At 34.0% G+C, this 144,179-nt stretch overlaps 9 protein-coding genes and 1 non-coding gene across 13 annotated transcripts; 3 read left to right on the top strand and 7 right to left on the bottom strand.

Annotated features, from left to right (window-relative positions):
• Positions 1–26,599: 26,599 nt before the first annotated feature.
• On the bottom strand, positions 26,600–30,068 carry LOC144561031 (cholesterol 22-monohydroxylase CYP90B52-like). The gene is made up of 8 exons (XM_078310251.1): positions 29,706–30,068; positions 28,852–29,173; positions 28,508–28,660; positions 28,160–28,408; positions 27,516–27,608; positions 27,334–27,412; positions 27,148–27,254; positions 26,600–26,959 (listed from the first exon to the last, which is right to left on the bottom strand). Exons 1-8 carry the CDS (start codon positions 30,011–30,013, stop codon positions 26,741–26,743), a joined length of 1,530 nt encoding a protein of 509 aa, XP_078166377.1. The 5' UTR covers positions 30,014–30,068; the 3' UTR covers positions 26,600–26,740.
• Positions 30,069–39,598: 9,530 nt separating this feature from the next.
• LOC144561032 (cytochrome P450 76M5-like) lies at positions 39,599–41,660 on the bottom strand. The gene is made up of 2 exons (XM_078310252.1): positions 40,488–41,660; positions 39,599–40,309 (listed from the first exon to the last, which is right to left on the bottom strand). Exons 1-2 carry the CDS (start codon positions 41,361–41,363, stop codon positions 39,701–39,703), a joined length of 1,485 nt encoding a protein of 494 aa, XP_078166378.1. The 5' UTR covers positions 41,364–41,660; the 3' UTR covers positions 39,599–39,700.
• A 4,659-nt stretch (positions 41,661–46,319) lies between these two features.
• On the bottom strand, positions 46,320–50,677 carry LOC144560535 (uncharacterized). Its single transcript, XM_078309758.1, has 11 exons — positions 50,622–50,677; positions 50,386–50,541; positions 49,841–49,896; positions 48,949–49,014; positions 48,745–48,852; positions 48,552–48,618; positions 48,228–48,312; positions 47,797–47,957; positions 47,400–47,501; positions 46,953–47,178; positions 46,320–46,542 (listed from the first exon to the last, which is right to left on the bottom strand). The coding sequence occupies exons 1-11, from the start codon at positions 50,658–50,660 to the stop codon at positions 46,406–46,408; spliced, it is 1,203 nt and encodes a 400-aa protein (XP_078165884.1). The 5' UTR covers positions 50,661–50,677; the 3' UTR covers positions 46,320–46,405.
• Positions 50,678–56,919: 6,242 nt separating this feature from the next.
• LOC144561136 (small nucleolar RNA R71) lies at positions 56,920–57,026 on the bottom strand. The gene has a single exon (XR_013513619.1). It is a non-coding gene; the product is annotated as a small nucleolar RNA R71 (small nucleolar RNA).
• Positions 57,027–61,537: 4,511 nt separating this feature from the next.
• LOC144561030 (cytochrome P450 CYP94D108-like) lies at positions 61,538–63,697 on the top strand. The gene is made up of 4 exons (XM_078310250.1): positions 61,538–62,239; positions 62,482–62,781; positions 62,857–63,212; positions 63,443–63,697. Exons 1-4 carry the CDS (start codon positions 61,574–61,576, stop codon positions 63,642–63,644), a joined length of 1,524 nt encoding a protein of 507 aa, XP_078166376.1. The 5' UTR covers positions 61,538–61,573; the 3' UTR covers positions 63,645–63,697.
• Positions 63,698–66,498: 2,801 nt separating this feature from the next.
• LOC144560833 (uncharacterized) lies at positions 66,499–71,805 on the bottom strand. Of its 2 annotated transcripts, none has more exons than XM_078310066.1 (14): positions 71,487–71,805; positions 70,693–70,876; positions 70,450–70,545; positions 70,275–70,365; positions 70,064–70,130; positions 69,944–69,986; positions 69,432–69,603; positions 68,967–69,065; positions 68,791–68,859; positions 68,548–68,689; positions 67,862–68,063; positions 67,622–67,740; positions 66,901–66,940; positions 66,499–66,808 (listed from the first exon to the last, which is right to left on the bottom strand). In XM_078310066.1, exons 1-14 carry the CDS (start codon positions 71,688–71,690, stop codon positions 66,642–66,644), a joined length of 1,695 nt encoding a protein of 564 aa, XP_078166192.1. In that variant the 5' UTR covers positions 71,691–71,805; the 3' UTR covers positions 66,499–66,641. The 2 variants fall into 2 exon arrangements, with proteins under 2 accessions (XP_078166192.1, XP_078166193.1); XM_078310067.1 differs by having other exon boundaries at positions 70,693–70,888; positions 71,487–71,620.
• Positions 71,806–72,693: 888 nt separating this feature from the next.
• LOC144560555 (uncharacterized) lies at positions 72,694–80,216 on the bottom strand. Its single transcript, XM_078309782.1, has 13 exons — positions 79,929–80,216; positions 79,321–79,394; positions 78,929–79,012; positions 78,278–78,358; positions 77,416–77,496; positions 76,288–76,380; positions 75,904–76,083; positions 75,336–75,403; positions 75,051–75,102; positions 74,620–74,673; positions 74,013–74,105; positions 73,759–73,825; positions 72,694–73,179 (listed from the first exon to the last, which is right to left on the bottom strand). The coding sequence occupies exons 1-13, from the start codon at positions 80,068–80,070 to the stop codon at positions 73,088–73,090; spliced, it is 1,161 nt and encodes a 386-aa protein (XP_078165908.1). The 5' UTR covers positions 80,071–80,216; the 3' UTR covers positions 72,694–73,087.
• Positions 80,217–80,665: 449 nt separating this feature from the next.
• LOC144560538 (uncharacterized) lies at positions 80,666–83,442 on the top strand. Of its 2 annotated transcripts, XM_078309763.1 has the most exons (5): positions 80,666–80,770; positions 81,147–81,180; positions 81,547–81,664; positions 82,169–82,321; positions 83,015–83,442. In XM_078309763.1, exons 2-5 carry the CDS (start codon positions 81,173–81,175, stop codon positions 83,201–83,203), a joined length of 468 nt encoding a protein of 155 aa, XP_078165889.1. In that variant the 5' UTR covers positions 80,666–80,770; positions 81,147–81,172; the 3' UTR covers positions 83,204–83,442. The 2 variants fall into 2 exon arrangements, with proteins under 2 accessions (XP_078165889.1, XP_078165888.1); XM_078309762.1 differs by lacking the exon at positions 80,666–80,770 and having other exon boundaries at positions 81,046–81,180.
• A 31,737-nt stretch (positions 83,443–115,179) lies between these two features.
• LOC144560738 (transcription factor TGA4-like) lies at positions 115,180–120,790 on the top strand. Of its 2 annotated transcripts, XM_078309985.1 has the most exons (10): positions 115,180–115,322; positions 115,635–115,733; positions 116,116–116,190; positions 116,314–116,373; positions 116,654–116,731; positions 117,218–117,269; positions 117,403–117,674; positions 118,540–118,791; positions 119,854–120,052; positions 120,467–120,790. In XM_078309985.1, the coding sequence occupies exons 2-9, from the start codon at positions 115,662–115,664 to the stop codon at positions 120,004–120,006; spliced, it is 1,014 nt and encodes a 337-aa protein (XP_078166111.1). In that variant the 5' UTR covers positions 115,180–115,322; positions 115,635–115,661; the 3' UTR covers positions 120,007–120,052; positions 120,467–120,790. The 2 variants fall into 2 exon arrangements, with proteins under 2 accessions (XP_078166111.1, XP_078166110.1); XM_078309984.1 differs by having other exon boundaries at positions 119,854–120,790.
• Positions 120,791–121,895: 1,105 nt separating this feature from the next.
• LOC144560683 (glutathione hydrolase 1-like) lies at positions 121,896–129,296 on the bottom strand. The gene is made up of 6 exons (XM_078309932.1): positions 128,888–129,296; positions 127,932–128,450; positions 127,086–127,321; positions 126,383–126,653; positions 123,004–123,141; positions 121,896–122,275 (listed from the first exon to the last, which is right to left on the bottom strand). The coding sequence occupies exons 1-6, from the start codon at positions 129,209–129,211 to the stop codon at positions 122,060–122,062; spliced, it is 1,704 nt and encodes a 567-aa protein (XP_078166058.1). The 5' UTR covers positions 129,212–129,296; the 3' UTR covers positions 121,896–122,059.
• Between the last annotated feature and the right edge of the window lie 14,883 nt (positions 129,297–144,179).

Below are 144,179 nucleotides of genomic sequence, written 5' to 3'. Positions count from 1 at the left end.
GTGAGTTGCGAAATAAAACACGTTTCTACTTCACGCCGTATTTTTATTTTGGAAGTCCAAACGACCGATCCGAATCGTTAGATGTTTAATCCATATTGAAATGTGCTTGGAGACCAAATTTTATATTTTTTGGAATTTTTTTTACTATTTATTAAGCATTTTTGAAAATTGCTGTTTTGCTGTGAACAGTGAAAAACAGTAAAATTTTCTGGACCATCAGATCAGCGACTTTCAAAATTGCTTAATAAATAATAAAAAAATTCTAAAAAATGTAAAATTTGGTCTCCAAGCATATTTCAATATGGAGAACAAGATGAACGGTTCAGATCGACATTTTGAACTTTAAAATCGCAAAAATATGAGAATGAAGTAAAACAGTCGCTTTACTTCGCAACTCACCGTAGCCCATCTCCCTCCTCTTATATATATAACAATAGTAGTATATAATTACTTATTAGTTCTCTTTTATTTTGGTTCTTTGTAGTGTGATCAATCAAGAGCTGATAATCTCTTGAGGAAATTTGGACCAAGCCTTAAAAAGGTATAATGATTCAAAACTTTTCATTTAAGTAAAGAAGCTTTAGTTCAGGCACTTTTGGCTTTTTGAGATTTGTTCTAAACTATTTCTTTATGAAATGTTTGATACAGTTGTAAATTAGTGTACAAATGCTAGTTAGATGATTTTGTGTAAATGTGATATTTTAATAATTCATTGTTATTGTATTGTTGTTTAGTGACATGGTTGATATAATTTGATAAATTGTTGGAATCGTGATTGTTGAATGTTATTTGTGATTATTGAATATTATTTGCTAGCAAAATTGGAGGCTAGAAACATCTTTGAGGGAAATATTAAAAAAATAAGCATTCTAAAAATATATATAAAAAAAAGAAAAAAAAAGAAAAAAAAATCAAACACCTATCGGTTCATTGTCAAAACAAATGGTAAAAAGATACTGAAAACCATGGGAAAAATACTAACACCATCGGTTGAAAAACCTTCAACCGATGAGAAAAGTAACAATGCCATCGGTTTTCAACTGATAGAATATGTACATACATTTTCTATCGAGGCTATATGCATCGGATCAAAAACAGATTGTAAAGTGCGATTTCAACCTATGAGAAAGAGTTTTTTTTTGTAGTAGTGTACTCACATGATTTGGGGGGTAAGTTATCGTCCGTCCTGCATATTTTAATGTAAATAGTACGTGTTGCGATTTTGATACAGGTTTAATTTGACAGCAACAAAAAAAAATAAACTGTTTTTATTTTAGTTTTTTACTGGCTTGGGTGGCTAAAATACTGAAGCAAAATATTGATCATAAACCCTAATTATACCCCCCCACCCCCCAAGCCCAGTTTTCCGTTTTAAACTTTTTTTTTTATGGAGTTCAATATCCTTATTTGGTATGTTTTGTAGTTCTTTTCTTTCTCACCCACTCCTTTTCTTATTTCCTCTGTTCAATTTCCCCTATATTTTTGATGATCATTGAGAAATCTTGCAAATTTAAAACGACGAACGTCTTATACTTATTTTCTTTTTCAAATGATATTTTCTGGTTCTATCTATTAAGTATACACACTTAATCTGCTTGGTTTATTGACTTGAGTTTCTAGGTTTATAGACTTGATTTGCATGTTTACAGATTTTATCGGTCAAGATTACAGACTTGATCTGCTAATTTTGCATACTTTATATGTTAGGTTTTACATAATTGATCTGTTATGAAATATACAAACTTACACTAAAAAGATAAAATTTTAAAATTACTTGTTAGGTTTACAGACTTAAAATAAGTACTCTACACAGATGTGTACTACGGACTTAAAATATACAAACATAGTTGTGTACTTTACATAGTTGTGTATCAGGTTAATAACATTTATAACCTGGTTTGCTATCGAGTCAAATTATAAGCACATAATTTTATCAAGTAGTATAATCGAGTGTCAATCCGTAGAGAATAAGATTTAATGTAATATTGTATGTTTAATGACTAACCAATTATAAATCGAATTAAAAAACAATATTACACTGTTCTTAGAAATAAACTCTGTACAAAAAGTCACATACACAGTTTGTATTAAACAGCTGTGTATGGTTTACAAAAATCATACACAGATCCCTTGTGAAAATTATATATATAATCCTAGTTATTATACACGGTTACTATGACCGTGTATAAATCACCAATTTCAATGTTTTTTTTTTTATATATGACACGGTTCACTTGTAGGAACCGTGTATGTTAGTACTATATAGACATGATTCGGCAACCGTGTACAATGTATCGATCTTTTCATACATGATGCGTGCGGACAAAATGGTGGAACTATGTGTCATTAGCTTTTCGGACAGTGCATAGTCACATTTTTTGCACTAGTAGTGTAAAAATCTGAGAAAAATTAATTTAAAAATAACTAAATTTTGAAAAAAATAAAAATTTATAGTATTCATAGTGTGGTTTTAAAAGTATTCATCATTTGGTTTTATAGTATTCATAATCTTATTTTACAGTATTCATGGTATCGTTTATAAAAATTAAAATTTTGAAAAAAAATTGAAAATTTAAATTTTGAATAAAAAAATTAATTCAATTTTGAAAAAAGATAAATTGTGCAGTATTCTCGGTTTTAGTTGCAAAGTACTGCAAGTTGTAGAAGTGGTCTCGTTTTTTCAAACTTCTAGAAGTGGTCCCTTTTTTTAAATTTCTAGAAGTGATCCCAGTGAAAGTATAGCAAGTTGTACTTTAGAAAGTATAGAAAGTATAGGAAGTCTACAAGTTGTGCATGTTGCAAGCGGTTAGCATCTAACTCGGGACTACATTCAAAAATCGCTAGTTGTGAGAAATTTGAATTACTTATATATATTATTATATATGATTTGCTATTGACGTCTATATTATCTTGTATTAAGTTTTACAGTATCAGGGCTAATCAAATGACAGTTAGACTTCAGTAAAAACCGGATATAGAACCTTGAATATATTTAGTCGCTTCCTAAATTAAGTTATGTAAAAAAAAATACATCCTATATATATATGTCGGTACATAATATATGACCCGTAGAAGAAGATCCTTTACCAACACCGATAGCAGAATAGAATTTGCTTTATTATCGATTGCAGAATATAATTTCCTCTATCGGTAATGGATTCCTGCCGATATAAATTCTCACTTCTGTAGTAGTGCTAGATAACATACACTAAAGTTAAAAAAAAAAAAAAAAAGAAGGAAAGAAATCACATGTAATTGACAAACGAATTACATTATATGTGATTTACTTTAGAACAGGACAATTCAGGCCAATAATTATTATATCAGCAGATGAGTAGTCAGCACAACAAACAAAAATGAAAGAAACAATTTTGTAAACAAAAATATTGTTTTGCATCTTGTGTCTACATGGGTGAAAATTTATATGCAGGAAGAAGTATTGTTTACCAATGTGATGTGCACTTAACGGTTGAAATTAACCATTCAACATGATCATCCTATGAAATATAATTTTAAATTAATTTTGCAATTTTTAGAAAAAAAAATTACTATATAGGTTGAAAATCACTTGATCTATAGATTCTATATCATTTCAAAAGTAGTGATTTTTCATCTCTTTAAAAAAGTTGTCAATTTTTTTTTAAATGTAAAAGTTAGTTTGCAAAACACATTTTTGCATAGAGATCTTGTTTAACTGTGACTCAACAACTTCTTTTAAAAAATATAGAAAAGTCCAAATATTCAAGCCCATAATACACTTTAGTATATCGGTACCTATAACAAAACCAAATTCATCTCTGCAGCAGGACCGACCCCACAAGCCCATAATTCACTGATCGAGTAGTAAATGTATATCTGACAACTTGGTCACATGACAAAAATGGCAGAACCAAATTAATCATCTTTGCGTGAGACCGCATGACCGACCGCATAAGCCCATAATACACTCATCGAGTAGTAAATGTATATCTGACTACTGTAAAAAAAAATGTATATTTGACTACTGTAAAAAAAAAAAAATGTATATTTGACAACCTACACTAGTACAGAAAACGCAACCCTACACAATATATTTGAATATATTGGTACGTTGTATACGGTTTTCGAGCTGTGTCTATATAGTACTACCATACATGGTTAATAGAAATGAACCATGTCAAATCTCCAAAAGAAAATGCGCTAAGATAGTGATTTCTATACAATCAAAGTAACCGTGTACAATAACATTGGTTATATACACGGTTTCTATGAGGCATCCGTGTATTATTTTGGTAATCATATACGGTTTGTTATTTAAAACCGTGTATGACTTTTTTTTACTACTATTTATAATTGATTAGCATTAATATTTGCTAGACATTAAACATACAATTAATATTACACATCCATAATTTAACAAATATTCAACATCACAGAATACATAAATCAATGATATTCATTCAATATTAATTTAACACACACATATACTTATATACACCCATAATTCAACAAATATCCGTCACAATTACATGTACATATATATCTTACATGAACAAGTTTATATGAAATAGGTCACAAAACTAATCTTGAACAGATAAAATATTTTCTAAATTAAATCATGGTTTAAAGCTAAGTTTTTTGCAATGTATGAATGGTTATATGATAGTGTACTTGCGTTGTTGTTTAAACTCTTTCTTAAACCACAACTTATTTTAAAAGAAATTTGTGTAAGAGATTAAAAAACATTGCACTATCACATACTTTCCGTACACTGCTGAAAACCTGACATTGAAACATGATTTTGATTGAAACATGATTTAATTTTTCAATAAAAAAAAAAAGAAACATGATTTAATTTTTCGAACTTGTTTTAACTGTTAAAATCTATTTGTGACACATTTTTTGTAACTTATACTAAAAAAAATTATTTACATGCTAGAGTTAGAAAAAAAAACTCGACGGTGGCTGTCAAGCGATGTGGGTGATCAGTCTTGTCAGAATTTGAGCTTGTTAGCATGGCGTTTTCATCATTCCCTATCATAATTTACAAAGTAAATTCAGATCATGCAATAAACCCAGATTCAGATCATGCAACAAACAGAGTATATCCTAATTAATGAGGCTTCAACCGATGTGCATAACTGGAGCTTATTTAGTTAGGAGAAAAGGGGGTCTGGATATTTTAGGAGCATTTTTAATTTTACTAGCTGAACTTTTTAAGACCTGAGTAGTTCGATTCAGTCCAAACAAGGTTACAAGGGTCACTTGATCCAAGTAACACACCTGTAAATAATTTTCTATATCAATATATCTTAGTGGAAAATTTTCCACTAACTCTCGAAAAAAAAACAAACCCAGATTTTGTTGATTTAATCCGAACATAATAGATTTGGTTGATCATCCAACAAATCCAGAGCATGCAATAAATTTAGATAATTTTTACATGCAATATCCATATTTGGTTGTATTAATACATAAATTCAAAGATTACCCCTTTAGATATCGGAGGAGAGACTACTCCCTCTCAAAGAGGACAAGTAGAAATATATACATAAAGGACCTCTCGTTCATTTTGAGAGGGAGTAGAAATATGTCATTTTGAGTCTTTCATTGCTTAGTTATGGCCTCCTACCGCGCATCCGAGGAGGCCTCCTAATCCTTCTAACTTGCTTCCATAGAGATTACGAAGAGCAAATGCAGAAAGACTAAAAATGAAGGAGGAGGAAATCCTTCGTGTTCTTGGCCTCCTAGTTCGAATATTCCCTATTGACAAAAAACCTAACCTAGTTTCTAACCTAGCCTAGAACAAATAATGGATCAGATTGTGGGAACAAAAGTGGTGTTGGTTTCTATAGCGAGATTTCAAAGAGAGCAGTACCAAAATCTTAGAATTAAAAGACAAGGCAGTGATCGAAGAAGCGCGAATTAAAAAAACTTCTATTACAATTCAAACAAAGTTATATAGAAAAGACTGTATATAATGTTCATAGGGTAGTCATAGATGCGTGAAAAACAAAAAACCCTAACAGGATTTATACATGGTAATTATTTATAAACAGTGTACGATTTGTTTTTAATCTATTTTTTTTTATAATGTGCTTGCTAGCAGCATCCATGTGCTTTAATGACTGTTATAGAAACATAAAAGAGATAGCTTATACAAATTTGAAACAATTTATATATACATAAATATTTTCAAGGTTATTAAGAATTTTTGTCAACAAAATAACCTTTCCTTCAAAGTCTAGGTCTTATATCCATGGAGGAAAGCTTCCTTTGCTAACAAAAGTTGTGATTAAACCTTCACAATCTCATGATTGAAAACAAAATTGGTAGTTATTCAATATTGATTTTCCTCTTCTCCGTCTGACTACGGTATCGAGTCTTATAGCTCACCATATATATATAGTTTCTCTAAGAGCCATCATGTTAAATCTTGACAGAAAGTGAAGATTGTGCACGAGGGGAGAATTAATGAAGATGATGAACAAAGAGTCGAAGTCTTGATCTACACCAATCAAGAGTTTTTGACAAATTAAAGAGAAAATGAAGAGACAAATTAAGAGGTGTAAGAGTGTGAAGGGGTAGTTGAAATGTACAAGATATTAATTAATTAGTAACAGGGGCTTTGGTTGAGAGGCATGAATGAACCGTACACGGCTTCTACTAAAAAATAATTTTTGAAAAATGAGCAAAAGCACACACGGTCTTTTATTAAAAAATAATGTATGAAGTTGTACAACCCTATCCAATATAATCAAACTGTGTACAGATAAATTTGATTTCCAGACAGCTCAAAACTTTCAAACCGCATTTGTATGTTCAAGTTTTTTTTTTCTCGCGAGTGCCTCCCATTAAATACTGTTAATGTGGAAATTTTTTGCATCCGTATTTGATATGTTGCGTATAGTCGCATTTTAGGTATTAATGTTGGTGACGTGTTGCACTCCCAGTCACATCATTTGAAATTATAAGTGAAAAAATAAATTATCGGCCGAAAAAAGATTCATTATTATTTTTAGAAAATAAATGAAATTGCATTAATAATTCGGTCTCAGTAGTTTTCAAAAGTTGTATTGTACCATGACCACAAAAAATATGGTTACTAGGGAGAACTTTTTGTTGATGGCATATTAAAATAATAACAATAAGTAGCCAGTATTTGAAGACCTGGGATGAGTTTTAATCTAAAAAAATACCTATTATTTGTCGTTGTAATTGAAATACTTAATTACTAATATATTACGTTGTTAGTTCAAAATGATCTGCAATATTAATTATTTGAAAAAAAAATCTAGTGAGGATAAAAAACTGCAACTGGGTTTTTGAGGTATCAAACTATATCATTTGTAGATCACTTTGCGAGACTTGACTTTCACATTTATTTAAAAAAATGTAGATTTAAAAGTTGCGGTTTTGTAAGTTTGATTTTTCATTTGTATTTTTTTGTTAAATTTCTTTGATCGGTAAATTATTATTTTATGAAATAACTAATTTGTCCAAATTAATATGGGATTGAAAAGAAGGAAATATTTTTTTATATTATTTTGATCGATCATATTTCAATTTTTATTTTAATTTTGAATGATTAACAAAAACAAATACTATTGCATATTATTTTCAACAACTAACAATGACAAATGTTAGTACACAATTTAAAATAATTACTAATAATTTCACTAAAAATAACTATTATTATTTTTAGTTATTATTGGAATTTTTAAAATATATAACAACTATAGTAATAAGTAATATTTAAACTATTAAAAGTACTAATTCAAATATCAGATTACTAAAACAAGTATAATCTATATTAAAAAAATAATAATTTCTAATATTTATAATCAACAATTATTGTAATAATTTTTAATGTTGGACACGAATTCGTAGTTCGTAATTCGATTCGAGTTTGATTTGAAAAAATTCGTAAAAAATTCGATTCAAAATAGTTCGAAATTGATTCAAACCAAATTCAAACTGGACCTGGTTCGTTCGAAATAGGTTCGCGAGCTATTCTAGTTCGAAATTCAAAGTAACGTGAACCGTTGATTTCTGCTGATGACTTAGAAGTTAAAACATAAGCCTGCTCAGCCATAAGTCATAACTCGTAAGTCGTAACCCTCGCTCTCAGTTCTAAAATCCTAGACGACTTTCACCTCTCGCTTTCGGCGACTACGATCACTCTTCCTTGTTGTAAAAAAGTTTGCAAAATATTCGAAATTGAGTTCGTAAAAAAATCGATTTGAAATTAATTCAAACCAAACTTAGTTCGAAATTAATTCAAACCAAACTCAAACTGGGGTAAGTTCAATTCGGTTCGATTCGATTCGTTTGCAGCCCTTGTTTGAACCGTCAATTCCTTTTAAGATAATTGGAATTTTCATTTTCAATATAAGAAAATTGTCACACCTGCCTGACTGCCTCCCCTTCATTTAACTAATTCGGGTTTGCTTTTTGCCTGGAAAGTAAAAACATGAAATGGTGAAATTAAAAATTAAATTGTAATATTTAAAAAAATGAAAAAAATAGATCCTCAAATTTACACTTTCATTTAGTTTATTCAGTAGAAGGACGGCTTTTGAGAATCTGGCCATTGTAAATCTGATCTTCTATAATATAAAATATTTTAAAACTTCCTTGAAGTTGGAGTTTTCTCTTTTTCAGAGAATGGCCGGACTCTCCAAATCCGACCTTTATTGTCTTAAATTTGTTGTAATTGATCAGTTTATGATTTTATGATTTTGATGAATTTTATTTTCTTTTATCTACAAAAAAGAGACCAACAGATTTGGGTAAGTCTAGTTCATGTCAGATACCTATCGATTCAAACACACAAATTATCCTTTTTACATAAGTTTATTTTTTCTTTTCATCAAAAACTAGTAACTTTTAATTTAGTTATATGAATTACGAGGGAACAATAATTTTCAAATTGTATAGAAATTATGTGATAGATCTTAACTTAATGCGGGCTATGCTCATGCTGAAACTAACAATTCATATTCTTCCCATTTGGGCATAGCATCAAACTTTTACCTTCTGTATATATGTTCTCTACATTTTTTCATCTTCTAAATAACAGTAGCAAACATGCATCTATATCACTTCAGGAATGGAACTATATAGAAATTTTAGATTAGAGGGGTTAGAAACATAAAATGTAAAAATATATAATGTGATATGTGGAATTTGAACTCAAGTTCATTAATTCACAATCACAATACGCAACATTAACAATTACTTGCGCTTACAGCAGATTTTATTTTGAACAAGTGCTATTTATATCAACAAATTCTTACATTAATTACTAAAGTATATTTTCACTTGTACAAACACGTTACAGCATTTTGAAAAGAAATAAATAAATATGATACACGCATCAAATAATTTTTATATGAATCATAAAAATAGCAGTACTGTCTTATTGTACTAAATCGATGTAAAATTATCTCATGACTTTTTTATATTAGTTATGTACTGTATACTAATTGTATTGTTATCTGCTGGTTATTTAATGTAAGTAAAAAAAATATTTTGGCAAATTATAATTCAATATTTCTTTTGGTTCAAATTTTGCCCATATATAACCATTGCACATTTTCAACTGGATAACTACATTTTTTTGAAAGACGCATATTCAGAAAACTTACGCAGCACTGTTGGAAATATATATATATATATAACCACACTTGAACTGTCATTCATGATCCACAAGCCAGTAAAATATTCTTGGTCCAGAATACTTCTATTATATTTACCATCATTCTATAATTTTATTGTTTGAATCTTTTTATTAAAATAATTAACTTAATTTGTTTAATAGACGCAGTTTTTCTTTTCTTTTTTAGATTGATGGGTCCAGTACACCCCAACATCTTTTAATTGCTATTTTCAAAAATAAGAATTTATGTCAGACAAATGAGAGCTCGTGCCACTGCACTGAGTCGACAATTCAAGACACTCTTAGTTTTAATCCATGCTTCTCTCTTTTTTTTTTTTGAAACTATTGACAGTTGGTTAATCCATGCTTCTCAATGTGCTAAACAAATGCTGATCTTAGTTTTAATCTATATAAGAACATAGTTGATTTAATCAAATTCGTATATTTTACTTTCTTGTCCACAAAACACATTAACTATCAAAACATACCTTGCTCTATTTTTTGTAGAATTTATTATACAAAATTAAAATACATAATGAGACAGAAGTAATACGAGGCTTCGGGCCTATTAATTAAATAAAAACAAATAAATGTTACTTTTCAATTGATATACATAATATATTTGCATGCAATCACTAACACAAAATTTGGAGCCTGACAGAAAGTTTGAGGATTAAGTGACGCTAATTTCAGAGTAGACCAAATTTGGTTATATATACCTCTCAAAAGATTAATCTCCAATCACAGTTCCTAGGTCTTTTCGCTGCCAAGCAAAGAAAAGTTGGAAAACAAATATGAACATTTCAATAACACTCCAATCACTGTTTCTAGTCTTCTCTTCTTGTTTCTCCTCTACCTTTATTCCAAAAATCAACTATCCACAAAAAAACCCACCATCCATGGCCAGCAGTTCCAAAAATAGAAAAATGCATTGAAAATGCGTTTTTAGGCTGTCCGTGAGGCTTTGGAAAAAGTATCATGCAAAGAGGATGATGTGATGCCAGATGGAACTTTTGTCGGGAAAGGATGGTTTGTTATATATAGTGCATATGCCATGGGTAGGTTGGAGGACATTTGGGGCAAGGACTGCATGGTGTTCAAGACGGAAAGGTGGCTCGATGAAAATGGGGTTTTCAAACCTGAGAGTCCATTCAGGTAATGTATTAACCTAATAAATATATAAAAATTAATAAGAATATCTGGTGGACTAGTTAAGTGTTATGGTCAATAATTATTGTTATAAATACAAAACTGGAATATGATAGAATCATATTGTTAGTCTGAATTAAAACCCGGATGAAAGTTACCATGTGAAAATGAAATAGTTGGATTGCGTAACGTGCAATATTTACTTCAAAATAAACTAAATGTGGGCATTCATTGTAGGTATCCGGTTTTTCATGCTGGACCGAGGATGTGCCTGGGGAAAGAAATGGCCTACATACAAATGAAGACAATTGTGGCATGCGTGCTCGAAAGGTTTCAGATAAGGGTTTTGGGGGGAGGGAATACCTGAGCATTTGCTCTCTTTTACTCTTAAGATGAAGGGTGGTTTAGCTGTTCAACTCTCAAAGAGAGAAAATTAGTAAATGCTGAAGTGTACCGAGCCCTTTAATAAAAAAGATAACATTCTGACACTTAGAAGCAATATCTTCCAACTTCCAAAGATATCTTATTTCAATGTATAATTGAAATAAGAAATCATTGAAAGTTAAAATATGTTGCTACTAAGTGCTAGTAAGTTACTTTTCTTATTAAAGGGTATCAGTACACCCCACTATCTTTTAAATATTGTTTTCAAGAATTAAACATGTGTCTATCCGTAAATAGACGAGGGCTCATACCACTGCCATAAGACTATGATTGAAGGATTAGTAAGCTACAATTTATATCAAGAATTGATATCTCAAAAGAACTAGGCCTTGTTGAAAATACATAATAAATATATAACGGGATATCGACCTATATGTGAAATTCGCAGATTTCATCTATTGCTCTTTCTCAAGCTGTATTTTCCCTTTTTCTGAAGCACACCATTTTTTTTGAGAAAAACTGACAGTGGCTGTCAGAGAAAGTGGTAAAAAAAACAGAAAGTTGCATCAAGTCCCTATTAATCCATCAGGAACTAATCACTCTACTAACAAAATTTCATCCACAGTAGAGCATCTTGCATCGTCAACTCCCCAAGCACCCTCACTGGTACCTGCTTTCCTTAAAAAAAATTGCGGTTTCGTTGTTCCATAAATTCCAGAATGTTGCTGCGAAAAAGCAGCTCCTTTGTTTTTTTCTCATGCCCCTGCTATTCGCCCTTCTCAATGAAGCCATCCATGTTTCTTGAACCGTACTTTCACTATGCATCAGCTCTACACCCAACATCACGGCCATTTTATTCCACAGCCTTATTGCTTTCGTGCATTCGAAGAATAAATGCATGGCTGACTCCACCTCCCCTGGTCCACATGTCTCACACGTTGCTTGGGAATTGAAACATCTTTTTAACATCAACTCACGAGTTAGCAATCTGTTCTGAAGTAGCAAGTATAGAAATAAAACTCAAAAGCTCTAAATTCTTTGCTTAGTACTATTTGTTGTAGCTCACATGCCATTTAGGGATTATATAAGCACTGTAATTTGTTGATTGTATTCATAAAAAATATTCAATAAATCAATTGTTCAAGCAATTCATAAACTTTTTTATAGTAGCAGAGCGGGAATAGAAATTAAGATTTTAGATGTTTCCCATCATAGATTCTCTTTAGATGTTCATCTAAAATGTAAATGTGATGCCACCAAATGTCAATTTCACAATAGTCTACGGTCCAGGTAATAGACAACTAAGGGAAAAGTTTGGGGATGAATTACACAATATTAGAAATACTTAAATATTCATAGCTTTCATGTGGAGACTTTAATGCCATAAATCATAGAGCTGACAGATCTGGACCATCTTTGATGCTAGAATTAGTAAGAAATTTAATTATTTTATAAATATACACAATCTATTAGAATATAAAGTTCCTACAAGAAAGTATACATAAACTAATGGTAAGCCATAGTAGGAAATATCGGCCGATACCGATTTGTATCGGCTGATACGTATCGGTATCAGCCGTGACAGATCCGATACTGCGGATTCTGCATTTTTCGTCCAATTTCTGCTATTCTGGTCTAATATTGGTCATTATTCAGCTGAAACAGAATGAACTATGCACATCCATTGTGTACCCTTGATTAAATAGAGGAGAACCCGTGATTAATCAGACGACGATGAAGTGAACCAGCCAGCACGACATCGTTTCTGGTAGTGAAAAAGTGTTTTTATAGTTTTAATGCTTGTATTATATTGTATTAGTGGATTATTTGATTATAATTATTTATCTAAACATAAACTATTGACAAATTATTATTTTTATCAATTTTTTCCTATTTTTTGTGTAAAACAAGCTTCTAGCCAAAAAGTATGATTTTCCGATCTGAATCGGCCGGGACCGATCCCGATCCCGATACCGATATTTCCTTCTATGTGGTAAGCAATATACAATGTTAGATAGGATCTTCTCTTTTATTAAATGGGATGATAGATATCCTTTTATTTTACAAAAGTGGAGGATACCCACCAGTTTCATTACAAAAAAAAGAAAAAGAAAAAAAGGAAATTTTTTTTTTATAAAAACAGTGGTGCTGAGACAATACCACTGACGACATTCCTAACATGCATAAATCCTCAAAGTATCATTAAGGATCTTAGTAGATATGGGTCTGATCATTGCCCAATTCTACTTTAAATTAAGAAAGATGATGCATATCATCAACATAATTTCAGGTTGGACCACTCAGGAGAAGGTTGTTAGACTTATTCATCAATGGTGGAATGAGTTCCCAATATACCCTAATAATATAACTATCAGTTGGCAGAGAAAGATGAGATTTCTTAATAAGAAATTTCAATGATGGACAAAATTTATGGACAAAAGAAAAAATTATGAAAAAAAAATTTAGATGATTTACAACAATTAGAAGAAATACAAGTACATATAAATTTACAGATGTAGAATTGAAGTAGTATGCGGCTAAAGCTAAACAATATACAATTTATTTAGTAGAAGAACTATATTACAAAAATTGGTTCAAAAAGAGATGGCTAGAACAAGGTGACTATAACACAATTTTTCCAACCGATCAGAAGAAAAAAAAAATTCTTTAGAAATTGATGGGCAACACACAACCGATCTACCAGAGATTACAAAGCACATAACCTCTTATAATAAAGCTTTGTCAGCAACTCCAGGCCTTAAATTTGCCTCCCTGGATCCATTTTCAGAAGAGAAAATGAAACTAGCTAAATTTGCATCAGATTCAAATGGGGCTCTAGGTCATGATGATTTTACATTGAAATTTTATCTGTTATTTTGAAAACTAGTTCAATAGATAGGAAAAATGCATAGATATTTTAATTGATATTAACAAATCTTCTTTTATTAAAAATAGATTCATCTTAGACAATGTAGTAATTAGTAATGAAATTATACATGCACCATTGTAAACAATCCAAGGAACAAGCAGTGAAAGTGAATTTTGAAAATGCATATGACAAAATTCACTTGAATACCTGTTAGATATGTTGGCTAGTAGAGTGTATGGTACTAACGGGATCCAATGGATTCAGGAATTACTCCACAGTTCATAATTATGTATCAATATAAATGAAAACCTTACTCCTTAATTGTATTGCTAAAGGGAGGGTTAGAGAAGGAGATCCTCTTTTTTCTTTTTTATATTTTCTAACTGCTGATATACTTAGTAATTTTTTTTTAAAAAGAAGAAAAAATGTTCAGTGTATAGTACGTTTAGGTGCATACATGCATGAAGTCACATGGATCACGTGCATTAAATATATATAAAAAAAATATCTTTGTTTTGTATTGAGTCACATGGGCGAAATTATCACATACATGCATGAAGTTCACTTGTGTAAAATTTTGGAAAGAGGTTGGGATTTCCACAATGTGTGATGCCTATATATATATATATATATGAGAATAACAAATAATTAATTTCTGTTATATGGAAATACTTATAAACTTTTCTGTGGTGCATTAAAAAATATTAATTAATTAAAATAAGCGGTGAGCAGAGAGAAATTAATGTTTTTGAAAACAAGAGAGAAAGAAAAAAATATAATAAATATATAATCAGAGTAATTTTATTGGTATTAATTTTTAAGAAAGAAAAAAAAGAAATTCTCAGAACAATTTATACGATGTAATTGAATATTTATTTCTGCACAATTTCATAACAAATTTTAGTACATTTTTTGTGTGAAAGAAGTGGGCTATGCCACAGATTTTCATTGCAAGAAACCATTACAGAGTTCACTAGTACCAGTGATACCAAGTACACAAATTTTAGTACATATGGGCGTGAGTTACCGTAACCCATAATTCTAATCTCACATAATTATGTGACTATCTTTTTTTTTTTTAGTATTTTTTAGTATTGCCCGTAGACCTTAATTATGTCCCCAAGCAGAATCGATTTCATGTCCCTTCCATAGGGAGATTATGCCTTTACCAACTACCCCATGCAGTGGTGGCTAATTAATTCTGTGACTATCAAACAGGTCTTGAGCGATATGAAATTCATGTAAACATGACATAGTGTTACAGGATAAACTACTAAGCCATTTTCTAAACTAAAAGTCATTCTATAATGAATCAAAAGGATTTATATTATATAAAGCCCTGAATCTAGAAATCACAAACAAGATCGACAAACGGGGCAATTAGGGTTTCTCAACAACCAATAATCAATACAAGTTTTGTGAAAACAATGCCCACATTTTGGCAAATTCTTGCATTTCTCGCCATCCTTGAAATTTTCCAAGCACACAACACAATCTTTGGCCATTCCATCTTTCTCTTTTTGAAAATGATAACTTGGTATGTTCTCCAGCTCGTCCATGGACAAACCATGGCTACAGTAACAGTTGTGCCTCCCCAATCTTGAAACAGATCTGGACCTTCCATTAAACACTCTGACAATAACAATGGTTTGTAGAGATATTAAGAAGATGATTAAAAGGAGAAACGTTGAAATGGATATGACAAGTGAACCGAAGAGTATTTGCTTCGTTAGTGCTAAAATGGTTGTGTTCATTTCTGTTCGTGAGGAGAGCGGTAGAGAGAGATATCACTTCACAGCCTCTACCATACATTCAGAGAAAGAGAGATATACATGATTCACGTGCGAGAGATTTATACATTCAGAGAAAGAGAGATATACATGATTCACGTGCGAGAGATTTTGTTATTATATATATATTGGAGAGGGAAACACGGAAAACACAAGCAAGCTAATATATACTAATTTATAATGTCATACGACACGAAAATTACACGGTTTTGTACGGTAGCTTCAGAGATAAAACATATTAGCCTGGGTGGAACCGCATCATCTATTTTTCGAAAAAAAATACAATCAATTTTTCGAATAAAAAATTCAATCAATTTCTTTTTAGATAAATTGATTTTTCATTTTATGAAAAAAAAATCACATCCGGTTCAAAGACTACGGTGATAACACAATGTGCTCCCTTAAAAAATAAAGTTTGACATTCTTTGGAGTAATATAATATGTATTAATGTAGGTATATGACGTGATGTAATAGAGATGTAATTTATTTTTTTCCAGAATTTTGCATCAACAGAAAAGTTCTAATGGATCTCTGTCCTCTAATTTAATGTGCATTTCTTATAAAGAGAAACATAAAGGTTAAGTCTAATTCAACGTACTTAGTTTGGTAACCTGTGTGATTCCAATTATGTTATGGTTCAAATTTGAATTGCAAACTTACAACATTCACTTAGTCTATTTTTTTTTCTTGCTTATTCAGTTTATAAATGTGTTTTTTAACAACTGATTGTAGTTTGTCAAGCATAAGGGTGAAAAAACACTTCTCCCTGCCTTGCAGAAAAATTAAAGAAGGTCAGTACATGTATTTGAGCCTTATAAACATCAATTGTATAATAATTCCTTTGTGAATGCATTAAATCTAAGGCTGATTATACACTCTTATAGCCTTGTTGTAATAGGAAATAGGTTGTTCATTCTTTGTTGTACCAAACATGAGTGTTCTATTTTATAAAATTTGCAGGAAGACTATGAAAAGGCTATGAGGGAGAAGTATGGGCATGATCAAGTATGTACTAATCAGGTACGAGATAAGATTTTTGGGTTACTATAACTTCTGAATATAGTTGTAGTAATAGTTTCTCTTGTTTTATTTAATAGAGTTATAGTAATAGGGTTACAATAACTTCTGAATAGATTTTTTTTGTTACTATAACTTGTGATGTCTTCTGAATAAGAGTTCCGAATCAAATCTAGTTGCTCAATAGAATAGGTTATCTCTTGTTTTATTTAATGTTGATTCCATATAATACAAAAAATAAGTAAGTTTGCTGAAATAATCAACAACAGTACATGATGTAGACTTATAAAAAAAAATTAGTATCTAGTCCCGAAATTTTTAAATATACCATCATCCCAAAAAAAATAAACCCAAACACCCCAGTTTTGAAAATTTTCTAATTTTGACATGACCGCATCGCCCAGATGCGGCCACTTTTCTGCGGGCCGCATCTAGGGGCAGCGGCCCATTTTTTTTTTTTTTTTTTTTTTTTTGCTTTTTTTTTTTTTTTCTTTTTTCTCATGTGACTTTGAACTGAAAACAGGGTGGCCGCTCCCTCGGGATGCGGCCCTGGCCGCATCGCCTAGAAGCGGTCCGAAATAAGGTGGCCGCTTCCTCGGGATGCGGCCGTGTCAAAATTCGAAAATTTTCAAAAAAATGGTATTTGGGTTTATCTTTTTTTGAACCATGGTATATTTAAAAATTTCGGTATCTAGTCACTTTCAAGTGATCAGTATCTACTCACTTGTATGTTATCATCTTTACCAACATGCATAGACCACATATTACTTGTATGAAATTTTTTAATAATTAACTTAATTTTTGTTATATTCTCACAGGGAGGTTCGAGTTCGCACCATGAATCAATGCCCGATACTTAGGATGACATTAGGGAAGAGGAGGAGGATGACGACAATGACGATAGCAATGGCTTGGATGATCAGATATATGTTTCTGTAGTTTAGATGTTATTTGGTACTTAATATTTCATGTTTGGTACGATAGAATGACTTTGTGTAATTTAAATGTTATTTGAGATATGTTTGTTATGTTATTTGTTACTTATATGTTTGATATCTCTTATATATGTTTGATATTTGTTATGTTTTATTTATTTTATTCTTATGTCATGTTGTATGTTTTAGATCCTACCAAATATTTATGAGAAATGTAAATAACAAAATAAACAAAAAAATGCTGATAGAAGCATCAGAGACCAATTTTTTCACTATTAGTGACTGATATTGGGACGTTGAAGGTCATTTCATGATATCACCAAACACCATCAGTGACCTAAATAAAACAGTCTCTAAAAGGTCATCAGCGACCGGGATGACATCATTCAACAACCGGTGACATCACTCAAGAAGCATCATTGACGATAGCATGTGCTACCCCTTTGTCTGCGACCGATTGTGGTTACTGATGGGCATCAGAGACCGGTGCCCTACCATCAGAGACTGATTTATTGGGTCTCTGATGCCCATTTCTGCTATAGTGATGTCGTGTGCGGGTAGTGACAGTATCTTATGAGGTATAAACGAACATCAATTTATATCTATACCGCACAAGGCTAGTGAAAGTGACCATATGTGGCATACGAAAATCTAGAACTTGTATCAATTTTATGGATTGATGAGGAAAATTATGTTAGCTAATAAAATTTATAACCCAATTTCCTATACATGTCATATTACAATCGGGTGTCGATCTGCAAGGAATATTGTTTATGGCTTTGAACAATTAAATCTCAACCTTTCAAAAGTCTAGACAAAATCTGAAATTAGGAGTTGTTCATTTGATCTTTGGATTTGGCTAAAATTAAAGGTAAACAAAATAAATAAGATAGTGATGTGAATTCCTATGTTTTGACTTACTATTGCTACTCAATCTATTTTGGTATGATTTTATTGGATGTTGGTTTTCAGATGTTGTTTGAAGGTTTCTAATCTAATTTATTGACTGTTGCTTTGGTATCTACATAGCCACCCTACCTATAAAGAGATTCGGCTAAGTCTTGTCTTAATTGGTGCAAGGAGTTCTTTGATTAGTCCAACGATTTCATACTTCACTTACTAGGTTCGTTGCCCTACTTTTTGGTTCTATTGGGTATCCTCATGGTGAAGCAAGACAATGCAACATTCGTTTGTGAATACTGAGACTTCCATGTATACTTTTGTTGGTCCAACTAATGGTATCTCTGGCTAAGGTCTCCTCCAGTAATCTAGTATTTTTTATTTTACTTATCTTGGTTAGCCTAATAGGACAATCTCTCCATGTATGGCAATCGAACAACAAAAGACTAAACAAGTAAGAATGAACTTAAAGCGTAAAAACAATCGAACAATATAAGATTAAATAATGATCAAATAAAATATATCAAATATCATGAGTAACAAGGTTTATTGTCAAGCCCCGAAACCTTGAACTTAGCCACGGAACAACATGTTTACAATAAAGAGAAAATAAACCTATATCTAAAGATAATTGCAAAGATGTGTTATGCATCCTTCTATTCATGAGTCTTTTATAGGAATTTGGGGGGCGTCTGGAGATGATTTGAGGCTAAGTAACCTAATTTGGATACAGCTGTCATGAAATTCAACGAAAGGATGCCTCTAGTACTAACCGTTCCGGCTAGTACGGACCGTATTGCCCCTGTGCAGAAGTTGGGTGCCACAGGAGTTAATGTGTATTCCTTCCTACTTGGTTCATATTAGGCTTAGTCCCGGTCTTCTGACTAGTACAGGCCATACCAGTGACTTAGTTCCAGTGTTTTGCTATTCCAATTGACCCAATTCTTGCTCTATTTTATATAAAATAGCCCCAAAAAATGGTTCCTTCAATAAAACACGAAGAGGGCAACAATAACTGATTTCTCGCAATTATTAAACATAAAGGTGAGAAAATAAGGCAAAACCTAAGCCGGTGCCTCTTCTCATCTTCGCACTCTTTTCCACTCTGCCCTCCTCTCATCTCCGTGCTCCTCTCCTCTCCTCCATCCTCTCCATCAATTCATCACCGTTGTAGAGGAGAACGATCCGAGATCTAGTGGGAGATGCGATGGGAAAGATCAAAGGATAAGAGCAATAAGCTAGGATTTGATCTAGAGGCAGATCCAAGTTTGCCCCTTCATTATAAGTTTCATAGCACAAGTATACAAAGTTTTAAAGGTTTGACAGAAGTGCTTTGTAATGTTACTGATAGAGGTTTAATTACCTGAAAAATGAAATTTAATGTGCATATTGACTATTATTATAAAAAAATTGATAAGTTACATCTAAGGTTTAACTGTTTGACACAATTACTTTAAAAGGTTATAGACAAAGGTCTAAAGGCATGCAAAAAGTATAAAAAATGATAAGTCAATGATGAGTATTTTGGAGATACGGAATTGTGTTTGGATTATACTATTTTTGCCTTTAAATTTATTATCCTTAATACTCAAAGAAAGGTTTGTTGCAAGCGCACAACCTACCCTTGTAGTATCTAGGTGTCAAACCACAGAGAGTATGGTAAATTAAACTAACAATTAATTTCAAAAAATAAAAGGAAAGTATAGTGTAATAAAGTAAATTGGGTGGGGGGGTGGGGGGGGGGGGGGGGGGGGGACTTGTTATAATAATCCTAAGTTTGGGTTCAATACCCGAAAGAAAGGAATTTTAAATAATAAATGAAAATAAAACAAAGAAAAGAAATATTGGTTTGCTTTTAAGTTGAGGAGATCTAGGGGTATTCGGTCTACAATCTCTTGCTAATTATATCTATTCAGTATTGTTTAAATTCATGTATGATTTAATGAGGTTTCTAACCTAAAGTGTTTAAAAGGGTCATGGTCGTGAATTAATAACGTGCCTGGATAGTTTCGGACTTCACAGTCGTTCTTCACCTTAGCTATCTAGACCCATTAAGTTCTTGTTAGCCTATTTGAACTAATTATTGATACAAGTATTTTGGTGCGGTGGGTTAATGTTTCTCGAATTTTAGGTGCTATCACTATCCTAAAGGGATATTTAATAATCTTTTGCACACAAAACACATATCAATACTTAGTCAATCTAGGTGTTCTAAGCAAGAGTTTGACTTCACGGTCGTTCTTCACCAAATTCTAACCTTTAATTTCTATAGTTCCAGATATGGATATCAAAGTACGGTCGCTTCTAATCCAAATCCTAAGGTATTTGTGTTCATAATTTGGTACTCTCCTCTCATCCTATTTTCTTTGGATTCTTTGCATTACAAATAAATTCCAAAGCGGGACTACTTTGATTATAAGTACTAAAATATGTAATCAACACAAATAATAAATCACAGAAATTAACAATCAAATCCCATAAAACAATCATAATAAATATAAATATCCGAACAAAATAGAATTAAACAAGTTCATGCATTGATCTAGACCCTTAGAGAGAGATCTGTTATCTCTTGGAGAGATCTATTACAAAAATTGGCAAAAATAAGAAGAAATAGAATAAAGAAATGATTCCACCATTTCTTGGATCAAAACCCTCAATCTTGTCGACTTCTTGCTTGGATCTTCTTCTTCCCTCTCCTTGAAAAGCTTTCTTGGCTGCAGAATTTTACGCTAAGTGTGTGTTGCCTTGAATAGGAAAGAACCCCCTCTTTTATAGCCAAAGACTATGCCCAATTTAAAGACTAGAAGGTGGGGTTAGTGGGTGCTATCTTTGGATTGTTTCCCAGACTGCCATGTCTAAACTTAGCCCTTAAAACGTGGCCAGCAGTTCCAAAAATAGAAAAATGCATTGAAAATGCGTTTTTAGGCTATCTGTGACCAAGGTGCATTCACACTATGCTTCTCAAGTTGTAGATCTTCTCATTAGCTTTCTAAAAAGTGGTCATATGCCCAAAATAAAGTTACGAGTCGAAATCTACGGCTATTTTAAGTTCAGGCTCAAGTTCTGCGTTCTGCTACAGTGCGGCCAGGCCACCTGCACTGGCTGCTACAGTGCGTCCGCACTTACTTTTTCTGTGTGACTGCATCGAGATCCGTGTGATGCATAGCTTATTAGATCTTTTTAAAATTGGCGCGCTTCCATAAATCCATCTAAGTACTTAGTACGGCTGTATCGCAAACCATGTGTCCGCACTGAGCTTTTTTCTTTGATTTTCTTTATTTTTCTGCAAATTAAAACCAAACAAACACAGTAACTGGATTCTAGATGTATTCTATTCTTTTTATATTCAAAATACAAAATATTTGGTGTTATTTCGTGATAAGAATCAGATCAAATATGTATATAATTTAGGTCTATCAGTCAATGGTTGTATACAGAGGTTTAAAGGCTTGAAATGGCTTTTTTAAAGGTTGTAGACATAGGTTTAAAGACTTGAGAATTTAAAGTGCTAATGAATTTTTTATTGTGAAAAAAATAATGACACAAAAACAATTCAAAAGTACATTGTGGATCTCATTTGAAAGAGAAAATTGAGTACAAAATACTTGTATTTTTAGATTTGTAAAAAGTTGTTACAAATCGTCGGAAAAACAATTGAGAATGATCGAAAGAAAGAAAAAGAGTAGGTAAAAATAATCTTTTCTTTTTTTGATTTGAAAATAATAGTAGTTAGAAGTTGTACTATTTACATTTCAGAATTTAAAATCTTAAAAACAAAAATTTAGACCAGAGATTTAAAGGCTTGAATGAAAAAAGTTAAATGGTTGTCTTGAGCGATTTAAAGGGTTGGATAGGACATTGTTGCATAGGGCGCTAGACGTACACCGAGATTTATCTGACGGACAAATATGACTCCTTTAATTTAATTGATTTTGGTTTATTACTTTGTGTGCAATAAATTGTAGTATTTTTTTTAGGAAAAGTCCGTGGGCGATTAATTGAATGTAGTGTTGCTAACGTATAGGGCAACGCTTCGAATATATAATAATTAAGGAGATGAGCTACGGTGAGTTGCGAAGTAAAACGCGATTCTACTTCACGCCGTATTTTCATTTTGAAAGTCCAAACGACCGATTCGAACCGTTAGATGTGATCTCCATATTGAAATGTGCTTGGAGACCAAATTTTACATTTTTTGGATTTTTCTTTACTATTTATTAAGTAATTTTGGAAACTGTTGTTTTGCTGTAAACAGTAAAAAAATAGTAAAAATTTCTGGACTATTGCATTAGCGATTTTTAAAATTGCTTAATAAATAGTAAAAAAATTTCAAAAAATGTAAATTTTGGCCTCCAAACACATTTCAATATGGAGATCATGTTGAGCGGCTCAAATCAGTCGTTTGGACTTTCAAATCGCAAAATATGAGCGTAAAGTAAAATAATCACTTTATTTCGCAACTCACCGTACCCCATCTCATATAATAAGTATCACATGCTTTGAATGCTTTTAATATATTGTTTGTTTCTCGATACAACTGGTGTTATTGTATTTGTACAAAAAAATTAAGTTTCGAATCCCATGTGATGCGTTAGTAAGATGGTGTTTTGAGTGTTGTGTGTCTACGAACTTCAATAAAAAAATAATATCAATCAAATCTATATGATGTATAAAATAATTATATCTGACAAATCTTTCTTTTCTGTCGGCACAAATCCCATCAAATCCATGTAATGTACAGAATTATTAGATCTGAATCGGATATCTTACAAATCTCACATGCATTCTTTTCTATCCACATAATGGCTTACTTGAATCTGATCTGCAAATCTAATCAAATATATATAACGTAAAATCTAATTAATATGTCTGACAAATATCACATGCTATATATATATATATATATATATATTTTTTTTTTTTATTTCATCAAAAAAACAGAATAGCATGTGATAAATATTCTAATTAGATCTGAATATATATGTCTGAGAAATGTCGCATGCTATTCTATCGGCACAATACCATATTTTCTGCTGACAAATCTGACTTGCTTACTTTTATATCCACAAAATACGTGATTGTTTGCCCCCACCAACTGACAGCCCCCATAACCCCACGAGGCCACGATACACTGGTCGATTAGTAAAGGTATGTCTGACAATTTGATCGCGTGACCACCCTCAATCGCATGGTCAATTATAAATGAAATACACTGAAGACTGAACGAGTAGTAAATGTATATCTGACAATTTGGTCACGTGACCCACTCTCAACGGCATGTTCAATTATAAATGAAAAAACAAATTATCGGTAAAGAGGTTTAATTTACCGAGATGTAAATGCATATGCAATCTAAAAAAACCGAAATGCTTTAGGTTTATTAATGTTTTTTCATCCATCATACCTCCTACTAATACATCATTTTGATTTAGCATATATATATATGTCACTTGTATTTCTACTTTTATTTTATTTTTTAATGACAAGTAAGACGAATAATATACTGCCTATAATTTTTAACGACTAACAATGACAAATGTTAGTAAACAATAAAAATAATTACTAATAATATTATTAGTAATTATTAATAGTTATTATTGAGATTTTTAATATACAAAATATATAGAAAGTTGATAATCGTTCCTGCAGTAAAATTCCCTAAATGACTTTGCTCTATAACTACATGGGGACCACTCAAAACTGCTAGGGACATGACACGCGTCTTGATAAATAAAATAATTCCTCGACATTGGAGTTGGTCCGGGTTCCTTTCTGTCAGGAAGTCCGTTATTAATGCATTTACACCGATCGACTAGTAAATATATATTGACAACTTGGTCACGGGACCCGCAACTCCTGTGACATCTGCAATTATAAATGAGAAAAACCAAAGTATCACATGTACTTTTAAATTCTTTCAATATATTTATTTGTTTGTTTCTCGATACACAGCTGGTGTTATTTCTATTTACAGTAGGTCAAGTGTGCTTCACATGCGCAACGATATCAATCAATCCATATAACGTACAACAAAATCAGATCTAATATCTGACAAATCGCACTTGATCGATTTTCTATCGGCACAGTCAAATCACCTACTCAATTAGGATCGGAATCTTATATCTGACAAATCTCACCTACTCAATTTTATATCCGTTATTAATGCATTTACATATAAAAATGCCGACACTCTTGGCCCAATCGAGGCATCAAAGACTCTTGGCCATGCCTAGGGGTGTCAATGGCACCCTTTTATCTGTTTATCCGATTCGTACCATATTCAATAAGACAGATATGGGTAAAAAAAAAATTCCGTTATCAAAACGGATAAGGGTAAAGCTTATTTCGTACCCGTTACCCGATCGGGTAATTATATAAAAAAAATTATATATATTATATATCTTAATGACTATTGAATTATTATCCATCTCTAACAGTCCACTGGCAACTAGTGTCTTATCTTTTGATTCCCACCGCCCTCCTGTCTAATTATAATAACACCATCTTCTCCCTTTAAATCTCTCTTAGGATTTTGGTGATGCTCTTTTTGAAAGCTTGCTATCTAAACCAGCACCACTCTCTTTGAAAGCATGCTAGATTAGGATTTTTTTTTAGTAGGAAAAAATCGAAGTTGGATGCCAAGACGAAGCATGGAAGACTGAAAACGAAAGATTTCCCAGAAACAAATTATGAACACTCTCATTAACTGTGAAAATCAACTTCCCAACAGCGGCGAGATCAAAATCTACCATCTCCCTACTGGTTTAATAGCTTAAATTTCTATGCTAGATCTTTCTCCTCTCCTACATTTTTTGTTTATTTAATAGTTATTTAGTATGGTTTGCTTAAATTATGATTGAAACTAGGGTTTGCTCTCTTTAGTTTTCTAAAACTAGGGTTTGTAAAATTGTGAAATTAGCAAATATGATAAGCATTGTTTACTGTTTAGATCACTGTCTTTCTTAATTAAACAACCTTTGAATAAGTTTGCAAAAATTAAACAAGTTAAACGTCTGTAATGTATAAATGACATAAATGATTAGGGTTTGGCCACAGTGCATGGTATTAACTGAGTAGCAAGTTGTGTAATGTTATTTTTACATTTTGTATATATGAAATGAGTACCTAAAATAGTCGTTTGTGAGGATTTTGGGGACTAAAAAGAATCCAGGGAGTGAACTTATAAATGTGCAAGATGCAATCAGTGGATGAATTGGTACAACAAATGGTGCAACAACACGACCAATTTCAATAACACGAGTTTCAATTCCCATAAGCAACATCACAAACACGCTGCAAGATATAATATTGAAACAGAAGTCACTTCGATTCTCAAGAAACAACTAGTAGTATTAACTGGACTTTGTTTATTTTGTTTGTTGATGCTTGTCATTTGTTTGTTAAATGTTGTGTTGTATTTTAATGTGAAGTAGTGCATCTGACTTTGTAGTTGTTGATTTGTAATGTATAATTGATTATTGTTTTAGGTATGTTGTGATGTTATATTTATTTAATTATGAATGCTAAAAATTAATTGTATATTTAATGGCTAGCAAATATGAACGCTATCTAATTATAATTAGAAAAATGCTCACATCTGATAATTAACATCGCCATCCAATTATGCAAGCAGCTATTTGTTCATGATATTACTTCTTATTTTGTACTTGTATCACTAATAATAAAAAAGTGGACCACTCATTATATTTATATATATATATCTTACAATTTAACTTCAATTCAATTTGAATCTTCGATCACTAACTTCCAAAATAAAAGAAACAAAGCTGTAACATTACTGGGCCTTGATCTTTGAAAGAGGATTCACAAATCCATAGACTCTGAAAATCCATGGGAAATTGTATCATTATATTCTTGAATGAAACTAATTAAATTAAAAACTCCAAGCAATCATAAGCAAACGATATTTTTCCAGCAATCATATGCTAATACATAACAGAACAATGACAAACCAAGCTACCCAACATAAGCAAATATATATGTATGCAAGTCCCATTCATTAGTTGGACAATTATATATATTTGCTTATCTTTAATTATTATTAATCTTAAAAACTTGTATTGGTAGCCCATCCTCAAACACTACATATGGATATGCCAAGGGCTGATCGTTCTTGCACAATTCCCACCTATAATTCAGAACACAATGATGCAGGAAGACTGCTAATTCCAACTTTGCTAGCTCTGCTCCAGCACACAATTTGTTACCACCTCCGAATGCCATAAAGTCTACCGTGCTTGATGACATGTTCTGTATTTATGTAAAAAAATAATGATCCAATTATTCAAACACTAATTTTTAATTGGAAAGCACTTCAGTTATATATTGGTAAATAAATATTAATGGAAGCAAAGGTCTTGTGCTTATTATTACAACCTAGCTCCAAATGGATTGCACCATGATGTTATTATATTTTTTTACTTCTTAATTTTGCTGACCTGCCACCTCCAAGGATTGAATTCTTGGGGATCGTTGTGAATTGATCCATCCAAATGAATTGCCGAAAGAACAAGAAGGACCTTCCAATCGCGCGGTATGTCGTAACCTTTAATATTTAATTTAAAGTGTTAATTTGGTGTATTACCGAATGAACATTTTTCACAAAGATGTGCAATTACTTGTACCTTGGTAATGCACATCTTCAATGGCTTTCCTATGTGTGAATTTAATAACATTGCCTAGCCTCAAAGTCTCCTTCACAACCTACACACACCAGGAAGCAATAAAATTATCTTAGTTTTCTTAATTAGTATTATATTGTACTACTCAATCTGTAGAGAAATTTAGAATAAGAGATAATACGTACGCATTCTGTGAACTCCATCTGCTTGTAGTCATCCCAAGTTAGTGTAGTTTCTCCTCTTTCTGCCTTTTTTCTTGCAATTCCAAGATGCTCATTCTAATCCAGAAATTAGATATGAGTATAAAAATCTTCTAATTTGTACAGAGAATACAAATTTGACTCTATATATTTTCTTTTGTAGAAGGACAACAGGGGATTCAATGTTGATAATTATTTTTCCCACCTTTTTAACTATAGATAACATTTTTTTTTTACCATAAAATTAACAATACTTTGTCTGTCCAAATTGGCTAGACTATCAAAATATCACTTTGGCAGTTTTAGTATTAGGTTATCTCTATATATTGACTTGTTCAGAAAATAGCCCTTGCTCTTTAGAACAGTATCACTCTGTATTCCCAAAAATAAAGACCAGTACCAAGTAATAGCTTGAACTTTGAAGTAAGAATAAATTAGACTGAATTGGACAAAATATTAATGAGACAAACGGAAAATAAAAATGTTTATCGCCCTTAATTCTTGATACTGCTCTGTATTCCTAAAAATAAAGATCAGTACCAAGTAATGGCTTGAAATTTGAAGGAAGAATGAAGCCTGAATATGATAAAGTATTAACGAGACAAACGGAAAATAAAAATGTTTATAACCCTTAATTCTTGAAATGCTCTGGGGCAACGACCAATAAAGAAAAAGGCGAGAGAGAGTGCGACACTCGTTGTCTCAAAACCACCAAAGAGCATGCCCAAGAGAAGATCAAACATCTTTCCCTTTGATAATTCCAATTCTGTCAGACACCAGCAAAGCAAGTCATTCCTTTCTTTAATTTCTCCTTGCCTCATTTCCTTCCTCAATGAATCCACCATGCGTTCAATCTCACTAAAAATCACTGATCGGGACTGCATTGAAAAATCATGTTTAAGTAATCTTATTTCCCAGGAATATGCTATACTTAGTTACCAATATATTTCTTTTTTTGTGAAAGAAGTGTAGTGCACCTTGAGAGCTTTCGAATATGGAGTTCCTGGTAATTTGAGAGGCATAGATACAACCCCTGGCATGAAAGTAGTATATTCTTTTTTTATCTTCTCTGTTTGTGGCTGTCCAGGCTCCAAGCCCAGAATTTGCTTCACCATCATATGAAATGTAAACTGCATAGTTAAGAATATAATACAATTAATGCTGAATGGAGAAGAGAATGTTGTACATTAATCAGTAAGCATAGTTGTATTGTTTATAACAATTTATTTTTAGGTCAAACTTAAGCCACTAAGTCATTAGTCATTGTATATTATATACTGGGTGATATTGTTGCATTCGAAAATTTAATTCAGCTACATACCTTCTTGGCCTGCTCTGTGGCAGAAAGGAAAGAACCATCCTTCCATGCATTAATAATGAGGAGCGTGTGGCGCTCTATATCAGGCAAGAAACGAGTACGCAAATCGTTAGACAGGAATTTTACTGCAATAGATCTCATCTCTTTGTGTAACTCGCCGGTCAGTGTTAATACGGACCACTCCCCCAGGATCCCCTCGACACTTTCTGGATAAGAGGTTTCGAATAGTCGCCCATGATTTTGCATTACAAAACGGTTGAACCTTGCATCAGTTGAAACAATTGTTGGTCCACCGAAGATATTTGATTTGAAAATCTTCCCATATCTACAAATCAAGTAGCACTTTTTTATTACAGGTGCAAAAAAAATTGTTAACATACTTTTACATTGATCCATTTTAAGCAGATTTCTATTTAGTTTGAAATCTGATTGAAGAACTTGTAAGTTGTAATTATTTAAAGTCAGAATAGTTCACTCTCATCTTTATCTTAAGAAAAAATATATCCCATTTTAATATATACTTAGCGACATGCAAATTTAAATATAAAGTGAACATTTGTACAAAAACCCTAGTCCTGTAATCACATGTTCTGTGCATGAACTATCACATAGCTACTTATCAGATGGTTAATTTACACATTTCTGCATCTCTGTTTAGTACGATGTAGTAGCAACTCAGCATGCCTACTGTGATGCGATCCTATATTATTACAATATTCATTTGCATCACAAATTCTGGAGAAAAAAAGCGCTGGAATAAATAGTAGCAATACAGGCTACAAGTAAATATGCTGACATAACAATACCATCAATTTAACTAGACATATACATGATCATGCATTAAGTAATTTAATTACCTATGAATATGGTCTTGCAAATACCGACCGATAGAAAAGGAAGGATGGCGCTTTAGCAATTCAAAGGTTTCTCCGATGAATGGCCATCCCATGCTTCCTGGTGGGAGATTAGGTCGACTCTTTCTTTTTTCATGCTTTTCTCTAAGAAAATAAATTGCAGAAAAAACAAGAAGCAGAAGGAGAGATAGAGATGAAAAATCAATGCTATTGATATGTAACTCCATTATAGTGAGAGTGGGGAGCTCAGTAAAGTTGAGCAGATTTGGTCTGAATTTAAAGATGAAATGAAACCAAGGTCCTACTAGCATTTGCTGGTTGGCATGATTCACGGAATAAAATAATGTTTCATCTCTAAAAGTAATTAAATAAGAGGAGGGCTCAAATGCCTCTATTTACCCTCTACATGTGCGAGGATCATGTTGTTATGAATTTTCGTTTATAAATATCAACCATGTTGTCAGTGCTTAAATTAAAAATATCCTCGGATTCAAATTATGATTTACCCTCTACAATTCATCAAATCATATTTATCTTCTAAATTTAAAAAACTCACAAAGAAAGTATTCCACTACTACATAAATGCAAACTTCTATATCGGAATAAAACTAGATGTAGTAACTTATTCCCTACCGCTAGAGACCAACACGATAGAAGAAACACCAATACTTCTATCGGTTACCCACTGATAGCATATAAACATTTATTCTATTGGTATGGTACTTATTACTGATAGAAGCGAATTTTTTTTCTATCAGTAATGGTTAGCATACCGATAAATGTCAGAAGCTCTTCTTCTAGTGCTCATATATTATGTATAGGGGTGTAAATGGAGAGAATTCAGAGCGAATTTTTTATTTTATTTTCTGATTTGCTTTTTTATCATTTAGTATTCTTAATTAGTATTTGTATATTAAGGTTCATGACTCAATCAACCAACAATTATTTGTGACATATCTGTATTTGAATTCATATTCGTGAATTATCCGCTTTGTATCCGTATCTGTTTAAGATGGATTTGGGTTTACAATTATCGGGTAACGAAATGGTAGCAAATAATATAATTAGTTATTATGTTTTACAAATAGAACACCAAAACTCATTCATTTCACATAGATGCAATCACATGACAAATATAAAAAGGAAAATAAATAAAAAATTATCTTTTTATATAGCAAGAGAATTCAAAAACACGAATATCTCTTCGGACAAAACCAATGATTTAACTAAATAACAAGACGTGTAAATAAAAGTAATATCATTACTCAATAATAAAAAATACCCATACATTGACTTTTCAAATACCCCTACACCGTCTGTTAGAGAGGCGGCAGTGATGGCGCCGTAAGTTTATGTATACCCTTTACTGACTGATAAAAACCAATTTGTGTAGGTCCTCAACACCGACGGGTAAAATAATAGTCTGTGTAGATCTTCAACAGTGATAGTTTAAAAATAGTTAGTGTAAGTACCCTGCACTGACAGATTAAAAAATAGTCAATCTAGGACCTAAAAACAGTCATTGTTGGTTTTATATATTACCATTCGACATTCATTGACATGAAACAAAATATCATGCAAATAATTTAGATAACATAAACAAAAGACAGCACAATAAACAACATAACATATTCATTCACAAAAGAACACACAATATAACAATAAGCAAAGCTAGGGTGTGATGTGCTCACCAAGAAAGTTCGGTGAGCACAACACCAAAAGTATATATTGGATTGACTTCAAACGCCGAATCCAAACCGTTGAAATCCACGTATTTCGTGAATGATGTATTTACATGCAAAATTTTGAAAGTTTCGAGTTTATTTGCTATAAGGTCAAGCGGTCAAAGAAATGAATTTTTTATAAGTTATTTTATAAGTTGTTTTATGTATTTAATTTTTATTATTTCTTTGACCGCTTGACCTTGTAGCAAATAAACTTGAAACTTTAAAAATTTTGCATGTACATATATCACTAATGAAGTACATGGATTTCAACGGTTTAGATTCAAAATTTGAAGTCGATTTGATATACTGGAGTTGTGCTCACCAAACCCTCTTGTTGAGGACATCACACCCTAGCTTTACTCATATAATAATATTTTCATAACAAAAATATAGAATTTTTTTTTTTGAAATAAGTGGTCATTGCCACCGATTTTCAGTAGAAAATCTCTAAGGTGAAGATGGTACCAACCCACCTAAGTTCTTACATCAATCCTCATAGCTAGAATTATTACAAAACAAAGGATGAAGAAATAAAGCTATGTAACAACAAAATAGCAACTAAAAAAAATAAAAGCAGTCATATATATCCAAAAAATCCGGTTCAAGGATCCTCAAATCAAGCCAGGTCTAACATTGTATTTCATGTAAATAGTTTAGAATTTGTCTAAGAAAAATGGAAACCATTCTCGTGTTATTACATGAAGTTGCGTCAATGCCTAAACCCAACATTCACATGTCACAATCTAATTGATGGTGAAGATATACCTAGAAGACAAAGGGGTTGAATCAATCTTCTTCTTTGAAGCTCTAGTGATATCGCTTGAGGGACTAGGTCGAACATGTGCTTCATGACGTAAAATCGACACACCTTGCCATCAACATGCCTAGGCTCAGAAATGTACAATTTGAGAAAAAACAAATATTTGTGTTGTGAAGGAATTTGAAATAATTGAGTACCAAATTAAAAATTAAAACTCGAGTGTACTAGTCCATACCTGAACAGAATTTTTCCGGATTACAACAAATTGATCTCCTGGATTTGATGAAATAAGCTTGTGCTTGTGCGGATAGAAAAGCATGTGGATTTGTCAGATATCTTTTTCAGATATAATTTTATATGTTGTATGTTATATGGATTTGTACGTTATATATATTTGTGGATATAAAATTAAGAAGGGCAGATGTGTCAGCTGCAAGTACTAATTAATGCATTAATTGTGCGAATTGAAAAGAACGTGTAATTTGTCAGATATCAGATTCTGATGAAATTATTTTGTCCGCCATATGTGGATTTGATTGATAATTTGTTTTTTTCATTTATTGGAGATGCGACTTGGAATGGGTCACGTGACCAAGTTACCTGATACATTTACTACTGAATCAGTGTAAATGCATTAATAATTGGCTTTTGGGGTCCATGGTGTCGAGTCTGACGCAATTTATCCATTGACGCTTTAAATTTTCATAGCGAAGGGGAAAACTCGGATCTCAATCCAGATCTAACTTCTTCCTCATTTATACACAAGTTTCACATTAGCATTAAGATTAGATTAGGTTATTTCATTATTTTCTTATTTCTATAATTTTCTATTTTACTTTGTACAGGTTATGAGAGAAAGAACAATAGAATAAAGGAAGCAAGTAAGCCTAAATTGTTTTATTTCTGAATTACTACTATTTTTCATATTATTTAAGATTTCCATGATGATTGGCAAGAGGAACTGTTCCAAAAGGAACATGCATACATATATTTTGTATGTTTCAATTTTATTTCATAGAGATAATTGTATTTGGGGAATATATCATATGCCCTTGGAGATGGGCTATGGTGCATTGCAATGCATGGGTATCTTTGTGCATTGGACTATAAATCACAGATTTAAAGTCCAAATGACCGATCTAAACCGTTCATCTTGTTCTTCATATTAATATGTGCTTGGGGACCAAATTTTACATTTTTTGAAATTTTTTTACTATTTATTAAGCCACTTTGAAAATCGCCGATCCGATGGTCCAGAAATTTGGAATATGTTATTAAGCCACTTTGTATACCGTTGAACTTGTTTAATTTAGAATATGTTAGTGGAAAAAAGTAAAATAATTTAGAATATGTTATTTTGTAATAATTAGAATTATTGTAATTTGGTGAAATGCACTTGTTTAATTTTATGTATGTGTTATTTTGTAATAATTTAGGATGTGTTATTTTGTTTCATTTCATATTTCGGATATTATTGCTTGTTTCATATAAAAAAAAAAAGCAATAGGAACGGTTCTTTATTAAAAAGGCCATTACAGTAAAAAAAAAAAAAGGAACGGTTGTTTAATAAAGAACTGTTCCTGATTGTTCAAATAGGAACAGTTATTTAATAAAGAACTGTTCCTGATTGTATAAACAGGAACGGCTGTTTAAATGACCGTTCCTATTTGTACAATCAGGAACGGCTGTTGAACCGTTCTTGATTAGAGGTACAATCAGTAACCACTAGGTCAAGAACGGACATAGGTCCATTCCTGTTATGTGTTTTTTACCGTTCTTGAGTGCTTGTTCTCCACTAGTGCATATCTCGGATCGAACTCTGCCACGGTGGAGGCGGAGGTGAACTAGTGGAGAGAAGGGCGAAAGCAGAGTGGAGGCCGGTGAGGATGCGGCAATGAGGGGAAGAGGAGGGTGGAGGCGGAGTGGAGCGCCGAAAGGTGAGCAGAGAGGATGAGAAACATTAAATATTAACGGTTAAAAGAATTACAAAATAAAACAGAAGTGTCCTTCTCCCTGTTGCTTGCAGACTGGCTCAAATTATTACCGTGGATATGCGCAAGAGAATAATAGCACTTCTCGTTTATTTTTAAATAGATTGTACAAAGTTATTCCTGTGGTAATAAAACGGTATTAGTGGCGAGGAGAAACAATATTGTGCGGAGGTAAGGTAATTCATGCACCCACGGTATACTCAACCTCAGTCCATTCTTCGAGCAGGGCCGCCATTCCGAGCAAGCACAATGTCAATGACTTCACCCTCCTCTCCGCCAAAGTGGATGCATTAACCAATAATGTATCCAAGCTGACAACCGACAAAGCAACAGTGGCAAACATTGTAACATGCGGTGACTGTGGAGAGCCCCACAATCCTAAGGATCCTTGTCCCCTCATGACTGAGGCCGAGGCCGAGCAAGTTTCCATGGTAGGGAACCCTCAATCTAACAATTACAACTCTAACTATTACAATGCATGAATGAGGAATAATCAAAACCCTACCTACAACAACCAAGGGGGCATGCACCAACCGAATTATCAAAACCGACCCTCACAACAGCAACCATATCTACAGTGACAATTTGATGCTCAGCCACCCCGCAAGCCTTATTTGGAATGGAGGATGGAGGACTTCATTAGATCTCAAAAGAAGGTAAGCGATGACATGGCTGCAAGTGTGGCTGCACTAACCGACAGAACAAAAAAATGTCAAAACTCAGGTTGCTCATCTAGCAATACCTACCAGGTCAGCCGGAGGTGAATCCTAAGGAGAGTTGCAAGTGCATCAACGACCGAAAAGAATGCGGATATGAAGGGCCTTCAACTAGCGAAGGGGGATCCTTCTTGCCACCACCTAACCACTAGAAAAGATACAGCATGGTCGAGTTTCGGACCATAAACAAGCGCTGCTTGGGAGGCAACCCAAGAACATACCTTATATTTGTCTTTACAATTTACATTTTCTTAGCATAACTAGAGTTAGGTCATAATTATGACTTGCACACTTAAAAGGGATAACTCAATAATTAAAGTCTACATAAAGAATTACAACTAATGACATGATAAGTACTTAGTCAAAATACTTCTGTTGAAAGCCTGCACGAATACATCTATCTGGAACCTTTTTTACCCATCCGTGCGTTTCAACACTAAACCGCATGCAACTAAGAGAGTGCCCAAAAACTCGTATCTCCCTCTATAAATAGCAGCCTCAGCAGCACACGGTTCAAGCAAGAATCGCACACGGATGGAGCTGCAGCAGAAGCAACTATGGCTAAAGAAAAATTTGATATCTTGCGGCCGTGCAGATTATAGGAGAACTGCATGCGACCGAAATGCCCCATCAGTTGTCAAAGTAGAAGAAGTTATAAGTATTGAAATGCACACGTTTTTCTTCACATCATATGCTGGCTCTGAATAAGGTAAAACCAGTCGCACATGGATCACTACTGGCCCTGAATAAGGTAATTCCAGCAAGCACACGGTTTGGCAGCAAACCTCACACAATTCTGATACTTGTGCGGATTGAAGGAAAATTCAGGAAAATTTTCTGAGTTCTAGATTTTCTGGCAGATGATTCAATAACATATCAAACAACATGCCTTTCTTTGGGCCGACATTATTGACACATGTAAATACATAATAATCATCACTATATTTTATTATCATTTAATTGTAAAAATAATTTCAACAACCATTATCTTCCTTTGGACCAATAAATGATCGCATTCATTAAATGCACACCTAATTTTCCTTTTGTAAAATAAATTCAATCAATCTTGTCAAAATAGGTACCTTTAGGTATAATTATGACTCAATTAATCCAATTAAAAATACATACAACTTTAATGTCTTCATAAGAAATGGAATCTATACCTTAGTCATAAAAAAAATTGCAATTCAATAAAGTAATTGCATCACAATAATTACAATCTTAATCCCAATAAAAAAAATTAATTTTCTAGAGAGTTGTGTGCCCGCATCAAAATCCGTGCAGCCCGCATTTTTTTTTTAATAAAAATGATTTCGTAAAATTTGGATTCACAATTTATGCAGGCAACCGATGGAAAATTAACATTTGAATCGACGGTGAAGTATTTTTCCATAATAGTGATTGCTCCCACTAGCTTTGATATCTATCAAAGGAACTATGGGTATGTCTCCAACTTGGACATTTTGTGCAGCGTCTTGAAGTATTTTTCCATAATAGTGATTGCTCCCACTAGCTTTGATATCTATCAAAGGAACTATGGGTATGTCTCCAACTTGGACATTTTGTGCAGCGTCTTGAATTTATTCAAGGTGCACATATCTCTCATTACTTTTTGTTTGAAACTCATTCTCCAAGAATACAACAAACAGAGCAAAAAAATATTGTTCTCAGATTTATTTTAAAAGTAGCACCCTTCATATTCCTTTGGATACCCCACAAAGAAGAGTCTATCGGATTTGGATTTGAGTTTAGTGTCCTAGAGCAAAAGTTGACTCTATGATTTTTGTTATGTATGCCTCTCATCTCATCATATATTTTCATCATGCTTGATTTAGCAGGATGTTAGGAATAGTATGCCATATTTGGCAGGCTATATTAAAGAGGAAGAATTAGTATTTTAGTATAGGGTATTTTAGGATATGTCATTTATAGTATCTTTTTTAGAGATTTATGTTGCTATAAATTATGTCATTTGTATTCTATGTAAAAATAAAGTTCAAGGAATACAATTAAGCTTCCTCATAATATTGTTTCTCTTATTTCTTGCCTCTCCTTCGTCGAAACCCTTACAAATTGGTATCAGAGCCAAGTTCGTTGCCGGCAATCGATCGGTGATTTTCAGGGTTCTTTGTTCCGCTACCGCTTAGGGTTTGTTGATCGCCACTCCAGGCTCTGTCGTTCTACCTCCATCATCCAATTACGTTCTGTGAATTTGTGAGCCGCGATAATTCCTCTGATCTAGTGCGCGACTTTCATTTGGTGGACCGCGTGAAGATCAATTCCTCTCTGTTTTTGGGATCTGTGTGCTACTCAAAGGTTAATTTATTAATTCGGCAACTTATCTTTTGGTGATTTGATCATTGTGCCGTTACAAAAATTTGGTATTTGAGTACATTCGGAAATTTGATATTTGAGAAATTGATAAATTAGAAAATTTGTTGATTTGTTGATTTGGTGAAATTTGTAATTCCAAATCTCGGTGTTATGATGAGTTCAAATTCAACAATGTCTGCCAAATTTGATATTGAGAAATTCAATGGCACAAGTAGTTTTGCGCTTTGGCAAGTTCGGATGAAGGCGATATTGTCCAATTTGGGCGTAAAGGCCACAATTTTTGGTAGGCCTAAGGAGTTGGAAGGGGAGGCTAAAGATGAAGATTGGGAGATTATGAATGACAAATCTCTCTCGACTATCCAGTTGTGTTTGAGTGATTCAACTCTTCAAGAAATCCTTTCAGAGACTACAGCAGCTGATGCATGGAAGAAGTTAGAGGGGATCTATATGCGAAAATCGGTCACTAACCGGTTGCGTTTGAAGCAAAGGTTCTATTCTTTCAAGATGGCAAAAGGTACATCCGTTAAGGTCCATATTTCAGAATATACCGCACTTCTCAATGACATGGAGAGAATTGGTATCAAGGTGGACGATGAGGATAAAGCTATGGTTCTATTGTGTTCGCTGACTAAGTCTTATCAAGCGTTTAAGGAAACCATGCTTTATAGCAAGGAATCAATCGCCTTTGAGGATGTGAAAAATAATTTGTTGGTCAAGTCCAACATCGATAGTGATTTGTTAAGGGCCGAGAATGGTCATCAAGATGTTGGCTTGATTGTCGAGAAGAGAAGAGAAAGGGGGGAGAACTTGACTTCATCATCGACCTATTCGAGCTCTAAGCACAAGAACCTAATTTGCAACTATTGCAGGAAGAAATGACACATCAAGGCCGACTGTTTCAAGCTCAAGAATAAACAGAAGGCGGACCAAGGTGATAGTTCTTCAGGGTATGCTAATTTAGTTGAAATTAAAGTTGATGATGTGCTTTAGGGGTTTATTTTGGGGTTTTGTTTCAGGATGAGATTTCAAGTCAAGGGGAGGATTGTTATGTATGCCTCTCATCTCATTATATATTTTCATCATGCTTGATTTTGCAGGATGTTAGGAATAGTAGGCCATATTTGGCAAGCTATATTAAGGAGAAAGAATTAGTATTTTAGTATAGGGTATTTTAGGATATGTCATTTATAGTATCTTTTTTTAGAGATTTATGTTGCTATAAATTATGTCATTTGTATTCTATGTAAAAATGAAGTTCAAGAAATACAATTAAGCTTCCTCATAATATTGTTTCTCTTATTTCTTGCCTCTTCTTCGTCGAAACCCTAACAATTTTGTTTATAGAATAATTGAATAGTTAAGTTTGTTCCTAGAATTTGATATAACTTGAAAGTTGAGGATTCTGAATTGTGAGACACTACTAGATATAATTAATAAACTCTAAGTATCTGTAATCAATGTAAGTAGCAAAGAACATTAATTACAAGTAAGATTAGTCTGAGGATTAATTGTATTGTCATATAAGGAATGCATATAATTGTTTATATGACATTAGTTGACCATATATGAATATCAATTGGATTTTGTATTTGACTGCCACTAGCAGCTCCAGCGGTGGTTGTTCCAGCTTCCAGAACTGCCACTGATTGGCATGGTATCGTATATTGGCCATAAAACCTTCATACAAACTCCAAATAATGTGATTCAAAATTCAAAAGAATAGCTAGAAACATGATTTACAATTTCCTGGGAAATATTGTTGAAGAACTTGAACGAAAAACTGGTCAAAATTGTGTGACAATCAGATGGCAGCTTTTGAAGAATTTTATCTTTAATTATGTTAGGTGTTACTTTTGAGTATGTTTTAAATTGGGTCAAAAGGTTTATATTTGAATGTCTTTTCAAGCAAGTTTTTTGTGGTTCTTAGGAGGGCAATTAGTGTCTTTTGTAAGTAGGTAAAGGTAGTTTCATGTTTTTGAGTATGTTTTAAATAAGGTCAAAAGGTTTATATTTGAATGTCTTTTCAAGCAAGTTTTTTGTGGTTCCTAGGAGGGCAATTAGTGTCTTTTGTAAGTAGGTAAAGGTAGTTTAAAGTGGGGTTACTTTTTAGGAGAGTGATTTTAGTTGAACTTGCTAGTGTTATTGTGATTCTCATTATCCAGACTGTGTCATAGTTTTAAAGCTCCCGCTGCTCCTAACAAGTGGTATTAGAGCATTCTGCTGCCATATGGTCCCTAACACTACAAACTTGAAAAAAGGAGTTGTAGGGACTAATCCATGAAAAAAGGTTCTCTTCAATAATTGAGCATTATAAACGTTCAGATTAAAAAATTAATACACTATAATACTGATCAACCAATTCAATCACACTAATTTTCCTACACATATAAATACTAATTTCGAAACAACTCAAATTTGCCAACAAAAGTAATAGAATTATTGTTTTGATCAATCAGTAGTACAGCATACTTCAAGTGTTTACTGGAACGGGCACTACACATAGGGGGACCGCCATCTTAAGCCCGACAGTAAACTTCTCTGTCAAATCTACATCTTTGTGTCCCATCCCATCTGGAAGCCTCCAATTGAACTCAGCAAGCATCAAAGCCAGCAAATAAGGTATTACCTTTACAACAAATGGCAACCCGGGACAACTTCTCCTCCCGGACCCAAACGGGAGGAATTCACATTCTTTCCCATGAAAGACGATTTGTTTCTCCAAAAATCTCTCTGGTCTAAACACATCCGGTTCTTTCCAAACTTGCGGATTATGCCCGATAGCCCATGTGTTTACAAACACTGTTGCTCCTTTCGGCATTATGTACCCACCGACGTCCACTCCATCTTTCATGGCCTTGTGAGGGAGTAGTGGCACTGCCGGATGTAATCTCATTGCCTCCTTAATCACTGCTTGGAGGTATGGAAGATTGATTATATCTTGTTCTCCAAATGTTTGCGATGAAAAAGCCTGCTGCACTTCGGCTTGAGCTTTTGCCATGGCAACAGGGTCATGGAGAAGCTCAGCCATTACCCATTCAACTGTAATTGAGATATTATCACTTCCAGCCCCAATAAGTTCCTGCCAAGGAAAATATTAAACTTTGATGAATACATTGTAACTTATTAATTACTATTTTAATAAACAAATTAGAACTAGCTATCTAAGCATGCCGTGAAAATACCCAAATTAAAGTGACATGCTGTTAATCTAAGAAATAAATTAATGTTTTCCGTGTTGAAAGAATGAGAAAAATTACCATAAGAAGTATTGGAATTTCTCTCCGAGTTATACTTGATTCCGCAACCATATCGAGCAAGGAATCTAAGAAATCACCATAGTTTTTTCCATTGCTGGTCCTGTACTGTAAGCGGGCGTCTATAATAATATCAAAAAACTTACAATATCGTCTATAATGGCCAGCACCATTGTGCCGTATATGTTGAAGATCAAGAAACCTTAGAAAAGGAAAGAAATCAGAGACATTAGGTTTCCCGACCTCATTGATGGTTTCCTTTATCAATTCAGTGAACTCTTGCCGTGACTCGGAGTTGATATCAATCACATCTTGCGAGAATAGTACATTGGAGACCATATTAAGCATTCCGGAAAAAAGTAAATCGCCAATACATATAGGATAGCCTGCTTTTTTACGAAAAATGTTTGTAATATCACGTGCCTTTTGTGCCCTAATCTCTCTAGTTCTTTCAAGGCTACGTACTGAAAAGAGATTGGTGGCACAAATGGCACGATCGCGTTTCCATAGAGGAGACATGCTTGGGAGAAAAGTCATCACTTCATTATGTTGGTTGCAAGCGCGCATTAAGTCAGGTACTGATCGGGCAGAGAAAAATTGATCCTTATTTTGTAGGACCTCACGTGCAACCTTAGGTGAGGAAACAACAATGGTGGTGGTAAGACCAAGTTTGAGAGAGATGACAGGGCCATAGACCTTTGCGAAATGAGCAAATTTATGGTGTGGTTGGTCATCCAAGGCTAGTAGGTTTCCGATTAATGGTAATGGGGTGGGGCCGGGTGGCAGGGGAGTATTGTATGATGATGAAAATAGCTTAGAGAGGGTGAAGAGGAGGAAAAGAGTTAGTGCGATGAGCAAGAAACTAAGTGAGAGTTCCATTTGTTTTTGAGACAATTAGCTATGGATGTGCAGTTGTGCACCTCTTTGTTCAAAACAGCTACCGCTGCTGCTAAAAGACAAAGGCATTAATAAGAATGAAGATAGGGTGAAGAGAAGGAAAATGGTTAGTGCGATGAGCAAGAAACTAAGTGAGAGTTCCATGTTTTTTGAAACAATAAGCTTATGTGAAGTGGTGACACCTTTTTTTTTTTTTTTTTTTTTTTATAAGACAGCTACCGCTGCAGCTGAAAGAAAGGCAATAATTAATAGAATAATATACAATGCGACCCATACAGCATTCATTTAGAGTGGGGAGTAGGTCGGATGCTATTGGGACCAGCTCTTCACTCATAAGAACTTGACTAAAATATATATGTTGCTACTTGAAAAATGTTCAAGTAATGTCAGATTTGATAAGATGCATGTTTGCCAGTACCTATACTAGTTGATATAAACATAATGTATTCAGATTTGATAAGTATAATGTATTCATGATGCTACCATCATTTTTGTTTTACAATCTGGAGAAATTTTTATTTTAATATTAGCATGATATTCTGAACATAACCAATGTTGTATGGATACGGGTATCGGTATCATATTTGATATGATGATACAGATAAGAAAATTTTCAAAAATTAGGAAATAATATGCCAATTATATATATATATATATATAGAGGTGGACTACGGTGAGTTGCGAAGTAAAACGCGTTTCTACTTCACGCCGTATTTTTATTTTGAAAGTCCAAACGACCGATCCGAACCGTTAAATGTTTAATCCATATTGAAATGTGCTTGGAGACTAAATTTTATATTTTTTGGAATTTTTTTACTATTTATTAAGCATTTTTGAAAATTGCTGCTTTGCTGTGAACAGTAAAAAACAGTAAAATTTTCTGAACCATCAGATCAGCGACTTTCAAAATTGCTTAATAAATAGTAAAAACATTCCAAAAAATGTAAAATTTGGTCTCTAAGCACATTTCAATATGGAGAACAAGATGAACGGTTCGGATTGACGTTTTGAACTTAAAAATCAAAAAATATGAGCGTGAAGTAAAATAGTCGCATTACTTCGCAACTCACCGTAGCCCACCTCTATATATATATATATATAGAGAGAGAGAGAGAGAGAGAGAGATAATGGCTAAGCTCAAAAAATCTAAAATTTTGTCTACAAGCACATTTTAATATAGATTAAACATCTAACGGTTTGGATCGGGCGTTTGAACTTCGAAAATAGAATAACCAAGTCATTTGTTCCTGAGTCCAGGAACAAACAATTTGAACTTAGCCATTCTCTCTCTATATATATATATATAATTTTAATTATATTATTAATTCAACACTTGTATTATACGACAATTTAAAAATTAATTAAACACCATTTTTTATACTTAGGAAGTCAAAAACTACAAAAAGAGTACGCTAGATCGATGTAGGACTATTTATGTGTATTATGGTAAAATCAATGTGACATAACCCTATAATTCTCAAAACTACCCAGAATGTCCTTATTTTCTTCTTCCAGATTAGTAAATTAATTATAAGCTAAAAGCCTAAAAGACTACTAATAGAATAACCATCTATATAAACTACCCAAATTGCATCCCACTAGCATCTGATATTGTTAATTCACAGCAAAAAAATATGTATTTGAACATAGCATATATATAGCATCATTTTGCCGGACATGGTTATCGAAATAAAGGTATATGAAATCTTATTACAAGGAAATCACATATTTACCTAATTCAGAAAATTCAGTATCATAATATCATGATATCTAACTACCTCTGAGAACAAAACTTCTAAAAATATCAACTACTTGGTGCCTTTATTCCCGAGAATGAGAATACGTTCCAACAAGGCATGCAATATATGATCAACAAATAAAAGATTTTCCAATATTATAAAAATAAGGACATAGTTAACATCCTAACTCCTGAATTGAACTGAACAGTCACATATCATTTGAGATAACTATTAAACCACATGTCAAAGTATCACAATTTATAAAAATGGTATCATTAATTTGTTTAAAAATTTAACTTAATTGCATTTTAGGAAAACGTTATTTAGCATGATCAGAAGAAAAAATGACGTCTTAATATAATTTAGTTAAACATATCAAACTCACAAAAAAATAAATTCTAGTAATAACATGAAATATAATTGATCTTTGAAACTGGGACATCCAACTCAGACAAATACCATGAATTAAAGAATACAAAGAAACAAATACGTTACAGGTCAAACGTGAATATGAGTCAATTATATAGGTCATGTTTGGTTGTGGGGGTAAGAACCTTTTTTCATGCTTAAGGAGCCAAACAAGGTGTGAAATAGGAGTAAGATGGAGTAAGAGGTGAGTTAATTCAGAGTAAGTTACTCCACCTCTCTAGGTGGATTAACTTACTCCACACTTACTTCATCAGTAGGGCCCACTATCATAGACATGAGTTCATTTTCCAACATCTTACTCCTCCATAATTTAATGCATGACTTAAACTAACAAACAAGATGTAAAATATGAAGAGTAAGGTGGAGTAGCACAATTGGCTAAGAAAAAGTCCTAGAGTTGTTATACCCAAAGGTCGAGAGTTTGATTTCCTCTCACGACTTCGCAGCTTCTGTGAAGATTTTCAAAAAAAAAAAGGTGGAGTAAGCAATTTCATCATCATTAACTTTACTCCATAATCAAACATGACCATAAAATTTTTCATTTTGCGTATGGGCCTATCCTTAGTATTTTGCACTAAACTATATAGAAAATAAGTTACAAGTACAAAAAAAATGCATATGGTGGAATGGCAGGCTAGGGAGAATTTTTTATTTATAAAACATAATTACAAAAATAAAATTACAAAACCAATTTAATTGCATTGATTTTTACAATAACCATAAGTATCGAGTTGGATATTCAGTATATTCAAGAAGGTACCGAGTAATCTATTAGGTACACTCCAATTTTACCTTTTTACTTGATACTTTGCTTGGAAAGATGGTGGCAGGAGGGATGTACTGAATAGACTACTCGGTACCCCTTAATTGTAACAAATACACAACTTGATACTTATTGACATTGCCTGGATCACCTATCAAGCCACGTCAGCAACATGTTTCATGTCATTAAGTTAAATGCCCCATTTGAAGGAAGTTTAAGCCTTTTCAAGTCCATATTACCATGATCCAAGTTAATATGAACCCAAATCAAGTCAGCAATGCCCCAAGCTCTCTGGACAGTTTTCTGGACAATTTGACACGTTTTAGTATTGGGGGGGGGGGGGGGGGGGGGGGGGGGGGGGGGGGGGGGGGGTGTTGGTACTGATCGACTTTGTCATTTTCTGAAGAAAAAAAAAATTGTCCATCTCTGGATGTTTGATTTGTAATTCGGATTAAATTTAGTATTAAAATTAAAATAATTTTTTTGAATTATGATTGGTAAAATTAATTATAAGTTATATAGGATTAGAAATTATAAGATAGTGTATTGAAAAATATTAGTCAAAATATTATTTTTTTATCGAGTACTCAATTAGTTAATGAATTTAAATCCAATAAGTTATTTAAACCCTATTCGATATTTTTTTCGATATGAAACATATAATGGTCAAAATGGTGTGCTAACAATGTGACAAATTTTGGAGGATTCTATCATTAATTAGTTAGGTGAGAGTTATGAGTGAGTTTTCAATTCTCATGTGACACATACTTTTTTTTAAATATGCATGCTTGGTAAAAAAAATATTACTAGTGGAGACAACAACGCTGCTTCGACCATGTGAGTACCCGACCCCATAACACTATAATATCAAGTTCAGATAAACTTTTGTAGCTTTTATTGGTACCGTTTGGCCCATTGTTCCTTTTATCATCTTTGTTTTTGTATTTCCTGTTAAAGGCTTAGATTCCATTAGCATTGATGCTTTCTTGTGTGCATTTTCTTTCCCAAAAGAATTATTTTAGACTCATTTTGAGACAAGAAATTGTTTGCATGGGGACAAAAAATTAAAAATCGTTTGTCTTTTTTCTTCAAGTATTTACATTCGGTGAAATTTTAAAATATGACCAGGATTCAAATGCCTCTATTTTGTACTTTTATTGGACAATTATTTTTTAATTTTCTAATAAAAAAAAGTCATATGTCAAAGTAATCCGTTAAATAGATGTGATGTATATTATTTTCATTACATGCACATAAAAAAAATTCACGTTTTGATTTTGTTTGAATCAATCAATTGAAATATTAACTTGCAAAATTTTTTTTAGTGTATTTCTAAAAGCATTTCATACTAAATTTAAATATCGTAATTGTTTACATGTGCCTAGTAAAAATGATATAAATAATGTCTAACAGTTTTTAAAGTGTAATTTTTGTTGCTGAAAGTTGAAACAATTTTTTTATTTTTTTACATCCATTTTACATCAAAATTAAAAAAAAATGTACATCAAAGGAAAACACATAATGCACCAAAAAATGAAACAACTTAATTGCAATACAAAACCAGAAATATATGCGAGAAGAAGTTAACAATAGATTTTTTTTTTAAATATGGGGTGGGGGTCAAGCCACCCAACACATTTCAAACCCCTATAAAAGACAATAAAATGGACAAATTTATGTGTTTTTGAAGTTTAGGGGAGCAAATACCTAATTTCAGAGTTTAGTGGGAAAATATGTACGGAGGTTTGAACTTTTTGAGAGTATACATATGAAATTTTTCCCAAATAATAAAGCTATTGATTATGTAATTGTAAAAACATGTCTATTATCTGCTATTTGTTTATTTTAAAAATTGATTACATCTGAACTGGTCTCAAAATACTATTCTTTCCTCGATTAGTTGCTCTGAATTTGATGTGACCGCTTTTAAATGGCAACTTCGTTTTTTTGTATCTGTGCAGATAATTAATCTGAGGAAGAATTGTTAATTGTGCTTCAATTCGAAACTCGTCACATATATAAGGTCAACCACTTATTTGGAGCATAACAAGATTAATACAACAAATATAAGAAATAAGAACATAATATTTGGTTTAATTAATCAGGAGTTGACTTCCATAATCTTCATTGAACTTCTGGTAGCGGTGTGCATAAAGATGTGCCGAAGGTCTCGTGTTTCTCAATGCCACATTGACATCTTCTGATTTCACTGGACCGATCTCAGGCAGCTCTGCAGTTTGTGTCATAATTAATTCATCAAAATAAATTCAAATCCTGCCTTAATATAAAGTGATTCAATTCCTGTTAGAATTTGTAATGTTTAGAACCTCCTTTTAAGACCCAATTCATATATATGTATCTCCAAGAGAGGACACAAATAGCAGGTAATGGGACAGCTGGTCTAATTGGTATAATTTCTATAAAAGTGTCTATGAATAACAGCATGAACCAAATATATATATATAATAGAGATAAAGACACACAATATAGCCTGACTGAAGTACATACACAAATGTAATTATGTCATGAATAAACCCACAACTGTTGAACTTGATAAGATGATTCAGATCCCAATTACTTGTCAGCAACGTTTATGGAAAAGGTACTAACTTGACAAGTATTATTAGTGAATTTTCATACCTTCCTCTTGATGAACTTGATCATGGGTAGCATCTAGAACTGTCATTAACCTTCTCAGAGGTTGCATTGCTGCCTCCTTACACACAAGCCGAATATCAGAGCCAGAATATCCCTCAGTTTTCTCGACCAGAGTTTCATATGATATCTCTGGATTTTCAACCGTAATCGGCAAAAGTTCTTCTAACATTGCACATCTCGCCTCTGGCTCAGGAAGCGGTACAAGTATCTGCCCAATAAATTCAATATTCAAAACGATGTACAATTGCTTGTTCTTTTTTCTTGATCCTGGGAAAGAATTGACTTGTTCTATTACAACAATTCTTTACAACCTATGTATTTTAAAAGAAATGCTTACCTAGACATTAGGTATTCAAATTAATCAAGTTAAAAAAATAATGATGCTGATAAAGTTTGGTTCTTTTATTAAACTGAAATTTTAAAGTTTACCCTTTTCTCTAGCCGGCGAAGCATGGCAGAATCTAACTCCCACGGCAAATTTGTTGCAGCAAGAACAAACACAAGATCATCTGTCTTTGCTAAACCATCCATCTGCATTAGAAATTGAAATTACTATATTAATACAAAGACTAAGATAAGTGTTAGCAGTATATACTGGCATCAGTACACAGTACATGAAGCAACAGATTCCAGCTGAGACACCAAAAAACCAGAAGCAAAATATAGTAGTGACTCCCAGAAATTATTCTCTAGATTATTTCACCCAACATTTCTTTCTAGAAGAATGATTTTTTAATTGCAATTTCAGAGAAATGAATTTTCTATGATTTCCAAATGTAGCAAAACACCACTTATCACTTACAATATGTTGGTACTTGGTACAAACCTGGATAAGTAACTCGGTTTTTAAGCGCCGACTTGCTTCATGCTCACTACGTGCTTCACCACGCTGACTAATGATAGAATCAATCTCATCAAGAAAAATTGTGGATGGTGCATGGTGCCTTGCTAGCTCAAACAAAACTTTGACTAGCTTCTCAGAATCACCTGCATAGTGGGTTAAACTTATTGAGTTAATATAGTAGCAATATAAATTATAGATATAAGGTATCAGCATATATAAAAAGAAATGCACATATACCTGCAAATAAAAATAATTAAGTGCACCTAACAAAAAGCCCTCATGCAATTTTGTAAAATATGCCTACAGTGACTATAGTGCATATTTAAATGATAGATAAAAGGATGCATCTCATTTGCACCCCTTCCATCAAGATATGTATTCTTTAAAGAAATAAGAAAATTGCATGACCATACCACGCCATTTGCTGACAATGGATGATGCTGAGATATTGAAGAACGTGGTTTTACACTCAGTAGCCACAGCTTTTGCAAGCATTGTCTGTAAACAGAATAGACATTTGTATTAGGTTTTAATTCCCCTAAAATATGGTTTGATAACTGTTATAAGAACTGGTGATGAAAGATAGGAAACTTCATTTTTAATTTATATAGCCATGATAGGTCACATACTAAGGCTGACAAAGTTGCATACCAATAATTAGTGAAACTCTATGTTATAATTAAAATAATGGAAATGAAATATACGAACTACATGAACCAGTGGACTTGAGTACAAACCTTTCCTGTTCCTGGGGGGCCAAAAAGCAAAATTCCCTTCCATGGTGATAAAAGCCCAGTAAAGTACCTACCAACAGTACACAAAAAGATATATCAGGTACCACTCTTTACATTCTTTTTCCATAAACCCTTGACAATCATGTTTATGTTTATAGATACCAATATGTGAGAAAGAACAAAAGTCGGAGTTTACTTGGGATATTTTATGGGCATTACGACAGCTTCCTTTAAGAGGCGTTTTGCATTCTCTAGCCCTTTTATGTTTTCCCATTTCACATCTGGACTTCCTCGAATTATATCTCTGTCAAAATATGTTTCAAAAAAAAATTTATTTATATTAATAGAATCTTAATAGAAAACTAATAATTTTTTTTTCTGATTTTGGGGAATGCATTACCTGCTCAATGCCTCAGCCAGGTGACGCATTTCAGCTGATTCAAAAGGAGGAAACAGTGGCTTCTGGCTAAAGAATTCAAAAATAGAAGGAGCATTTAGCATCCCAACAGATGAAAAGATTACAGAATTATGCATATGTGAAGTGGAGCAAAAGAAAAAAAAAAGTAGTCCCAAGCAATCACACCAGAAGTTATGAAAAAGGAACTACACAGAATATAATTAAAGGCTGTGGTTAAAACCAGCAACCTTCATTTCTCATTCATACTTACCATAGTGAGTAATTTAGAATTCAGGAATGAGTTAGAAAGTCTAATATTCATGATTTGGAAATGATACACGAATATAATTCGTGAATAGTTTGTTTTCTTATATTTCATATAAATATATTATAATTCGTGAATAATTCGTAAAAATTAATGAAATTCGCGATAATGCATGAAACACTCAGGATTCCGTTTAGTTCTTCTATTTTTATACATTTCTCTAGTAATTTGTAAAATTAATAAAATGTGCAAATAGTACATGAACAATTTGGACTTCAATTAAGTCATATATAAAATTGTACCGAAGGTGCTAAAAATAATTAATTGTGAATCTTGTTACTATTATAGTTACAGAGGGGATCTAAAGTTACTCCAAATCATCAGAATGCACTTAAAGTATTCATAAAAAAATACCTCTGAGCCTTACAAATATATATATTTGCAATGGCAAATTACTAGCTATTGCCCTAAGTAGATTTGGCTTATCAAATTCATCGACCACAGAAGAAAAACTAATTGCAGCAACATCTAATATAATTTTCACAAAATATATTACAGTTACAGTTGAAATATATTCAATTGCAATGAATAAAAAATTGTAACTAGTGAGATTTTAAAGGAAAGACTTACATTGTTGGAACAGGTCTATCAGAGATAGCTCCCGGACGAACCTCTGTCCTTGTTGCCTACAATTAGAATACAATTTCATACAATTGATTAAAGCAAAACATTGATGATTGAAATTATCTTGCATGCAACCAGAATTACTGGAAATGATAGCTAGGAAGCATAAGATCTAACAGTAAGCCTAGAATCATACACAAGCAATGGTGCCTATGCTTCACTGCTTGCATGCAAACAGAAATGCGAACATCTTTTACATTTTTAAAATTATTTTAACTATTTTTTAGATAGGTAGAAAATCACTACTTTTGAATGACAACCTAAATACAATTGAATTAAACACATGCAATGTGATCCATGGTCTACGGCTTGCATGCAAATGGAAATGTAACAGCCAAAATGCACGAAACTAACACTTGCCCCAAAAGCATTCATAATTGATTGTGTATAAGATGCCACTTGTAGAATCCTACTTGCATAACTATCAAATTAAATTTATTCCATATTGCTCATAAATTTTTGATCTAAAGAAAAGAAAAATAGAAATTAACTTGAGTCTCATATTGCTCATAAATTGCTAAATCCGATGACCTCTTGACACTTCCATTATTCATACTAGCTGTCTGATCTGCTAACCAAGGGTTCAAATTTTCTTCAACCAAATTCTTCTTCCCACCAAATCTATCTTCCCAAAATGCCAAAAAATTCTGACAAATGCGAACAAAAGCACATTGAATTGAATAATCAGACTGAAATAACAAATTAAAAGATTTGCAGTTCAACTAACCTCAAAGCACCAGCAAGTAGGCAATGGTCTGTCCCTCATCTCCTCTCTCTCGTCTCTCGCTCTCTCTCATAGTGTCATTCCATGGTTTATAAAGTAACTTGTACAGTTCTACTATGCGGGAAAAAGGGGTTGGGATCCTCCCAAGTTCCTTTAAGATTCGTGCTAAAACATAGTGGGCTGCCCTTATCTAGTTTCAAAGTTTGAGTTAGCTAGGTAATTTGAATTAGGGAAGGAGAGGATGAGCTGTTGAGCACAGAATATTGGGTTGAACTATCTTTTTTTTTTCTAATAAAAATGTAGATCACCAGTAATACTTTTAACATTTAACTTATATGGAATTTCGAAATGTCCTGGTGACTGGACAGATTTTTGTGATTCCAGTAAATGAAATTTTCCATTTCATCAAGCAATGGAGACATGAAAAGGAGGAGCCAATACTTAATTCAGTAAAATAATAACACATTGCCAGGTTCTCATGCGTTTTAATTATTCAAAACGCCCGCTTTGATCATTTGAATATGTCAAATCCATCCGTCAAAAGCACGAATACAATTTGCCAATAAAATAACACGAATACATATAACGTGTAATATGTATAATTTGGATCCGAGACTGCTGGAGGGATATTTTGAACCAGATCCTTATTATAATATTAAATTTTGGATCATTTAATAACTGTAGCAGATCTCCAAAATATCTTACTAAAAAAACAGATCTACAAATTATCGTTACGCAGCACCAGCATGTGTTACACAGATTGACCATGCCATAAGTTCACAACAATCGACTGTCTAATAATTTCTTTCCCCAGTTTACAAGCACCGGAGAAATCCACACTACTACAGAAAACACGACTATATGGGTTAGCACTATTCTTTTGGATGAAGCAAAAATAGCACTAATCCGAGAATAGCACTATTCTTGTGAGCTATTCGATGTTTAGATGGAGCAAGAATAGCACTAACCACTATTCTTTATTTGTATTATATGGATTATCTCACTATTCTCAAACTTGAGAGTAGCTCTATTTTTGCTCTATTCTTTGTTTCATCCAAACGTACCCAATGAATTGTGAAATTTTCAAATGTTAAAATATTATATTGTATTTTTTTACTAGTGATTGATGATGAAAAAAATCAAACATATTCATTAATTTTTTAGATCCGTAGTCTTAAGTTGTTACTTGCATATTATCAGATAAGTAATAGTACTTTTATATAAGACAAAAGTTGTAAAATATTTTCAGATACGTACTCGTGTGCAACAAAAATATTTCTACAAACAATAAATAGCAAAAAGTTCACAAAAAAATTAGTACGAGCCAATACACCAAAGACACAGAATTATAAATCCTGAACCAAATTATGTGTAACGAGTCATTTTTAAGCTCTATATGGTATCTATATAAAGTGACAAACAAAAATTCTGGCATGGAAACCTCTCACTCCACTGGTTAACTTTTTTTTGTTTTTCTAAAAGCAGTTTAAATTAATCATACTAATAATTTTTCATCTGATTCCGATCAGTCGATTGACGAATTTTCTTAACTAATTATTCAGAAATTATCATATGTTTATAGACGTTGTAGTTTGATGCAATGTCCTCAAAAAAAAAAAAAAATGTTTGATGCAGTTTAAGTCGTAAAATATATATGCAAAACACTACTACGTACAGAAAAAGATTTCGTTGTTGGTGCAAATCGTAATGCACCGTCAGTTGCTGAACCGATGGCTATCACCTTTTTTAAAAATAGGTCACTATCTGCAAGGGTAAAAAGTGACTATTAGTGAGGATACACCAACAAAAAAGTGTTATTTCTGAACATATCAGTATTACCGACAGGAGTATCCGTGACGATACCATTGTCAAAAAACACTTTATCCTTCACAGATATTAAATATGTATACATATGGCCATTGGCTCAGAATCAATAGCGTTGATCACTTATTCCAACAGTTCAAACGATCGCATACACAGTGTTGAGTACCAATGTCATCTCTTGTGTTTTACAACCGACAGCAAATGTTATTCCAACAGTTTCTGTTGAATTTATCAGCCGATGGCAAAAAGACTCTTATACCATTATACCATCTGTTTTGTTTGAATTGGCGTTTGTACTGTTATTAATTTTTAGTCAATAGTGATATATGTATTTATGTTTAATTATTTTTGTCAGTTCCATTTGTCTTTCTAAACTCCTATAGCTAGGTTTTTCGTGATAAGAAGGATTTCCTTGATGAACCATATATTAACGCATTATTTGACACATAGTTGATCCAAAATTTACTTTAATCATCATATTTTGTTGCATTTTTATTTATCATTTCGTTTAATTTTGGTTAATGTTAGTCAAGATAAAAGATACTGCACAAGTTGTTAATTATTGCAGAATTGGAGCATGAAACCGCACGATTTGCATGTGTACAAAAGATCCAAGCTGAATGGAGAAACAAATGGAGGAAACAATTTTTTCTACCGAAATTAAATCTTTTTATTTGGCTGATTTCACCTGACACAAATTTGGTTTCCAAATATTAATTGAGGTGCATTGCTGGCTGATGGAGGGGATTTAATTTGTTACCACAATTTGATGGGAGAAAGAAGGAAAAGGCACCTGATATATTCGGCGCTGAGGGAATCAAAGGGGCATCAGGTCACTTTAGCATTTTGTTAATTTTCATTGCTTGTAACTTTTGGAGACAAGTCGGCCAGAGGAGAAAAAGTCAGATTTTTCATTTTTGCGAATTGGAGTCAGAGGAAAAACCGGAGGAAAGGAGGAAAGCTGCAGCCCGATTCTTCGAATTCGGTTTTAGCAATCTTTTTTATTCTTCTTCTTTTCTTCTACTTCTATGAGTTTAATGGAATCAAATATGACTTGTGTTTGTGTTGAAATTATGCTTGGCTAAACATTTTATCTAGGGATATGGGAGTAACTTGATACTTTTGTTATGTTAATTTAATTGTTTGAATTATATTTGTGGTTGTGATGTTGATTTGTTTATGAATGCTTGCTTGGTTTGTTTAGTTATTTCTTATTTTATTAAGGGATCCGCTAATAATAAATTGAGACCGAAAGGAGCAATTTATATTAGAAGTACTTTTTAAAATAGTGATAATTATGCAAATAATATTAGGTGAATTTGGTGATGGACCGAAAGGAGAAATTGAATTGCTAGAACAACATAAACAAACTTAAGTACTCGGAGCTACGAAAGTAGTCCAAAAGGCTTTTGGGGAAAAACACGGGTTATCAAATAGCTTAATGGGTTTAGATTAAAACTGGTAAGCCACGAACGTAGGAGACCTATTTAATCTAGATACGGTGCGAAGCCACAAAAGTGGATAAACATCTACCTTAAGATAACACCCCCTCAATAATTGCAACCCAAATATTATAAAAACAATCACTACAACAAATCTGACTTTCTGCGACCGGTTTTCCGGTCGCAGAAAGTCCAGGCGCCGGTCGCTGATAGTGATTCCGGTCGCTGATACTCCGGTCGCTGAAAGCATTGTCGCAGATACTCAACTGATGACGTCACCGGTCGCTGAATGACATCACCCGGTCGCTGTTACTTTTCTGCGACCATTTTTTTTTTGTCGCTGTTCTTTTGTGCTGACGTCACGAAAAGATTTCTGCGACCACAATTAACGGTCGCTGATAGTCAAATCCGGTCGCTGATACTATTATGTTAGTTTTTTTTTTGTTATTTACTTTTCTGTTAGTTTTTTTGGATTTTTTTTCATTTTTACTTTTCTCAAAACATACATAATAGATCGATTCAATTGTAACATCAAATATTATACAAAATTACAGTTTTGATTTGAGATACAACAATAACAATATCAACACAATTGTAATTTTGCCATAGTATCAATTACAATTTTCTCAAAATTCTCAAGTCATGAAATAAAAAAAAACAGCACATATTCCTCAAAATTCTCAATTATAATTTTCCCAAATTAAGCTAGCCTATTGTTATTTTGCATAATATAAACCTATAACACTGCAAGTAAAGGATTTGAGCCTAATGTCATAAACCTATAACTGCAAGTAGAACCTCTTGAAATATATTAATGAAATGGCCTACAACAAGCACATAATTAGTTAAATTTATGCAATATGATCCATAAAAGGATATAAATTAAAAGTGAACATAGCATACCTGAATTTTAATGGGGAATTGAATTAAGATAAAGCATAATAAAATTGTACATGAAAATATAAAGAAAAAGATTGGAACTCACTATTCATAAGTGCCATATAGACGAACTAGAAGCTCAATCTTGAATTTCTGTCTCGGTACTTCCATCACACTCTATATGCAAAAGAAAGAAAAATTACGAGAGTATTTTAGGTGTGAGTTTAAAGAACTTAAAAACAACAACATAAATCATACATATATGTAGAAAGAATAGAGGAATACCTTAATAGGACTTATATAGATGGGCTGTCAAGAAAAGTAAACAACACCAGGTTGTTAAACCAAGGTTGAATCATACCTGATTTTCCTTTCATTTGTGATGTAAGCACTTATATTTCCTTATTCTTTGAACTAAAAATTCTGAAAAAATCAGATTAAGTGCCTTTAAGTGCTGTTAGTGCTTTAACCCATTCTTAACCTTGTGATTCACCACTTATTAAGATGAAAGAAAGGTAATAGGTTTATGAAACTCTATACATAAATTCCCAGTTATCACAATCTCTCTATACAGCCCCAAATTGGTACTAATTTATCAAATAAGGAACTAAAACAAAGGGACTAGATCTTACCACAGGAGGAGGCAAAGGCGAGCCAGATAAAGCGTTGCCGTTCGACGACGATCGCTGCTTCCACGCCTTTTTGGGGCTGGCGTTGCCGCTAGGGTTAGGGTTCGCCTTTTGGGGATCTGTCTCTGGCGCGAGTTGGTTTTGGGGCGAAAAATTTGGGGCGACTGTCTCTGGCGCACGCGAATAATGGTTTTGGAGATTTTCGGCGCTAAAAAAAAAAAAAACTTTCAGCAACCGATGTTGGCGCCGGTCGCTGATACTGGTCTCTGATAGTTTTGGTCGCCTGATTTTGGATCAAATTCGTTTTTTTCAAAAAAAATTAATTATCTGCGACCGGCGTCAGCACCGGTCTCTGATACCAGTCGCAGAAAATCAATTCTGCTGTAGTGAATTAGAAATACATAATTAAAAGTATCATAGTGAAACCATAATCCTAGATATCCATTCTCTTTGGTATTTCTCATCATTTTCTGTTTCTGGAATTCATTCTGCATTCTGTCAATTTAAGTTGCATTCAGATAATTCATCCTGCATTCTGTCTGGAATTCAGGCTGAGGTTCTGGAATTTAGTCTGCATTAGTTCATTCTATCAATTTAAGTTGCATTCAGATAATTCATCCTGCATTCTGTCTGGAATTCAGGCTGAGGTTCTGGAATTTAGTCTGCATTAGTTCATAGTTCATCCTGCATTTAGTTAATTCATTCAACATTTTTATAATTCAGTTTATAACAAAAATCACCCAATATTTGCTTGTCTAGATTATTGAAAACCGGTAAACCAGTACTTATAATACCTCTATGTGGTTCGATACCCAAATTACTAAGCGATAAGGTCGTGCGTTTGCGACCGAATTGTATTGGAATTAGGGATTAAATTGTTAAGCTACCGAAATCACATCAAGCTTTTCTGGCGCCGTTGCCGGGGAGGTAACGGAATATTGGTATAACCGGTTTGTAAGTGAGACTAGATATTTTCTTTTTGTTCTTATTTCCTTATTTTCTTTAAACTAATCTATTTCTTTTTTCTAGATTCACACGATACTGGCCCCTGTTGCTCATCGGCCGATAACTCGTGCATTTCTGAGAAGTCATCTAGAACTGGCTGACCCCAACAATCAAACTATCCCTGTTGGCGCAGAACCACCACTGATGGCGGAACGACCGAGATCTTTGCGCGAGTTCGCCATCCCCTCCACGCAAAACATCACTTCCAGCATCCGTGCACCTACAGTGGCTGCAAACAATTTTGAAATTAAAACTGCAATTTTGGGAATGGTCCAACAAAACCAATTTACTGGTTTACCAAATGAGGACCCAAACCTGCACCTGTCCATTTTTCTTGAAATTTGTAATACCTTTAAGGTTAATGGTGTGTCTGATGATGCCATTAGACTTAGGTTATTCCCATTCTCACTGACAGGTAGGGCTAGGGCATGGTTACATTCGTTACCAGCTGGTACCATCACTACCTGGGAGGAGCTTGCTCAGGCCTTTCTTGCTAAGTATTTTCCGCTTAGCAAAACAGCTCAACTCAGGAACCAAATCACCTCTTTTGTCCAAAAAGATGGTGAGTCTCTTTATGAGCCTTGGGAACGGTTCAAGGAATTGATTAGATCCTGTCCACATCATGGTTTAGAGAAATGGTTGATAGTTCAGACTTTTTACAATGGATTGAATTATAACACTCGATTAACCATTGATGCAGCTGCAAATGGAGCATTAATGAATCGTGGGGTGGATGATGCATACACATTGATTGAGGAAGTGGATGTAGTACGATGTAGTAGCAACTCAGCATGCCTACTGTGATGCGATCCTATATTAGTACAATATTCATTTGCATCACAAATTCTGGAGAAAAAAAGCGCTGGAATAAAAAGTAGCAATACAGGCTACAAGTAAATATGCTGACATAACAATACCATCAATTTAACTACACATATACATGATCATGCATTAAGTAATTTAATTACCTATGAATATGGTCTTGCAAATACCGACCGATAGAAAAGGAAGGATGGCGCTTTAGCAATTCAAAGGTTTCTCCGATGAATGGCCATCCCATGCTTCCTGGTGGGAGATTAGGTCGACTCTTTCTTTTTTCATGCTTTTCTCTAAGAAAATAAATTGCAGAAAAAACAAGAAGCAGAAGGAGAGATAGAGATGAAAAATCAATGCTATTGATATGTAACTCCATTATAGTGAGAGTGGGGAGCTCAGTAAAGTTGAGCAGATTTGGTCTGAATTTAAAGATGAAATGAAACCAAGGTCCTAGTAGCATTTGCTGGTTGGCATGATTCACGGAATAAAATAATATTTCATCTCTAAAAGTAATTAAATAAGAGGAGGGCTCAAATGCCTCTATTTACCCTCTACATGTGAGAGGATCATGTTGTTATGAATTTTCGTTTATAAATATCAACCATGTTGTCAGTGCTTAAATTAAAAATATCCTCGGATTCAAATTATGATTTACCCTCTACAATTCATCAAATCATATTTATCTTCAAAATTTTAAAAACTCACAAAGAAAGTATTCCACTACTACATAAATGCAAACTTCTATCGGAATAAAACTAGATGTAGTAACTTATTCCCTACTGCTAGAGACCAACACGATAGAAGAAACACCAATACTTCTATTGGTTACCCACTGATAGCATATAAACATTTATTCTATTAGTATGGTACCTATTACTGATAGAAGGGAAATTTTTTTCTATCAGTATGGTACCTCCATCTGACTTTTTTATTTTATTTTCTGATTTGCTTTTTTATCATTTAGTATTCTTAACTAGTATTTGTATATTAAGGTTCATGACTCAAACAACCAACAATTATTTGTGGCATATCTGTATTTGAATTCATGTTCGTGAATTATCCGCTTTGTATCCGCATCTGTTTAAGATGGATTTGGGTTTACATTTATCGGGTAACGAAACGGTAGCAAATAATATAATTAGTTATTATGTTTTACAAATAGAACACCAAAACTCATTCATTTCACACAGATGCAATCACATAACAAATATAAAAAGGAAAATAAAAAACAAATTATCTTTTTATATAGCAAGAGAATTCAAAAACACGAATATCTCTTCGGACAAAACCAATGATTTAACTAAATAACAAGACGTGTAAATAAAAGTAATATCATTACTCACTAATACAAAATACCCATACACTGACTTTTCAAATACCCCTACACCGTCTGTTGGAGAGGCGGCAATGATGGCGCCGTAAGTTTATGTATACCCTTTACTAACTGATAAAAACCAATTTGTGTAGGTCCTCAACACCAACGGGTAAAATAATAGTCTGTGTAGATCTTCAATAGTCATAGTTTAAAAATAGTTAGTGTAAGTACCCTGCACTGACAGATTAAAAAATAGTCAATCTAGGACCTAAAAACAGTCATTGTTGGTTTTATATATTACCATTCGACATTCATTGACATGAAACAAAATATCATGCAAATAATTTAGATAACATAAACAAAAGACAACACAATAAACAACATAATATATTAATTCACAAAAGAACACACAATATAACAATGAGCAAAGCTAGGGTGTGATGTGCTCACCAAACCCTCTTGGTGAGCACATCACATCCTAGCTTTACTCATATAACAATATTTTCATAACACAAATATAGAATTTTTTTTTTTTAAATAAGTGGTCATTGCTACCGATTTTCAGTAGAAAATCACTAGGGTGAAGATGGTACCAACCCACCTAAGTTCTTACATCAATTCTCATAGCTATAATTATTACAAAACAAAGGACGAAGAAATAAAGCTATGTAACAACAAAATAGCAACTAAAAAAACTAAAAGCAGTCATATCCAAAAAATCCGGTTCAAGGATCCTCAAATCAAGCCAGGTCTAACATTGTATTTCATGTAAATAGTTTACAATTTGTCTAAGAAAAATGGAAACCATTCTCGTGTTATTACATGAAGTTGCGTCAATGCCTAAACCCAACATTCACATTTCACAATCTAATTGATGGTGAAGATATACCTAGAAGACAAAGGGGTTGAATCAATCTTCTTCTTTGAAGCACTATTGATATCGCTTGAGGGACTAGGTCGAACATGTGCTTCATGACGTAAAATCGACACCCCTTGCCATCAACATGCCTAGGCTCAGAAATGTACAATTTGAGAAAAAACAAATATTTGTGTTGTGAAGGAATTTGAAATAATTGAGTACCAAATTAAAAATTAAAACTCGAGTGTACTAGTCCATACCTGAACAGAATTTTTCCGGATTAGAGAACCATCTGAAAACAAGAACTTCATGTTTTATAATGGAAAAACAATGACTTCATGTTTTGAAAGACCCAAAAAGTTACTCATTAGTAATATGAGATAACAAATAACAGCACCATCTTAAATAGAAAACATGCTTACTTCAAACCAGTAAACTTAAGTGTTAATTTGTATCATTTTAATCCTGCTTCATACTGAAAGATAGAAAACAGAACCAACTGTCTAGTTTTTGTATTCAGTAAAGGCCGTTGTGCATTAATAGCTAGTAGAGTGTCAACCCAAGATAACTGAACTCAAGAAAACAAAAACTTCGATGAACAATGACGATATTGGACTTAAAATTAATTAAAAAGAATGATGTCTGGTTAAATGCAATATTCCCCATTGCTTGTAAGAATGGTGAGCACAACCTTCTTGGGATAGGAATAACAACAAATTGATCGAAATAAGCTTGTGCGGATAGAAAAGCATGTGGATTTGTCAGATATCTTTTTCAGATATAATTTTATATGTTGTATGTTATATGGATTTGTACGTTATATATATTTGTGGATATAAAATTAAGAAGGGCAGATGTGTCAGCTGCAAGTACTAATTAATGCATTAATTGTGCGAATTGAAAAGAACGTGTAATTTGTCAGATATCAGATTCTGATGAAATTATTTTGTCCGCCATATGTGGATTTGATTGAAAATTTGTTTTTTTCATTTATTGCAGATGGGACTTGGAATGGGTCACGTAACCAAGTTACCTGATACATTTACTACTGAATCAGTGTAAATGCATTAATATATAATGGGCCAGAACTTTATTGTCCCAAATTAGATTGAACTCTAAAGAAAGGAATGCGAGCAGGAGTAAAATTAATAAATGAGCTGAACTTCTATAAAACTAGCGTGGACTTGAGTTCACCAATATCACTATAATCATATTATTCTGATCCTTTGATGCATGCACTTTGTGGTAATTATTAGGCATACATTCCCATCCTTATTTTTTGCTAAGTATTTATATATTGGTTCGTTCAAAGACAGATTTTAAGAAAGAAGGGTGTTGTAGATATCTGAAAAATATTGAAAACCAAGATTTAATGTTGTATTATATGTCCAAGCTATAATATAATGATTAGATAAAATATTATTATACCATTTTTAAAGATGATAACAAACAATTAGTTCAAAAATAACAAATTTTAATTTTCAATATAAATTTTAATTGAAATTGATAATTCGTTATGAACTATTCGAACTTTATCGTTTTAATTTATAATCTGATTAATTCAATATTAAATTATATATATCCAATTAATTATTTATTAATCAACTTTACAAAAAAAAATTAGTGAAAGGCCCTTAGGCATGTATTAATTTATCACAAAAAAGCTCAAATTTTGGGAGGTTACATCTGAGCTATTACAGAAAGAAACTGAGTAAAAAAACTGTGAGAAAAAAATCTAGTACTGACCCCATGCATCAATTTGATTTAATGCATTCACAATAAAGGATGGTTTAATGCATTAATGTCTTCATTTTTTTGGCTCTCTACAATAATATCTCCATTCATATTTTAATACAAAGGACGATGAGATGATCCAGCCAGTTCGGCATAACTTCTGACAATAAAAGTGTGTTCTATTTGTAATGTTTGTAATACATTATATAATTAGTGAATTATTTCAGTGTAATATTGTCTTAATTAACATAGTTATTTTACAAATTATTTTTATCAATTTTTTCTTGCTTTTGCCAAAAAAAACCCGAGTTACCGATCTGATTCATCCGATTCCAATTCTACGGTCAAAAATCCAATTCTGAGTTTCAGAACCATTATATATACCCCAGAAGATTCATCTCCAATCACAGTTCCTACATCTTTTCGGCCAAACAAAGAGTAGGAAAAAAAATATGAACCTCCCAATCACACTCCAATCACTGTTCCTAGGTCTTCTCTTCTTGTTTGTTCTTTACATTTACTCCAAAAATCAGCGATCCACCAAGAAACCCACCATCCATGGCCTCAAATCATACCCATTTATCGGCCACCTCCCATACATCATCCGAAACAGCCACCGAATACTTGACTGGACAACGGAGATCCTATTGAAAAGCCCAACTCATACCATGGGATTCTCCACCATTGGTTGTTTTGGCATCTTTACTGCTAACCTGGCGAATGTGGAGCACATGCTCAAGCTAAACTCAATAAACTACCCAAAAGGTGAGAAATCGATCTCGAGGATGGAGGATTTTCTTGGTCATGGCATCTTCAACTCAGATGGCGAGGTTTGGAATTGGCAGCGAAAGACTGCCAGCTTCGAGTTCAATAAAAAGTCGATGCGCAACTTTGTGGTTGAGACTGTTCAATCTGAAATTTCAAATCGCCTCCTGCCGATTTTGAACCAGGCTGCGGAGAAAGGGGTTCAAGTCGACTGGCAAGATGTGGTCGAGAGATTTACAATGAACAACAGTTTTAGGGTGATCACTGGGGAGGACCTGGCATGCCTCACAGAAGAAGGGTGCAGTGGTACCAGTTCGGTAAAGGATTTTATGTCTGCTTTTTCTGATGCACAGGTACACTGCTGTATATCATACGTACTGCAAGTCAAATTGCGAAACACTGTTAACTGTTAAGGCTTAAGAATTGAATAGGCAACAAAAAAAGTGCATCAGTAACTTGATTGAAAAACAACAAAACTATAATATATATGCAAGGGTACCTTGAATATTGAATCATTTATATATTGTCCGATACCAGTATTAAGCCCTTGGATTATTGATTTCCTCTTGGACTAACACCTACAAATTTTATGCAGGACTTGTCAGCAACCCGTATGTTAGTACCATTTGAACATATGTGGAGGATCAAGAAGTTCCTCAACATTGGCACGGAGAAACGTCTGAAAAAAACATTATCCGTTGTCCATGGTTACACGATGAACATCATCCGTCCACGTATGCTGAAGCGAATGGAATTAGATGGTAGACAGGATATGCTTTCCCGTTTCGCATCCAATAAGGATCATAATGAGGTTGTGCTTCGAGACGTTGTAACCAACTTTATCCTTGCCGGACATGAGGCTACTTCTGCGGCTCTTACATGGATCATTTGGCAGGTACTTCTATTTGGTCTTTCTAGAATTACTTCACTGTTAGTAAAATGTTTTTCTCATTTTGTACATAAATTTAAGGTATCAACAAGGCCAGATATAGAGAGGAAAATTATAGATGAGATAAAATTTGTACGCACCTCAAACCGAAGCACATCCGAGATATTCAATTTAGACGACCTTAGAGACATGAACTACCTACATGCAGCAATCACAGAATCAATGAGGCTCTATCCGCCTGTGGCTTTGACAAATGCATCATGCAAAGAGGATGATGTGATGCCAGATGGAACTTTTGTTGGGAAAGGATGGTTTGTTATATACAGTGCATATGCTATGGGTAGGTTGGAGGGCATTTGGGGCAAGGACTGCATGGAGTTCAAGCCGGAAAGGTGGCTCAATGAAAATGGTGTTTTCAAACCTGACAGTCCATTCAGGTATGTATTGACATAATAAATATATACTAATTAATAAGAATATCTTGTGAACTAATTAAGTGTTATGGTCAACAATTATAGTTATAAATACGAAACAGGAAAATACTAGAATCGTTTCGTTAGGCTGAACTGAAACCCAGTTGAAAGTTTTCCGGTGAATTTCAAATACTTGAATGGCTTAACATCCAATATTTACATCAAAATAAACTAAATATGAGCATTCATTGTAGATATCCAGTTTTTCATGCCGGACCGAGGATGTGCCTGGGGAAAGAAATGGCCTACATTCAAATGAAGACAGTTGTGGCATGTGTGCTCGAAAGGTTTCAAATAAGGGTTTTGGGGAAGGATGGAATACCTGAGCATTTGCTCTCTTTTACTCTCAAGATGAAGGGTGGTTTACCTATTCTACTCTCAAAAAGAGAATATTAGTAAATATTGAAGTGTACCAGGACTCTTTAATAAAAAAATAATATCCTACCACTTAGAAGCAATATCTTCCAACTTCCAATGATTTGTTATTTCAACCTTGCTACCAAGAACCACTTGCTTAATCTATTTGTCATCCTGAGTGCAATGCTTCATGCCTGACCGAGGCAGCGTATTTCTCGAAGCACAAACCTCCTTCCTCCCTGACCGAGTAGCCCGCTCCTCGTGATTTGGATTTGGTAACTCATGGAATTGGTTTTGGTAACACAGGTAATGTGTAATTGATTTTGGAAAAAAAAACGAATTGGGTCCTACTCAAACTTCTTATTCATTCGTAGCAATTTCAGGTGATTAATTACAATTTAGAGAATATTATACATAATTAACTTCATTTATTGATTAATGGTTGATAATTTTAATTTAGTAGGGTAAATATGATATTATGAATTATAAAGATAGAAATACGTAATTTCGATATTTTGGGGGGGTATGCATGAAATTCTTCCATTTTATAAAGGCATTTGATAGGGGTCCCGACACACAAAATAATTTCTCCAGATGTGAGCTAAGTCTGGATTTCTTTGGTCCCAATCTCGTGGACCAATTGGATTGATACATCGAAATCAGTAAAGAGACTCGAACTAAAAAATAATATCACGGTCCAAATTAAATCTTCTTTTAAAAATATTGAAAAGAAAAAAAAGTTAGGATAACATTTTCCTGAGGGCCTGTTCGGCCAAGTCACTATTCACGTGGGAAAAAAAATTCAGAATTTTTTTTTCCTACGGAAACAGTATTTTTCAGTTCAATTCCCGTGCCCGTGCCCGTGCCCGTGCCCGTGCCCATTCCCATTTGTCGGCCGAACAGGCCCTCAAAAAAAACATTTCCCATGGCAACAGAATGACAGATCAGCTGATCAGTTCTCCCATCCCTACAGCTAGCGTCAGACCCGCACCACCAACTCCATTAATTAGCCCATAATACACTGAGATCGACTAGACAACTTGTCACGGGACTCACAGTATTTGCTAGCTAGGGTAAATCACTGTTGTAAATAATAGTATGCGGTCGTTGAACGGATAAGGTACCGTCAAGCAATTAATCGGGAATAATCGGGAATAAGCGGCCATATTCGGAAATAATTGTTCAATTAGTTAGAAAATTTCATAACGGTTTGATCACCGCTAAGTCTGAATCCCTCGTCCATATTATGTCGACCCAAAGAACACAATCGGTCGAAATAGGAAAAATGACAACTAAAATTCCGTAATACACTGATCGAGTAGTAAAATGCATATGAGTACTGCCCAAAAAAAATTAACAAAAAAGCAGTGTTATCAGACAACTTTGTCACGTGACCCACGCTAGCTCCGACTCGAAAAAGCGGTTTATTATTAATTTTTCATAAAATAATTGTAACTTGAAAGAAAAGTAATTGATTAGATTAATTTGTGACTAGACTCATATGGTCCATTGGTAATTATTGTTTGTTATAAAAGGGTATGATGGTAATTATTGTTTGTTATATATATTTGAGGGGCTACTTCTCTCTTTTTAATTAAATTTATTTCACAAGTTTTCTAGTAGTAGATCTAGATCTCGCTCTCACCTTTCCTTCTCTCTTCATCTCTTGGCTGAATTAAGGAAGGGCCGGCTCTCTGCTTAGTCACCGCCTTCTCCATGTCGTTGTCGCCGTCAACAGCAGTCCCGCCGCCTCTTTCACTATTTTTGAATGGTCAAAAGTATTTTCAAAATCAATAATTGTATATCTATCTAGAAAAATATTAAAAAGTTTTCAAAAATTATAAAATTTAATCTCTAAAGACATTTTAATATAAATTAAGATCACAAGGAGGTTCTTCAGTTTGAACTTTGAAAAAAAAAATATAAAAATATAAAGTACAATTTATGTATGAAAGCCGACATATTTGAGCCCAGCACTTGTTTTATTGACTCCTTATTGGGCCGGTAGGATGGTTGTTGTTTGTTAATTAAACATGAGGCCCATTAAAGAGGTCCATATTAGTTTTCTTAATTAAAGGGGAGGAGAGCTGTGTCGGACAATGCTGCAACATTCAACAATTATTTACACACTATATTTTGTTTATTGGTGAAGGACATTTGCTGGTTAATTTCTAAGTTTTAATAATCCTCAAAGTTAAAGAATAATTTTTCAATTCTAATGTTATCCACATATAATGTCTACAAAATTTAAAGTAATTTAGCATATGCTTTATCATATATCAAAATAGCCAAAAAAATTTAACGGTCTGAACTTAATGTTTGTCTAACATTTCATTAATAACGTACCTATAAATTTACTTCATAATTTTTGAAATATTTATATATATTATTTACAGATCTCAAACTTAATTACTATGCTTGTGTTGAAACTAATAATTTATATGATTTCGATGCTGCAAAGCCTCATTTAATTTCCTACTGGTCCCTCTTAACATATTATTTTTTCCATGTATTTGCTCATTAGTGGTGCTTCTCAATTCCTCTCTTAAAACCTCTATCCTTTGTCTGATTATCTCACGGTCTCACTCCATTTGGACAGTCTAAATCCTAAATCCCTCAAAAAAAAATATAGTAAATAAGTGCAAAATAAAAAAATTAGAAAGAAAAGGTCATTTAATTGTCACTCTGCAAAACATATAACTTGGAGGGTAATTCTAACAAGTAAAAGTAATTTAATAATGTAAAAGCTCTATACAGTAAATATCACAGATAAACTGAATTACTTGGTAAACAAGAATCCAAACCAAAACAACCACCATATAAAACTTTAAAACATATATTGCAGAGGAATGAATGTTTACTGGTTAATTTATCCTTTGAAATGAAGAGAGGGTAGGTCTAAATTGATTGAATTTTATGACAAGGTCAAGTGTGCCCAGCAGGAAATCATGAAGAGATGCACATAAAAATGAAAACAGTGAACAACCTAATTTTTTACGCAAGTTGGTGGGGCCCACATTGTCAGAACTACTCAGATCAATCATCATTGTCATCACTAGATTGTTCTAATATTTGATATTCTCCATCACTCAAGTCGGCGTGGGCCCCACTGTCAGGCACACCGCCGCTGCTTTGGCCCTTGTCAAATGAAAACCCCCGCAATATCTCTTGAAGGTAATTATTTGGCAATCCTTCAATTTCATCTGCATGATTGTATCAAACAAAATCAAATATGTAACAAATAAATTGCAATTGGTATAGAAAAATTGAATCCATATGATTAAATGAAGCTTACAGGGTTTATCATCGGCATGAAAGACACCGTCATCATGCTCCTACAACAAAATCCAATCAACAAATTATTACACTAACAATAAGTTCTTAAGCTTATATTGTATCCCACGAAATTTCAGATAGCATCATGTAGTCTTGCAAGAAAGTAAGAAAAATGTCATAATCAATCAAAGCATAGTATCATTCCTTTGTCTAAAAGGGAAAGACAAAGGAGGTATAGGCGAATTTTGTTTGAGGAATTCAATGATAGTTTGAGGTTTTATAAGTCCAACATGGATTTCTTCCAATAAATCAAAAAGATAAACAATTACAAAGAGAAAAGTTAAATAGAACGAGTGAGGCTATGGTACTTTGCAAAGCGCGGATCGGTCCGTGTTATGGATCCATATCTCCATTTTCTAAAGTAAATAGTCAATCCAAACCACTCAACATGATCTCCATATGAAGTACTAAGAGACAAAATTTTATATTTTTTAGAATATTTTTACTATTTTTTTTAGGTAGGTAGGTAGAATATCAATACTTTCAGATGGTGTACAATTTTAAGATCAAGTGATTTTCTAGTAAAAAAATCTAAAAAATATAAATTTGGTTTTCAAGTATATTTTCATATGGAGATCATGTTAAGCTGTTTGGATCAATTGTTTGAAATTTGGTAATAAAGATATGAATCCCTAGCCTCACTCAAATAGGAAATAGAAAACAAGGAGAGAAAACTGTGCCTCTTCTTCTTCCTCTTCTTCTTCCTCCTCTTCCTCTTCTCTTTCTTCCTCTTCATCTTCTCTTTCTTTCTCTTCTTGGCCGGACTGGGCGCATAGTGCTTTGGTGGAACTGTCAGCATCTGTGATTGACAAGCTCAGTTGTAATGATAACGGTATTCAAGCTAAACTAAATCCTCTTTATTTAGTTATGCGTGCCTTTTGCATTGATCACTGTGTGAGAGAGAGAGAGAGGGGAGAAACCTGTATTTGAAATAGTATGATCATCGACTTGACGGTTCTGAGATCTCCAAATAGCCTCCTCTTTCTTCGACCTCTCCAGTTGAGACTTTGCAAATTTTAGCAGGTCTCTTGTGGCCCCCACAGGAAAGAGAGAGAAAAATCTAATGCTCGCTTGTAGCCTCAGGCTTTTTAACATCGGTTGAGAGAACCAGCCTGTTGCATGCTATTTCAAAAATAACAATCAAATGATAATATCAAATTTGAGTGAGGCTATGGTGCTATGCATAGCACAGATTGGTCCGTACTATGGATTCATATCTCTGTTTTCAAAGTTCAAAAAGTTGATCTGAATTGCTCAACATGAACTCCATATGAAAATGCAAATGGAAAATGTATTTGTGGACAAAATTTTATAATTTTTATAATTTTTTTACTATATTTTTAGAAGGTAGAAAATCACCACTTTTGAATGGTCTAGAATTTTTAGATAAAATTGATAGTAAAAAAATTCTAAGAAATATAAAATTTGATCTCCAAGTACATTTTCATATGAATATCATGTTGAACGGTTCGGATTGACTGTTTGGACTATGAAAACAAAAATATTAATACATAGTACAGACCAATTCGCGCTATTCATAGTACCATAGCCTCACTCAAAATTAAAAACAAAATGAACAATGACATTATTGAATATATATACTCACCGAACAAGTGGTCTGAAATGCGGGTTTATGGATCTCATTTTGAATGAACTCATCTTGTAATTCACACAGTTGCAAGTATACAAAAAGCTTGGAGGGTACTTCTAGAAAGTTGCATATACCTTTCCATCTCTGCTTTTTAGATCTATAAACAAAATAGGAAACAATGCTAGTGGAAAAATTTATAAAAATATATATATATATATATATACAATTTGTGCAAAACTAAAGAAATATGAGGCTAACCGAAAATCAGGACCCGTGTCAGATAAGTTTCTCAGCTCATGCGGGATCCTAAAATCAATTCTTTGATATCTATTTACAGAATCAAAATAAAAAAAATGAGGAGATACTGTGAAAAAAATAAATTCAAGTTTTACCCATAAAGAAATATAAACACAATTTAAATAAAATTTTCTCACATGCGTGACTCTGGATCTTTACGGGGGTCATATCCTCTTCTAGTCCAAAGTTTACCAAATGGTCCAGTAGAAAAGTAATATCCCGCTCTAAATAAAAGCCTGACATATTTGGACAAGAAAAAAAAAACAAAAGGGTATGAATCGTGCAAGTATTAAAAGAATAAAGAACAAATGCATTAACAGTTGGTTATGGTACTATGCATAGAGCAGGTTAGTCCGTACTATGGATAAACATTTTCATTTTCAAAGTTCAAATAGTCGATCTGAACCGTTCAACATGATATCCATGAAATTTTGGTTTAAATCATTACTTTTGAATGATTTAGAAAATTTGGATCAAGTGATTTTCTACGTATCTACAAAAAGTAGTAAAAAAATTGTAAAGAAAGTAAAAGTTGATCTACAAGTACATTTTCATATGGAGATCATGTTAAACTCGTATTTTCATTTGGAGAGAAAGAAAACCTTTTGAGCATGTTTTCAGAGACATCAAAACCATTATCTGACAATTGCTCGTGAATAGAGCGGCGATTCCATATAGGCTTTTCATCGAACAGTTTGCACATGGCCTCTTGAAAATCCCACTCTGTTGTACCTTTTGATATCTTCTCTTCCCATTTTACCCTCCCTGGTACCTGTTCTTGTGCTATTAAGTACAACATAGGATTTCAAAAACCACATATGAGGATGCCATATATTGGGTCGGGTTTGGGACAGTTTTTTATCAGATCAATATTTGATAAATTCTCAAACAGGATATCTGGCAGTTTTGGATAATTACAATTTTGCCCTTTCTTCTACATATTCAACAATAGGCTAATTGGGGTTTATTCTTTATTTAAACAACAGGAGTACATTTAAAACCAAGCAGGTCAAGAAAACCCATTAACACATTAAGAAATTTGTCTTGAATTGGTTTTGTTCAGACAGGTGGGATCAGGTCAGGTCAATAAAAACCAAGAAAACAAAAAGGATATCTGGGGTTTTAAAGGAGAGAGCAAGGGATGGTTCAATATCCATCTGCAAATAAACCAAGTAAACATATTAGCATGAAATGGTAAATTGAAGTATATATTGAAAAAAAAAAAATGAGATACCTCCCAACGGTCGACCACAACTCCCCTCTGCATGATTTTTGAAACTACAGTTGAAGCCGGTTTAAGCCTATACAGCATAGTCTTTATTATTATTTAAAACAAGGCCAACTCTATTTAGTTTTCTTATATTTTTCAATTCCATGCTATGAGAAAAGTAGTAAGCTTCAAGGATGAACTCAGAAAAGCGTAAATATTTGACAGAAATACTCACACTATATTTTCAGGTTTGTTTTTGGTGGAGAAAAGCGGCGGTACCAGCATCATCACATCTGGTGCATCCATATCAGTATCTATCCTACTATCTGTCAAAGAGAAGACATAATATGAACAACTTTATTTTCCATACAAGTTGGTACCAAATTATGTACCACAGAATGAAACTGTACCTATATCTGACGAGGAATCTTGTGGGTCCCGTGGCCGCTTATTCCATCTCGACTTGGCTGCATGTACTGGTACCACATACTGATAATCTGCCATTCCTGTTATAAGTAACCAATAAAATATGTCACAACCACAACAAAACCAAAAAACCTTTTTTTTTTGCTTTCCACTATAACACCACTCCTGCCATTTTGCACAAAAACCCTTGAATGCATTATCAATTTCTCTCATACCCTTTATCTCACCTTCAAAGTGGTAAGCATGATTAACACGTGTCACAATCTCAGCCGATGGTTTATCCTCTCCTTGTTTCTTGGAGATTCTTAGGAGTAGACCAGTTGCGGAATGCAACTCCCCAAACACTGGATGGCAATACGGGTCCTCGGGTCTGAATCGGAGCTCCATTACCCCACCTTCTGAGCTTCTTACCTATATGTTTCACTTGAGAGATATATTTATCTTTTTACACGGTTTTTTTGCAAAGGGGGAATTTCATGTATACCCCTCAAAAACTTGGAAATTACATATTTCTCCCTATAAATTCATAATATCATATATACCCTTCTACAGTTCAAAAACTCATAAATTTACCCATTTTAATTTCTTTAATATTAAAACTCATTGTAAATTTATGAAGTACCCATTTTACACTTTATTAAAAATATAATAAATATGTAGCATGTTTGATTTTATCTACTTCTGATGATTATATACAGTGACATTTAAATATATGCTTGTGTAAGCGTCATAAGTAGAGAAATGACCTATTTTTCCTCAGAAACCGACCAATTAGAAGACCGGCATTTTTCATAAATATACTACTAGTTTTTATTTTATTTTTTTAAATGAGGGGTAAAATGGGTACTTCATAGATTTAAAAATAAGTCTTAATAGAAGAGTTATTGAAGTTTAGAAGAGTAAAATATGATATGATGAATTTTAGAGGGGGAGTTTTTAATTTCAAAGCTTTTGAGGGGTATACATGAAATTCTTCCTTGTTTGTTTTTGCAAAAGATGCTCAATAGAGAAATGGTAGTACCTTAGCGATGTCGGAGAGGCCACCGAGGGTTTGAATAGCGCGGGAAGTAGAGGAAGGGTAGCCCGGGTAGTGCACGGCGAAGGATTCGGATTCGGGTAACAGACCCGATATTCGTCCATCTTTTATTACTGAAGCAGTAGAAGAGGAAGAGGAAGAGGAGGTTGACGGGTTCGGAGTCGGATCCGGGTTGGCTTGATCATCCATTGGATTTGGTGGTGCTCTTAAAAACAAACGCAACGCTAAAGAGTAAAAAGAGTAAGAGGGAGAAAAGTCGAGAGCGTTTTACTTCCCTAGTTCAGACTTCAGAGAGCAGCGTGGCGCGAGTTGCGAGATTAGGAGCGGGTTTACATTCGCCTTTGTTTCGGGTTTGGTTCGGGTCCGGTTAATCGGTTTTAAATCAAACGTTTGATTTAAAAGGTTCGGTATTTTCGGTTTATTTTCTAAAACCGGTTTAATAAATCGGTTCAGTTTGGTTTAAAACTTTCAAAACCAGTTAAACCGAATCGACCGAAATTTATAAACTTATTTCCCATTTGAACCAAATATTTTAAAAAAAAAAAAAAATTCTGACATAAAGTATATTGTTTAGTTCGATTTAAATGGTTTTAAACCAAGCTAAACAAAAAATTTTAAAATTCATCATTAGAATAATTCAAAAAATTAACAAAAAAAAAAATATTTTATGATTAATTTTATATTTCGGTTCAAGCAAACAAATTAAAATTTACTTCAATTTGTTTAGTTCGGTTTTTATTCTATTTTGGTTCGGTTTAGTTTGATTTTTTTTTAAAACCCAATAAAACTTTAATTTGCCCATTTAATTCGGTTTGGAGCGAACTGATGAACACCCCTAACACTATACTGACACGAATCTTGAAGAGCTGTTACCGAATTGGGTTGGATTAATCCAGATTCTGATCAAGACGATTCAGGTTAAATTCCAAACAGTGATTTACCTAAGAAATCCAGACTCCTATCAAGGGAGCACAACATGCTCCATCCGTTATGCGATTCAGCACGAATCTTAATGTCAACATATTACTTGTTAAGAACAAGTAGATTTTGGATTCATCGTTGGAAGTAAATTCGTTAGATTTTCAGATTCCTTTGAAGAGCATTGTATTTAAACAGAAATATAAAGAACAAGCCAGGTCAAATCCAACTTAATTCCAGTAAAGTGTTAAATAATTATTCAAATAAAAGGGATTTCAGTATTTTGCTCATTATATCATCACTGTATAAACTGCAAAATTGTTTTAATATCCAGATTTATAAAAAAGAGAAAAAAAGCAAAAGATTATTTCCTATCCCAAAACAAACAACAGAAACAAATTCAAGTCTAATATCCTTCAGAAGAACTAAATCATGCTCACTTTTTTTTAACGAGTACACTAATGTACAGTTAAATCATATACAAAAATAATATCGTGCAATTGCTTTTGCATGTAAGTCTACTTGTTTTGATGATCAACGACTCTCTGAGGAACTTCATTTGCATATTTGGTCATTTGCAAGTGACGGTTTGCTACACTATTTTGTAGTGGTTCTTCCTTTTTCTCATCTCAAACTCTACAAAAAGCGCATCTAGTACCCCGAATCCATTAACTAAATTTACCAATCTCCATCTTTTTCTTGATTGCTTTTTGGCTATGGTACACAAAGGAGTCCAAAATTCCTGACATGGTAAAAATGCCTGAATTCACACGAAGAAGATTGTTGTCACCGATTTATTATTAAATAACTTCAAGAAGTATAAATCTAATCTAGAAACCCAAAGTTTCTTATTACAAAAACCAAATCTCTATCATACATCATATTATGTGCTTCCTTTATCAATTTCCATTCTAGATAGTTGATGTTCGACAATTGACCATTACAGGACTGAACAGTATGGGCCCATTTGGCAAATACATGGAATAGTGGAAAAATGGAGAAGGGAAGAAGGCTTCTATTCCATAGTATTCTTTTTTTATTCAGCATGTTTGGAATAGTGAAAGAATAGAATTGGACCTATTCCAACATGTGGTGAATTCACTCTTCCACAATTCGACCTCCCCCATGGAATAGTGGGATGGAATAGAAAGGGGCTAAAGAGCAAAAGAGAAGGGTTTGACAGCATATTTCCATTCCAATTCAACTTTTAATCCAATTCCACTGAAGTTCGGCTACTATTCCATCACAATTCCATCCTCTTCCCTATTCCTCTTGTACCAAACAGGCCCTATATGCAAAACCTATTTTCTATTGGAAATTGTTAAAATAGAAAGCATACCTCCAACAATAGCACACATATTTGTCAGGAAATGCAAGAACGACTCGTAGCTCTCTTTTGACATCACCTGAAGAATTTATATTGTTTTCACATTAAATGTTGGAAAATCATACTTCTTTGAAAAAAACACTGAATACAAAACAAGATCACATGGTCCAATTGGGCAATTAAGCATCATGCAACAAAGATGCAATTTAAACCAAATAAGCGCTCAAGTGACACGATAAAATCACTTCTAATTATCACTAATTTACCTTAATTGGAGAGAGGTCATAGAAGAAGAATACGCCAGGAAGAGACTGGACTCGACCTACCTCATCAACTCTAAAGTGCTCTGTCACAGAAAACTGCATGATAAAAATTGTGAAATAATTTGAATTCATACAGATATATACATTAACAGATTTAAAAAAAATAATAATAATTGAGTGAGGCTGTGGTACTTCGCAATGTGCACATAGGTCAGTGATCCATATTTTCGTTTTAAAAGTTTAAACAACCAATCAAAACCATTCAACATGATCTTCATATGAAAATGTACTTTGAAACCAAATTTTTCATTTTTCAAAAGAATTTTTACTATTTATTAGAAAGGTAGAAAATCACACAATTTAAAGATTTTGGACCATCCGAAAGTATTGATTTTTCTACCTATCAAAAATATTGTAAACAAATTTAAAGAAAAAAAATTGTAAACTTTGGTCTGTAACTACATTTTCATATGGAGATCATGTTGAACGGTTCAAATTGACTGTTTGGACTTTGAAAACGGAGATATTGAAGCATAGTAGCATAGCCTCACTCAAGTTTTTGCTTGAAAAGAAAGATAACCCAGAGGAAAGCCAACGAGAGAAATCTTACCTGATTAGATTGGATAGTATGATTGTTTATGTCTGTGTAGACTGTTGGAACGACCTAGAATCAAGTGAAATCAGGATGTTAAGTAAAAAAAAATTTAGTAATTAAAAAGTAAGTGTATAGTAGGTTGTTTTTTTGCTGCTCTACTTGTACAGAAATTTAGGTACAGGTCTGATTGCAAGGTCACAGAAGGGAGCAACTTTTCTAAAAAAATATATACACAATCCAATGTACCATTTACAAGCTTAAATTATCTTATGTTCAACCTGAAATCAAGAAATAACCATTTATATCCCTAGAAAATCAAGTGATACCTACATACTACTAGTCTTCCCAATTTTTCACAAACATTCCCTCACAAGAGAAAAACAGTCAGATGGGCATTTTAGACTTTTGGTAGAACAAACAGCTAAAGTGAGTGATAGAAGAAATACCTTTATGAAGTATTGATACATCCCAAATGGTAATAGCTGTATCCATTTTGATCTGATAAACAAAATTTATAAACAATGGATCAAGCAATGGTACTCTCAATTGACATAGTTTTGACTTGATATTAAGGTTTAAATTGCATAGTTGATTAAAATTATGTTCAATCAAATTAATTATACAGAGCTAAAGGCCAATTGAGGCAAATTTAACAGCACAAAATTAAGGCATACCAGTACCAGGGTTACCAGTCCAAATTGAAATCTTTGAATTAAGAGAGAATTAATTACCCATCAAGTGGATTTACTACACCAGGGAAGTAATCTCCGAAAGCTAATCGGTTTATCTGGTGACTCATCTGATCATGAGAGAGGATATTCACAAGGTCAATAATGTCAATTATGTTAAGAACAAAAAGAGTGAGGCTATGGTACTATCAATAGTGCGGATTGGTCCGTCCTATGGATCAATATCTCAGTTTTCAAAGTCCAAACAGTCAATCTGAACCGTTGAACATGATATAAACAAAGCTATGCTATATTTTCTATATTATCAATAAAACACAGCTACTAAACAGAACTATACAAACAAAACCGACTTAATTACTGTTAATGTTTTCATACTATTTGAATATAACCAAAATCAAGATTGATCACCCTTACAAATTTCATGCTGGTAACTGGCATTTAAGAACTTGCAACCATTAAAATCAACCCAGATAGAAAATATTTATTCTGAGTTGCAAGTATAAGATTGTTGAGCTTATTCCCAAAAGTTGAGTATGATATAACTTTGTATCATAATATGCAAATGAATCCCTTAGAACAAAATTAATCACTCGAGAAAGGGAATGATTACATTAAAACTGTCCTTTCCGAAAGGAAGCAAGTCGTGAACATGCACATTAGCCTGTTGAAAGCTCTTGCCAGGGGCAAAATGGAAATTTCCCGCTACTTTATTGACTTCTAAGAAACCATAGATGTTGCATCCTTCCCCTTCTTCGTCTTTTATTCTTTGAAGAAACCCTTCCCGTTTGCACTGTTTGATTCAGTACAAATTAATGTTAGTACCAAGAGTATCTATTGAACTTTTTAAATTTTCATACCAGTACATTCCAGTCTGTTAAGGTTATAATACCAGCATTTCTTTTCAATTACTTGCCTGACATATTGATATGTGAGCATTAGCTGGTTGGTACCAAGTTCAAAAGGTATACTGTACTACCAGTTGGAGACTCATTACCTGGTCAATCGAATCAGGATTCGTGATGCCCCAACCTTTTTGTCGGTATGCCTCTCGTACTTCCTCACAAGTGTTGCAACACGAATCATCAGACTGAGTAAAAAAAAAAAAAGGTAAAAAAAGGTAAAGGTGCCATAGAACATGTCATGCTAAACCATCATGGAGTACTGTTTTAAGGGTCAATGATAAAGAATGCCATTATTAACTAACCATGCTGTTAAAAAATTATAAACATATTCCAAGGGAGCAATGGCTCAATCCAGCCATGAGTTTTAGAGAATAAGAGTGACACTATGGTACTATGCATAGCGCGGATTGGTCCGTACTATCAATCAATATTTTCATTTTCGAAGTCAAAAAGTCGATCCGAACCGTTTAACATTATCGCCATATGAAAATTTACTAGTAAATCAAATTTTACATTTTTTAGAAATTGTTTGCTACTTTTTTTTAAATAGATACAAAATCACTTGATCTAAAGATTATCAGTCAAAAGTAGTGATTTTGTACATATCTAAAAAAATAGTAAAAAGTTCTAAAAAATATAAAATTTAGTATGCAAATACATTTTCATATAGAGATCATGCTAAATGGTTCAGATCAACTGTTTGGGCCTTGAAAATGGAGATATTGATCCATAGTATGGACCAATCCGCGCTATGCATAGTGCCATAGCCTCACTCAGAGAATTAAAGGCAGGTTGGGTCTCACCCAACCTAACTGCCAGGTCAATAAATGTGTACCTACATAACAACAGGACAGGTGGTCCAAACCTATGGTTTGGAATCATAGAGTTGCCAAAAAAACATCGGTTTTGGATAAACATGGATGCTGTTCCTTCTGATACTACTTTTTATGAGACATTTGGCCTAATGGAGAGTTAAACCTTTCGTTAAACTAAAGAGTATAATTAAACATTCAATGGGTTGTGTAAGGACCTCAATCCTTTTGCTTTAAGATAGGTTGGGTAATGAAAAAACATACTGACCAGTACACAATCCATATTTGTAGTTGTATCAGAGTAACCAGGCAATTATATAGAGGTCATCATATGTGACCCATTACATATTTTAAGGCTTACAGTTGTACCACCTTCAAGACAAATAAAAAAAAAGGATAGAGTGATACCATTTCTGCTCCATAACAAGAGCCACAGTACGTTTCATTGTGTTCAAGCCTCCCGCCATGCTTTTGTAAAGGTTTTTCCATCTGTTTAATTATAAAACATGAAAATAATGATAAATGATGATGATGATGATGATGATGATGATGATGACTTTTATCATCAGAATAAAACAGATTAAAGGACACCCAGACTTTGAAAATTATTATATGTTAGGAAAAACATAATTCATTATAGACTGAGGCTATGGTACTAAGCATAGCGCGCATATTGGTCCATACTATTGATCAATGTCTTTAGTTTCAAAGTCCAAACAATCAATCTGAACCGTTCAACATGATCTCCATATGAAAATGTACTTGTAAATCAAATTTTACATTATTTTATAATTTTTTAACTAGTTTTTTTAGATAGGTAGATCCAAAGATTCTAGACCATTCAAAAATAGCGATTTTCTATCTATCTCAAAAAATAGTAAAAAAATTCTAAAAAATGAAAAATTTAGTCTGCAAGTACATTTTCATATGAAAATAATGTTGAACAGTTCAGATCGACTATTTAAACTTTAAAAATGAAAATATCGATCTGTAGTACGAACCAATCCGTGCTATGCATACTACCATAGCCTCACTCTTCATTTTATGTATTATTTGTAAATGAGGAGTTGGGTGAGAATAATCTCCAGGTAAAAGGATTTTACTTTTGAATCAGTTATTCCTCATCAGACACTCCCTGAAATAACTGATTCCTATTTTCTTGAAAATACTTTTATCAAAAAAGAGTGCTAGAGCAACCAAGCAACATCACAGTAACTGAAATTTGACTTTCGAGTACAATAAAACCAAAGGAGAAAAGCAAAGTACAAACCTTATGAGAACCAATGTCTTCTTGTCTAGTATCAATCACATTGCCATGTGAATCTATTCTCTTCTTTATTAAATCATGCTTCTACAAAAAATAAACAAATAAAACATAGTTGAATTTCATGAGCTTCTATGAATTAATGAATATAGGTAAAACATTTCACCATTTTAATAGTCTAAGGTAAAAAAATGGCGTTATTTAACCGTATCTTGAATTACTTTATTGATATTTGAGCATCATAAACAACAATCATGTACATAAAACTCTGATGGGTTTACGTAAGATTTGCAAATAAGTTAACAATCAACATTTCTCATACATGCCATATTAAAACCAATGCGAAAATTCACATGGTTTTCACTTCAACGTGCATTTAGAGAAAGAACAAAAAATAGAAACAACTCCTGCACTTAGGTTAGCAAAGTGTATACCATATGCATCAAACAATCCAGTAATTGAGAAGCTATTTGTGAATTACAAGCAAATGAAAATAAGAGTATTATTGGGAGTACATTTGCAAGCATGACAAAATATTTGTGTCATTATCAGAAAACAAAATATATATAAGGACCTCAATAAGAAGTAACACCATTACTCATGAGAGAGAGAGAGAGAGAGAGAGTGAGAGAGAGAGAGAGAGAGCTCAATTCTTACGACATCAAGGTGCTCTAAGCCACTTATATCCATAGCATCAGCACTGATGATCGAGCATTGAAGAGCTGGGAATGTTATATCAAACTGCCCTTTCATTTCAGAACAAATAAAAAGCCCAAAATTGATCAGTAAATGTTTTCTATAAGCAGCAACTCGCTTATTTAACAAAGAAAATAAGGCACCTCATCTTGACTTTTCTACAGATGTTTCAATTGTTGCCATTGTATCCTTATTTTCCTTCTCATTTTATTACTTGGAAAAAGAAAAAGAGTATGACAACAATTAAATTTGGCCTCACGAGGTATTTACAAACTTATTTAATTGTTATACTATACGCTAGTATTATGCACATGAATGAAGTTTTCTTATGATAGAAGAAGAGAAAATATTACATTGATTTTCAAAGTTTCTCCTCTCGAAGTATCTACTACAAGCTGTGTTTCTGTCACTGCATGGAGATAATACCCTACAAAACAGAAATTAAAACAATAAATATAAACATCCAAGAGTAAGAAAGAATCAGATAAAATGTCAGAAAAATTGTTAAAAGATTACAAATAAGCACAATTGCTATCAAAATAGCAACACCTAATACCTACACATATCAGTCAATGATCAAATAATTTTTTTCATTTGTTTATTCAATTGAGGTATTATGTAAAGCTCATGGTTCAACTTTGGAACTAAATATCAAGTTTTTACCAGTACCAATACCAAGACAGTATACCAGTACCAAGATGTGAGTACTGGTACAAAACCAGATGTTTGGTCACAGCATTTTGGGTTTTTTCTACCATGCCTTCACTTTAGATTGTTTAGGGTAGATGCTCAATCAGTTCAAAAAAAATATATATATATTTATACTATACAAAGGCTGTATGTGAAAAATAATCAAAAATGTTTACAAATGTCATACTAAAAATAGCATTTTAGGGACAACAATGCAAATTCATCCCACCTTTGACCAAAAAAATTTGAAGAGGAGAAAAATTAAGCTTACGAAGCTCAGAGATGAAGAGTAGAAGCATAACAATGGAAGAGGCTAAGGTAATAATTCCTCCAGAAAGAGTTCTCCTGTAGAAATCCTCGTTTATTTTTGGAAACAAATCTAGGGTTCGAAACTTCCCGAACGCACCTTCCATTGTCGATCTAGTTGTGATCGATCGACAATTCTCAAATCCGAGGTTTCTGATCTACTTCTGATCGATCGACATTCCCCTTCTTTCTCTTCTCTTGAGTTTTAGCAACTATGCCCCCAGCTCAGAAACAATTTACAAAACCATCCACCAGAAAGGAAATCGTATCCTCTGAGTTGACTCCAAATTCTGACTTTAGATCTGGACCGACCAATTTTACTCCGCACGAAAATTAACGGATCCGATGTTTTCTGATCCCTACACGGCTACACCTCTGGATCCGCTCGAAATTTAAAGTTATGGCACGAATCTTGATGTTAATCGCACCGCCCCCGCTCCAGATAAACGAGTGCGTATCCTCTGAGATATCTCAAATTTTACGTGACCGACGTGTCTGTTTCCTATTCGAGGAGAGCGCGGTTGCCGGTATTATTTGAGCCTTGAGATTCGTGCTGGACGTATTTGAACGGTTTAAATGATTCAGAAACTAACTCAAAAGATGAGATAACAGGTTTATAACTCTCGCCAAAAACCCAAAATGTTACCGACAAAGGCCCAATGGGTACGGATCTGCATTCCATTTCCATTTCAGATCCGAATCCGGCCACTTCTATTCCATTCCAGAACTTTTCTTCTCAGCCGAGTCGCCGACCCGCCACCTCTCTCTCTCTTTGAAACGCTTTGTAGAGGCTGCCATTGCCAAGTGGTACTTCTCTCCTTTTGCTGTTAGTTGATTTGATTTTTTACTATTTGTAAATACTAATTACTGATGCTATCTATCGGTGTTTGTTCGATCAAAGGATCTAATCGTACCAACATTTTTATACATCGAAACCTAATTCGGAAGTAATATATATGAAAATCACCAATTTTAATTAGACCGAATATCTTAATTTTTTTTCTGTTACATGTGAACATTAGCATGATACTGGTATGCTCAATTTATCAGATTGGTCCCCAACTAATTTTTATAAATTCCACAATTGACAACTCTTTTGGACTCAATGTAGCCTCAGTTATGTAATTTGAATTGGATATCTTACTTGACATTCCATTTTCTTTGTATCTACTGTCAATTTCAGGTGCCAGTAGATCTTGCTTTGGAAGTATGAAGATGTAAGTTCAGTTCAACCTGATTTTTTATTATTTTTTTTTTGCACCCAAGTTCAAATACTTTAATAAATTTTCAGATAACATTTGTGTTAGGTGCTGATATGATATAAATGATATAATTTGTGCATTTCTAAAGGTCAAACTTAGAGGAAATTAACATTAAAAGAAGAAAAAAAAATACATCCAATGCCCTTTTTTCTCTAAATTTCCATAAATTCTTTTAAGCAAGTTGGAATTTATAAAATAGAAGCTTGCATAGTAATGAAGTGATGGATGGGATATGTGCTCTTATTTTTCGTCAATGTTTACCAACATTTTTTTTTTCATATTTTCTGATGTAAAGAAGAAATATCTTCTTTTTTTTTGCAGAGAGAAGGCAAATGTGGGGGGCTTAACAAATTTTGAGGTATTTGATTTCTTAAGGTCAAGAGGAGCTACATCTGATCCAATGGGCTGCCTTGGTTCCGTTGCTCCTTCAGAGTGCAAGGTACCTCTTTTTTTCAGACTTTGTACCAGTCAGTTCTTCCAGTTAACTGGTACTGTACCAGTAGAGGCGGGTCTATATGGAGTGAATTGGGTTCAATTGACCCCCATTCATTTTAAAAAAAATTGTGCTTATACATGATTTCTATATAGTTTAGAGTAAAATGCTATGGGTACCGTAAATTGACCCCCATCCTCAGCTTGAAAATTTTATAGATTGACCATTGACCCCCATTCATTTTTTAAATTTATTAACTTATGCATGATTTTCTATATAGTTTAGAGTAAGATGCTATTGGTAATATAAAATTGACCCCCATTGCTTGAAAGTCTAGCTTCGCCTCTATGTACCAGTATGAACTAGTAACCATGCCCCACTTAATTGTGTACATAAACTTGATACTGTTATCGTGGATCCTATGCAGAATTTTTTTTAACAAAATATAACATTTATATAAAAAGAATTATAATTGAGGTTGTTTGAAACTTGATTTTTTTTTTAACTTAGGTTTTTGAATACTTGAACCGAACTCCTGCATGTACACAGACGAGAGAATCAGTGAATGAATTTTTGGTCAAAGCCGACAAATTCAAGATCACAACTTCTGAAAAATTGAATATAGTTAATCTAGTACCGAGGGGCCAACCTGAACTCTACGGGGTATTTATCCTTTCTTCTTTTTCCTTTTCTTTTTTTTTCTTATCTTATGCAGAGTCAGTTAACTCAGGTAAAATCAAGTCTCAGTTGACGCAGTATTGTAAAATGTAGGGTTATAAGCAATGTGTTCTGACTGTTTTTATATTATTATTTATACGAGGTCTAGCTCTATGTACCAATTAATATTCTAACTTTGGGTTAGTGACATAGAGTAGTACAAGATGTACTGTCATTTTTCACTGGTGATTTCCGTACCAGGTTTTGGTACTGTACTATTAATGTCTGTTGGTCCACTTGTTTCTCAACCTAGGATAGAATATCCCATTTAATGCATACAAAAGAAGAGGAAAAAAAAACATTATATTTTGTTTCTTTATATTTCATAGGAAGAGGACTCTAGTAGTATATAATGAGTGAGGCTATGGTACTATGCATAGCACATATTGGTCTGTACTCTGGATCAATTTCTCTGTTTATAAAGTCTAAATAGTCGATCTGAACCGTTCAACGTGACCACCATATGAAAATATACTTGTAGATTAAATTTTACTTTTTTAAGGAACTTTTTACCTATCTAAAAAGAAGTAAAAAAATTTAAAAAAATGTAAAATTTAGGCTGATATAATTGGCCACCTTTTATAGCTTACCAGAGAAACCATCAGTTTGCTTTAAATAAGGCTTCATATATTTTTACAGATGATAAAAGATTGTGAAAAGAGGCTTGTTAAGACCGAAGAACAAATTGTAAACGGTAAGAAAGAGATGGTACCAGTAGAGGATCACGCACAAGAGTTGCTCGAATTAGTGGAAGAGGTTTTTCCGCAACCTTCTGAGGAGCCACAAGAAGAGCCACAAGAAGAGCCGCTAGAGGAGTTGCCACAATAAATCATATCCAGTTATAGTTGTAGCCTGTTCATCTCTTCATTTTGTTTCTTTTGGTGTTTATTAGCTATATAGTGGAAGTTTTGAATTGGTGTTTAGCTTATCAAGTACAGGTAAGGATAAATTTTTATTTTGTTAACATATCGGGTTTGGGTGAAGACTAATTTGTACCAGTTACCCAATATGCTAATTATTAAAAATAGAAATTATAAATTATATATAGATATATATATTTATATGGGGATGATGCATGATATGATACAGTTTTAATCATGGCCCAAATATATCTATTCAATGACACCATTTTATCTATTTAATATGCATTGATTAATATAAAATGACAAATTAGTTCTTTTTTTTATTGGGAGAATTTTATGTATACCCCTCAAAAACCTCGAAATTATGTACTCCCCGCTCTAAAATTTGTAATATTATATTGACCCTTGTAAATTTCAAAAACTCACAAATTTATCCAAGTAATTGACTTTTCTATTAAAACTCATTTTAAATATATAAAATACTTATTTTATCATTTATTAAACAAAATAAAAATATGTAGTACGTGTAAGAGAAAAATTTCCACTTCTAACTAATCGGTTTCAAAATTAAATGATCTTATGAATCTTAAAGGGGGGATTCGTAATTTCGAGAATTTTGAAGGGTATACATGAAATTCCCTTACAAATATGTCTTGAATTTTGATGGTTTAATTCAAAGGTTTAAAATAGTGTTTATCGAGTCATAGCTGAATGGTCGAAAAACAATGCTATTGCTATATATTGCACCGCTATAGCATGCTATAGCGCCGATAGCGTCATAACTTTTATGGTAAAAAAATTCTATAGCAACAGTACATTACATCACTAAATTATGCATTATTTAGTGTTGCAAACTTATATGAGATTTCGATTAGAACAATTATTTGTGTTAGACTTTGAGCCTTCCTTTTGAGAAATTTCAATTGGATAATACAAATATTTTATGAGATTGTTAGTGGTTGTAGTATCTATCTTTATCTTACAAATTAAGAAAAGAAAATTATGATCATAAAATAACAGCAAATGCACATGCTGTGATGCAATCTTTGAAACATTGAAAAGACTTGCATGATATCTTCTTTTCAAATTAAAACATTGAATTGGTACTACCAACCAAGGCTTGGGCCATTTGTTGAATCATTTTATTTGAAATTTTAGTATGAAGAGGTTGATTTTTTGCCCATATGCCCTTCCATTGTTGTATTTACAACTCACAAGAAAAGTCAACAGATGGTAAGAAAAGAAAATGATTTGTATGACATTTCAAGACTTGGTCCTCAATTTATATTAAAAAAAAAATTATATGAAGTATACATATTATCTTCAAATATTAATAATTCTTTCAAATGTGGGGAAAAAAAATCTAAACAAGTAAATGGGTTTTGGTTTATTAATTTGTTGTTTTGTTGGTGTTTTAATGTGTCTTACAAGCATCCTTGCTTTTATTACTATAAACAAGAATAAGAGAAATGAAGAGATAATTAGAGAAAGAAAAACATTTTTTATATCTGTAAATTTGGGAAATGAGATTATTCATTGAAAATAATTTTATACTCCCTTATTATTAACTCTCCTTTTTTTTTAAAAAGAAAAGAAAAAGAAATAAAAACTACTTCACCAACTCCCTAATTTTGTTGTAAGAGCTCAAAAGTTTGAACAAACAAATTACAACTCAGTTTAAACATTATCACACAAATAGAAAACATAAAAATGGATATTCTGAATTATTAATTGGCCCAAGGAAAATGGATGGCACATGCCTTCACCTTATCTTGTCTCTCAAAATTATTTCCAAAGATTTTTTTTATTCAATGTGTATTATTAAGTGAAACATGTATAAACACTTCAAGAGAAATTTATTTTTTAGTGAAGAGTTGAACATTTTATCATTTCACTTGAAACATGATATAAATGAATAATTCTTGTCTAAAAACCATTTTTTTATGATGTCATTTTGATTGTTTGTGTATCAACATTGTTACCATATGCTTTGCTAGTTCTTAATTTGTTTGACCCTATATATTCCTCAACTTTCAGCAAAAAAAAAAAAAAAGGAAAATACTGTTACCAAGCAATTTATATATGCACTCACACTTCCAACCAGTGTGGAGCCATTTCTTAAGGGTTTTAGAAAACTAATTAATTACTCTTATATAGATTAATAAGGGTTTTAGAAAAAAATCTGAACCCGATTTGTGCGCAGAGCATGATTCAGAAATAAAAAACTTATCAGACAGTATTCGTCAAAAGAAAAAAGAACATAGTGAGATCAATTCTAAATGAGTAAAAGCACGATTCGAAAAAAAAAAGGTGGGAAGGGAGGCGCGATTCAATAGGCAAAGGTGTGATTCGATAGGCAGAGCTTAAGAGGAGGCGGAAAGAGAGTTATAGAGGCAATTCGAATACGAACTCATTTAGAAAAGAAAAAAAAAATTCAACCTCAATTTCTACCAACCTCTAGCTCAAATTCTGACTACAACACTGCTTCCAACATGTATAACAACCAAAATTACAAACATAGTGCTATAAAATTATTCAGAACATAATGCTTTGCTTTTCTTTTCTTTTCTTTAAAAAAAAAAAACATGTATATACATGAAAAAATATTTCCAATAAATATCTTACTCAGAACTATTAATCATGACTTTCTTACATCATAACAGAATACGCCAACCATGCATGATTGGAAAAAAAACATATAATTAATGACCATGTGATTGTACAATACAAAGGAATAATATAATAGAACATGCATGACACTTAGCATGCTAGGTAGCATGTAGGCATCTTTTTTCCATCACTATTTTCAATCAAATCTAACAAAAAGTTTTCATGAAAAGACAGATTAATATAAGATTTTGTATCATTGTTAACCTCATAACTATTCTTTTTTTGGGTGTATGATGAGTGATGACTTCAATTATTTGCATGTAACAAGTGAGTTTAATTACATGATATATTAGCACATTTCATATTTGCAAGAAGGCAAACATTATCACATTTAAGGAAAGAAAGATGCAACATAATATTCAAAAATATTATTATTTTTTCTTTAAGGGAAAAAAAAACTTGTACCTCTTAGCATCTCCTTACAAAGAAAATGACAGCATACATAATTAAGCCTCTATTGTCAGCAATTCAGCATATATATATCCTATTGTTTAATTAATTTCATAACACATATATATATATATATGAGGAGGGATCGGATGACACTCTTTTTTGGTGACATCGGATGACACCGTGCATTTTCAAATTTCAAATAGTCGATCCAAACCGTTCAACTTGATGGATATGTTAAAATGTGCTTGCAGATCAAATTTTATATTTTTCTGAATTTTTTTACTATTTATTAAGATGGGTACAAAAATTCAACGGTCTGAATATAGCGATTTTGTTAAATACTTAATAAATAGTAAAAAAATTCAGAAAAATATAAAATTTGATCTGCAAGCACATTTTAACATATCCATCAAGTTGAGCGGTTTGGATCGACTGTTTGGACTTTGAAAACTTTGAAAATGCACGATGTCACCAAAAAAGATGTCATCCGATCCCTCCTCTGTATATATATATATATATTTTTTAATTAAGGCAAGAAGAGCTTATTGGCACATTGACAGCGCCATACAATTGGGTAATACTCCTCCATTGGTACCAACTTGCTAGGCTGTATTGCCACTTGTATCGGTCGGCAAGGATAGCACCGGCCACACCGGGCCCAGCACGACGGAGGCGCTGACCCAATCAGTTGCCTCTTTATCACTGTATGGACTTGGTTCATGCTAGACTTGATCCCCTTCTCTTTCACTAGGTACCTTCCTTCTGTCACACAAACTAGAATGATCGAAATAGACATAAATTAGTTTCTGTTTATAATGATAAATCAATGGTACTAGTAATGATAAAGAAAAAGAGAAACAAGGGGAAATAATCAAAGTATGATCTATGATGAATGAATAGACTAGAGATGTTTGTTTCAGCTTCTTAATTACGTACTTTCCTTAGAGGGTTCAGATGAGAAATGAAAAATTTCTTCATTTAATTTTTCAGTAATTAATCCATGAGAAATCATTAGGGGAATAATCAACCAAGAGAAATTAAGTATAGATAAATACTTTTTAGAATATATTGAACATGATCAAATTCTTGTTTTTGAGGGAATACTTCAAAACTAAAATAAAAATATTACTACAAATTCTTTGCAGGGAGAAGGGGAAGAAAAAAATTGAAAGAACAATTAACAAAAAAAAACAGAGAGAAGAAATTAAGATAATGTACCGATAATTGCAACGGAGAAAATGATAATTACTAATAGGAATTGAATGCTAGAGTTTCTTAGTTTTGCCATGGCCATCTGAATAATCAACCAGTGACACAGTGTGAATTGGTGTTGTGAGTGAAGAAGAGGGGGGTTGTTGGTTGGAGGAAGAACCTGCGAAAGTTACACTATTTGTTGTGACATGATATATATAGTTGGTATATACAACATTAAATATTAATTATACCTTTTTTGTTTATATGGAAATTACATTACCTATTCAAATTAGGGGTGTAAACGGTCGGACACGGATCGGATAGTGGTCTTATCATATCGGTATCCGTTATAATTTTTCGGACACGGATATGGATAGTCTCGGATACTGATACGGATACGGATCGGATATTAAACATTACGGATACGGATATTTTTCATAATTAGCTTGTTGGTTCCAAAACATCTATTATATTGTTAAAATATTAGGCACTAATTATGTCATAGTGTTATATTAGTTATCAAAAAATATATATATCTATATGCAATTTAATAAATCAATTTAAGAACATATAGTACATTTGTTGTAGTTTAAAAGTGTAAACGGTCAGATACGGATAGTTAAAAGTGATAGAGTCGGGTGTCCTAGAACAAACTATTATTTGTGCTTCTTGTTCATATGATTAATTTACTGGAGTCAATATGTTGCCTACAAGTTGCATTACTTATGGTTTATCTAAGTATTTAGATTGAGTGATAGCCACACTATAAAAGTAATGAACTTTAAAGTATCCCTAGCCAAGGTAATTAGCAAGGAACACTGATTGCACGTGAGACTAGTGTGACGATTGAATGTTGTGATTTAAGATTACGGATCAACTCGGACTTGCTGTCGATTCAATATCACAAATGCATATAAGTGTTTATATGTCATCGAATTTGACCATGCGTGAGCATCACTATGGATTCTATGTTTTGTCATTGATGGTTCACGGTGTTGTTGTCTTAAGTCTGAGAATATGGTATACTTGCAAGGAATGTGAATTGGTGGCTAGTGTCCAATGCTCTCCATAAAAAGGGGTCATTCAGACATCTTCTCTGTGTACAATACTTATGTTGGGTATGACACATATGTCAACAGGACTAAATATCCTTTACTAGGCATCCTGGTGTATGCAAAGTAAGCTATGATATCCCGGGCCCCTTGATAGAGGTTATATTATATGTGCACAACCTGATTAACTAGCTGCAATTACGTATTATAATATAATGCTCACGTGTCAAGAAATATAATCGATGATACAGTGGGAATGACAAACATCATGTCTCGCGTTCATCAGAGGATAGTCATGATGTCACACCCCGCGGCCACAGGTCGTGACAGTCCCCCGCCGTAAGCATACAACGATGTGTATGCTTACAAGGCAATTAACAATTTAAACCAAACAACACGCAATTCAAAACAAGTTTCTAATATATAATCAGAGTACACAGTCTGGACAGTAAATAATACAACATAAGTATCTCATCCGGATACCAACCATGAGGCCTACCCTAAAACTATACACCAAAATATCTAGGGTCCTGAGATGGTAAGCTACTATGGCTTACTACTCGCGTGCCTCTCCGGAATCAGTCGCACCAGTACTTGTAAAATAACCGGGAGGGTGGGGGTGAGAATAAATTCTCAGTGCGAATTTGCCACATTTGAATTATTGGACTTGCAATCAAACTCTATATTCAACAATGAAACTCAAACAATAACAATGCAAACAGATATATAAGAAAACATAAATAACAGAGTCAATGCTCGACAACAATTTAATCAACCTGAAACACAGTTTACGGAATTTCCAAGATGAATTTCAAACACAACATATATTTTGGCTTAACTCAATTCAATAGGGCCTGTAGCAATTACAGATGTTCTTTCGAGCTAAACCATTATCAAACCCACATCTGTAGGGTTACTGACACCTACAGATGGCCAACCGCTGGACCCTTTATCTGACACCCATCTGCAATCGCTTGGCTTAACAGTTTATTAAGGTCTGGTTCGAATCATATAAAGAAAATCCTCTTTGGAATCATTCCAATAGTCGTAATATTCAATTGACCTTTCAAATGCATTAACACGTAGGAGAATGCCACCGAGCCATAGACGTTACACATGTCACCCACGATTTCCAATCACATCTCATAACATAATCACCCTCCCTCGTCCCAACCGGTACTGGGAATATCGAGGGCCGTTCACCTAAGGCCATTTAGGATCCTGGGAATCCAAGTCAGCATACAGCCCGACTTGGCAAATTCATTGGATCCAAGTGCTTAACTTCGTAAATCCATTCACATACATATCAAATCAAATCAAATCAAATCAAATCAAATCAAATCGTGGTGACTTTCAATCAAATCAGATCATAATAGATCGACACAACCTACAACCATACCAGCATGCAAATCACTCAAGTCACATCAATTCGAGTTTAATTTGATTGGGCTATGCAAATGCTTTACACAATTCAATGATGCAATCAATGATATTCAACATGACAAACAAATAACAGTTTAATTCCTGAAAATAAAGTATCAAACAAGTCCAAGAATCTCGCACCTTATTATGACGAGCGTACCGCTTAGTTACGGATCAAGCGTCTCGAATTGCCTCGCTAATTCTTGCTCGATCGAGCCTATACCTATATTATACGTATACTTGGTTTAACATTGGTTCACTATTGGAAACATTTACTCGAGTTACATCAGGCTTACACCTTAATCAATTTCCTATCCTTTGGTACCAATCCGTTCAATTCCTGATTTCTTACTTACAACCTTTCAAATCACACCATTTACCTCGGGTTCCTTCAAACCCTACACAATTATAATTAGGTAACCATTCAGTTACAGTTTCACTACTTTGGTTCTCAGTTCATTTCAATTTATCGTTTGGTTAACCCTAATTTGGTTAAAACCTCAAATCAGCCGTTAAATGTTCTAAAAATTCACGATCAGGAGGCAACCCTACCGATTACAAGTCTAAGTGGTTGGGTTAAGCAAATCAAATCACGATTATGCCAACTTTCAATTTTGGCACGAAACCCTAGAAATCAGATTTCACAAATCGGAAGAAATCGGGAAAAAGATTGACAAACAAACTAGTAAGGAGTGTAGAGGAACTAGTCCTCGAGCAATTCGAACACAAATCTCGGGTTTAAAACGAGAATCTGAGAAATCGAGAAAATTCGAGGTTTCGAAAGAAAGAAGGAGAGAAAGAAATACCAAATAGGAGGGTTCGAAGAGATCCTCGGCTGCTTTCTCGGTTCCAAACTCGATTTCTCGCAACAACCGGAAGTCTGAAAGAAACGGAAACTCACGCGCTCTTTTTTCTTCTCTCTTGGACGAAATCACTTGAAAAATGGTGAAAATATGAAGTGGGAGAGAGAGAGAGAAATCGGATTTGAGTTTTAGGGTTAAATTACCCTGAATGCGGATGCACCCATCCGCACTGCGGGTGGCTTGACCCGCACTCAGCACTTGGTCGTTTTCGGAAGTGAAATTTAACACAGAAATCATACGCAGTGCGGGTGGCTTCACCCGCAGTGCGGGTCAACCCATCCGCACTCGGGACTTAGTCGGTTTTCAGAACATGAAATTTAACACAGTGCGGACACACTCATCCGCAGTGCGGGTCACTCACCCGCACTCGGGACTTAGGCAAGAGTTCAGGAAAAGTTCGAGCGTAGTGCGGATGGATTCCACCCGCAGTGCGGGTCAACCTCATCCGCACTCAATACTTAGCCGTTTTCAGGAAATTCAGTTCAATACAGGAATTCATGAGTGCGGCTGAACCCATCCGCAGTGCGGGTCACTCACACGCACTCAGCACTTAGTCAATTTTTCAGAAATTTCAAATTAACCCATGTTTGCATGAGTGCGGATGCACCCACCCGCAGTGCGGGTCAACCCATCCGCACTCAGCCTATAAAATCTCAAAATATCGAAATTTCAACGCGGTTTTGATTCATACTTAATTTACTTATTTAGAGGAACCTTAATTAAGGTTTAAACTTCCATTTTATTAGCACAATTTTCGATTCTTGCTTGTAAATCCTTTGACTTTAATTATTAAAATTTCGTAACGTAACACATGAGATATTGGAAACAACACAGGCAATGTTATGCACTGTCTATATTGGATCTACAATACTGTCTGGATACATATTGTCTGTATACTTGGATAGTCAAGGCGTGTTGCTAGACGCTGACCTTGATCAACTGAAAACTGGTTGTTCCAGATTGCCAATGTTATACAGATCCAAGTCGGTCACACCTATAAGGTCACTTGGTCGAGATGCCATACAGGCTGATGACACTAGTGCATGGATGTTGGAAACAACATAGCACAACGAATTTAGTAATACGAGCTATTATACTGTTCAACACTATGAGAGATATGAGGACATAATTAAAGTAGTTTGTAACCTGCTGTGTAAATGATGTTTTAATTATGTGATGTCATTATCTTGCTATTTTGGTTGATATGTTAATACCATGAGATAGAGGATAATCATACGAGCGTGTGAATATGTGGTATGCGCGATTTTGACTTACGGTTCAAAAGTTATGATCATTTAAGTGAAGAGGTAAGAAAGTTGACCAAAGTCAAATACGGGTCAAACCTTGGTCAAACACATGAGAGGGATGAGATTGCTTGCAAAGGAAGTAATAAATGAATATATTCTTAAATAGACCAATGGTCTAATGGACCATTAATTATGAAAATTACCAAATGAGCCTTCTTGATTTAACATGAGACTACATATTTTGAAGGACATTTGTGTAATTCACAAATTCTATTTAAGGAGTGGTATCCCTCCATTTTTTTATCAATCAATTTATTTGGCAAGATCAATTTAGAAACTTCTCTCTTCTTCTCTTTCTCTTCCATTGATCAAACGAGCTAAGGAGCAAACGAGCAAGGGAGTGACCTTAGTCGAGGCCGCCACCCCTTCCTCTCCTCCTAGCCATGCGCCACCATCGCAAAACCAGCCAGCCCGTCGCTCCTCCCGCCGCCAGATCGGCTTTGGAGGCCGATCGACTTGGAGCCGAGCCCCCCCCCCGGTCTCCACCACCCGACCCGCACCGGTCTGCCGTCGCTCTGCCTAGCCGAGCCGAGCCTCGGCCACGCCTCCTCCTCTCGTTCGGCTTGGAGTTGATCTGGACCCGAGCCGCCTCTCTCTCGCCGCCGCCACCCTCTCTCTCCTCTCCTTGTGTAGAGGATCAAACGATCCGTTCTCTCTCTTCCCTTCTTACTTGAGATCGATTTACATCTCTCCTTATCTCCTCGATTCAAGTTGAGATTTGAATCATCAAGAAGCGTGTGAGATTGTGTTGATGCACTACGCAAATACTCTTCAAAGTGTTTTGAAGTAGTATGCTGGCATTCGAATTCGCAAAGGCACGGAGATACGATCGACTAGCATTGATGATATCTCCATATTATGTCTAATTTATAGCCCTAATTTATACTTAAACCTGTGTTTTAAAGCCTATAAATGTGGACTTTTTACTTATATTTCGAAGAAATGTGGTACTGCTATGTTTTGTTTGGTATTTTGCAGGAAAAAGGGCGAAAAACTGGATCTGACAATTTTTCATACGGCCTGTATGACATACCCTACGGGCCGTACGGGATCTGCCCAACCACACAGAAGATTCCACAACAGAGGCACATAGTCTCCAAGACAAAACACAGCCCTACGGGCCGTATGGGGTCCCCTACGGGCCGTAGGGTGCTAAATCGGAAAAATCCAGCAGGATCTGAAATCAGCTGAAATCAAGGAGGCCGAAAAGGAAGCCTCTGCACACGCGATCCAGGGCATTAAATGAGATATTTCCTCACCAAAAAAGGGGAGATTCACAACTGGAACTTGGACAAGCTTTCTTGGAGCAAAAGACAAGAGGAGGAGGAGAGGAAGAGAAGTGAAAAACGCGAGTTTGCAACGGATCTTCGGATTTCTCCACTGTTTTGTCATGAACTCTTTTATTTTCTGTTATTTGTGTTATCTTATGAACATGAGTAGCTAATTTACTTTGTTTCTAGGGCTAAGATGTAGTTTCTAGTTTGGTTTTGTTTGCATGCTACTTGGATTTTGTGTTGAATGCTTTGTTTTTACCTTGTTGAGTAGTATTTTGATTGCTTTATTTGTGCTTGCTTGAATTGATTAGTCATCCCGTTAGATGAATGCGCACATCTAAGTGTTAGGAGCCAAGTCTATGACATTTAATCCAACCGAATAAAGTATATGAAGTAGGGTTAAACCAAGGAGTACCCGAAAGGTGAAACTTTCCTTGAGGCGAAAGTCCTTGGATACTTTTAGTAAGCCAACAAGTAACTTAGATAAATTAGGCCAAAATGCGAAAGTTGAGGTTTAACGCATCTAAGAGGGAAGTATTTGAGTCCGGTAATCGGGTACTAGGCCAAAATGCGAAAGTTGAGGTTAGGTATCTAGATCTGGTCGATAGAAACCCTAAACATTAGTATCAACACAGAAAACAGTAGCTGCAGCATTAACTCGGGGTCCCCTACGGGCCGTATGGGAAGCCATACGGGCCGTATGCCTCGGGGCTGAACAGAAATGAAATCTGAACCCTGGAAACGCCTTTTTATTAATTGAAAACAACTTTAATTATTTTTATTGCTTTTTAAACTTGTCATAAATCATTAGAATTGTTAGAATTAAACCAATTCAATTTCTCTCACTTCTAGAATTTTAAGTAACTTTAGGATAAGTCCGGTTATTTTCTTCCGTCCCTGTGGATCGATACCTGAGCATACTCATCGATAGGATAGTACACTTGCTATCTGATTTGACAGAGTGTAACAAAGGTTTAAAAGGTATAGCTTGCTATACTGAAACTTTGTAGCATATATTCTGTGCGAACAAGTTTTTGGCGCCGTTGCCGGGGAAGGCAACGAAAATTCTGGACTTTTTCTTATTTTTGCTTGATTCTAGATTTTAATTTTAATTTTTCTTTTTCTATCTTTGCAGGAACATACTGGAAGGGTCACTGCCCGAGAACCACTATCAACTCAGAAGCAAAGGGCAGACTTCCAACTCATTCGTTCCAGCACCACCACATCTGTCACCTCTCCGTACGGCCCGTAGGAGATTCATACGGCCCGTACCAGCCGACAACAGAGGCCAGACAGACCTAGAACAGGACACAATGAATAACGGCGGAGTTAATCCACCCATCACTGATCCACCTGTTCAGGATCCACCCATCCAGGACCCTCCCATCCAGGACCAGTTCTCTGATGATGAAGGAGCAGACTATGCGCCCAGGACATTGCGAGAGTTTAATGTCCCGAGAGCTGAAGATGTTAGAGGAGCAATCCGATTGCCAAGGATTGCTGGCAACCAGCCTAACTTCAATCCGGGTGTTGTCAACATCGTCCAGCAAAACACATTCCATGGCATGGATCATGAGGATCCACATGCCCATGTTCAAACTTTTCTTGAGTGTTGTGCCACCATTAAAATTAATGGCGCAACAGCTGATTACATTAGGCTTGCTTTATTTCCTTTCACTCTTAGGGATAAAGCCAAGAAATGGTTAGGGTCACTACCAAGGGATTCAATTACAACTTGGAGGGAACTGTCCAAACTGTTTTTGACCAGATTTTTCCCCCATAAAAGAACTACCGAGATTAGGACCCAACTGACCAGTTTCAGACAAAGGTTTGATGAACCACTGAATGAGGCCTGGGAAAGGTTTAGGGAATTACAATACTCTTGTCCACATCACGGTATTCCCGAATGGTTACTTGTTCAGTCTTTTTATTCTGGTTTAACTGATACCACTCGTACTTCTGTTGATGCAGTTGCAGGTGGAGCTCTCATGGATCGAGAGGCTACCGAGGCAATGAATTTAATTGACAATATGGCAACTAACCAACAATGGTCCGGTCGAGGGAGCACTCGAGGAACTGGAGGAGGCCGAATTGAGGTCGATCAGATCACCGCTCTCACCGCCAAGATGGATGCCATGCAGAAGGCTTTTGACAAGATGAGTGTCAAAGCGCTTGGTAATCAGCAACCACAACCTTGTGTTATGTGTGGGGATGATAGACACGAGTATGAGAATTGTCCGCTTGCGCAAAGAGATGAAGAGCCCGAGCAAGTGAATTCTCTCAACAATGAGCCATCTTACTTCCCAAAACCTCCTTTCACCCGAACCTATTCTAAGGACCCGATTGAACAACAGAACTGGAGGTGGAAGCAAAGCAACCCCCCACACTTCAATAACAACCCTTCTGGCAGCAACAATAACAACCGCAACTTCTACAACAATGCTGCATTCAATAACTCGAACAACCGTGCACCATACTCAGGACCATCTAAACCCTATGTTACCCCTGCTGTGGAGAACTTTATGCATGAGCAAGGGAAGATGAATCAAATGCTCTTCGAACAGATGCAAGCAATCAACGCTCAGTTGGCTAGTTTGGCCGCCCAAAACAAACCTCAAAATGGGAGCCAAACCGCACCACCACAACCTGGAATGCTACCAGGCCAACCAGAGATTAACCCCAGGGAAGAGGCTAAGGCAGTGACATTGCGAAGTGGGACACAGTACCAAGGACCAACCATGCCTGTCGAGCCAGAAGCCGAACCTACGGCCCGTATGAATCCAGTACGGCCCGTAGAGACAACCCCTGAGATTTCTGAGCAGCCAGTATCTGATCCGATTGAAATTGTGAATGAAGAGACAGACCATACGGCCCGTACCAGACCCGTACGGCCCGTACCAGATGAAGCTGACAAGCAGAAAAAGAAGGTGACCGAGAAGCCACCGCCCTACCGGCCACCAGTTCCATTCCCACAGAGATTAGCAGAAACCCGACTCAATGAACAGTTCTTCAAGTTTATTGAAGTTATGAAGCAATTGCACATTACAATTCCATTCACCGAGGCATTGACCCAAATGCCCACCTACGCTAAGTTTCTCAAGGACATCCTATCCAATAAACGAAGCTTGGGGGGGCGTGAGACGGTGAAATTGACTGAACAGTGCAGTGCTATACTGAGGAGTGAACTTCCACTGAAATTGGAAGATCCGGGTAAGTTCTCTATTCCATGCACGATTGGCAAGGCCACCATCCGACGAGCTTTGTGTGATTTGGGGGCTAGTGTGAGTCTCATGCCGCGAACTATCTTCGAACGACTGGGTATGGGCGAGCTTAGACCCACACGAATGACCTTACAACTTGCGGATTCTTCGGTGAGACTACCACTTGGCATAGTGGAAGACGTACCGGTGCAAGTCGGTAAGTTCTATGTGCCCGGTGATTTTGTTGTGATGGAAATGGAGGAAGACAAGGAGGTCCCTATCATTTTGGGACGACCATTTTTGAGGACCGCTGGGGCGCTGATTGATGTGAAAAATGGGACTTTAACCTTGAACATCGGAGATGAGAAAGTTCACTTTCAAATCGACCGAGCAATGAAGTACCCCGCTCAACCCGAATCGTGTTATATGATCGATGTGGTTGAAGAATTGGTTGAAGAGAATTTTCTGGAGCAAGTCGACAACTCGCTAAGGTATCATTTCGATTTTTTATCTGATTTGCAGGATAAAACAAGCGAGCTTGAGACGATTTACACGGCAGACGCAGTACCTGTCTGTCTGGAAGGATATCCATACGGGCCGTACCCAGATCATACGGGCCGTAGACCAGAGGAATTTCAAACAGAGAAGCTAGAGATTGAGAAGGAAACGAAGGCTCAACCTGAAGCTGAAGCATACGGCCCGTACCCAGATCATACGGACCGTACGACCAGCCAGACAGAGCAGATCACTCCCGAATTAAAACCTCTCCCAGCCTCTCTCAGGTATGAATTCCTTGATTCAGAAAAGAAATGTCCTGTTATTGTAAATGCAGGATTGACCCCTGACCAAACCGCCAAGCTCATGGAGAAGTTGAGAACCCACAAAGGCGCGATTGGATATTCTATCAAGGACTTGAAGGGGATCGATCCAACCATTTGCACACACAGGATCTTGCTAGAGGATGACCACAAGCCTTCAGTTGAACACCAAAGACGGCTCAACCCAAATCTGAAAGAGGTAGTAAAGAAAGAAATTTTAAAACTTTATGAAGCAGGTATTATCTACCCGATTTCTGACAGCAAATGGGTGAGCCCCGTCCATGTGGTTCCCAAGAAAGGAGGAGCAACAGTGGTGAAGAATGAAAAAGATGAGATGATCCAAACACGCGTTGCAACCGGTTGGAGGATGTGCATTGACTACCGGAAGCTCAACGCGGCTACACGCAAAGATCACTTTCCCTTGCCATTTGTTGATCAACTCCTTGAAAGGCTTGCTAATCACTCATATTTTTGTTATCTTGATGGTTATTCAGGTTTCTTTCAGATTCCCATTCATCCGCAGGACCAAGAGAAGACCACATTCACATGCCCATACGGTACCTATGCATACCGTAGAATGCCCTTTGGTCTTTGCAATGCACCTGCGACTTTTCAGAGAGCCATGATGGCTATTTTTTCTAATTTTATTGAGAAGGAAGTTGAAATTTTTATGGATGATTTTTCTGTATATGGTACTTGTTTTGATTCTTGTTTGGCTAATTTGTGTAAGATTTTGCAGAGATGTGAAGAAGTGAATTTAATCCTCAATTGGGAAAAATGTCATTTCATGGTTCAAGAAGGAGTAGTCTTGGGACATGTTGTCACCTCAAGGGGGATTGAGGTTGACAAAGCAAAAATTGAGGTAATTGAGAAACTCGAAATCCCAACAAATGTCAAGGGGGTTCGAAGTTTTCTCGGACATGCAGGTTTTTATCGCCGTTTCATAAAGGATTTCTCGAAAATTGCGAAACCATTAACCAATCTACTTATTAAAGATTCTGATTTTGTTTTTAATGATGATTGTGTCAAGTCTTTTTGCAGTTTAAAGGAAGCCCTTATCTCTGCACCTATCTTACAGCCACCCGATTGGTCACTACCGTTTGAGTTGATGTGCGATGCAAGTGACTATGCAGTTGGGGCAGTTCTGGGGCAGCGGAAGGACAAGAAGCCATGTGCTATCTATTATGCTAGCAAGGTGTTAGATCCGGCCCAAATGAACTACACCACAACCGAGAAGGAGCTTCTCGCCATTGTTTTCGCCCTTGACAAATTCAGATCATATTTGGTGGGCTCGAAGATAGTGGTCTACACCGATCATGCTGCACTAAGGTACCTTTTGACTAAAAAAGATGCAAAACCAAGGCTAATAAGATGGATTCTTCTTTTGCAGGAGTTTGATCTTGAGGTAAGAGATAAGAAAGGAGTCGAGAACTCTGTGGCGGATCATCTGTCCCGGCTTCGTTGGGAAGAGGACACCACAATCGAACTCCCGATCAATGACTCATTCCTCGATGAACAGCTCCTCGCATTCAGTTCTGACCTGGAGGACATCCATACAGGCCGTACAGAAGTTCATACGGTCTGTATGATTCAGCATACGGCCCGTACGCACTTCCATACAGGCCGTACGCAGACCAACCAGAGCAAACAGCAAGCTCCCTGGTATGCCGACATCGCGAATTACCTGGTCTCTGGAGATTTGCCTGGCACAATGTCCCACCAGCAGAAGAAGAAACTCAAGTCTGATGCCAAGTACTACTTTTGGGATGAGCCCTACCTCTTCAAGATTGGAATTGATGGCATATACCGACGCTGTGTTCCACACGAGGAAACAAGTTCTATTCTTGCACATTGCCACTCATCCGCTTATGGAGGACACTCTTCATACTCCAAGACTACTGCCAAGGTATTACAATCTGGTTTCTTTTGGCCCTCTCTTTTCAAAGATGCAAGATCTTTTGTTCTAGCTTGTGACAGGTGCCAAAGAACCGGAAACATGACGAGACGAAGTGAAATGCCTCTCAACTTTATCCTAGAGGTAGAGATTTTTGATGTTTGGGGCATTGATTTCATGGGTCCATTCCCTTCCTCTCGAGGGAATGAGTATATTTTGGTGGCAGTAGACTATGTGTCGAAGTGGGTAGAGGCAATGGCATGCCGCAAGGCTGACTCGAATTCTGTGAAAAGGCTTTTCAATGAGATCATTTTCCCTCGTTTCGGGGTACCTCGAGCTGTTATCAGTGACGGAGGCAAGCACTTCGTCAATCGACAATTCAACAGTCTCTTGAGCCGACATGGGGTGACTCATAAGGTATCCACTTCTTACCATCCTCAAACTAATGGCCAAGCCGAGATTTCTAACAGGGAAATCAAGTCGATTTTAGAGAAAACGGTGGCAAGGACAAGGAAGGATTGGGCTTTCAAGCTGCATGATGCACTTTGGGCCTACCGCACTGCATTCAAGACACCAATTGGCATGAGTCCTTACAAGCTGGTGTATGGAAAGTCGTGCCACCTCCCTGTTGAAATTGAGCACAAGGCATTCTGGGCCACAAGAGCAATCAACATGGACCTACTTGCAGCTGGAGAAAAACGTGTCCTCGACTTACATGAGTTGGAGGAAATGAGGCTGCATGCGTATGAGAATGCTAGGTTTTACAAGGAAAAGACGAAGCGATTGCATGACCAACGCATTTCGCCTCGCCAATTCAAAGAGGGAGATCTTGTACTTTTGTTTAATTCTAGATTGAGAATTTTTCCAGGTAAACTCAAGTCAAGGTGGTCCGGCCCATTTCAAGTGAAGAAAGTGTATCCTTTTGGAGCAGTCGATATCTGGAGCACGGAAAGTGGTACCTTCAAGGTGAATGGTCAGCGCCTCAAGCATTACGTTGCTGACCACCTGATGAATGAGCGGAGCGTTCAGTTTCTTTCTGACCCCGCTCCGATTGAAACTTAATTTGCAAGGTGGTCTAGCTAAGGACCTAAAACAAGCGCTTCTTGGGAGGCAACCCAAGCACTTTTTAATTTATTTTTATTTGGTTTAGTCATTTCTTTTATTTTAGTTTCAGTTTTTGCATGTTTAATTTCGTATTAGTTTAATTCTGATTCTTCGATTTTTAGTTATCTTTCAAACCAGATCAGATAGGAGAAAAATACAATTCTGGGCGTTCATACGGCCCGTACCAGTTTCCTTACAGGCCGTAGGGTATCCATTCGGCGCGGACACCCAAGAGTCGCGACTCTCTCTCTTCGCGTCCCTTCAACTCACCCGTCTACCTTTTTATACCCCCCTCCTGACAGTACCCGACAAACCCTGACCCACCAAACCCAACCTTGTCGTCTTCCTCCTACGGGCCGCACGAGAAGCCGTACCCCTAAACCCTAGCCGCCGCAACCTTCTCCTCCGCTCGCCTCCGCCACTAGCCGCCCGATCTCGCCACTGCAGAAAGGACCCGCGCCGTTCTCCACGCTGACCCGACTGCCGCCGTCTCTCTCTCGCCATTTTTTCCACCACACTCACCCGCCGGCCGCCTCCCCTCCTTCTTCTCCAAGGTAAGCACCCTTACCTTTCTCCTTTTCTATTTTTACTCATTTTCTACCATTTTTCTTTGTTTTTCCACCTTCTCCTCCGATCTCTCGGCCACCACTGTCAATCCACCAGTCGAAACCCAAACCCCAACAAAAACCACCAAGACCCTACGGCCTGTACACCAACCCTTACAGCCCGTAGACAATCCCTGCCGAGAACCACAACCAACTCTACCATAACCTTACAGGCCGTACCCACAACCTTACAGGCCGTACCAGAGGTACCTGACAGCCATGTCTAGTGAACACCGCAGAAAGAGCCGCCAAGACCGAACACCACAACCACCACCCCATCCAGTCCCTGAGCCATATGACTCTGGCTCTGACCAAACCCACTCTGGTGAATACACCGACCGATCCAACCGCTTTGCGGAACGGTATTTTGAGATGCCCACTCGTCGGATGTACGAAAACTTCATCAATCTCCAAAAGAAGAAGTTTGAGAACACAGCAATGGTCGACCTAGGCACACTCCACAGTTTTGGAGTGGAGGATGATTTCGTCCTCCTAACTGCTGGAGTTCGATTTGGCATGGATTTTTGGAACCTTCGCCTCCCAGCCTACGCAATGGACACCAAGGAATTTCTCTCTTCTCTCGAGCTTAAGAGGGACAATCAAGATGTCCCCTTCATCAAATTCCGGCTGTGCAATAGCACTCACCGAGTCTATTTTCCTACTCTTCGCGAGTGGTTCAGTTTCCGACGAGAGCCCACTTCTGACACCCTCAGTTTCCGTGAGGGATGGGATAGGGATACCTTCTGGGGCATGATCACTGGCTGCCCTAGATCGGCCAGTTCAGAATACCGAGCCCGCTTCATCCCTCACCCCGTTCTCCGTATCATCCAGCGCGCCCTCGCTTCTACCATCTTTGCGCGAGGAGAGACTCTGAACCGCGCCAACACTTGTGATCTCATGCTTATGGACACTATGCTCCGTCCAGACACCGAGTCTCCGGACCTAGCCCTTCTCATGGTCAAGCACTGGATCCAGCAGCGCGAAAACAAGAAGAGTGGTGGCAAGATCAAAATAGGGGCCTATGTTGAGCTTATTAAGCGAAAGCTTGGATTAGGAGCAATACCGGGTAGAGAGCCATGCACCGGTCCCACCATTATGGATGCTGACAGCTACCGCCAGGGCCTATTCATCTCTATCTCCCGTGGCCCAGCGGGTCACCAGGACCTCTATGATTGGCGCTTTGAGAATGGTGCCTCACGCAGGTTACCATTTGGCCCCTCCATCTCATCACATGACCCATCCACCTGGTTGATCACAGCTCCTCCACCACCGACCTCTGATGCACCCAGCTCTTCTACCCAGACACCACCATCACAGTCTGCACCCCCACACCTGGCTGACCCTACTCTTAGGGATATCTACTCCATCATGAGGGACATCAGGGATACTCAGCTGGAGCAGGGCCGTCACATCACAGCTATCCAGCAGCAGACGGACATTCACGGCGAGCGCTTGGATGAGATCAGTGGCCACATGTTTGATTATGCTCAGCGCCTTGGTGACATTGAGGACCAGTTTCGTGACTGGCGCTTCGACCCCTCCTATGACTACTGATCAGGTTTGTTTTCACTACCCCAGCTTTTATCTTTTTATCTTAGTTTACTTGCTTGCATGTCTTGAAGCATTGAGGACAATGCTCAGACTAAGCTTGGGGGGGGGTGATTAGTTGATTTGTTTAGTTGCATGTAGTTTTGTTCTTTTTGTTTTTGTGTTTGCATGTTTCGAGGATTAATTTGTGTGAATTGCGTGAATTAGGGACCAAATTGAGAAATTTTGATTGAGAGATGGTTGAATTTGTGAAATTGGAAGTAACCACACATTTGGTTGAAAGAACTGTATATGATAGTTTGTTTTGGGACTTTGTAGAGCTGAGAATTGAATTGTACCAAGAAAGCATTTAAAACCGAACTGTGCCTTGTAAAAATAGAGAAATGAGATTTGAAAACAATAGAAAGGTTGGGATATCCATTGGTATGAGAGAATACCATTGGATATGTGTATTCATGATATGTGCAAACAAATTAAAATATATATATAAAAAAAAAGAGAAAAAGATGGAGAAAATAAGAGTACTGGCAATAAGTCCATTAAGGGTGCCTTTGAGCTCGTCTCCCAAAAAATAAAAAAAAATCTTTGCACATGTCAACACATGTAGTCCGCGACTTTCTGACCTAAGCTTGTTTCAAGCTTGGGGGGGGTATCAAAGAAAAACAAATTACTACAAATGAGGGCATAAACTTGGTAGAAAATGAACTATTGATGCGTTTGATTACTTGGTGCTTACAAATAGCAATACATTCTTGAATATGGGGTTTTGATTGATTGAATTGTGGGGTGAATCAAAATGGACCAAAGGAAACCAAATCACTATCCAAAATGACTCTAATAGGTTTCTAACGAACGCAAGACCATGCAAATTTTCCTCTTAGTAGATTAACTTGCATTTAGGTAAGTCCAACAACCAGAATCACACCTAAGTTAGAATTTTTGCTTGAGGACAAGCAAAGTTCAAGCTTGGGGGAATTTGATATCTCCATATTATGTCTAATTTATAGCCCTAATTTATACTTAAACCTGTGTTTTAAAGCCTATAAATGTGGACTTTTTACTTATATTTCGAAGAAATGTGGTACTGCTATGTTTTGTTTGGTATTTTGCAGGAAAAAGGGCGAAAAACTGGATCTGACAATTTTTCATACGGCCTGTATGACATACCCTACGGGCCGTACGGGATCTGCCCAACCACACAGAAGATTCCACAACAGAGGCACATAGTCTCCAAGACAAAACACAGCCCTACGGGCCGTATGGGGTCCCCTACGGGCCGTAGGGTGCTAAATCGGAAAAATCCAGCAGGATCTGAAATCAGCTGAAATCAAGGAGGCCGAAAAGGAAGCCTCTGCACACGCGATCCAGGGCATTAAATGAGATATTTCCTCACCAAAAAAGGGGAGATTCACAACTGGAACTTGGACAAGCTTTCTTGGAGCAAAAGACAAGAGGAGGAGGAGAGGAAGAGAAGTGAAAAACGCGAGTTTGCAACGGATCTTCGGATTTCTCCACTGTTTTGTCATGAACTCTTTTATTTTCTGTTATTTGTGTTATCTTATGAACATGAGTAGCTAATTTACTTTGTTTCTAGGGCTAAGATGTAGTTTCTAGTTTGGTTTTGTTTGCATGCTACTTGGATTTTGTGTTGAATGCTTTGTTTTTACCTTGTTGAGTAGTATTTTGATTGCTTTATTTGTGCTTGCTTGAATTGATTAGTCATCCCGTTAGATGAATGCGCACATCTAAGTGTTAGGAGCCAAGTCTATGACATTTAATCCAACCGAATAAAGTATATGAAGTAGGGTTAAACCAAGGAGTACCCGAAAGGTGAAACTTTCCTTGAGGCGAAAGTCCTTGGATACTTTTAGTAAGCCAACAAGTAACTTAGATAAATTAGGCCAAAATGCGAAAGTTGAGGTTTAACGCATCTAAGAGGGAAGTATTTGAGTCCGGTAATCGGGTACTAGGCCAAAATGCGAAAGTTGAGGTTAGGTATCTAGATCTGGTCGATAGAAACCCTAAACATTAGTATCAACACAGAAAACAGTAGCTGCAGCATTAACTCGGGGTCCCCTACGGGCCGTATGGGAAGCCATACGGGCCGTATGCCTCGGGGCTGAACAGAAATGAAATCTGAACCCTGGAAACGCCTTTTTATTAATTGAAAACAACTTTAATTATTTTTATTGCTTTTTAAACTTGTCATAAATCATTAGAATTGTTAGAATTAAACCAATTCAATTTCTCTCACTTCTAGAATTTTAAGTAACTTTAGGATAAGTCCGGTTATTTTCTTCCGTCCCTGTGGATCGATACCTGAGCATACTCATCGATAGGATAGTACACTTGCTATCTGATTTGACAGAGTGTAACAAAGGTTTAAAAGGTATAGCTTGCTATACTGAAACTTTGTAGCATATATTCTGTGCGAACAATTGATCTCCTCCTATTCTCAACAATACCTTGGTGTGCGAAGCTTGAGTTTCCAGTTTTGGAAACTTCATCAAAGGAGACTAAGGCGCAGGTAACCGTTTCACGCTCCACTTGTTTGGAGAGGTACGATTCATAACACTTTGCTAGATCATGTGTGTGACATGATCAATAAACTGCGTGTGATTGATTACTTGTATACAGTAAGATCTGATCTAGATCTCTATGAAATTTTTTAAATATACCTGACAACCTAGACCGTAACCCAACAAAAAGTTTTACCGTATCCTTATCCGTTACGGATACAAATAGTCTCGGATACGGATCGGATAATTTAGGTAATTTTCTATATTGTGACGTACGGACCCCATATTTAATTAGATAAATGATACGAGAAATATCTTTGTTGGGTGATTTATTTTTGAAGATATTATTTGATCTAATAATATAATCTCTACCATTAATTAAACAACATTTACGAGTATTTAAGGCAAATATCTCGTACTAAATTTTTGACATATTATATCAAGATATTCTATGGTAGGGTATTGATCATTGCATATTAATCACCATTTAGAATTTACCATTCTTAATAATTGCATGATTATTTATTTGTATTAGTCAATAAAATTTGTCAAGTTTGATGATTTTTGCAATGGAGTAATTCCATCATGTCTAAATTTTTATTTTGGGTAATTGATGTTGCATGTGTACCCATATCACATATGCTAAACAAGGTCTATGGTTTTGTAGGACACACAAAGACATGATATAAGTAGGTGAAATTATTGAACAATTAAAATAATACATGGGGCATTGTAGATGTGTGTAGGAAAGGAATATATAGGATGGGCTAAGGTACTTTATGAAGCATGGTTCTTTTTGTGCTTTATGTTTTTAACTTTTTATTTTTGTTTTTAAAGTTTAAACAATCGATCCGAACTGTTCAACGTGATCTTCTTTATATTGAAATATGTTTGGGATCAAATTTTACATTTTTTGGAGTTTCTTTACTATTTGTTTCGAATTTTTGAAAATTACTATTTTTAAAAAAATTATGCACCATTGAAAAACAAAAGTTTTCAAAAATTAACAAATAGTTAATCAAAAAATCAAAAAATATAAAATTTTGTCTCCAAACACATTTCAATATAGACATCATATTGAGCAATTCAAATTTGCTATTTGAACCTTAACAACAGCATAAAGGGGCATAAAGCATCAAATAGTCTGTGCTTTATAAAGCACCTTAGCCCAAAAAATAAATGAAATAACATTTATCAAAATAAAAAAAATATAGGTTCTCCACAATTTGTAGCATTATGTGTCTATTTCTTACACAAGTGTTATATATTATATAATTTCTACAAATACTAATATTTTTCAGTTTTTCTTATAAAATAAAATTACATTATAATAGCTTATTCAGCCTCTGAAACCTCAATTTTTTAATTCATCGTGACTAAAGGACTTTTGACTTTTATGTCATTATCAAAAATAAGTTGTATCTAACAGAATTGCTATTTGCGAATCTGATTTTTTCTTCATAAACTATTGTAAATTATGAGCATGTTGTGATTTTTTTTTTTACGTATTTCTCATTTTAAAAGAAGAATATGTTAACTTAATTTAACATTTATTTCTTCTTAAATATTTTTTATAAATAATAAATTCTATTGAATGTTGGTGAAATTGACTATTTTGAGGGACATTTAATATTTTTTAATAAATATTAAATTCTATTGAATGTTGGTGAAATTCTATTGTAAATTATGAGCATTTTCATATTAAATTCTATTGAATGTTTTTTTTGCTTGTGTTGCTATTTTGAGGGACATAGTAAATATTTAATATTTTAATAAATATTAAATTCTATTTAAAATAATAATATGTTAATTAAGTTAACTAATTTATCATTTATTTCTTCTTAAATATTTTTTATGTCGGTGAAATTGACTATTTTGAGGGACATAGTAAATCACAAAGTGCTTTGGAAATATATGTAACATAGGATTTGAACTTTTTATGTGCATGTGCCTTTGCACATGGATTTTACTTGTAGCTTTTGGACTTAACTTGCCATGCTACTATGCTAGTCAATTGTTTAATTGATTAGGAAGTCTAATCAATTTTTAAAACATTACGGTTTGTGTGATTTGTTTGATTGCTTCTCATGTGTCGGTTTTCTAAATAGTAAAATTTAATTTTTGACTATTTGTAATTTTCATTTTTACAGGGCTGTAAATGAACAGAATCTGATAAAGTTTGAACTCAACTCATGTTGGAACAAGTTGAGCCGAATTTTATTTTCACCAGCAAACAAATCACGAGCCGAACCGAACCGAACTAGATCAGTTTCTTTTTGTAACGAGTTGAGAAATAAGCCGAGCTAAATCAACAGGGACGGATCCAATGTGTACTGAGGAGGGCACTGCCTCTCAGAATTTTCAAAAGTAATTTTGATTTAATAAGCCTGGATTCATTTGTTCTTCTAAAAATGAATTTCTCCCTATTGTTTTTGTTATTTTAAATATGTAAAAGAATATTATTTTGTTATTTTGTTATTTGTTTAATATACTAATTTCAATTAATTAATAGATTCGAATCTGAATCCTACCTCACCCTAATAGAAAACCTGAATCAGTCCCTGAGAATTAAATTCGAAGTCACTCATGACAAGCCAAAGACAAAATCAAACAAGCTATTTACAATCTTTTTCTGAACCAATTCATTGTTAAGCCCTAGAGGTTTAATGGGCGGGCGGGTACGGGTACCTCGGGTATACCCGGGACGGGTACGGGTACGTCTCGGGTACGGGTAGGACGGGTACGGGTATGGTCGGGTATATTTTTCAAAAATCATACCCTACCCGTCCTATACCCGTACCCGTGTACCCTTGACGGGTAGGGCGGGTACGGGTATTTTTTTTTTTTTGGTTTTTTTGTTTCTATTTTTTGTTGGTTTTTTTTTTCTTTTTTTTTTTTTTTGCTGTTTTTTTTTCTGGTTTTTTGTTGGTTTTTTTCTGGTTTTTTGTTGGTTTTTTCTGTTTTTTTTTGGGAGGCAAAAACAGAATTTTTGAATTTCGAATTCGGATGAACAGTACTCGGGTATCGGGTACGGGTACTCGGGTACTAGGGTACGGGTATAGTCGGGTACGGGTAAACTCAGGTAGGGTATGGTCGGGTATTGGTCCAAAAAAACGGGTCCGGTCCGGTTTATGCCCGTACCCGCGTACCCGAGTACCCGACCCATACCCGGGCTCGGGCACGGGCGAGTATGGTCGGGTATACCCAACCCGGGTATTGTTAATCCACTATTAAGCCCTACTTTAAACAACGTTTCTTTGTGAATGAAATGAAATTAAAATCTGCATTTTATGATTCGAAATTTTTAAATATACCATACTTTCAAAAAAGATAAACCAAACAACTACGATTTTTGAAAAATTCGAATTTTGACACAGTCGCATCATGTAGGTGCAGCCACCCCTTTTTTCGTTCAGATTGAACTGCCGCACGAAAAAAAAAAGGTGGCCGCATCCCCTAGATATGGCCTGCAGAAAAGTGACCGCATTTAGAGAATACGGCCGTGTCAAAATTTGAAATTTTCAGGAAACGTGGTGGTTTGGTTTATCTTTTTTGAGGCTATGGTATATTTAAATATTTTGGTTTTATGATATACAATAACAACGACGACAATTAAGCCTTTAATCCCAAAACATTTTATGATATACAACAACAAAAAATCATTGATTTCGAACCTGAATCTCTAAAAAAAATAGACCTATCATTAATTACATTAGATAAAATTATTGTCCAAATGACAAGTATAGTATAGTTGGTGGGTTGATTATTCTTCCAATTGAAAAAAAATATCAGATGAACTGTTAAATAATATGGTCTTGTTTCCACGTGAACACATTATTGTAAAAAGTAAAGTATAAAAAACAAATAACCAAGGACAAAAAGGGAAAAGACATGATAATAATATAATATTCTAAACTGGATGTTGGGTCCCACGTTGAATTGACTGACCACAGACATTTTCTCTCATTTAATTCAAGACAAAACCCCACATATATAACATTAATTTTATATATGTTCTCTCATAGCAAAATTAGAAAATCTTGACAGAAAGACTAAAACTTAACATGAACAGTATATGGCAGGTAGAATTTGAACTCGATCAAGTCTTCATGATCATTATAAAATATAGCTCTAATTAACCACTAGATTACATCTATACATTTGATATTTTATAAGAGGAATTGAACTATATATAAAAAATTAAAAAATAAATTTGATTAAATTTCAATATACATAATTAAAATTTTAAAATTATAGAAATGATTTAGCCACCTTTGACTAAGCTTTAGAACCGGTCTTGTAAGTATTTATATTATAAAACATAATTATGTTACAAGTAATTTATTCAACCTCCAATTTGAATTTTGTGGTCAGAAAGAATATAGCTGAGAAAAAAGTGTTGTGCAAAGTAGGATGTGTACGGCATGCTCCAGGTGTAAATGCAGCATGTGTCAGTCGTGTGGGGCCAGAGAGGGAAAGATGAAAGGTTCTTGAGTTGTTATTGTCACTCGTGTGAGGAAGTGCGTTCAGTCTGATACTGGTACTGGCACAGTGAAATCAGAACTTTCAACAAATCTCTTTTGAACAAAGCACATGTTTGCACTCCATTTCATGCAAACCAGTACCAGAACCAACATGTGATTTAGGAAGTTGAAGGAATTAATTGATGCTTGTATTGATAATGGAAAACTGAGACAAAACATTTTAGAAAGTTGAAGGAATTTCCTATTCATACCAGATTAATTTTTTTTATATATATATTGAGTTAAATTAAAAAAAAAATGTACTTCTCTTAGGATGTATCTGATAAAGGATGTATCTGATAAAGGATGTATATTGAGTTAATTTTTTTTATCGCGTCATAGCGGAACGGCCGAGAAAATGCGTGCTATAGCACCATAGCTTTTGTGGTCCGAAAACGATATAGCGGCGCCATAACAGTGCTATTTAGAACCTGGCAAATATATTATGAGAAAGGCTAAAATTATTTAAACATTAATAAATTAAAATTTAAAATTCAAACATCAAAATAAAGCTATTAGATTTGATCAATATCATTTTCTCTATATATGCACATATAAAAGATTGTGATATTTCGACGTTGTTTTGATTCGTATCACAAGGTTGCAAAAATACATTGATATGGATAAAATATGAACGTTAAATTTTCAACTTATTGATTTATATAAAAACAAAACAAAAAAAGTGATAAATTTGTTATGTGCATGTAGAGAAATTAATATAGATCACATCTAATGGTTTTATTTTGACATTTAAGTTTTACAATTCATGCTATTAAAAAATAAAAAAATAAAGACACAATGAAAACACAAAAGATAAAGACCTTTGAACCCTCCTCATATATTATTATATTTTTCTTCAAAAAATTATGGTATACAAATAATGTTATTTGACCAAAGACAAACCAACTTAATTATGAAAATTCTATAATTTCTATGAGTATTATGTACTTCGAGGAGGATTCTAACACCTCCTGCCTTTCATACCTCCTCAAATCTCATATTTTGTATTTCGATTTTTAAAGTCTAAACTATCAATATGAACCGTTTAACATAATATTTATACTAAAATGTGCTTAGGATTAAATTTTATAATATTTGGAACTTTTTTACTATTTTTTAAGATAGGTACAAAATCACTGTTTCTGAACCGTACTTATCTTAAAAAATAGTAAAAAGTTTTCAAAAATTATAAATTTTCATTCTCAAGCATATTTTAGTGTGGATATCATATTGAGCGGTACCAATCAATAGTTTGGACTTTGAAAACAAAAATATATATAAAAATATTAGATATGATGGGGTATGAAATGCATGAGCTGAAACCATCCTCTATATATTTTACGAGTAGAACTAGGGTGTTCTTAAGTTCACCAAGCCCCTTGGTGAACTCAAATCTAAAACTCATTAAATTGGCTTAAAATTAATTTATTATAAAGTCAATCAGTCAAAATTAGAAGGTTAATATATTAATTTTAATGCATTCATTTTTTGAACGTTTTTTGACCACTTGACTTTATACTAAATTAATTTGAATGTTTAAATTTTTCATATGTAGACACATCACTCGTCAAGTAGACGAGTTTTAACTGTTCGGATTCATCATTTAAAGCTGATTTAACGGATTTTAGACTTGAGTTCACCAAAGAACTTGGTGAACTTAAGAAGACCCTAGTTCTACTCTGTATTTTGATTTCTTTTTTAAATAGAATTCCTTTAAATTATTTTAACGGAACAAGCCTAGTTTGATCGAATTTTCGAAAACTAGCCTCCACCGATCCCTAGGATCGGTGTAGAAAAAAAAATCCCACCTGCACCGGTCCTAGAGACCGGTGGAGTCAATATTTACCCCGCCACATATATGTTGCACCAAAACCACACCAAACATCTCCACCGGTTCACAGGACCGGTGTAGGTTTGAATTTGCATCTCAACCGTTTAAATAATACACCCTGCGCTATCCTGAAGCTTGATTTGCGTGACTTTTTGGATCTGCGTGACTTCAAAAAACATCTCGAACTTTGCGTTGACCTTTTGGAGTCCCTCAACCATTTAAATAATTTTGCATGAATCTCAAAACAAAAATAATACTGGCCCTCTGCTCTATCTCCGAAGCTATTTGAATTACGGTGTATGTAGCGAGTCATTGTTTGATGAAAACTGCATACCATTGCATGGTTTTCATACCTTTTTAAACGCATAAGATCAATATAATTCATTGATACCTTTGAATATGACACCATTTGCAAAATTTGAAAATCAAGCCTCCACCGATCCTAGGGATCGGTGGAGGCTAGTTTTCGAAAATCCGATCAAACTAGGCTTGTTCCGTTAAAAAAATTTAAAGGAATTCTATTTAAAAAAAAATCCTGTATTTTACTCCTCTTTATGAAATAGTATTATACTACACTAATTTTAATTTTCTAGTTCTGTCCTAATAATTGCACTTTTATAAAGACAAACCAACTTAAAGAAGACAACTGTAGCAACATTTGATACAAAATCCCTACCCAAAAAAAAAAGTTGATGCAAAATCATTTTTCTTTTTATTTTTTTATAAGTAATGAGTAATCCAACATTTGTACTTGAACATATTAAATGACGATATCTCCGTTTGATTTGGTAATGGAGAGAGCATTGAATTAATTGATAGTACAAATTTTGCCTTGTTTGATGAGTAATAAAAGAGCAGGTAGCGCCGTGTACGGTTGTGTTTATATAGCTTCATTTAATGTTGTGGGCTCCATTATTCTCTAATTTAAAATTGAACTCACGTAATTATATACAAACAGATTGGTTAATATTAAAATATTTGTTCTCGAGTCGAGGTGCAACTAATTGATTTTTTAATTTTTAAAGTTCAAACAGTCGATCCAAATTATTAAATTTGATCTCCATATTAAAATGTGTTTGGAGACCAAATTTTACATTTTTTAGAATTTTTTTACTATTTATTAAGCCAGTTTTAAAATCACTGATTTTACAGTAAAAAAAACTTATATATTGCAACCAATCTTTATTTTAAGTTTAATTTTTGTACCCATCTTAATAAATAGTAAATTTTTTTTAAAAAAATATAAAATTTTATGTTGAACGATTTGAATTGACTGTTTGAACTTTAAATTTTTTGAAAATATAAGATTACAAAAAACGGTGTAAGTTGATCCCTTCTCTTATAATATATACAATTGAATGTCCATTCCCATATGTTGATCTCCTTGATTATCATTGGTTTCAACTTTCAAGTAAAGTTGCAATCAATCTACAAAACTGTATAATATTCACAAAATAATTTTATTTGAATTTTGAATTTGGATCATGTGCAACATTGTAGGATGATCAAGTTAAGTTTTCACGTACAATGTCGTGTTTTGACCAAAATTGTAAAATAAGGAAAGAAGAAAAAAATAAGGAAAACTTGTAAAATAAAGAAACAATAAAAATTTACGCATAAAAAAAAATTATTATTCAATTTTTTTTGTTGTTTGAAATAAATAATGACATAAATAAATTTCAGTAGTTTTGATCACATGTAGTCGTGTTTACTCAATACTGTGTTGTCTCGTGTCATAATCATTTCAATTTGTATGCAAATACACACAAGTCACGTTACATAATTAACACAGAGGTAAAACAATGGTGGGCAAGTATCTTCTCCAATATTGTAAAAAATTTCCTTTACTTTACGGTTTAAGATTAACTCCCAGCCGCTTTGAGATTCGGGCCAGCACCGGGTACAGTATTATTGGTCTTTGAGATTCAATAATTCTAAAAGATTTTCTATTACGGTACCGGAGAGAGGATCTGAATTCAAACACTGGCATACCTCTGTTTGGAAAAGGATCAAGAGGCACTTTTCATTGGAGATGTAGATGGGTCCCACCTGTCGGAAAAAATCAGGTCATGACAGTCATTTAGGTCAACACAAGTGCACCAGGCCTAATTCTTTTGACTCTAACAAACAAATGTGCATGCACACTTTAAGTCAAGAAAATAAATGCACATGTGACATGTACACATAACTTTTTAATTCAAAAGAATTCATATTTGATGACTATTATTGATTCCTCAAATGTATCTAATAAAAATAATTTAAGGTGAAGTAAAGTTGATTTAGTACAATTAATTAAACAAGTAAAGTTAAGTCATCAATTTTTTTTTTAAATTTTTTGACATTTTTATTCTAATTAATTCACATGCTACTATTGTACAAGAGAATCTGATTAGTATGATATTAGTGTTATTTCAGTCTATGTACTATCAACTTCAAAATCTATTGAATCGACTTCAAACTACAAATTCAAACTGTTCAAACCGATCTATTTATTAATTGTGTGTTTACATATAATATTTATAATTTTTTGAATGTATTTAGTATCAAGTCAACTGTAAGAATTTTTAAGTTAATTTTAATGCATTCAATTTTCAACATTTTTTTTTACCGTTTAACTTGATACTAAAATAACTCGAAAAAAATATAAATTTTATATGTAAACACATCATTCATAAAGTATAATGATTTGAACAATATAAATTCGTGATTTGAAACATTTCTAATAAATTTTGAAATAAATAACTGGACTCCGTACAATAAAATATTACAGTCTTCTTATTAAATAGTACTTTATATATAATTTATTACTATAAAGAAACTATGATTGGTAGAATATTGCATTGGAAATAATAAAAAAAAGAAATGTAGTGCTCTATTGGGCCCACTATAGTTGTCTCTTGGGCTTATCCGTTTGTTTTTTCTATTCTACACTGGGATGAAATTTGGTCCGTTAGATCAGAAATACCTTTTTCTCAATGTGGAATCTTGTAGATGGATAATTATGAAACACATTATAAGAGAAACTTTTTTCCTAATTAATTTTCAGTTCTACATTCTTATTTTTCTGAAAGTTTTTCTTTATCTTCTTTGCAGAAAAATGTTTGTATGTAATAGTAAAACTATTTTTTCTTTTTAAATAGTACACACAAATATATTATATATTTGTATACATTATTCCTACTATATAAAAGAAATAAATATTTTTATCATCTGATTCTGATATAAACATAACACAATTTCTCCAGGTTTTATGCATAATTTTCCAACATAAAAATGGAAGGTTATTTTCGGAAATTTTGTAGAATTCCGGGTCTAATTTGTAAATTTGAAGAAGAAAAAATGTAGTGATTGTAGCAGTACAGTTTTAGACCGGATCTAGTCAACAATACTGCCGCAGTACAGTGGAGTCAATTATAGGTGTAAAGAATTTAACAGAGTATGTTTGGCTTCGTGCAGTGCACGAACCATGTGATTCTGTAGTCTGTGCACTGCATGACGTTAAAACTGCTCTGTTAAAACATTTACGCCCCACTTTTAGCTGAGTTCATACAAACTGAGGTAACAGAAAATTTGAGTTTAGATACAAACCGTCCGATCTGATCTTGCACGAATATTAATGATTCCGGATTCTGATCAGACAGTCGATATCTAAAGTCAAATTTTCTGTTTCCATAGAAGGAGACTTCCTTTAGCCTTACGTAGACCCGGTCCATGTTGTGCTTAGAAAAACTGTCCTGGAGAGGAAATTAGGTTTTCTTCTAGCTCCGTTCTGGTTTCTCCTTCGGTGCACAGTGAACCACTTTTGAGCTCTCCACTTCAATTTCCTGCTTCAATCAAATCGTTGAACTAACGATTTAAAAAAAGAAGGTAACTTTTTTGTCTCATCTTTCCTTTATCACTATTTGCTGTAATAGAACAGTTGAATTCTCTTTGGATTTACTCGAATTTCATAGTTCAAAAGCCAATTTAAGAAATTATTAGTAGGTATTTTAGTGTAATTTAACCTCAGTAGGTGTTATTACTTCAATTTAGTCCCTTCAAATAAGGGGATTTATATGTACTGTACTAGAAAAGAGACGTGCTTTTGAGGTACCTATGAAAGGCTCTACTGGTATAAATACAGTACCTGACCTAATTTGATTTTTTACCAGTATAACTTTATTCCTCTTTGTGTGGCAGAGTTAAACACAATTTGGGTTTGCTAGAATGATTGGCATCTACGGGTCTAATTCTAATAATAATAAATGGAATGGAAATACAGCCAATTTGGACAATGCGGTAAGCCTCTGGCACTTGATATATCATATATGTATTTAAATTCGTAGGATGTATCATACTGGTTGTCACAGTTTATACAATCCCACTGGTAAATTGGTAAGTGCACAAATTACTATACTCAGTGAAGCAGTGCATCAGTTAAGGTGCCAAAACTATACTTGAATCCTGCATTTTGGTTTCATTTTGAATTAAAATGTTCACAAAATGAAAAATTTTAAGGGATGAACTTACAAAATACCAGTGTGCATATCAAGGTTTGATTGTAGCAATATCATATCTAATTGGTATGGTATAAAGTTTGATTAAGCCTTCACCATGTGTAAAATCAAGTAACAATCAGAGGCAATGAATAAAAATCATTTCTCTTGGATGTTGTTTCTAGTTAGAGAATGCTTCACCTGAGCCACCCGGGTCATCAGAGAATTATGAGACTGAAGGAAACAAAGGAGGAGAAAAGGTAAGACGAGTATATTATCCATAGATTTAAAATAATGATATTTTATTAATGTGAAGGATTTCTCTTTTCTTTTAATTTCTCTTTTCATATTTTATAATTAGAATGCTCTCTCTCTCTCTCTAGGTTCAGAGAAGACTTGCACAAAACAGAGAGGCTGCTAGAAAAAGTCGTCTAAGGAAAAAGGTGTTCTATATCCTTTAGCCATCTTTTCAAATGATTTTATTTATATTTTGTCTTACAAGATTCTAGTTAGCCATTTTATTTCCTGAAATTGCACCTTCACTTATTCAGAATCATTTCATGAATATATGGTTTACTCTGTGTTAGTATCTAATATACTGTCTGTTTGCAGATATGATGAAATATTTGGTTTATGTGCGAAATATTTGGTTTATGTCCGAAACATTTTTGCTTTGTGTTTTTGCTCTATAAAGGACTAATTTGTTCCAGTTTAATTAAACAGGCTTACATACAACAACTAGAATCAAGTAAAATAAAATTGGCCCAAATAGAGCAAGAGGCTCAGCATGCTCGACAGCAGGTACAGTACAACTCAACTGCTAGTAACATCTTATAAATATGTACTGGTATACGAGTGTAGCTATGGTACTATGCATAGCACAGATTAAACCGGACCAAATATAAAAAATCGAAGTAATTCAAGTAAATATCAATTAAATTTTTGTTTGGTTGAACTGAATTAAGAGAGATTAAACAGAACCAAATATAAAGAACCAAATTAATTCAAAAATTTAATCCAAAATTTGTCGGGTTGGTTGAAAACCAGATAAACCGGAATTAATGAACACCCTTAGGCTTGGTACAATACTGTATCATTCAAGTTTGGTATCGATGCCATCTGCTATCAATTATCATGAATGCTAAACTTCATTATTATCTGAAGCACAAACCCTCTAGTGAATCTCAACCTTCAATTTTGGAACTGGGTATTTACCAGAATTTCAGAATCAGGCTTTTTTTTTGTTTTTCTCCTAATTTCGAGTTTAATGTCTTGCTTAAATTCTAGGGTGTGTATATTGGTGGCCAACTGGGGGAATCAACTGGTACTCCTAATTCAGGTTTGATACCAGCTCTCTTTTATTTTAGAAAATGCTGCTACATAAAAACTTACTTAATTAATACCAGTTTTTTTTTTTTTCCATTTTTTTGTTTTGACCTGCTAGATTTGTATTACCGTTATGCCCTTTGCAGGGATTGCAGCCTTTGAAATAGAGCACACACACTGGGTAGAAGAACAGATCAAAAGATCAACTGAGTTAAGAAATGCTCTACAAGCCCGTGTATCAGATATAGAACTGAGAATGCTTGTAGAGGGCATGATAAGTCACTATGATAGTTTATTCCAAATTAAGGCGTTAATTGCAAAATCAGACGTGTTCTATCTCATGTCTGGCAAGTGGAAAACTCAGGCTGAAAGGTTCTTCCTCTGGATTGGTGGGGCCCGCCCGTCTGAAATACTGAAGGTAGTTTGAGATAGTAATTTATTATACCTAATAAATGGCTTCTTGACAAATTGAGTTCTTATGATTGTAATTTATTAAACGTACACAAAAAATGTAGTAAATAATTAATCACCCGAACTGATTATAGAATGTATTAATTAGTTCCCATTTTTGGTCTCGGTTGTCGATTTTCGTCGGTAAGTGAAATGCAAGTCAGCTTGAAATGAGTTAGTATTTGATGAAACTTCAATAAAGTGATTTTAAGTCTGAATTTAGTTGGTAAACTTTTTTGGTTTCTTAGGGAACAAAATTGGGAGCTGGTGATTTTTTTTCGTTTTATTCCAGAATGAACAAAATTTTAATCAGATATGTGTTGGAGTTTTTGAATTTTTTTAAAATGTTCTCAAAAGCTCACAAAAAATGTTATTTTATATATATATTTATTTCTTTTACATAGCTATGGTTCATTCAGATTTATATAATAATTGAATTTTTATATTAGAAAACAACCAACATATATAGAAATTAATTCTATATACTAAGAAGAAAGAGGGTAAAAAAGTATAATACTCCTGTACATGTCTGATTAAACCTTTTTTTTTTCTTTGTCTTTTGTCAGATCTTAATCCCACAACTGGAACCTCTGACGGAAAAGTAAAAAACTCACAAAAAAATATTTTTCTTATATAAAACAAAATCTTTTTTTCTCTTTTACATAGCTACATTTCATCCAGATTTTTATAATAATTGAATTTTTATATTAGAAACTAGACCTTTTTCTATAGAAATTAATTCTATATATTAAGAAAAAAAAAATTAAAGAAGTATAATACTCCTACTGTACATTTCTGATTAAACGGTTTTCTTTTTCTTTTTATTTTGTCAGATATTAATCCCACAACTGGAACCTCTGACGGAAAAGCAAGGAGATGACGTGAATAACCTACAACAGTTGTGCCTTCAGGCCGAAGATACGCTTTCTGAAGGGATGGATAAACTTCTCCAAGTTGTCTCCCAAACACTAACCTCATATCCTCTAGGAGATGCCAGTAGCAGCGGTAGTAGTGCAGTGAGGCACTCTGACGAACTGACAGATGCTATGTGCAAACTAGAGTCTCTAGTCAACTTTGTAACTCAGGTAACTTTTTTTTTTCTTCTTGCAAAGATGCATGCCCGTAGGCTTTCATTTGATTGTTTATATTACAAATGAGTAGGGTTCAAATGACTCTCGTCTTTTCTTTGTTTTTAAAGTCTAAACAATTGATCCAAACCGCTCAACATGATCTTCATAATAACATATGCTTGGAGACCAAATTTTATATTTATTTTTTTGAAAATATTTTACTATTTTTTAGATAGGTACAAAAATCACTGTTTTGGATGGTCCAAAATCGTCTGAAAACTAATTTTGTACCTATCTAAAAAAAAAGTAAAACAAGTTCCTCTCTGAGAACATTTTAATATTGAGATCTCGTTGAGTAGTTCGGATCGATTGTTTGGAGTTTGAAAATGGAGATAAGGATGTGAGGCACGATTGAGGCATGAAAGACATGAGGCATTTGAACCCTATTCATTACAAATTTATAATGTTGTATGGTACCTATACTGGCTTGAGGGTCCCTATGTTATATGGTATCGATCAAGGTTGACGACATGCTTTCTTGGGTTGAAATTTGAATTTTGTTGGGAGCTTACATTTTACTTAACCACACATTAGCTGGGTAACTTGGGTTAATTACGAATTTTGTCTATAATAATTTATAATTTGAAGAACACAGATTACATTCTCAAAACACGGTTCCAAATATTATCTGCTTTAAAATTTCTTCAGTTTTCATTAATTTCAGGCCAAAATTTGAAATTCCAAAACATTGAATTTGCTCTTTCTTCAAACAAACTTCTTGAAAATACATGGATTGGTTTGGAAATATAAACTTTACTGGGCAATAAATGCAGCAATGCTAGTATAAAGCAACCTTTGTTTTAAAGTCACCACTACTGTTTGAGTCCAGATCCTCTGAAGTAACTCAAATTTAGAGTTCAGATCCGGACCATCCGATCAGAATCAAGGCCCCTTTAATATTCATGCCAAAACAGATCTGACAGTCCGGATCTAAGCTCAAAATTTTAGTTACTTTAAGTGATATGAATTCCTAGTTTTTTGGGTCTGATCGTTTTTTTTTGTAATTTATCACCACAGGCTGATGATCTAAGGCGGCAAACAATACAAAAAATGCATAAAATTCTGACGATTCGTCAAGCGGCTCGCGGGCTTCTCTCATTGGCCGAATTCTTCCAGAGGCTTCGGGCCTTGAGTTCCCTTTGGGCTGCTCGGCCTCGTGACCCCAGTTAACCAATGCACTTATCCTGGAAGTTAAATTTTCACTCGAGTTAATTCTGTAGGAGTGAATCTATGGTATTATGCATAGCGTGGATTGGTCCGTACTATGGATCAATATCTCCATTTTCAAATTCCAAACAGTCAAATCTGAACTGTTCAACATGATCTTTGTATGAAAATGTACTTGTAAATCAAATTTTACATTTTTTACAATGTTTTTACATTTTTTTTAAATAAGTAGAAAACTTGATCTAAAGATTTTAGACCATTCATAGTAGTGGTTTTCTACCTATCTAAAAAAATTGTAAAAAAATTGGAAAAAATGTAAAATTTTGTTTGGAAGTACAATTTCATATGGTGATCATGTTGAATTGATTAGATCAACAGTTTTACCTTTAAAAACAAAGATATTAATCTATAGTATGGACCAATCTGTGCTATGCATAGTACAATAGCCTCACTCATTCTGTAGGACTAAACTGTTGTTGTTAATTTGTGTGTGTTAAGAGGACTCGAATGTAAATTAACCAATCCTTGATTTGAAAGACAACGGCAGGATATCATCGGGTTTTTATGAAAGATTCAACTTAGGTGTGAAACCAACAACCCGAAATCCTGCCTGTATATTTGGTTCCTTGAGAAAATACTGGAGAAAATTAAACCCGTGGTTCTTAATTTTATGTTTTTTTAAGGAATTTGCTTGTAAATTTACAAGATACTTGTATTTAACCAAATTGTAGAATGAATTTTATCACTGCCTAATTTGGAATATATCGTCTAACATTTGATATTCAAATTCAACCTGTCAATTATTTCTGGCATTGGCGAATATTAATTTGGACAAATTTTTATATATTGTTGGATAAACATTGATTAGGTGACATTTTGTATCATAATCTATGTTATTTCTTTTTTTTTTTCTTTATCTATTTTTACTGTTAGATAGAGGTTGGATTTACAAAAAGCTGATTTGATTTTTGAAACTTTTTGTATTTCTTCTGGGCAAGGATGTATAAGTTTGCTAGATTTAAAACTGTTTAAATTAAAATAGTTAAGAGTTCAACGAGGTCTTTCTATAGTTGTTTCATAGCCATATCAATTGGCATGGTACAGTTCATCTCTTATTAGGAGTAGAACTAGGGTGTTCTTATTCAAGTCTAAAACCTAACAAATTGGTTTCAAGTGATGAATCCGAACTGTTGAAATCAGCCTACCTTATGAGTGATGCGTCTATATATGAAAATTTTAAACATTTGAACTAATTTAGTATTAAATTATGTGGTAAAAAAATGTTCAAAAAATTAATGCATCAAAATTAATTTATTAAGTTTCTAATTTTGACTGCTTAACTTTATACTAAATTAATTCGAATGTTTAAAATTTTCAATGTAGATGCATCACTCATAAGATAGGTCGGTCTCAATCAGATTCGTAATTTGAAGCCGATTTGATGGATTTTAGACTTAAGTTCACCAAGGGACTTGTTGAACTTAAGAACACCCTAGTTCCACTCCTCTTATTAGGGGTGTTAATACCACCCTTTTAACTGTTTACCTGATCCTTATTTGATAAAATTGGTACGGATAAAATTATTTTTTCATTTAGCTTATCGGATATGGATAAGAATAATTTTTTTTTAACATAAATGATATAGTTTTATTCGTGACTCATATATATATCTATTCAATGAAATTTATTTTGCTTATTGGGTATGGATAAGAATAAAGTTTTTTTCAATATAATAACAGGTACCCAATCCGTTTCGTACCGTTGACACCTCTAATTCATATTATATTACAATTGAAGCTTTCACAATTGGGCCAAAATTCACAAGCCCACAACTGAAAATTTCCTCTCACTAATTCTAGTTCTATAATAATCTCTACCTGTATTCAAAACAGCAACACAGCTAAAAATCCATAATTAATGTAAATTTTTTTTACTTATAGTAGATTGGTTTGCCTTTATTTCAAATAAGAGAATCAAATCAATCAACACACTTGTGGCATTTATTGAGTAAGATTGAAATTTAATATATACCTAAAAAAAAGGAAGAAAATTTCATTCAAAATCCTGCAGGAACTCCGCCCTTTCTCGGGTCACTAATGGCAGTGAGTTCTCCAAAATTTTGAACTATGAACTGAGAAATCGCTCCTCCGGTGGTGAGTTGTTGTAAAACATGGCCTCTCTTCTTCAATTCTTCTCTTGTCGATGACGATAACTCGATGTGATCACCTATTACTGTTGTCCAGTTCTCATATTGTACCACATTTGGTATCAGCTGAAAAGAAAAACAAGGTTAAATAGTGCTTAATATTTTGAGAAATCATCTGTTTATTTTTGTTAGATTAACTTGTTTACAATACAATAAATTTTGGAATGGAACTAACATGGCACTGACCATTTTTCATTACTCACTAAAAATCTTGCCATCAATTGCATTTTAAATATTATGACATGAGCGAGGCTATGGTAATATGCATATTACGGATCAACCTGTACTATGGATCCGTATCTATATATTTAAAGTTCAAATAGTCGATCCAAGCCGTTAAACATGATGCCTTCATGAAAATTTACTTGCAGACCAAATTTTACATTATTTAGAAACTTTTGTTATTTTTCCAGATAGGTGGAAAATCACTTTTTTTGGATGATCTAGAATTTTCAAATCAAGTGATTTTTTACTTACTTTAAAAAATAGTAAAAAAAAATTCTAAACAATGTAAAATTTGGTCAACAAGCACATTTCCATATAAAGATCATGCTGAATGGTTTTGATTAATTGTTTGGACTTTAAAAATAGAAATATGAGTCCATAGTTTGGGCCACGGTGTAATATGCATATTACCATAGCCTCACTCTTATGACATATACATTATTATCATTACTTTTTTTTTTTTTTTTTGCTTATTTTCATAAAACACTTGTAAAGTAAATATATTGTATTTTACTATTTTTAGATAGGGAAAAGCAAAATGGAAACAAAAATAAGGTAGAAAATGAAACCTTATGATAAACCCTTGGAGCATATACAGAAGAAAAGGGATCTAATTGCAGAGCAAAATGATTCAAAATCACTTGCAATGTTGCAGCTGGTATCATGACCCCACCACTCGCACCTACCGCTGCCTTTAGCTCTCCATCCTATAATCCAGTCACATAAAACAAATAATATCAAAATGCATATTACAGATTATAGATCTATATCTCTATTATTAAAGTTCAAGTAGTTGATCCAATCCATTAAACATGATCAATCTCCACAAAAAAAATGCACCTGTAGATCAGTAAATTTTGATCTACATGTACATTCTAAATAGCGATTATCGTGCCATTATGGAAAGGTTATAAAAACAGTTATAGCTAGCTATTTACAACCCTGATAAAAGGAAAGCGGTTGATAGCGCTATAGCTTTTATGGTCCGAAATTTTTTTAGCGCAGCTATTGTGCAAATTTAGCTAGTTATTTAGAACCCTAAAAATTGTCCTTTTCTTAGAATTTTTTATTATTGAATTTAGATATGTAGAAAATCATCGCTTTTGGATGGTCCAGAATTTTGAATCAAGTGATTTTCTAGCTATATGAAAAAATAGATTTTTCCTTTAAAATGTAAATTTTTGTCTGCAGTAAGTACATTTTGATATAAGTTTTAAATGTTTGTATTTTAAAAATGAAAATATTAGCCTATAGCATGCCTCGCTGTGTAATATATATAATCATAACCTCACTCAAATAAATAACAATATTTTGAGTGATATACATATTTCCTTTAAAACTTTTTTATTTCTTAGAATGATATATAATATATATATATATAGAGAGAGTGACTAATATGCATTCGTTAGCATATGGGTTGATATGCATACGGTCCAAATTTAAAATTTCAAAATCTAAAAAGTCGATTTGAACCGTAAATCTTGTTCTCCATATTAATATGTGCTTGAAGACAAAATTTTACATTTTTCTGAATTTTTTTACTATTTATTAAGCCACTTTGATAATTGTTGATCCGACGGTGGCTTAACAAACCATATTAATATCAGCAGCCACCGTCGGATCAGCAATTTTCAAAGTAGCTTAATAAATAGTAAAAAAATTCAGAAAATATAAAATTTGGTCTCCAAGCACATATTAATATGGAGAACAAGATGAACGGTTCAGATCAACTTTTTGGATTTTAAAATTTCAAATTTGGACCGTATGCATATCAAACCATATGCTACCGAATGCATATTAGTCACACACACACACACTCTCTCTCTCTCTCTCTCTCTCTCTATATATATATATATAGAGGAGGGATCCAATTACATCCTTTTTTGGTGACACCAGATTACACCCTATGTTTACAAAGTCCAAACAGTTGATCCAAGCTGTTCAACTTGATGGATATGTTAAAAATGTGCTTACAGATCAAATTTTACATTTTTCTGAATTTTTTTACTATTCATTAAGATGGGTACAAAAATTCAACGGTCTGAATATAGCGATTTTGTTAAATACTTAATAAATAGTAAAAAAAATTCCAAAAAATGTAAAATTTGATCTGCAGATACATTTTAACATATCTATTATGTTGAACGATTTGGATCGACTATTTGGAATTTGAAAACTTTGAAAATGGAGAGTGTAATTCGGTGTCACCAAAAAAGGGTGTAATTTGATCCCTCCTCATATATATATATTGGGTAAGCTATGGAGTAAAACGCGTTTGTACTTCACGCCATATTTTCATTTTGAAAATCTAAACAACCGATTCGAACCACTCAACGTGTTCTCTATATTGAAATGTGCTTGGAGACTGAATTTTACATTTTTTGGAATTTTTTTACTATTTATTAAGCCACTTTGAAAATGGTTGTTTTACCGTGAACAATAAAAAACAGTAAAAATTTATGGACTGTCGTATCAGTGATTTTCAAAGTGGCTTAATAAATAGTAAAAAAATTCCCAAAAATGTAAAATTTGGTCTCGAAGCACATTTCAATATGGAGATAATGTTGAACAGTTCGGATCGGTTGTTTTAATTTTCAAAATGCAAACATAGTGCTATGGAGCACAAATTTGTTTTACTCCATGGCTCATTTTAGCCCAACTCTCTCTATATATAGAGAGAGTTGGACTAAAATGAGCCATGGAGTAAAATATGTTGGTGCTCTATGGCTCATTTTAGCCATTTTGAAAATTCAAACAACCGATCTGAACCGCTCAACACGATCTCCATATTGAAATGTGCTTGGAGACCAAATTTTACATATTTTGGAGTTTTTTTACTATTTATTAAGTCACTTTGAAAATTACTGATCCGGCGGTTTAGAAATTTTTACTGTTTTTTACTGTTTACAGTAAAATAGCCATTTTCAAAGTGGCTTAATAAATAATAAAAAAAAATCCAAAAAATGTAAAATTTAGTCTCAAAGCACATTTTAATATAGAGATCACATCTAATGGTTCGGATCGGTTGTTTGGACTTTCAAAATGAAAATACGACGTGGAGTACAAACGCGTTTTACTCCATGGCTCACCCAAGTCAATCTCTCTCTCTCTCTCTATCTATATATATATATATATATATATATATAGATAGAGAGAGAGAGAGAGAGAGATGGGCTACGGTGAGTTGCGAAGTAAAACGCGTTTCTACTTCACGCTGTATTTTTATTTTGAAAGTCCAAACGACTGATCCGAACCGTTAGATGTTTAATCCATATTGAAATGTGCTTGGAGACCAAATTTTACATTTTTTGGAATTTTTTTACTATTTATTAAGCATTTTTTAAAATTGCTGTTTTGCTGTGAACAGTAAAAAACAGTAAAATTTTCTGGACCATCAGATCAGCGACTTTCAAAATTGCTTAATAAATAGTAAAAAAAATCCAAAAAATATAAAATTTGTTCTCCAAGCACATTTCAATATGGAGAACAAGATGAACGGTTCGGATCGACGTTTTGAACTTTAAAATCGCAAAATATGAGCGTGAAGTAAAATAGTCACTTTACTTCGCAACTCACCGTAGCCCACCTCATATATATATATATATATATATATATAAATAAAGTTCTTATTAGTTGCAAAATCCTAGATGGAGGATCTAGAACAACTCAAAAAGGAAAGCTTATCAGTTGTTCAGTACAGCTATATATGCTGAGCAAGTAGGAGCATTATTTGTTAAAAAAAGATGTTCCATTAAAATGACAGGTACTATAGTCAAATGGACACCAACAACCACAAATCCAGAATTTTTTATTTATAGTAATACTATTAAAATAATATAAGGTTCTAGACAGATTATATAGATATTTCAATTCAGTAGAAAGAACTGAAAAAAATTTCGGTTCCTTGAGTAACAACCATTTTTTTTTCTCTTCAAATAAGATATATACCTTGAGAACTATGGTGGGAGCCATAGAAGACATTGGCCGTTTCAACGGTTTAATGAAGTTGTTCGGGGCGGGTGGCGGTATACTGGTAAAATTAGTGTTGCTTGATGGTACTGAGAAATCATCCATCTCATTATTTAACACAATGCCAGTACTTAATGATAGTATTTGTGATCCAAAATATGAATTCACGGTAGATGTCATTGATACCGCATTTCTCTCACTATCAACTACACATATGTGGCTCGTACCATGTTCGTTTATGATATTCCACCTGAAATACCATAAATTGGTACATGGTGTTAGATTTACACTAACCTTATGTACCAGAATTTACCCCAAATAATGTACCAGTTCAGTTTCAGGTACCCATCTAACCCCTTCTTTGAGCCTTTCTTTGTCCATTTTGCTTCTTTAACATTGGTACCAGTATACTTTCTCAAATGAGGTTAAATTAATGATCAATTTGGTAAAAAGAGTCTAATTGGGTGCAATTATTACTGTCATGTCTGAAATCATTCAAGAGGTCATTTTCGGGTTCAATTCATATCATGTTAATTTTACCGGGTCAACAGGTCATGTCAGGCAGGTTGCTGTGTCATTGTAGGCATTCCATTTTGAGAACCATTTGAAACATGCTACATTGTGTCAAAATTTCAAGAAAACCCTGACATAGTTTTGAATTATAAGAATAGCTTAAACTTACTTGTCTCCATAGTAGGCGGGACCGAATGTCGTGTTGTCAAGAATAGTCTTCTTCAATTTGGCTGCAAACTTTGGAGAGAGCATGTCAGATAAAACTTTGGAGTTGTTTATGAAATCGGGGTCTCCTAGATTGGGTTTTATTGCGAAGAAGTGCTTTAGAGCTTCAATGAGTCGGTGCACACCAAGCGGGCCACTGACACCACTCGGAATTCCATACTGTGAAAGTATGTTCAGTACCTGTATATGAAAAAGAAGTTTCAAATGAGGAGTTGCAATTGATAGAAATATCAGATAGACTGAGGCTATGATACTATAAAAATAGTCGATTTGAACCGTTTAACGTGATCTCTATGTGAAAATGTGCAAATTATATTTTACATTTTTTAGAAATTTTTACTATTTTATATAAATGTAGAAAATCACTACTTGTGAATGGTCTAGAATTTTTAGATCAAGTGATTTTCTACCTATCTAAAAAAATAGCAAAAAAAAATTAAAAAAAATGTAAAATTTGATTTACAGGTGCAATTTTATATAAAGATCAATTGTTTAGACTTCAAAAAGAGAGATATTAATCCATAGTACGGATCATTATGTGCTATGCTTAGTACCATACTACCATAGCTTCATTCATAGGAAAAAGTTTTGTCATGTTGATAATCAATTGGAACTAATTAAGGGTTGTTTCACTAATTAAGCAAGTTGAATGTCAATTGTATACAATTGCAGTTGAATTGACAGTTTACCAACCAAAGCAAAAGCCAAAACACTAACAGTACCAACCAAAGCAATTTAACAACAGGAACCAGCAAAAGAAGAAAGATATTAAAGAAAAAAAGAACCTTACAAGTATCAAACCGGCGCCACCAGCCGAGGGAGGCGGCATGGTTAAAAACTTCAATCCGATAATATCAGCAGATAAAGGTGTAGTAACCTTAACCTTATACCTTCTCAAATCCTCCATACTCAAAATACCACCACGCTTCGTAACATCCGCTACCAATGCTGCTCCGATCGACCCGTTATAAAACACACTCGGCCCTTGTTTCGCAATCTTTTCAAGTGTTTTTGCAAGTCTCTTCCTGTAACAAATGTCTCCTACTTTTAACAAAGTACCATTTGTAGTAAATACTTGCCGTAGCCCCTCGTCGGTTAAAACGCCATTTATGGTAGTCTCTAATTGCATGTGGAGGTAAGGGGACACTTGGAAGCCGTTTTGCGCGAGGTTGTAGGCTGGCGTAACGAGTCTTGCCCAAGGGAGTTTTCCATACAGTTTCCATGCCTTGTAAAGACCGGCTAGCTCGCTAGGTACCGCTATTGAGAGTGGCCCACTTGATTTTGATGCACTATTATTGGCATACATGTCCTGTGGAGGAAGGCAAACATACATTATTTTCATTTATTAACTAACTAACTAACTAACTTTTCTCAAAAGTAACTAAACTAATTAATAATTAGGGGCGTCATGATACGTTTCGGATTGGAAACATTTTCATACCTGTACCCATTATAATAATGAAAAAAAAAACCTCACATAGGTCCGTACCCGATAAGCTAACCAAAAAAACCGTACTCGTACCAATCTTATCAAATATGATACAAGTTAGATAAATCGATAAAAGAGTGTCATTGAGACCCAAGTTTGGATCCTCTAAGGTAATACACTGTTCAAGCTTCAATTCGAACCATCCGATCAAAATCAAGGCCAAGCCTGTAATGCTGCACAGCGTTATGAACGATCGAATTCAAACTAAAAAAATGAGGTACTAATTAACTACTAAGGTGATATGAATTCATTGAGACCTGGGAAGCGGCGAGAGGAGCAGTCTCTCTCATGTCAAAGGCCGAAGCCTCACCACTTGATAGCCGCACGATCATGAAAGCACCGCCACCAAGGCCGCTAGATGCCGGGCTGACCACACCAAGACAGAGTGCTACCGTCACAGCGGCATCAACAGCTGATCCTCCTTCCTTCAATGCATCACGACCGGCAACCGAACAACGTGCGTCGTCTGCTGCAACTGCGCCATGAGAAGAGGTGATCACTTCCCGGCGGTTGGGAAGAGGAAAAGAGGTGGAGAAAGGTGAGCATAGGAGGAAGAAGAGGAGGAGGAAACAGAGAGCCATGCTATATGCTCTCTCTCTCTCTCTCTCTCTTGCTGCTAGCTATTGACTAAGCACGGTCTTTGGTTTTCGTTGCTTTTCTTTGGATCCAGTGCGTTTGTAGAATGATACCTGAGTCGTCCGTTTTAATCTGACACGAATTAAAGACAGAATTTTTAATCTCACTTTGGGATACTCGTGCAAAACAGAATTTTTTATACTGCCAACTGACAAGTGCCAACGGACAAATTAAAGGTAAAAACAAAATAAACGCCTGCAAAACAGAATATTTAGCTATTTGTGCAACATCTATTTTTCTATTTTAAATTTGAGGAGGGTTCAAACTTCAAAAGCTCCGTTGATCTAGTACTCCAATAATACTTTTGTCTCTTTTTTATGTTTTCAAAGTTCAAATAATTGTTTCTCATATGATCTCTATATTAAAGCGTGCTTGGAAAATTTTATACATTTTGAATTTTTTTTTTTTACAATTTTTTAGATATGTACAAAATCACTATTTTTAAGAAAATTCTGAAACATTTTCAAAAATTATAAAATTTGATCTCTGAGCATATTTTAATATGAATATCATATTGAGTAGTGGTTCCGATCAACTCTTTGAACTTTAAAAACAAAAAAAATAACATGAGACATGATTGGAGCACTAGATCAATAGAGCATTTGAGGCCTTCCTCTTTAAATTTATTTATTTATATAATATTTATGTAAAATTGGAGTGTTACCGTAGCAGGTTGCCGAAGAAGTGGCAGACCACTGTACCAGCAAATAATTCTTAAAAAAAAATTATAATACAAAACCAGCATATCACGCCATGAAAACATGCGAAGAAATGTTGGTACAATTATGGACGCAAAATTATATATGATTGATTGTTTCTTGTACGCAAAAAGTTGTGAAGTATTCATCCCACTTCAATGATTAACAGCAGGTGATCTTTCAAGCCACTGACAGGTGGTCCATGCTTATTACTCTTTCTATAACGAAGCCCACTTTAATTATTAGTATTGCATGCATGTCTAGTTAAAAACTAGGATGGTTTTTGTCGGACAAACTCTCATTCAAAGTCTGATCTAAACCGTTCGATCTGTATCAAAATTAGTATAAATATTTAGATTCAAGGGGCATATAAAATTATTAAGTCTTCAATATATTTGCACGAATCTCAATACAATTTGAAAGTTTAAGTTTGACTTTGGATGATTATATGTTTCAAACATGTTTACACGAATCTCTAAAAACTAAAGATATTTTTTAAAAATAAAATATAATTTCAAATTCTAGACATGAAGTACATACACTACTATAAAAAAAACCTTTTCCATCAGTTGAAATCGCACTTTACCATCTGTTTTTGATCCGATGCATATCGCCCCGATAGGAAATGTATGTACATATACCATTAGTTGAAAACCGATGGCATTGGTACTTTTCCCATCGGTTGAAGGTTTTTCAACCGATGGTGTTAGTATTTTTCCCATGGTTTTCCATGGTTTTCAGTACCTTTTTACCATCTGTTTTTGATAATGAACCAATGGTGTTTGATTATTATTATTTTTTATATATTTTTAGAATACTAATTTTTTTTAATATTTCCCTCAAAAATGTTTCTAGCCTCAAATTTTGCTAGCAAATAATATTCAATAATCACAAATAACATTCAACAATTAATTAAATTATATCAACCATGTCACTAAACAACAATATAATAACAATGAATTATTAAAATATCAAAATTACACAGAATCATCTAACTAGCATATGTACACTAATTTACAACTGTATCAAACATTTCATAAAGAAATAGTTTAGAACAAATCTCAAAAAGCCAAAAGTGCATGAACTAAAGCTTCTTTACCTAAATGAAAAGTTTTGAATCATTATACCTTTTTAAGGCTTGGTCCAAATTTCCTCATGAGATTATCAGCTCTTGATTGATCACACTGCAAATAACCAAAATAAAAGAGAACTAATAAGTAATTATACACTACTATTGTTATATATATGAGAGGAGGGATCCGATTACCACAATTTTTAGTTACCACAAAGTTACCACAATCATTTTTTACATTTTCAAATTGCAAATCGTCGATCCAAACCGTTCAACATGATCTCCATAATAAAATGTGCTTCCAGATCAAATTTTATATTTTTTTTGATTTTTTTTACTATTTATTAAGATAGGTACAAAAATTAGTCAAATTCGGGCCACACATAAGGCTACACCGACTATTTTTTTTTTTGCAACCAAAAATTAAAGAATGTAAATAAAATTAAAAACATCAACCTTCTCTTTTTTTAGTTAATGCTTGATAATCAAAATTGAAATCAATTTTTTAACCCATAGTTGATAAAAAATATCATACTGTGTCATTTAAACATGAAGTAGTCTTTGTTAGATCAGTAACTTTTTTAACAGAATAGGAGAAGAAAATAATTTTGCCAACACATAATAGGTAAATAATTTTACCAGTATAGAAAATAATTTTAACCAGTACAAAAATCGGTCCATATTGCAATGGTTCAATAATTTTACGAGGACAGAATAGATAAAAATTTTGCTCTCAAATTTTCAGCAATTAAAAAATCACCAGTTTGCAACGAAATATGTAAAAAAAAAGCTCAGATTATGTACCTCCCTACGAAGAAGAAAGAGAAAGATAAGGGTAAATGGTGAAGAAAAAACAAGCTTAGGGTATGTATCTCCCTGCAAAGAAGAAGACAATAAGGCAAATCGTGAATCTTGAATAAGATTCAACCGACACTACTAGAATCGTAACTTATAGCAAGGGGAGCACCTGTTTGTTGCAAGGTAGAGATGGTCCTTGCAATAGAAATGGCGTTTGACCAGGACTGGAACTTGTTGCAAGGGTAGTCCCTTGCAACATGTATCGCATGCAAATGTATGATATGCAACTATGCAACTGTTTTATATCTACCCTTGCAACTACATTTCGAGGGTAAGATATTATAATTTATTGGAGGTCCATGCAACAGCCCCAAATCATTGCCTTGCAATTACTTAACCACATGGAAGATACTATATTTTATTAGAGGTCAATGCAACTATTTAACCCCATGCCCTTGCAACTAGTTAACCCCCTAGTTATATTATATTTTATTGAAGGTCCATGCAACTATCTAACCCCATGTGCATGCAAAAGGCTGGACTGGCTGTTCTCATGAAATTGCATGGGACTACCCTTGCAACTGTTTAATTCCTGGAGACAAATTTATTTTTGTTTATTTTATATCTCCTTTTTCAATGAATATATTTAGTATAAATCACAACAACATGAATAACAACAGTTTATAAGAATTCAATATTTTGATAACTTAAATTTTGAAAGTTAGAACAAACATTCCAAAACAATTGAGAAACAAAAAAAATTGTACAAACAATACAAAAGTAATTGACAGAACACGCATACAAATATTGATTCACTAATATTAAAACTCTTGATGGGAAACATCGAGGTCTAGAAACCAAATTCATCCTCACCTAATTGGTCCATGCCAAACTCATTGTCACTTACGATTATTGGATTGTCCTCCTCTTCCTCACTTTGGTCCATGTCCAACTCTTCGTCACCTCCCTCGATTGGGTTGTCCTCCAACTCTTCCTAACCTTGCGATATCGTATCGTCTACTAGCTCAAACTCATCTATTTGAGGGGCCATACCATTCCAATCAAATTCTTGATCAATTGAAACCTCAAGTGAATGATCCGGCATTTCGTCTTGGAAAAACCTTGTTGAGTCCATCATAATATAGCTCAAAGAAAACACAACAATTTAACTCTGATTGAATCAGTCCACAATTGGACCTTGCCATCAATATACAAATCAGACCTTGTCATCAATATACAAATCAAGCTAATACTTCACTTAACAGGAGATGCAAAGAAGATAGCACAATTTTAAGCTTATATATTGGACCGTATCACAGGACAAGAATAGAACATCTAATTCACCTTCAGAAATAATATTTACTAACTTACAATGATTTTTGCATTAATTACAAAATAGCCCAGTGATGTAAAGTAGTTCCAAGAACCAAAAGCTCCTGAAAATAATATGTACCTCTTTAGGCATCTGGTAAAGAGTTCCCTCTAATGAAACAAGGGTAGTGACCATCTTGAAGTTAGCTGCACTTTTTTTTTTCCATTGCAAGTCATGTTCATGTGGACCTCTTTTTCACTAGTATTAGGATAGCTGAATAAAATTGTGCAAAATGTTAAACAAAATATAATTAAAATAAAATTCCTATCTGTTTGACAGACTTTACTGAGCATTAGGATAAAATAAAATAAAATTCCTATCTTTTGGGCATCTCACCTAGCATACAGTTAAAACAAAGCATTAGGATACTTGTACCTTCCATTTGTTTTATCCTTTTTTCGACATGTTTGGTTTTCATTTGCAAAAATGATTTTGTTTAAGGACAATGGAAGATGAGTTAGGATAATCATATTGGGGCTAGTTGACTAGTAACTACATAACACATGCTATAACTCCGTGTGTAATATGTAGCCTCTCTGGTTTTGGTATGAGTTTTGGTCTATGTTGGTATTAAGGGCTTTGGAAATAGAGTACATAGATGATGGCTGATTTCTTCAATTTATTTTTGGTTCAGGCATTTTGTCAAACACTTTAAATGCATGCATCAATGCAACAAAATTTACTCAAACTTACGAATGCACGTGATTCAATGGGACATTTCATCAAACACCTCGTGGCATAGTGGAAGTGTAAGACACAAATTGTGAGACAGCGAGAGAGAGAGATAGAGAGAGAGAGAGAGAGAGAGAGAGCATACCATGGATAGAGAGAGAGGCAGACTTCTCCAATAAGCTGAGATCAAGTGCGGCCTCACCTCTAAGGTTGATCAATGGCAAGCCCTTCTAATTGAATGAAAATGTGAGATCAAGTAGATGCATCGTTGTTCTCAAAAAAATAGGTGGGAGTCCAAAATGGTGTGGCGGTAGCTAAAAGAGGTGGAGGGAAGTGACCAAAATTAGGAGGGAATCCAAAATGAGGAGATATGTTGCCAAAATTTTGGAGGGAGGAGTGAGGATATGTTAGCTCAAGCATATCATCAAACATCTTGAGTGCGTGACTTGAAAAACTAGGAGGGAAGTCCAAAATAAGATGTGTATTCTAAGTTTTATCTTCAATTATAAAATTAATTTGTAGGACAAAGTTTTATGTTAAATAAAATTTGTAGTAAAGTATGGATATTTGAAAATTTTCTGAAAAACTACAATAGTTAATCATAAATTAAACAAAGTTATGTGAATAATAATTATATGTAATGTATGAAGGTGTAAAATTTGTGGATATTTTATAATACAAAGTTTTATCTCAAAAAAACAAAATTGTATTACAAAATCTTATCTCAAAAAAAATTTATAGTACAAGTGGAATAAATTTAACTTGTATTTTGGGAAAAAAAATAATGAAAATACAATTATAACTTGTATTCTAGAACTATTTACAATTTTACAAATAATTTGAAAAAATTCAAATAAAATTTATAGTACAAGTGGAATAAATTTAACTTGTATTTTGGGAAAAGAATAATGAAATTACAACTATAGCTTGTATTATGTAACTATTTACAATTTTACAAATAATATGAAAAAAATTCAATTTTTTAATGGTTTTTATTACTAAACCATACTTATAATTATTAACTTTATAGAATTTCATCATTGTTTGTCCCTCTAACATGTGTCAATACTTGTCAAAATATTTAGTGAAATATAGTCAATTAACATTGAGATTCCACTTTAATTTTAGAAAATATTTTTGTGACAGAATTTATATTAATGAAATTTATGTAATAATTAATGTTATGACATGTTTATTGCTTCATTAAATAGTTTTGACACATTACATTATATAGTATTACATACATGTTGCATATATGACTCACATCTTCTATGTATAAATATGAAACATAAACTCTTGCTTCATGAGTTAATGAAGACGCACGAAAATATATTGTCTTTTAGTTGATCGGAACCGTTTAAATTAAAGAGCACTATATTTATTGTCTTGTACTCAAGTTTGATCAAATTATGTATTTATTTACCCATCCATCTAGTTGATCGAAAATCGAAGCATCGTATGGCCATAAACATTTTGTGTTGGATCAAAACTCATAGGTAATAAAATTTCCAAACTTTTATATTGGTCACGTTCAATGTTCTTCCTTGATCATTTTAAAACAGATTTGGAATGATTTTATTGCAGATCGACCGTTAATTTTTCACATGAAAATGAACGGTCCGAAAAATACTTTCTTAATTTGAAGGGACATATAATGATGAAAGTTTATAAAAATGTCATGTATAATTATTATTTGACCATATGAAATATAAAAAAAATAAAAATAAAAATTTTGACTTTTTTTTATACGTACTGCTGTACATACATTGGGTGGTTAGTATATATATCAAACTTCTATGCCGTCCGATAAGTAAAGAATGGTCTTGATTTATTCATTTTGATAGTTGTGAGTAAAGAGTCTCAAAACTCTGAGGTAACATAATATTTCTATTCAGATCCGACGGTAGATAATGCATAGGATCCTTTAGTATTAGTGCATAAAGATGATCACATGGTCCAATCTAAACACACATATTATGTTACCTAAGAGTATATGAATTTTTTATTGACCTCTAACTTTTCATTTCCTTCGTTCTCTCTGAGCAGCCGCCAAACTTAGGTTTTTCATATCCAGAGTTTCATCTTTCCCCCAATTTTTTCACCTTCCCTCCTATTTGTTAATTTCCCTCTCATATTTCGTCACAAAATTTTCGTTCCCCGCTCATACGCTAAACCCTTAGATCCCACGCCCAGCCATTTCTTGTCAGGCCCCAATCAGCCGCTCCCTACACCACACCCCACTTCCTCTCAGCTACATCCCCTCTTCTCCGGCCAGCCACTCCGCTCGCCTTCTTTTTCAAAATGAAATCCAGCGCTCGAAGAGCTTCAAAGCTAGGGTTCCAGCACCGAGAGACGTAGCTATCGGCCATGTGAGGCATAAGAATTTGGTGCAGAGATGGTGTTGGAATGGCGGTAATCTTCCTCCCTCTCTCCGCCTTGTTTATATGTTTTTCTCTTCTACCCAGTTGCCACAGATTGGTTTCTAATGTTACCTTACCGGCATGAAAAACTGAAACTGATGTGGTTATAGTCACGTGCGAGGAGAAATTATTGAACATCAGACATCTATTTCATCACCTTCTGGTTTTTGAAGTAATTTTGAGCATTATTTTGTCAAGATAGCATTGAGGTTTTAAATTGAAGAGAGAGAGAGAGAGAGAGAGCATACAAGGTTTTCCATTGTTGACCAGAAAATTAAATGAATCTGCAAAGCATACCATTAATTAGAAATGTTTAGTTCCAGATAATACATTTGACAAGAACATCATTTCAGAAGCAAAACATACCACATTGACTAGCTCTCATGATTGCATTACTGAGAAATGGTACTTTTGAGCACATTGTTGTCACAACTTGTATTGCCAACACCAGTTAATTAGAGATAAAAATCTCTCTTTCTTTTTCCTATCTAAAATAGAGAAGAACTTTTTGATGGAGGGGTTGCATCAAGAGAAGGAAAATGACATTGATGTTTTTCTCTTCTACCCAATTGCCTTGTTTATAGAGGTAAATTATCATCTTTGTTTTGTTCGAATTTCATGTTTGTCCACAAAATAGTACTTGTAAAAACTGAAACTGATGTGGTAAGTATAAAACTCTTTTCTTCTAACTCTAACAAAAGTGGGGTTGCATGTTGACTGAGAAAGGTAAAGTGTGTGTAAACAGAAGATGTTAATATATAGATAATGTTATTGTCTGACATGATGCATGTATCAAGGGAACCTTAGTTGAGCATGTTGTTGCAATTACTAGTAAATGGGAAATTGGCTTATTCTTGATTGATGCAAAACTACTAGTGAAATTAAATGAATGGATAACATCATGCTATTGCTAAATAAACTAAAACTGAACCAAAACATTTAAAAAAAAAAAAACTGAATTTCTTGTCTGTTTTATAATTTGTGCTTGTGCTTGTGCTTGATTCAGATATCAGAGCAGTTAGAGATACAACTCGCGTTTTCTTTGCTCTTCCTATAGGAGAAATTAAAGATTAAATTGACTCCAAAAAGTGGATATAGGTATTGCCTATTAACCTATTACCTTTTTGCAAATTAAATGCCCATCATTGGTCCTCATTGAGTATCAAATTGTTTTTGATACAGAGGTTACCAAAAAGTTGGAGAAAACATAACAAAGGGAAAGTTTGAAGTGTTTAGTTATGTTAGTTTGGACAAAAGAAAAATCAAAATTTGAAAAATAGTGGGAAGATTATCACAATTTTAGTCAGACTCATTCTCCCTACTTTCATTTTAAGAGGGGTAGTAACATTAAAAAAATCTCTAAAAAAATAATAGTTGTTATTTTTATACTATATATAAATTGCTAAAAGTATTTTCTATTTTGTAGGAATATGATAGGATCCGAATAATATACCTATTTTCAAAGTGGGACCACAAGCAAGTGCAATTTCATGTCTTGGATGATGCAGTTCTTCAAGGCAAGTGCATTTTCATTTTATGAAACTAGGATAAATTCGTAGTTATTATAATGGTGGAGCCCTTATATCCAAATCTACGTCTTCAAGACAAGTGCATATTTATGTGTATTTGTATGTTAATGTGCTTTTCACTTAAATTATTACTCGTAGACATTTAAACACAACACATATGTACCATAAATTAGTACTATCACTGGTTTCAAAATTGAACTGACAAGGGACCCTTCTATATATACTCCTTAAATGTACCAAAACTAGCTCAAAGAACAGTGTGTACAACATAATTAATTTTTATAAAAGAATATGCTATAACATCACAATTTGGTTTACATAACCAACAACTAAATCCAGAAGTGTCATTCCAAGCACTACTGACTTCTCAAGACAGACAAAAAATTGCAAGTAATGATGCTGCAATGTTCAATTGGTGGGCAAATCCAACTTCGACATGAACCAGGGATGTCTAGTAGGGTTGTCGATATTTAGGGTAAAGTATTTTGGTTATATGGTGGGTATATTTTGTTAACTCATAGGGGGTGAGTTTATTTTGTTAATGCTTGATAGGTGGGCACATTTTGGGTATATTTAGAAGCTAACTCTTTTATAATCAATGATGTTGTTCTACTTCTTTTTATATTTTTGGTTCAATGTAAGATGACTATACTATGTTGGTCAATGATTATTAGTTGCTTTATATTTATGTTTCGATGTGTTTTATGTGAATGTTGATGAATGAGAAACTAGGAATTGTAAAAAATTACTGGGTTGGTACCAGATTGGTACAGAGAGGGAGGATTGCAGAATTGGAGCATGCTAATTTTCAGCTATTTTCTGTTATTATATACGTTGGTATTTCCATGCAAATAGTATGAACTGCATTCAAAACATGTCAATAATCACCCATGCAATAAGCTAATAATCTTCCTATGCTAATAGTCAAGTGGGACCCATATTCTCTTGCCTTGCATATAGTCAAGTGGGACCCACGGGTGTTAGCCTTGCATATAGTCTAGTAGGACCCACGATTGTTAGCCTTGCATATAGTCAGGTGGGACCCATGCTGCCTCCCCTTGCAAATACTAAAAACGGGGTCAACTCTGAAAGTAGTTGCATGCGTCCTTGTTGCAAGGGTATAGGCTTGCAACAAGTCTATTGCAAGGGAGTCCTTGCAACTACTTAGCAGTTGTGAGGGAAGTTGTTACAAGGGCATAGTTGCAAGGGTAAACGCATGCAACAAGTGTTTTCGGGCTTGTTGCAAGGGTATCGCCTTGCAACAAGCTATTTTTCAAGGCATGCAATAAGTTAGAATTCTAGTAGTGCGAGGATAGGTCATAAAATGAATCATTTGTGGCAAATCGAGGCAAAAACCTCAACACCGAAACCCTAGCAATGGCGGTAGGGGAGAGATTTGAGACCGAGTGACCACTTGGGAAAAGAGAGGATTCAGCAGTGTTTGACCTAGAAATTTAGAGCGGCATATTGAGTGAGTGAGAGAGAGGAGATCTGAAAAATTTGGGGCAGCGGAGGGAGAGGGCAGTGGAGAGAGGGAGCAAGGCAAATAAAAAGTTGGGACTTAGGTTAAAATTCGAAATTTAGAACATCACCATTTGTTCAATACAGTAAAACAGTTGGCGTTGATCTATCCAACACTAACTGCTCATATAACTAACAGGTGGCAAAGGTGGACCCATCACCACCATCGGTTGGTTAGACCCAACAGTTGGTAAAAAGTTCAAAGTAATTACAGCGCTGCCACTCGTGACGTACACCATCTGTGCGGAAGCACATCCGATGGTAAAGGGGCGATGGCAAAAATGTTTTGATACCATGTGGATAATTAAAATATGTGATAAAATCTAATATATATTTTGTAAATAAATCAAGTGACATGAATAATCAAACTTTATTTAAATTGCATGACTTTTGATTGTTAGATTATATATATGTCCATAACTTTATAATAATTAAATTTACTTTATTCATTTAAATTTTATTGAGTATAATTTTTAATTGTATCGTTATATTTTGTAAGATAAAAATGAGACTCAATCCATCCAACCTTAAATATTTATGGAGGATAATATCTTAATCATATATTGTAACAAAAATTAATTCACAATTGTTAAATTGATAAAATAATCACGGTCAAGGGAGAGCCCTTAGTTTAATGCTATGTAGACCGACCAAATTTACTATTTTTTATGTTTTATTTTTACTTTTAATAATCCTATAGATAGTGTTGCTCATGCAAACGCAGATAGTGATCTAACATGATACCAACTTTAAAAAAATAAAAATAATGGGCTTATAGACGGCAACTAACAAAATTAAATATCTTGATATATATGACATGTGGCTAAGAAGCTATTAAATTCAATCTTCATTAGATATTATTGTTATTGTTATTATTATTAATCCATGAAGAATTAGCTTTGAAAGGACAATAAGAAGAAAACAAATTAAGATCAATTGTCATATGTCATGATAAAAATGTGGCATAATGCCCCTTAATTACTCCTCCCTTCATTTCTAATAATTGTGTTATTAATGAATACATTTTTATTCTTATTACTTTGAAAAATATTAATATTTACAGAGAAAAGTTTAATTGTCTTCATTTTTTACATCTTTATTATGCTTTAATTTTCCGAGGGCAACGAATTATTTTTCTACTTTTGACATATACATGGTGACATTTATGTATACCAAGTAGAGAAATAACCCATTTGCCGTCAGTTATGTGGATTGTGATCCCAACTGTATGTATGGATTACAGGTAGGACATCGGATCGAACGGTTCGGATAAATTCTGACCGCATTATGAGTTTATTTTCCCGTTCTTTCCTTATCAAATATTTAGCTATCTGTGCAATATCTATTTTTCTATTTTAAATTTGAGGAGGGCTCAAATGCTCCATTGATCTAGTACTCTAATCATACCCTGTGTTTCTTTTTATGTTTTCAAAGTTCAAATAGTTGTTCCGAACCACTTAATGTGATCTCTATATAAAGCGTGCTTGAAAATTTTTATATATTTTGAATATTTTTTTACAATTTTTTAGATATGTACAAAATCACTATTTTTTAGAAGATTCTGGACCATCCAAAAACAATAATTTTGTATCTATCTAAAAAATAGTAAAACATGTCAAAAAATTATAAAATTTGGTCTCTAAGCATTTTTTAATATGAAGATCATATTAAGTGGTTCTGATTGACTCTTTAAACTTTAAAAATAAAGAAAATAACATGAAACATGATTAGAGTACTAGATCAATCAAGCATTTGAGCCTTCCTCTTTAAATTTATTTATTTATATAATATTTATGTAAAATTGGAGTGTTACCATAGCAGGTTGCCGAAGAAGTGGCAGGCCACTGTACCAGCAAATAATTCTTTTAAAAATAAATAAATTATAGTACAAAATCAGCATCTATATATCACACCATCAAAGCATGCGAAGAAATGTTGATGCAATTATGGACATATTGATTGATTGTTTTGTACGCAAAAGTTGTGAAATATTCTCTACCACTTCAATTATTAACAACATTTCATCTTTCAAGCCACTTACAGGTGGTCCATGCTTATTGCTCTTTCTATAACGACGCCCACTAGGATGGGGTTATGTCAAAATCAGTGTTTTTTTGAATTTTTTATTATTTTTTTATTTAATGAAAAATAATAATTTTGAATTTTTTTAAAAAGATAGTAAACAATTTTCAAAAAAAATATAAAATTTGATTTCCAAGCACATTTCAATATGAAAAATATATTGAGAAGTTTAGATTGACTATTTGAAATTTGAAACTAGAGATATGAGCGCAAATTAAAACACCCACTTTAATTTGCAAAGCATGGTAGCTAGCCTTACTCTCTCTCTCTCTCTCTATATATATATATATATATATAGAGATGGGCTATGGTGCATTGCAATGCATAGGCCATGGTGTGCATTGGACCATAAATCACCGATTCAAAGTCCAAATGACCGATCCAAACCGTTCATCTTGTTCTCCATATTAATATGTGGTTGGAGACCAAATTTTACATTTTTTGAAATTTTTTTACTATTTATTAAGCCACTTTGAAAATCGCTGATCCAACGGTGGCTTCTGATTTTACTGTTCCAAACAGTCACCGTTGGATCAGCGATTTTCAAAGTGGCTTAATAAATAGTAAAAAAATTCCAAAAAATGTAAAATTTGGTCTCCAACCACATATTAATATGGAGAACAAGATGAACGGTTTGGATCAGTCATTTGGACTTTGAATCGGTGATTTATGGTCCAATGCACACAATGGCCTATGCATTGCAATGCACCATAGCCCATCTCTATATATATATATAGAGAGAGTGGCTAAGCTCAAATCGTTTGTTCCTGGGCTCAGGAACAAACGATTGGGTTCTCCAACTTCCGAAGTTCAAACGGCCGATCCAAACCGTTAGATGTTTAATCTATATTAAAATGTGCTTGGAGACAAAATTTTATATTTTTTGGAATTTTTTTACTATTTATTAAGAGGGTTTGAAAGTCGCTGTTTTTTTATGGTGCAGAATTTTAATAAAAACAGCAACTTTCAAACCCTCTTAATAAATAATAAAAGAATTCCAAAAAATATGAAATTTTGTCTCCAAGCACATTTTAATATGGATTAAACATCTAACGGTTTAGATCGGCCGTGTGAACTTCGGAAATTGGAGAACCCAATCGTTTGTTCCTGAGCCCAGGAACAAACGATTTGAGCTTAGCCATTCTCTCTCTCTCTCTCTCTATATATATATATATAAGAGTTAGGCTGGGGTGCTATGGATAGCATAGTGGCCTCCCGTGCTACGGCTCAATATTTAAGTTTTCAAAATCCAAACGGTCGATCCGAACCGTTCATCTTATTCTCCATATTAATATCTGCTTAGAGACCAAATTTTATAATTTTATGAATTTTTTTACTATTTATTAAGCCACTTTGAAAATCGCTAATCCAACGGTTTTACTGTTTTGTGCAGCCACCGTTGGATCAACAATTTTGTAAAATACTTAATAAATAGTAAAAAAATTCAGAAAAATGTAAAATTTGGTCTCCAAGCAGATATTAATATGGAGAATAAGATGAACGGTTCGGATCGACCGTTTGGATTTTGAAAACTTGAATATTGAGCCGTAGCACGGGAGGCCACTATGCTATCCATAGCACCCCAGCCTAACTCTATATATAATATATATATATATATATATATATATATATATAGAGGAGGAATCCAATTACACCATTTTATGGTGACACATCTTAACACCATATTTTTATAAGTCATTTTTTAATTTTAAAATCCAAACAGATAATCCGAACCATTCAACATAATCTCCATATTAAAATGTACTTGGAGACCAAATTTTACATTTTTTGAAAATTTATTACTATTTATTTAGAATTTTTTTAAAATTATTGTTTATCAATGGTTCAAAATTGCCTGAAAACAATAATTTTTTACACATCTTAATAAATACTAAAAAAATCCAAAAAAATGTAAGATAATTAAACACCATGGAGGACCAAACGCGTATACTCCGCGTCTCACCCAAGTCCATCTCTCTCTCTCTCTCTCTCTCTCTCTCTATATATATATATATATATATATATATATATATAGGATTTGGCTAATATGCTATGGGTAGCTAAGAGGCCTCCCGTGCTACGGCTCAATATTCGACTTTTCAAAATCCTAACGGTCGATTCGAACCGTTCATCTTGTTCTCCATATTAATATGTGTTTGGAGATCAAATTTTACATTTTTTGGAAATTTTTTACTATTTTTTTAGATTTATTGAATATCGCTGTTTTTTATGGTCCAGATTTGTCTGAAAACAGCGATTTTCAATAAATCTAAAAAAATAGTAAAAATTTTCCAAAAAATGTAAAATTTGGTCTCCAAGCACATATTAATATAGAGAACAAGATGAACGGTTCGGATCGACCGTTAGGATTTTGAAAAGTCGAATATTGAGCCGTAGCACGAGAGGCCTCTTAGCTACCCATAGCACCGTAGCCAAGTCCTATATATATATATATATATATATGAGTTAGGCTGGGGTGCTATGGATAGCATAGTGGCCTCTATGCTACGGCTCAATATTCGAGTTTTCAAAATCCAAACGGTCGATCCGAACCGTTCATCTTATTCTCCATATTAATATCTGCTTGGAGACCAAATTTTATAATTTTCTGAATTTTTTTACTATTTATTAAGTATTTTAAAAAATTGTTGATCCAACGGTGGCTGCACAAAACAGTAAAACCGTTGGATTAACGATTTTCAAAGTGGCTTAATAAATAGTAAAAAAATTCATAAAATTATAAAATTTG

The sequence above is a fragment of the Carex rostrata genome, chromosome 10 (genome assembly GCF_964058835.1).
Source record: "Carex rostrata chromosome 10, lpCarRost1.2, whole genome shotgun sequence".
NCBI lineage: Eukaryota > Viridiplantae > Streptophyta > Magnoliopsida > Poales > Cyperaceae > Carex > Carex rostrata.
This window is presented reverse-complemented; position numbering and strand designations above follow the sequence as displayed.

What these genes read in the sequence shown, in the direction of transcription:
- LOC144561031 (XM_078310251.1), bottom strand. Translation starts at nt 30,013, where the DNA reads ATGCTAGTAGGACCTTGGTTTCATTTCATCTTTAAATTCAGACCAAAT. An exon ending in GAGCATTTCAAGAATTAAGG is followed by an intron (nt 27,609 to 28,159) that starts GTTATAAACATT and finishes TTTCTGGATTAG; the next exon opens with AATGAGCATCTTGGAATTGC. An exon ending in AGATGGAGTTCACAGAATGC is followed by an intron (nt 27,413 to 27,515) that starts GTACGTATTATC and finishes TGGTGTGTGTAG; the next exon opens with GTTGTGAAGGAGACTTTGAG.
- LOC144561032 (XM_078310252.1), bottom strand. Translation starts at nt 41,363, where the DNA reads ATGGAACTCTCACTTAGTTTCTTGCTCATCGCACTAACTCTTTTCCTC. An exon ending in AAATTCCAATACTTCTTATG is followed by an intron (nt 40,310 to 40,487) that starts GTAATTTTTCTC and finishes TTTCCTTGGCAG; the next exon opens with GAACTTATTGGGGCTGGAAG.
- LOC144560535 (XM_078309758.1), bottom strand. Translation starts at nt 50,660, where the DNA reads ATGAGGGACAGACCATTGCCTACTTGCTGGTGCTTTGAG. An exon ending in CTACTTGCTGGTGCTTTGAG is followed by an intron (nt 50,542 to 50,621) that starts GTTAGTTGAACT and finishes CGCATTTGTCAG; the next exon opens with AATTTTTTGGCATTTTGGGA. An exon ending in TCAAGTTCATCAAGAGGAAG is followed by an intron (nt 46,543 to 46,952) that starts GTATGAAAATTC and finishes CACAAACTGCAG; the next exon opens with AGCTGCCTGAGATCGGTCCA.
- LOC144561030 (XM_078310250.1), top strand. Translation starts at nt 61,574, where the DNA reads ATGAACCTCCCAATCACACTCCAATCACTGTTCCTAGGTCTTCTCTTC. An exon ending in TTACATGGATCATTTGGCAG is followed by an intron (nt 62,782 to 62,856) that starts GTACTTCTATTT and finishes CATAAATTTAAG; the next exon opens with GTATCAACAAGGCCAGATAT. An exon ending in AAACCTGACAGTCCATTCAG is followed by an intron (nt 63,213 to 63,442) that starts GTATGTATTGAC and finishes CATTCATTGTAG; the next exon opens with ATATCCAGTTTTTCATGCCG.
- LOC144560833 (XM_078310066.1), bottom strand. Translation starts at nt 71,690, where the DNA reads ATGGATGATCAAGCCAACCCGGATCCGACTCCGAACCCGTCAACCTCC. An exon ending in AACAAACCTGAAAATATAGT is followed by an intron (nt 70,131 to 70,274) that starts GTGAGTATTTCT and finishes TATGCTGTATAG; the next exon opens with GCTTAAACCGGCTTCAACTG. An exon ending in TCTCTCCTTTAAAACCCCAG is followed by an intron (nt 69,604 to 69,943) that starts ATATCCTTTTTG and finishes TAGCACAAGAAC; the next exon opens with AGGTACCAGGGAGGGTAAAA.
- LOC144560555 (XM_078309782.1), bottom strand. Translation starts at nt 80,070, where the DNA reads ATGGAAGGTGCGTTCGGGAAGTTTCGAACCCTAGATTTGTTTCCAAAA. An exon ending in TCGGAAAGGACAGTTTTAAT is followed by an intron (nt 75,404 to 75,903) that starts GTAATCATTCCC and finishes TCTCATGATCAG; the next exon opens with ATGAGTCACCAGATAAACCG. An exon ending in TATGTGTGCTATTGTTGGAG is followed by an intron (nt 73,180 to 73,758) that starts GTATGCTTTCTA and finishes GTGTGAATTCAG; the next exon opens with GCATTTTTACCATGTCAGGA.
- LOC144560538 (XM_078309763.1), top strand. An exon ending in TTGCTCCTTCAGAGTGCAAG is followed by an intron (nt 81,665 to 82,168) that starts GTACCTCTTTTT and finishes TTTTTAACTTAG; the next exon opens with GTTTTTGAATACTTGAACCG. An exon ending in GCCAACCTGAACTCTACGGG is followed by an intron (nt 82,322 to 83,014) that starts GTATTTATCCTT and finishes ATATTTTTACAG; the next exon opens with ATGATAAAAGATTGTGAAAA.
- LOC144560738 (XM_078309985.1), top strand. Translation starts at nt 115,662, where the DNA reads ATGATTGGCATCTACGGGTCTAATTCTAATAATAATAAATGGAATGGA. An exon ending in CAGCCAATTTGGACAATGCG is followed by an intron (nt 115,734 to 116,115) that starts GTAAGCCTCTGG and finishes TGTTGTTTCTAG; the next exon opens with TTAGAGAATGCTTCACCTGA. An exon ending in AACTGGTACTCCTAATTCAG is followed by an intron (nt 117,270 to 117,402) that starts GTTTGATACCAG and finishes TGCCCTTTGCAG; the next exon opens with GGATTGCAGCCTTTGAAATA.
- LOC144560683 (XM_078309932.1), bottom strand. Translation starts at nt 129,211, where the DNA reads ATGGCTCTCTGTTTCCTCCTCCTCTTCTTCCTCCTATGCTCACCTTTC. An exon ending in CTCCTCTCGCCGCTTCCCAG is followed by an intron (nt 128,451 to 128,887) that starts GTCTCAATGAAT and finishes CTTCCTCCACAG; the next exon opens with GACATGTATGCCAATAATAG. An exon ending in CTCCAAGGGTTTATCATAAG is followed by an intron (nt 122,276 to 123,003) that starts GTTTCATTTTCT and finishes TTTTCTTTTCAG; the next exon opens with CTGATACCAAATGTGGTACA.